This window comes from Neoarius graeffei, chromosome 17 (genome assembly GCF_027579695.1).
Source record: "Neoarius graeffei isolate fNeoGra1 chromosome 17, fNeoGra1.pri, whole genome shotgun sequence".
In the NCBI taxonomy this organism is placed as follows: Eukaryota; Metazoa; Chordata; class Actinopteri; order Siluriformes; family Ariidae; genus Neoarius; species Neoarius graeffei.
Genome location: NC_083585.1, coordinates 10,159,010 through 10,274,996, shown reverse-complemented (window position 1 = coordinate 10,274,996; position 115,987 = coordinate 10,159,010). Strand labels below are relative to the sequence as shown.

At 41.7% G+C, this 115,987-nt stretch overlaps 1 protein-coding gene across 9 annotated transcripts; it reads right to left on the bottom strand.

Moving 5' to 3' along the window:
* Nucleotides 1-2,774: 2,774 nt before the first annotated feature.
* Nucleotides 2,775-115,534, bottom strand: synrg (synergin, gamma). Of its 9 annotated transcripts, none has more exons than XM_060943699.1 (24): nt 115,482-115,534; nt 99,176-99,216; nt 96,100-96,230; nt 89,289-89,416; nt 89,095-89,200; nt 86,781-86,892; nt 86,040-86,330; nt 85,095-85,370; nt 78,724-78,801; nt 78,400-78,596; nt 67,946-68,155; nt 63,919-64,046; nt 59,271-59,389; nt 52,767-52,829; nt 35,489-36,286; nt 26,724-27,266; nt 25,569-25,726; nt 25,365-25,418; nt 17,888-17,984; nt 15,625-15,773; nt 15,017-15,127; nt 13,153-13,191; nt 11,167-11,199; nt 2,775-3,773 (listed from the first exon to the last, which is right to left on the bottom strand). In XM_060943699.1, exons 1-24 carry the CDS (start codon nt 115,514-115,516, stop codon nt 3,642-3,644), a joined length of 4,029 nt encoding a protein of 1,342 aa, XP_060799682.1. In that variant the 5' UTR covers nt 115,517-115,534; the 3' UTR covers nt 2,775-3,641. The 9 variants fall into 9 exon arrangements, 7 of the variants coding, with proteins under 7 accessions (XP_060799682.1, XP_060799678.1, XP_060799680.1 ...); XM_060943695.1 differs by lacking the exon at nt 115,482-115,534 and adding an exon at nt 100,057-100,136; XM_060943697.1 differs by lacking the exon at nt 115,482-115,534 and adding an exon at nt 100,057-100,136 and having other exon boundaries at nt 26,724-27,248.
* Between the last annotated feature and the right edge of the window lie 453 nt (nt 115,535-115,987).

Below are 115,987 nucleotides of genomic sequence, written 5' to 3'. Positions count from 1 at the left end.
GCCGGCGAGGGCCTTTCTGTGCAGAGTTTGCATGTTCTCCCCGTGTCCGCGTGGGTTTCCTCCGGGTGCTCCGGTTTCCCCCACAGTCCAAAGACATGCAGGTTAGGTTAACTGGTGACTCTAAATTGACCGTAGGTGTGAATGTGAGTGTGAATGGTTGTCTGTGTCTATGTGTCAGCCCTGTGATGACCTGCGGACTTGTCCAGGGTGTACCCCGCCTTTCGCCCGTAGTCAGCTGGGATAGGCTCCAGCTTGCCTGCGACCCTGTAGAACAGGATAAAGCGGCTACAGATAATGAGATGAGAATTGTGTTCCCCAATTGTTCACATCAGTCCCAGTTATACTAATATTTAAAACTGCTAATTCCTAAGTATTTACTGCCAAGTGATTCAAATTGATCAAGGTTTAAAAATAATTGACAGGAAAACAATCAATCAATTAGCTTTACCTGTAGTGCTGAAAACATACAAGCCGTTCTGTATTTTTATCTTTAATAAAGCATGAGAGGGAAGACCGTTTTAGGAAAATAGACCCTGAAGTGTGTTATTCCTCATATACCACGGCAGTTTGCCAAGACTAACAAGCTTTTATTTATTAAAGAACGTTATGCGTTTATAGTTATGTTTCATGTTGCGGAATGGCTGCAAAATATATTATACAGCATCTATAAACTGTCCTTCCCTCACCAACCTCTCTTTTCTCCCTCACTTTGTCCTGAACACTTTCCAGCATCGAAAAATGTAAAAAGAGCTTTCCCTCTGATGACCCTTCCCAAAAACAGTAAATAGGCATCTTCCCACAGAAACATCACCATAAACTATACAACCAAATGTTTGTGGACACCTGGACCAACAGATTCATATGTACTTGTCATGGGTGGCACGGTGGCGTAGTGGTTAGCACCATCACCTCAGAGCAAGAAGGTTCAGAGTTCAAGCCCAGCGGCCGATGGGGACCTTTCTGTGTGGAGTTTGCATGTTCTCCCGGTGTCTGCGTGGATCTCCTCCGGTTTCCCCCCCCCCAACAGTCCAAGGACATGCGGTTAGGTTAACATGGGGCAACCATGGCCCGAGTTTGGGTGAAGTGCCCTTGAGCAAGGCACCGAACCCACAACTGCTCCCCAAGTGCTGTAGCATAGCTGCCCACTGCTCTGGGTATGTGTGCACGCATGCATGTGTGTGTTCACTACTTCAGATGGATTAATTGCAGAGGAATTTCACTGTGCACTTAAGTCTGTGCTTGAGTGTACGTGTGACAAAGGCTTCTTGGCTTGGCGGCTTCTTCTTGTTAAGAAGAAGAAAAAGAAACCTTTATCACATGTACACTTTCAAGCACAGTGAAATTCATCCTCTGCATTTAACCCATCTGAAGCAGTGAACACACGCGCGCACACCCAGAGCAGTGGGCAGCCACACCCGAGCGCCCGGGGAATAGTCAGGGGTTCGGTACCTTGCTCAAGGGCACCTCAGCCCAAGGCCACCCCACGTCAACCTAACTGCATGTCTTTGGATTGTGGGGGAAACTGGAGCACCCGGAGGAAACCCACGCAGACACAGAAAGGCCCTCGCCGGCCGCTGGGTTCAAACCCAGAACCTTCTTGCTGTGAGGTTGAACATCCGATTCCAGATTCAGTCCCCCTTTTGCTGTTATACGCTCCACTCTTCCAGGAAAGCTTTCCACTAGATTTTGGGGTGTGGCTGTGCAGATGTGTGCTCATTAGTGAGATCAGACACAGATATCAGTGGAATGTTGGGGCTCCAGTTCATCTCAAAGGTGCTTAGCAGGGTTGAGTTCAGTCAGGGCTCTGTGCAGGATATTTGAGTTTTTACCATCCATCCATTATCTGTAGCCGCTTTATCCTGTTCTACAGGGCTGCAGGCAAGCTGGAGCCTATCCCAGCTGACTACGGGCAAAAGGCGGGGTACACCCTGGACAAGTCGCCAGGTCATCACAGGGCTGACACATAGACACAGACAACCATTCACACTCACAGTCAATTTAGAGTCACCAGTTAACCTAACCTGCATGTCTTTGGACTGTGGGGGAAACCGGAGCACCCGGAGGAAACCCATGCGGACACGGGGAGAACATGCAAACTCCGCACAGAAAGGCCCTCGCCGGCCACGGGGCTCGAACCCAGGACCTTCTTGCTGTGAGGCGACAGCGCTAACCACTACACCACTGTGCCGCCCCTTTTGGCCATATAGTGTATTTTTTTTTATTTTTAATGCATTTATCTGCCATACAAGTCCCTATATAAGTGGTTACTATACACAACATTAAACCATTATAGGACATTTATATAGAATGGAGAAAACATCCTCTGACCAATTAGAATTGAGAATTCAACAGCGCTGTGGTATCCATTTTTCTTATTGCATCATTAACATGATCTAGCCATGAAATCATTACACACGCGCAGAAATAAAATCATTAATATAACAGCACAGCAGAAATGGGTCAATAACAGTGAAGTCATTAGTGAACATCTGGACACCTGCTGCTTTGTCTGTGATTACCATCATCCAGGCAGTGCTGTGTTTGAGGGGAAGGAAAGTGCAGACGTGTGCACACTCCAGATACGTTGAGAATGAAAATGTGCTGAATGAAAACATCCCCCACTGTTTGTATTACCATTATTTCATGGCATTACATTTGATCCATTTTGATCTCTTTTATGAAGATAATGTTATGACGTGCGAGTGCTGTCAGAGTGGAAAATATTTAATAGGATACAAAGTTAATTCTCATAAATAACCATGGAAAGGTAGTAGCAATTTTTAGAGCATTTTAATAGACACTATAACAGACATCACCACCACTGACAGACATGTTATTAACGCTCAAAGTATTTTATATAACCAAGCTGAATTTTGTCCAAGGTGAAGAAAGAACAAGCCATTTTTAAAGACCACAATCAGCTGAAGTATAATTTCATCATATGAAAGAGAAGACATCCAACATGCTGTCACATATTTAACACTGTAAAAAGCCAGATTGAATGGTTGTCTGCTAGTAATGTTTTATGAAAGATCCTTAAAAATAAAATTACATCTCCAGCCATATAGTGGCCACACCCTCCATTTCCAGGCATTAACATGATCAAGTTCCAGCTAAATGACAGCACAGCCCTGATGAGCATGAGCAAGAGAAAACCGCCTTTCTAAAAACTTCTATATAAATGTCTGAAGGATGTTTCATTTACACATTAATATAGTCATGATCTACAGAAGTGTCCAATATAAATAATACAGTGAAAATCGTGGTTGTTTCACGTTATGGAATTACCTAAAGTTTGTGTTACATTTCTGTTCATCTGATGAACACAGCCTCCTTTATTCTGGATGGTTGTCAGGTCCATCTCATACAGTAGTTAAAAGGTTTGACAGTTTCTTCTCTGCTCTCCTTCAGATGGATAGAGTGTCAAAATACAAAGGCAAAGTTAAAGACACGTCAATAAATTATTGATTTTCTTGTTTCTTTACATCAGCAAACAAAACACCGAGCACCATAACAGGCCAAGTTCAAGGAGCAGAAGTTTTTTTCTGAAGCCAGGGGGGGGGGGCGACACACAATAAATTAAGAGCAAACATTCAGATCCGGGTCAGTTGTTCTACAGCAGCAGAGATGGGTCAGAGAAGTCATAGCAGGTCAGGAAGGATGAGGCCAGGAGGCTTGGGCTCTACACAGTTAATCCAGAAATTAGCACAGCTCGCATGGTACTGGTGCCCGCCGTACGTCAGTTTGAAGTTATCTGTCTCCGAGTTAAAAGCCTGTCCGTGGCATCCGAGCCAGCAGGGAAGAGAGGAGGAAAAAAAAAAGAAAGGCATTTAGGCTGGATGATATTTATTAGCATTCAACCAAGTAGCAGCACTTTTCTAGTCATAAGCGTTGTAGTTTTGCACATCAAAACAACTTAGGGTACGGAGTGCTCTCTGTTCAGACTGGTGTTGTATATTTCACATCAAAAAGACAACGTGAACCATCTACAGAGGAGACTTCAGCTTTAACATTAGTCTTAATTCCAGTTACCGATTAAAATTAATAATAATAAAAAAATACTACACATGCTAAGAAGGGTTTTTGGATTGGTTAGGATATTAAGCATGAATTGTGCATAATAAATGACAGCACTGTTGCTGCCTCCTGTGATTTAAAGTAGATACAGACTTGCGCTTTCCACTCAGTGTCTATATCTGGAAGCGGAAAATTCTATGAAGTTCACTCAACAGACCAATTCAGTGCTATCTTCCTGAAAGCCACAGCTGCTGCGCGTGTGCATTATGCAGATCAACGGTTTGCATTCCTGGTGAAATATCCATGACTCATATGTGGTGAATCATACCCTCCTACACAGAGAGGGGCTGTAATATATATATAGGCCTCACCAGTTACTCACCAGCCACTTTAATAGGAACACCTGTACCCCTGTTTATTCATGCAATTTTCCAAATCAGCCAATCATGTGGCAACAGTGCAAAAAAAAAAAAAAACTCAAGCAAATACAGGTCAAGAGCTCCAATCAATATTCCCATCAAACATCAGAATGGGGACAAAATGTGATCAGAGCGCCTTTGACCATGGCATGGTTGTAGATGCGGATGGGGGGGGGATTTCCGAGTATTTCAGAAACTACAGATGTCCTGGGATATTCATGCACACACTAGGTTTTGCACAGAACCTTAAGGTGGATGAGCTACAACAGCAGAAGACCACATCAAGTTTCAGTCCTGTCAGCAAGAACAAGAATCGGAGGTGACTGTGGACACAAATTCACCAAAACTGGATAGCTGGAGATTGGACAATTAACTAGTCTTGGACAAATCAAGCATAGCATAGTTCTGGCAGGCCACAAAGTCAAGCTCGGCCCTCAATCCCGGCTATATCAGCTGACTGCAGCTAATCTCGAGCCAGCCCACATCAGCTCAGCTGATTCCCTTCTACGCGTTCTATTGGCAAATCGCTCATAGAGCACCTTATTTAAGCTGCCTAAACTTTGCTGCTTCCTCTGCAAGCCAGCATCATTTCCATTCGCCGGAGCTCTTGTTTGGCAAATAGAAGTCTTCTGCTCCCAGGATTAACGAGTGGCCTATGCCCAGGCTCCTGGAAATCTTGTTAATAAATAGCATCGCGGCTCCAGTCGGGGCTTCCCTCAAGGAACTGTTTGCATTGTTGCGGGGGGCTTCGGCCTCGAGCCCCTAGCTGCAGATCTTTTCAGCATCTCTGCCCCTAGGGAAGCCGCCGAAAATGAAAATGCTGGCCGCACCTCCATGCAGTCCCAGCTCTGGCCACTCTGCTGCCCAAGAGAGGGCGAGTCTAAGCCCAGCAGCCACACCTGCAGACCCAAATAACTTCTTGTCAGCCTTGTCTAGCATCCAGCGTTACTTGCCACCATGAACTCCAGAATCCAAGCCCTGGAGTCCAGTCAGCTCCCTCTACAAAGTTCGCATTTCTCAGCAACAGAAGGTTTGTTTACATCCTCCATGCTCCTAAATTAGCTACGCGGCCAGCTCCTGCATCGCACAACGATGAGTAGTTGAGATGATGAGTAGTGGTGACCAAACTACTCAATCTTACGGCTCCCATTAACCCTATAGGTATAGCACACCGTAAATATTTTTTTTTTTGGGGGGGCCCTAATAATCGATTTATCTGCTCTTTGTAATGACGAAACTCAAAGCATCAATAGTCTCATTCATGGCATGCCTTTACACCCTTCGTGTTGGCATTTACAGTGGGGCAAAAAAGTATTTAGTCAGTCACCAATTGTGCAAGTTCTCCCACTTAAAAAGATGAGAGGCGCCTGTAATTTTCATCATAGGTACACTTCAACTATGAGAGACAGAATAAGAAAAAAAATTCCAGAAAATCACATTGTCTGATTTTTAAAGAATTTATTTGCAAATTATGGTGGAAAATAAGTATTTGGTCAATAACAAAAGTTCATCTCAATACTTTGTTATATACCCTTTGTTGGCAATGACAGAGGTCAAACGTTTTCTGTAAGTCTTCACGAGGTTTTCACACACTGTTGCTGGTATTTTGGCCCATTCCTCCATGCAGATCTCCTCTAGAGCAGTGATGTTTTGGGGCTGTCGCTGGGAAACATGGACTTTCAACTCCCTCCAAAGATTTTCTATGGGGTTGAGATCTGGAGACTGGCTAGGCCACTCCAGGACCTTGAAATGCTTCTTACGAAGCCACTCCTTCGTTGCCCGGGCGGTGTGTTTGGGATCATTGTCATGCTGAAAGACCCAGCCACGTTTCATCTTCAATGCCCTTGCTGATGGAAGGAGGTTTTCACTCAAAATCTCACGATACATGGCCCCATTCATTCTTTCCTTTACACGGATCAGTCGTCCTGGTCCCTTTGCAGAAAAACAGCCCCAAAGCATGATGTTTCCACCCCCATGCTTCACAGTAGGTATGGTGTTCTTTGGATGCAACTCAGCATTCTTTCTCCTCCAAACACGATAAGTTGAGTTTTTACCAAAAAGTTCTATTTTGGTTTCATCTGACCATATGACGTTCTCCCAATCCTCTTCTGGATCATCCAAATGCTCTCTAGCAAACTTCAGACGGGCCTGGACATGTACTGGCTTAAGCAGGGGGACACGTCTGGCACTGCAGGATTTGAGTCCCTGGCGGCGTAGTGTGTTACTGATGGTAGCCTTTGTTACTTTGGTCCCAGCTCTCTGCAGGTCATTCACTAAGTCCCCCCCGTGTGGTTCTGGGATTTTTGCTCACCGTTCTTGTGATCATTTTGACCCCATGGGGTGAGATCTTGCGTGGAGCCCCAGATCGAGGGAGATTATCAGTGGTCTTGTATGTCTTCCATTTTCTAATAATTGCTCCCACAGTTGATTTTCTTCACACCAAGCTGCTTACCTATTGCAGATTCAGTCTTCCCAGCCTGGTGCAGGTCTACAATTTTGTTTCTGGTGTCCTTTGACAGCTCTTTGGTCTTGGTCATAGTGGAGTTTGGAGTGTGACTGTTTGAGGTTGTGGACAGGTGTCTTTTATACTGATAACGAGTTCAAACAGGTGCCATTAATACAGGTAACGAGTGGAGGACAGAGGAGCCTCTTAAAGAAGTTGTTACAGGTCTGTGAGAGCCAGAAATCTTGCTTGTTTGTAGGTGACCAAATACTTATTTTACCGAGGAATTTACCAATTAATTCATTAAAAATCCTACAATGTGATTTCCTGGATTCTTTCCCCCCCATTCTGTCTCTCATAGTTGAAGTGTACCTATGATGAAAATTACAGGCCTCTCTCATCTTTTTAAAGTGGGAGAACTTGCACAATTGGTGGCTGACTAAATACTTTTTTGCCCCACTGTATTTGGCTAAATGGGGAGATAGGATATATTTCTCAGTCAGGCTCACCTTCAGCTGTTGCAGCAGCCCAAAATATGAGACACCTTGTCAGAGGCTCTTAGCTGGATCATTCTTAACACCTGTAAACTGCTTTTGTGCTTCACCTCTTAGATGACTTTTGCTAGTGGATGACCCAAATTCAAAGCCAGACTGATGTATCTCAGAGCTCAAACGTGTGTTTACAAATTGGGTTGGTATTCCTCTATCTGAAGAGAAATCAGGCCCTCCCCAGACTATAGAATTTCTAGGCATCACCTTAGACAGCAACTGGACACAAGCTTCACTGCCTCTCAGAAAAATCTAATTGCTTCAAAGAGATCATGAGAAGTGCAGGAGGCAACAGTAATTTCAAAAAGGGAATTGTTTCTATGTTTTGGCATCTTAATTACGCAATGCGTGTTATTCCCCAGGGATGCTCATTTGTATCCAGGCTTCTTGACCTCTCTAAATCTGTAGAGAGCTCCATGATAGGGTGAGCTTGGATACGAGCTGCAGATCTGAATGCTGGTTCTGGTCTCCTTCTGTTGGGTAAATGGAATTGGGTAAATGGAATTGGGTAAATCTCATTCTTCTATAATGAAAATTACTAATGGAGATTCCAGGTTAAAAGGTGTTCACAGAGACTGCCCCTTCCATTTTTTTTGGGGGGGTGGTGGGTTCAATAATCAGCGGTTTGCTGATGCATGGTCAAAAGAATTGTCATCCTTGTCAGCTAACATTTATTCCACTGCTCTAATGGGATCTACCCAATCGTGTAGCTCATCTTCTGTGAGGTAAACACTGGTCAAGAAGCAAATCCTGTTTTTGTGACAATGAGGCAGCTGTAACATCATTAACAAGGGCTCCTCAGTTCCGTTATTAATAGATTTGTGATGTGCCTCACAGGTCCTCTGCGTTGGATAATTTCATTGTTTGAATAGCCCACATTCCAGGCTTGGACAACGAATGGCCAATTCTTGTCCCGCTTTGAATTTCGTGAACTGTGCCCGGCGGCAGCACCATCCAGCCTGACCTGTCCCGTTCATTCAAACTGCGCTAGATTAAACATTATTACTACTACTAATAATAAAACAATATTGACAGTATTGCATAGGTGCTTAGGCTCTCTGTATAAACTTACTAGCTAGGTTACCCCAACTAGCCTCACCACATTTCATCTTAGTTTAACTTGCTTCTGAGTTAGTTTAGCGAGCTCCTCCTGCTGGTTCTTCCATGAAAGCATGGAACGTCAGGGAGTTCTGCCTGGTGTGATGGTTTTGCTGCGGCTCTCCCTGCTTTAGCCTTTCCACGTAGGCACATGGTAGGCTTTCCACATATACACATGGAAGGGCAGGGAGGTCCCAGAACAGAGTCACCCACCAAATACAGCTTGTTGCAAATAAAGTTTCTTGACGAAGTGGTCCTGGCAGAAATGGAGCATAGTGTAGTTCTGGCAGGCCACAAAGTCAAGCTCAGCCCTCAATCCTGGCTACATCAGCTAACTGCAGCTGATCTTAAGCCAACCCACATCAGCTGTCAGCTCAGCTGATTCCCTTCTACGCATTCTATTGGCATATCTTTCAGAACACCTATTTAAGCTGCCTTAACCTGCCTAACTTTGCTGCTTCCTCTGCAAGCCATTTTGCAACCCACCCCAACTCATCCCCTTTTATGCTGTCTGACTTTAATCAATGTCATTTCTGTATCATTGATGCCTGCTCACAATCCAGTCCAGGCCACCTTCTTCCACTGCTCCATAGTCCAGTTCTAATGCTCACATGCCTATTGTAGGCACTTTCCTTGGCGGACGGGAGTCAGCATGAGCGCCCTGACCATTCTGCAGCTATGCAGCCCATACAATCAAGCTGTGCTGTGCATTCTAATACCTTTCTATCTAGCCAGCATTAACCTTTTCAGCAGTTGCACTACAGGTGCTCTTCTGTGGTTCACTGATTGCCCTTCCTCTGACCACTTTCTCATAGATAAATCACTACATACCAGGAACACCCCCATGACCTACAATTTTGGAGATGTGTTGACCCAGTCATCTAACCACTGCATTTGGCCCTTGTCAAAGAGGATATGATCCTAAAGCTTGCCCAGTTTTCTACTTTTAAACACATCAACTTCAAGAAGTGACCGTTTACTTACTGCCTAACGTATCCAACTCCTTGATGTACTCACTGTAACAATATAAGAAGCCACCTTTGTCACATGCACACTCAAACACAGTGAAATTCATCCTCTGTATTTAACCCATCTGAAGCAGTGAACACACAGCAGTGGGCAGCTATGCTACAGCACCCGGGGAGCAGTTGGGGGTGAGGTACCTTGCTCAAGGACACTAAGACCACCCTGTGTTAATCTAACCGCGTGTCTTTGAATGTGAATAATCTTGTTCACGTCACATCTCAGTGCCTTTATAGTTCACTGTTTCAAATCCCGCAAAGGCAGCCATCCTCAATTAAGGGGTGGGTCTTATACAGACCTTCTAATAGAAAAAGTCTTTGCTGCTGTGCTCCCTGCGGAAAGGACACCTCCCTGCCCTTCCATGTGCCTTTCCATATAGGCACATGGAAGGGCAGGGAGATGCGCTTTTCGTTGCTGCCACCCTCCCTGCTTTAGCCGTTCCATGCAGGCACATGGAAGGACAGGGAGCTGCTCTCCCTGCCTCAAGCCTTTCCATACAGGCATGTGGAAGGGCAGGGAGGTCCCATATTCCGACCTTAATCAATGTCATCTCTGTTGTCATCAATGCCTGCTCTGTTCTGTACCCGATGGGGTGTTTCGCTGCGGCTCTCCCTGCTTTAGCCTTTCCATGTAGGCACATGGTAGGGCAGGGAGGTGTGCTCTCCCTGCCCCAAGGCTTTTCACGTATACACATGGAAGGGCAGAGAGGTCCCAGAGCAGAGCCACCCACCAAATACAACTTGTTGCAAATATTGCAATGTAAATAAAGTTCCTTGACGAAGTGGTCCTGACAGAACTATTTAGCTGCCCATTCCCCCCCCCCCCCCCCAATCTTCAACCAAGATTTACAAAGTCACTGATCGTGTCTGTGAAGATTCTCAATCATCCAGGTCATAGTAAACTGTGGGTGGTAGAAAAGGGCAACTGGACTTGCTTGAAGATTCTTGAAAACACTCCCTATTAGTCAGACAGAACTGAGGAAGCCTTTTGGACGAGAGGTGAAACGTTTTCAAGAATCTTCAAGCAAGTCCAGTTGCCCTTTTCTACCACCCAAAGTCACTGATCACATTTTTTAACCTATTCTGAGCTGCATAACTTTATGTATTGTGCTGCTGCCACATGACTGGATAATTACATGAATGAGCGGGCGTACAGGTGTTCCTCTACACACGCATGTGCACAATATTTTGTGTAAATCACTTTACTCTTAAAACACTAAAGCAATAACACCTGGGACCTGTAAAAAGGACATGTCTCATAATCCACTGCCTTCCTTTTCATTTGCTCTCGTTTTCCTCCATGTTCATTCATACACATTCATAATTTGGCCATTCAACAAGTATATGACCCTGCAATGGACATTTCCATTACTGAAAGGCCAATTTCATGGTGACATTCCACAGGCAGTTCAAAACAGGGTAAGAGGTCCGCCGATGGTGAAAAGGTCAACCAAATGGGACAGAGCTCAGCTCAAAGGTTAACTGCAATCAGCTTCCAGGCTCAGATGGTAAGGCCTGTGTGTGAATATCTGTAAAGCCCATCGTACAGTCCTGAGGAGGATATTTCTGTGAACAGCTTGTCAAAGCCTTCAGACAAAGAAAAATAGGACAATATTTACCGTTAACTTTGTGCCTGGGTCTTTTGTCAGTGCCTGGAAGTAGCATAAAAACGGTCATGGATGTCTGAACCAAAGACGACTAAAGAAAGTGTCAAGATGGAGAGAAAGTTGATCACCAAGAAGCCCCAAGTGTTGGAGTGCTACAGCCCCTTAAAACCTCACAGGAATAGGCAACTTGTTCATGAAGCAAAAAGTAACTGCATGTAAATCGTACACAAATCTATGGAAATTAAAATAGTTAGCATGCCGTAAAGAAACAAAATGATGAAATCTCAATGATGATTGTCCATGAAAGTGTGAAACAATTTCAACTATTATAGAAACCTAATCAGCTTTCCAAAGAAAATTTCTTAAGCGAGTTCCCAACATTCTTCAGTCATATAGTGGATAAAGTATGTGTATATTTACTGACTAGCAGTGACAATTAAGGAATAAAACATGACCGGGCGTGATGTCTGGAGGGAATAAAGAACAACAAGTTGGTGTGATGTACCCTGATGTGAAGCAGAGGAACCATTAGTTCTGTAATGTTGGAGGAACCATCAACCATTAGTTGATTATTTTCCTATAAAAGTATGTCTCCAAGTGTTTTATTCCTCTTATACCACAGCAATTTGCCAATTTTTTTTTTATTAATTAAACAATGACTCATCACATAGTTTATTGATTTGAGAGTTCAATAACACTGTGGTATTGCGATAACACCACACAATGCATAGCGGACAGTACTAACTGAATCAACTTCACATCACTGGAACAAACATGACGTGACTATTGGAAGTGTGTGTTGGTAATACCTGGTGTACTGTTTAAACGATGTGTGGCATCACACCATTTTACAAAAATACTACTGGTGTGTAAATAGGATATTTTATACAAGACACATTATACAAGAATACATTATTTACATCCTTGTAACAATGTATTCTTGTATAACGTGTTTATTTCTGATGACTGGTAATATTTGAAAAGGGGGGGGAATAAAAAAAGGGCTTACGTAAAGCACTTGGGTGTTTGAAGTCCTGTGTATTCCTTTTGAAGATATTCTAGCTTTTAAATAACTAAAACTCGAGCTAGTTGCCTATTCCTGATGACGCTGCTTGTGATCCTGAGCCCCTCAGCTGAGATGCAGCCGATCCCAGTGAAGTCCCACATCCTGCAATCCCACAGAGAAGACCTCCATCCTGAACATCTTTCCAATCAAACACCCCGAATGCTCAGACAAATCTGGATCTGGACATTTCAATTTTTTCAATGAGCAGCTTTTCAGCAGTGAAAAGCAGTAAGACTATTTGATTAGATTTGATGTTTCACCAGTGTTGTTATTTGAGTAGGTTTCATCAGTTGTAGGTGAAACTTATTCATGATTATATTACATTTTCAGCAGTGTTTATGTGGAAAGGTGATGGATGGTTAGGCTTCATCTAGTCTTCTGACACTAATGTACTATAGCAAATAGGCTGCATCTCAGCTTTTATTCACCACTAGCAAGATTAGTATTCGTTCATCCTCAGTAACTCTTATCCTGTATCCAGAGCCTATCGCGGGAAGACTGGCCGTGAAGCAGGAATTTAGAGTTGCCGACCCATATACTCCAATAGTTTCAGGAGGAAAACTGAGAACCCAGAGGAAACCAGCATGGATATAGGGAGAACATTCAAAACTCTGTGCAGACAGAAACCCGAGCTCAGGATTGAACCTTTTAAAATCAACTGCTCCCATCATCCCCTTTCCAAACTGAGGTGCCAAAAGGACTTATCATGTGATTCTTTAGAGTTCTTTACAATAGCATGCATAATTGAGTAGCAGCCTCACAGATCTTCAGCAAAGGCGTGTACTGGGAGTGAACAGACACAGCTAAGGGAATGTGTCGTTTTCAAGCTACAGGAGTTTCCATCTAACTGCTATAGAGACAGGGTCATTTTGGCACCAAGGACAAGGAGCACCAGCTTCCCAAATGCACCAAAGCAAAGCTCAGTGTCATACTTTTTTAAGCAGACGTCCAAATGTGTTCTCTTCTTTCTTCTACAAAATAACCAAAGGCAAAGCAGAGGTCAGTCTCAGACCTTAGGCGATCAGAGATGTTTGATCAAAGTGTTCCAAGTTGTTGGTTTGCTGTTGTGCTTGCAGAAAAAACATCATGGTGAAGGTAACAGGAATCAGAATACAAATACATGAATACAGTTAGGTCCATAAATATTTGGACAGGGACAACATTTTTCTAATTTTGGTTCTGTACGTTACCACAATGAATTTTGAACAAAACAATTCAGATGCAGTTGAAGTTCAGACTTTCAGCTTTAATTCAGTGGGTTGAACAAAATGATTGCATAAAAATGTGAGGAACTAAAGCATTTTTTAAACACAATCCTTTCATTTCAGGGGTTCAAAAGTAATTGGACAAATTAAATAATTGTAAATAAAATGTTCATTTCTAATACTTGGTTGAAAACCCTTTGTTGGCAATGACTGCCTGAAGTCTTGAACTCATGGACATCACCAGACGCTGTGTTTCCTCCTTTTTAATGCTCTGCCAGGCCTTTACTGCAGCGGTTTTCAGTTGCTGTTTGTTTGTGGGCCTTTCTGTCTGAAGTTTAGTCTTTAACAAGTGAAATGCATGCTCAATTGGGTTGAGATCAGGTGACTGACTTGGCCATTCAAGAATATTCCACTTCTTTGCTTTAATAAACTCCTGGGTTGCTTTGGCTTTATGTTTTGGGTCATTGTCCATCTGTATTATGAAACGCCGACCAATCAGTTTGGCTGGATTTGAGCACACAGTATGTCTCTGAATACCTCAGAATTCATCCGGCTGCTTCTGTCCTGTGTCACATCATCAATAAACACTAGTGACCCAGTGCCACTGGCAGCCATGCATGCCCAAGCCATCACACTGCCTCCGCCGTGTTTTACAGATGATGTGGTATGCTTTGGATCATGAGCTGTACCACGCCTTCGCCATACTTTTTTCTTTCCATCATTCTGGTCGAGGTTGATCTTGGTTTCATCTGTCCAAAGAATGTTCTTCCAGAACTGTGCTGGCTTTTTTAATGTTTTTTTTAGCAAAGTCTAATCTAGCCTTTTTATTCTTGAGGCTTATGAGTGGCTTGCACCATGCAGTGAATCCTCTGTATTTACTTTCATGCAGTCTTCTCTTTATGGTAGATTTGGATATCGATACGCCTACCTCCTGGAGAGTGTTGTTCACTTGGTTGGCTGTTGTGAAGGGGTTTCTCTTCACCATGGAAATTATTCTGCGATCATCCACCACTGTTGTCTTCTGTAGGCGTCCAGGTCTTTTTGCATTGATGAGTTCACCAGTGCTTTCTTTCTTTCTCAGGATGTACCAAACTGTAGATTTTGCCACTCCTAATATTGTAGCAATTTCTCGGACGGGTTTTTTCTGTTTTCGCAGCTTAAGGATGGCTTGTTTCACCTGCATGGAGAGCTCCTTTGACCGCATGTTTTCTTCACAGCAAAATCTTCCAAATGCAAGCACCACACCTCAAATCAATTCCAGACCTTTTATCTGCTTAATTGAGAATGACAATAATGAAGGAATTGCCCACACCTGCCCATGAAATAGCCTTTGAGTCAACTGTCCAATTACTTTTGGTCCCTTTAAAAACAGGGTGGCATATGTTAAGGAGCTGAAACTCCTAAACCCTTCATCCAGTTTTAATGTGGATACCCTCAAATGAAAGCTGAAAGTCTGGACTTTATGTCCATTATATAACTATAACTTGAATATGTTTCAGTAAACAGGTAAAAAAACAATTTGTGTCAGTGTCCAAATATATATGGACTTAACTGTATATCTGGCCTGGTATGATGTGGATGAGGTTCAGACCTTGCTGCGTGAATCCACGTTGAGCAGACACACTCCACAGGCTAGCTCCTTTGCATTCTTGATGCCATGCCTCAGGATACAGGAGGAGAAGTCCAGAGAGCTCTCATCAGGCTGTAAAAAACACACAGTATGAATGCCTATGCTCCAGAGTTTTAGACTCCTGAGCCTCAGATAGCAGCGGAATTACAGCAGCTCATCCAGTCTGCTAATCAATACACCTGCACAAACAGCACAAAGCCTCAGACTAGACAAGGTGCTTTTGACTGCATGAAGAGAGAATTCACACATACTACCTTCCAACTCCCACTCACTTATGCCTATAAGAGTGAGCACACTTACACAGATGCATCTCAAATATTATCATCTGCCATTTGAAAAACGATATTCTCTCAGGAGCGGAACTCAAACGAAGCACAAAGCTCCCTCTCTCTCTCTCTATGCAGCACTGACCAGCAATCTGCCTCACACCACCTCAGTGCACAGAAAAACTCATGACAAGACATCTGGAAAATTGTGTTGAATGACCTTCCACCTGACTGAAAAATGAGACTGTGTGTCAAAAAGTTAGTGTGCATGAAGTGTTTCATTCAGGTGGTGGAATTACTCACTGAGAGGTTGGCCAGAGACATGAAGCCCATGAGATTGTTCCACACACGACTGATGTCTTTCAGCAGCTCCTGCAGTTTCTCCGAGCACACGGCCGTGGCCTTGATGCCCAGCTCCACTCGCCTGGCCACACGATAGACCTCCACCACACCTAACACACACACGGATACTACTCTCACAGTGGATAGTAATGCACAAGTAAGGTGAGAGGAGTCTAAAAGAACTCAACTGTCAGTTGTACAGCGTGTACTGGGAAAGTAGAGCACTATGTCCGACTGAAGTTGTAGCATTCAGAGCTTAATAAAAGCCCAACAGAAGCCTGATACAGGGAGAAATTTGAAACGCTACGCTAGCACATAAGCAAATAGATGGTGAGGTTAATTTCTAGCAGAGCAACTGTATAGATCATAGTTAAAAGAGGATTGGAATAAGGAGATGTTAAACAAGGAATAAAATACAATGTGGTGTGCTGTTATAGGAAAATTAAAAATCAACAGCACAGTGATGTGATATTGCCCAAACAAGAAGTTTTGCTTCATTTGAGTAGAGCCTGTAACTCAGAATTCCCAAACCCCAATCAGGAAAAACAAAAGAAGTCCTCTGGATGGTCGTCTCAACTCCAGGTTCCTAGGAGTTTAGCAAGTGACCATCAAGTCAACATGGCTGCTCACAGCATCAGCAGTAAACATAAAGTAGCACTTCTTACTTTTATGGTCTTTATACATTGTATTTGTACATTTATACGTTGTGTACGCCTCAACAAACATCTCATCTCATCTCATTATCTCTAGCCGCTTTATCCTGTTCTACAGGGTCGCAGGCAAGCTGGAGCCTATCCCAGCTGACTACGGGCGAAAGGCGGGGTACACCCTGGACAAGTCGCCAGGTCATCACAGGGCTGACACAGACACACAACCATTCACACTCACATTCACACCTACGCTCAATTTAGAGTCACCAGTTAACACACAGCGGCTCAGTCCCGAATCACTGCTCGTGCGCTTCACTTGCGCACTCTGTGAGCTGCGCAGGGCCGGAGTGCGCACCCTCCAGAGGGCACTCGCTGTTCAGAGCGGAGTGATTTGGAGCGCAGCCGCTGAGGAGGAAGTGCTGAGCCACACTGACACATTTCAACTTGCGTGCCATCTAATTAGTCATGTGATTAGCGTATCCGTGTATTGGCGTTGCTGTGCGCACGCGAATCGTGTATTGGCGTTGCTGTGTGCACGCGAATCGTTTTAAAACGTTAATCTGATGATCCGCTGATACGGTCTAATGTAAACACCACTTTAGAGTCACCAGTTAACCTAACCTGCATGTCTTTGGACTGTGGGGGAAACCGGAGCACCCGGAGGAAACCCACGCGGACACGGGGAGAACATGCAAACTCCACACAGAAAGGCCCTCGCCGGCCACGGGGCTCGAACCCGGACCTTCTTGCTGTGAGGCGACAGCGCTAACCACTACACCACCGTGCCGCCCGCCTCAACAAACATATTAGCTTATAAATCTATAAAACACTGACAAAACAGGACTATCCACATTTTCCCCACTTTGGTGCTTGAACACCTGGATATTGAAAATGACAATTCCGAGATTCCCGCTTCCACAGCTGAATGCAGCAAACCACATCACTATGGAGTAGATCATTTTCCTCCAACAGCATGTCCGGAATAGTTTAATTCCTCTTGTACAACAATAATTACTTACTATTAATTACAGATCGACATCATGTACTTTTTAACCCATTATTTTAATTTAATATTGCAGAAGGTCTGTGAAGCAAGTTAGTGCAAAACCTGTTACCACTTTCATTAACTATAACCATTTCTTCTCTCACCAGTCTTTTTTTAATTAGAGCGCTACTGAATAAAGTGCAAAAAATTATCACCCTGAAAACATTCCTGTGGCTAAAAACATAACCTTTCCTTAAAACCCTTAATTTTCCAGAATGGTCAATAAATGTTCTCATTACAGAAAGCTTCACCGTAGCAATAGTTACCATATGTTTCTCTGTTAAATAACTATTTTTAAAATATCTGCTTATTTTAAAAAGACAATTACGCGAGCATCTTCCACGCAAGTCCATTTGGAGTTACTATAGAAACAGTAATGTATTAAAAATAAAACCTGTAATTTGACATGCGGCTGACGTTACTATCAGAACTGCTGCGATAGAAAATGAAATCAACACCCTCTGACCAATCAGAATGAAGAACTCTACAGTGCTGTGATATAGTGGCTATTAATCCCAGCAGCTCTCACCTAGTAGGTACTCCATGCCTTGTGCTGACTGGATGACCTCAGTGCACACAGTGGAACTGCTGATACCATTAAGGGTGTTGTTGGCTGTGGAGATCACCTGCAGAGTGATGGAGAAAAAAAGGGAGGGGGGGAGATGTAATAAGGGGAGAGAGACAGAAGGTAGAAGTAAGGTGAGACTGACGAACTGAATCCTTTATCTACTATAGCTGAGATTTTTTCCTGACACACAGATGTATCTCAGATTAATTCTATGGATATAATGCAACGACTCAAATACTAAAGTACATCAGGCAAATGTGTACCATCAAACGTATTTATTCGAGACATTACAGCTTATTATTACAGAACTCAAACCAGTCACACTGAACAGAGCTGCTAAACTCTGAAAGGAAGTGTGTATAATCGCACTGGTGTGAAGGGATCAGTATGGTAAAGAACATTTTCGATATAGTCCTTTCACAAATCATTAGTCTAACATCAAGTCGAGATGAGAGCACCAACTGAAAGATTACTAATGTAAGATGGGGGGGGGGGGGGGGGGGGGGGGGGGGGGGGGGGGGAAGGGGTGTGGTTTCAAAACACTACGCAACTCAAATTGTTCATAAATCGACTGGCCTATCTGCTGTTTTTATTCGAGGATGAGGATTGGTGTGGGGAAAGAAAACTTTTGGCCTGTTTTTGAGTGCTAATGCATAGCAGTGTACGCTGATGTTAAAGCGTGGAGCTCTTACACAAAGTGTAGAGGTTTGCAGGTCTGCACTGTGTTAAAGTGCAGACTCAAGATATTTTATCTCTAAATGTTCTGTAACAGTATTCTTTTTACTAAAATTGCAATTAGATTCAAGCTGACCTTGTTTTTGCCTACTCTAACTTACTGAAATCTAAATCAGGAAATTGACAACTTACTAGAAAGTGCCCAGTTCTCTAGGTTTAAAACTACTGTAACTAACACACACACGCACACTAATTTCATCGCAAGGTGAAGAGTTTCCACAATGTGTTATATGGCAAATTCTCACTTTATAGTTTTCAATAATTGCAAGTCACTACAAACCCTGATGGCCAAAAGTTTGTGATCACTTGACCATCACGTTGACATGTCCTAGGTGAAGATCCCACTCCAGGTTTAACAATTTGGGGAAGAGTCACATCTAGGTGTCCACAAACTTTTGGCCATATAACCCCCCCCCCCTTTTTAAAGGTCAAAAACATGTACAGTGTTATTAATGAAGACTGAGGAGTTTTTGGCTCTCTTGATGATTTTGATTATTCAAATCCTTTTAAATTTACTTCACTTAAAAATTCACTGGTATCCTAACAGCACAGATATTGTTTAGTGTTCTGTCAGCATGTACCGTAATGATATCTTGTGCAACAATAAATTGTGATACAAATTTATGATGATTTGAATCAATGAAGGGCGGCACGGTGGTGTAGTGGTTAGCGCTGTCGCCTCACAGCAAGAAGGTCCTGGGTTCGAGCCCCGTGGCCGGCGAGGGCCTTTCTGTGTGGAGTTTGCATGTTCTCCCCGTGTCCGCATGGGTTTCCTCCAGGTGCTCCGGTTTCCCCCACAGTCCAAAGACATGCAGGTTAGGTTAACTGGTGACTCTAAGGTGGTGTTTACATTAGACCGTATCAGCGGATCATCAGATTAACGTTTTTAAAACGATTCGCGTGCACACAGCAACGCCAATACACGGATACGCTAATCACATGACTAATTAGACGGCACGTAAGTTGAAATGTGTCAGTGCGGCTCAGCGCTTCCTCCTCAGCGGCTGCGCTCCAAATCACTCCGCCCTGAACAGCGAGTGCCCTCTGGAGGGTGCGCACTCCGGCCCTGCGCAGCTCACAGAGCGCGCGAGTGAAGCACACTAGCAGTGATTCGGGACTGAGCCGCTGTGTGTGTGATCCCAGTGCATATCGGGCATGCGCAAGTCACTCACCACTTGCAAGTGGAAGGATGGCAAGCCTAAAGACAATCATAACTACACAATGGGCAGTATTTGCATCTTACCATGAACAACATTAAGAATGACAAAGCAAAGCATTATATTCATACTTTTATACTCTTTAATGAAAAACAAAAATGTGATACAAGGCGGAAACAATAGCAGGAAGTGAAGTCCGCGCCGTTTTTCAGCAGTCGCGTCACATGACCAACGTGGCATGAACAACGCCAGCGAATCAGGAAGGTGGATGTCACAGTGACGCTGTCCAATGACGACGTCAGCTAGAGCTCAGCACTGCGTATCCTCGTTCCTCAATGTTTACACAGCACCGGATCAGATACAAACTGGGTTGAATACGTGGGCCCTGGCGAATTCAAGTTGTTCTGCCTGTGGAGTCGTTTCCCGGCGTTTTAATGTGAACGGACAGTGCATCTGTGACGAAAACAAGACGGATACGGTCTAATGTAAACACCACCTAAATTGACCGTAGGTGTGAATGTGAGTGTGAATGGTTGTCTGTGTCTATGTGTCAGCCCTGTGATGACCTGGCGACTTGTCCAGGGTGTACCCCGCCTTTCGCCCGTAGTCAGCTGGGATAGACTCCAGCTTGCCTGCGACCCTGTAGAACAGGATAAAGCGGCTAGAGATGATGAGATGAATCGATGAAATAAAAAAAAATTAATCATGATTATCATCAGGCTGTGTAATCTTCGTTTTCCCGATCTGTAATTGCATTGTTTAGACAGAGTGCGCACACAGTTCAACAACCTAAATAGATTTCAAAAGAATTTAGAGCTTTTTTTTTTTTTTTAAATAAACAGACTGCTGAACACTAAAGAAAACACAGGAACAAATGTTCATAAATGTTTATTAAGAAGAGGCCTGTGTGTTATTAACTTTCCCCCTAATTTTAATAAATGGAATATTTTAGTGAATCGGTCATTATATTTTACTCCAACCTTTACAAATGTGGGTAAATAATTATTCTTGGTTATTAAAGCTATATAGACTTTTGATTTCATAAAATCAGTGAAATTTAGTTCCCTCTGAAATTTGATCGTGATATATATTTATTTCTGTAATACATAAAAAAATAAAATAAAATCAGGCCATTCTGTGCTGGGAAGTTATTTAATTTGAGGGGATTAAAGCAAATAATGTGCATGAAATCGCTCGCTTCACGCAGTCAAGCAGACAGAGGAAGTCCGTGTGCGCATGCGCAGGTTTACCTTCTTCTTTTGGGTTTTACGGCAGCTGGCATCCACAGTGTTGCATTACTGCCATCCACAGGTTTCCCTTTGAGCGTGCACTGACAGTTCCATCATTCTGTCGCTAAACGAACAGTTGATCACACCGATGTGCTCGCTGAGCGCCTATATTTATTAGTTTGGTCCTGCGTTTCCTTTCCTTCGTATATAACATAACGTCTTTTCTTCTCGCTTTCCGTTACTGTAGTCGCTCTTTCACATTTCATTCTTGCATGGATTAAAGCAAAAAAAAAAATCATCTGACAGGAAAAAAAAAGCTCCATGTCGTTGGCCCCTACCACATCAGCGATGCGTCAAATTTTAAACGCCGTGTTGTCCATTATCCCCTCGGCCCCTACTTATAGTACATTTACATAATTTTAACAATGACTAAAGCTAAGGCAAGACTTTACCATTGTCATTACTGGCTATAAATGATGAAACATCAAGTTTTCAGCGCAAAGTGCAAACTTATTTCAACAATACTTTAGTAATGCACAACAGTGGTTAAGAGAAAAGTGCAAGTGCAGTCGAACTTGAACCATGCTTTCAAAAGAGTGGAACAGAAAGAACTTGCAAGAAAAGTAAAGTTCACTTTTTCTGCTTCTTCGCAGTGAAGCCAAAGGCATCTAGTTTTTTGCCATTGCTTCCATAGACTTTTTTTTATTGCGAACTACACAAAAGCACACACCTGCCATTTTCATCTTTTTGCACCATGAACTAAATGGCTTGCCATTATCGCCCATTTCATTTAGCCAAGCCCATCTCCACTTATTCTTTACCGTTTTGTCGATGTCTGACACATCTGTGCCTTCATTTAAAAGAAGCGCGTCCATGATGGCAAAACCGAAAGTAATTTGACGCGCTCTAGTGATGGAAATCGAAGGGCCTATATCCGGTGGCCTTATACGCAGTACTCGAGTTTGGTAGGGGGAGGCATCCCCCTTCTGAAATAAAAATCTCAAATCATTCCCCTTATAAAACGGCCATCCCCCCATCACATCCCTTGTGCCATTTTACCGATTAATGTGGAAATTAGCCTACTATTATTTTAACAAATATTACTATTTCAACATTAGAGGCTTTGCGCAGTGATAGCCTACATGTAGCCGGATAAAAAAGACGCATATTTATTTATTCGGTTGCACCTCTCATTCACACCTATACGGAGGTTTCAGTCACTGAAAACAGCTACTTTTGCAAACTCTGGGCAGAGTGGAGATTTCTGAAAACTCCATCTTCAGACATGCGTGTAAATCGGGAAAACGAAGCAACAGTGGGCGAGAGGGCGCGCGTGAATATAATGAGTCAGAGGTGTGAATCTTTCACCGAATGCCAATTGTCCCGGTTCTTCATGAAATCGCACGCGCACGCACAAATTCATCAGGTTAACTTTCAAATAACTGTTCTTGTGCACTTGCGACACCGGAGCCACTTTCCTGAATTTTGAGCTTCGGAGTATTGGCTTCTTTATCTATTTAATTTATTTGTCACATACATTAAATTACTAATGTAAACCATTAGTAGCCTATTTAAGCAATAGCTGTTTTCTCCACTGTTTTCCGACCTTTTATGCTTAGTGAATGAGACACTTCATTACACTCCACTGACCGACTTCCAATTCCGGACTTTTTTGAAAATGTAAAATATAGGCCTACGAGATGTTTTTTGGGCACTTAATTTGCGTTGGTCCTTATTAATTTTTGAGACTGACGAGGCACTAAATACTGTGGAATTATTTTCTCCTTACTGTGAAGTTTGGCATCTTAGGGTGTATTCAGACCAGGTTAGTTCGATAGTTCACTTGCTTTGGTCCGAACCAAATGTTTTTTTTTATTTTTTCATTTTGGTGCGGTTCGCTTTCACACTGTACATTTTAGTAAGCGGACCAAAATCTGTCAACAAAGCCACGCGCCCTGAGGTCATTCAGCTATTGGTCAGAGACGACACGCGCACAAAGCATTAAGTTCAAAAGTAGTCATGGAGGCTTTCCGTGCTGTTATTCTTTTTAATGTCATCAAAGCTATATGTTTTTTCCAGTTTTCACAATTGTGCGATTACTATGCTGTTGTACAAGTAATTTATCAACGACGACGACAAAGGGCAAGGCAGCTACGGAGGATAGCGCTGATGAGCGCACATCATGTTGTGACAGTTCTGGCTCTTCACGCAAGACGGAGGAGGTATGTGTCGGGATATTCGCCTTATCCATCGTAATAGATGAATTTCTGTTTTGCGTCGCTAGTACCGCCACTTTTTGAAAGAATGTCCCTGATTTTAATGTAGGTCTGACAGAGTTTCTTCACTTTTAGCCGACATTGTTCTGGGGAGCGCGTGAACCCCTTCTCCTTCATTTTCTCACTGAATACAGCAAACACGTCGGCATTTTTGCGTGTTCTCTCCAAAAGCTCAGATATGTGGACATCTGCCCATATATCCACAAGGGTACGCGTTTCTTCCTCGGCCCACGTTTGCCCCCTACTCATTTTTTTGTACTCGCCTACCACTGGTGACTGAACGACCCTTGACAACCGAAACAGTGTTTGCGCTTTGCGGTGGAGTGTCAAGACTCTGTTTCCCATAATGCTCGACAAACGACAGAAGCTCCCGAGGTACAAAAAAGCAAAACTGTCGGATTAGGTCCGGTCTGCTTTCACACCTCCAAAAGGTCCGCACCAGGGTTCCTTTGGTCCGGACCGAGTCCGACCTTGCAGCTCGGTCTCGGTCCGCTTGTTTGGTCCGGACCAGAGTTCGGTGGTTTGTATTCAGACCAACCCAAAAGGTCCGGACCAAGGGAAATTTGGTTCGTTTGGTCCGGACCAAACAACGTAGGTGTGAATACGCCCTTAAACAGGTGTCGGGAAATCTTGCAGCCCGACTCTGCAGCCTCCAATGTTTAAGCGAACTGCTGAAACCATAATGTTTAAAGATTAAATCATAGGCTAATCAAACCAAAGAAAAATACAGCCTTTCCAGGACGTTGTCTGCCGAAGCCTGTTTAACCTACAAAACGCTTAATAGCAAAGGTCTTGCTGCGGCTTCAACTTTTCACCTGATCACCTTTCAATAGGCAAATATCATTATTACTACTACTACAAAAGGCCTAGTATTAGTAGTAGACAAGTAACCTAGTTGCCTAGTAGTAGGACAGCCAAATAGTTTCATCAGTGGCCCACGCCGAGCCTCCCCGGGACTAGACAGTAGCGGAGGCTGTATTTATTTATTTATTCCTATCTAGCGCAACAACTTATTCCTTTACATATACTCAAACATAGCACAAGAAAGGGTTCAACAACAGGCAATCACAGCAGCTTGGTGAAGTTCTAAATCACATCGGTGTCACCCTTTTTTTCCTCGGATCTGCATCACTCTCATTATTGACCTTTAGCGCTCCCAGTTGACGGAAATCCGTCGTAGCGACGGAAAACTTTAATCCATGTTCTTGTCCTCCATTTTTCTCTCCTGTTTCAAATTTGTATCCCACAATGCCTTGGGTGAACGGGGAAAGCCCACCACGTGATGCATGACGCAGTATCTTGAATTGGGTCATGGTGAAGCAGGAAAAAATAGTGGAGAATTTAGGAATACGTGGCCCTAAAGTCATTAACTGTTCTATTTAAAAAATATATATATTGATCAAATTGGAAGTCTGTGATTCGAGTTTAGTAGCTTTCGGTCCATTAGACAAAAATAATTGGGTGTTGGGGGAAAATTCTTTTTATGACCTACACTTGAAAAATCTAAAAAGGCAGTCTACCTTTAAGAAAATGAAGAAAATATAATATTTAAATTGATAAAGAATAAGTGTTGCAATTTTTTTTGGTCATAAAATTTTCCTTTTTTTTCCAAAATATATCATGGGAAAATGGAACCGTGAATCGGGCAAATCGTTACATGCCTAATGTACTGTAAATAAATTGATTATATTTACACAGTAATATTTTCCCTATTTAATTATGGTTGTTATGCTTTACTTTTTTTTTTAAATACATTGTTAATAACCCAAGAGAAATCTCTCTACCGGTGGAATTTCTCTTGATTATATTAGCTCTTCACATGCACAGTATAATAAAGCACTTTTCTTTAAACATCCTCGGTTATAAGGAGCTGGGATCAGAGCACAGGGTCTAAATAAGGACCATAACTTTAAAAGTAGCTGATACTGATCAAACAATAACCGGAGACCCCTTATCTCTACGGAGCAGAGCCCTGAGGATTAGCAGACTAAGCCCTATATTTGTGAAGTTTGTGTTTTGATCTGTATGGGTGCAGAGTTACCTGAAGAGCACTTTCCAAGCACCTCTGCCATTCGTACGCATAGCGCTCACTCTCCTGATTCGTCACAACAGAAAAGAGAAAAGTTGTAAGAGAAAATTAAGACTTACTCAGGTGATTATTACAACATACGGTTCAGCATTCCAGACAGAACCAGTGCATGTATCTGACTGGAAAGAGGGAGAGAGAGAGAGGAGTAGCTCTGACCTCCACCTCTCCTGTTAAGTCTTTGTACTTGTCCCGGATGACTGGCAGCGCCGGTTTCTCACTCAGGGTGTTGGAGCGATCACGGAACTGCTGCTCAGGAGCAGAAGGTGTGGAGCAGATCTCCTTGTCCCCTAGACTGTGGCTTCGCTTGTGGGACCCTGCAAAAACACACACACGATGTTTCAATTACCGTTTTCCACTACATTTCATTTATTATTTGGCTCTCTGTGTTTATCCTGTTCTTTAATTGCAGCTTTCAGCTCTAAAACATTGCTACTAATTCATTCAGGACGAGGATAGAGAGCACAAATACCTCATTTGCAACAAATGATAATTATGTAGTGAAGCAGCAGGCCAGTTGTGTAGGTATAAATTATTCAGCAGATTTCACACAGAGATGTGATGTGTGCGCACCTCCAGTGGGGAAGAGGAGGACAAAGGGTACATGCTAGCACACTGGTTACACGGAGATGGCTAGTGACACTCCTAAAAGACACACGCCAGTCTTCAGGTGGCCATCACATCACTAATCTACTGCAGCACAGGACCCACTCATCGGATTAATTCTCAAAAAAGACAACAGAGAAAACAACGCTGCGTTCGCTGCAACAAATTACACTGATATGGAGGAGCGGGTTCATGAGAAGCAAATAAGCCTTTACCACTTTGAGGAAGCAACAATAAGTTACAGCAGATTAATGAACAAGGGGCTGTTAATGTTTGCTCATGGCCTTTGTCTGGCACTGTTCCTCCGTCTCTGATCAACTTGGCAGGATATTCAGTTACAATACTGCCATCTATCGTTAGCTAGAATAATTAACAGAGCCACTGACTGCAGCTGTGGATCTGCTCTGTGTCCACCCTCTCAGGCCCAGTGTGCCACAGAGGGAAACGGACTTACCCCTTGCGAACATTAACAACATCTGTATTGCAAAGACCAGGCAAATGTAAAAGATCCTTAGATCGGTTTTTAATTCACCTTCTTATTCATATAACATTAGTCCATTTTAATGCTTAATTTTTCTTTGCTTTTGTGTTACATCATATTCCATTTTACAGCAAGCAAGCAAGCAAAAAAAAAAAAAACCCTCTGCTTCTTTAGTCTGCGTCTTCTCTCCCCAATATTCTCCCTCACCCCCAGTGTGATTCACTCACCTTGAACAGACAAATCAAATGTGGCGAGCTCGTTCTTGATCATCTCCTCACTGGATTTTGCTTTTGGCTGAGCACTAGCCTTGAGGAAGTCCGATTTGCCAAACTTGGGCTTGTCACCCTGGAAAGCGCCAAAGTCGTCCGGCGCCTCAGGATGGCTGGCCTCAAGAGCCGGATCAGCTGCATCTGATTTTTCTGAAACCGTGCTGGCAAAGTCACCAAAATCATCATCTTCCTCCTCTCTAGGTGCCTGCTGGGTGGAGCTGAAATCAGCGAAGTCGGCAAATCCTGCGTCCTCAGTGGGGAACGTGGTGACTTTTGCAAGTGTAGTAAGTGTGATGTTCTCCGAGCTTCCAAATGACGTCTCCTTCTTGTGAAGCATGGCTGAGGAGGGCAGCCCAGACACACAAACTCCCTGGGCTTTAGTGTCCTGACCAGACAGGGCATCGTCTTTGTCGGACCAGTCGCAGCTGCTCAGACCGCTGATGCCAGAGTTCCCGAAAGGATCGAACTTGAGATCGTCAACCTCTGAAAGAGAACAGAAACCTGTGTGGTTCCAGAACATAAATCTAAATCGTCAAACCAAACCAAAGACACACACATCCCTATCCTTAAATCAGAAAGTGAAATGACTTGTTGGATTTTCTGGTCCTGACTACATGTTGTTTTACTTTGATAAACTCAGGATGGACATGCTGACATATTACAATCTGAAATATTAATAATTAAACACAGACTTGCTTACCTACTTTTTTCTATATCGACAAAAATCACTGTATATGGAAAGTGAACATGATTCCTTCTGGAATTAAACCTGTCCAATACCTGTTGATTAAACACTGCATTTGTTTAATACTGCATATTCAAAACTTACCAAGCTCATTAGTTTTAACAGATTTCGCTTCTTGAATTTAAAAAGAAGAATTTATGGTAATAATTTTCATCTGTATATACTATTTCTGTGTCTATACACTACCGTTCAAAAGTTTGGGGTCACCCAGACAATTTTGTGTTTTCCATGAAAAGTCACACTTTTATTTACCACCATAAGTTGTAAAATGAATAGAAAATATAGTCGAGACATTTTTCTGGCCATTTTGAGCATTTAATCGACCCCACAAATGTGATGCTCCAGAAACTCAATCTGCTCAAAGGAAGGTCAGTTTTATAGCTTCTCTAAAGAGCTCAACTGTTTTCAGCTGTGCTAACATGATTGTACAAGGGTTTTCTAATCATCCATTAGCCTTCTGAGGCAATGAGCAAACACATTGTACCATTAGAACACTGGAGTGAGAGTTGCTGGAAATGGGCCTCTATACACCTATGGAGATATTGCACCAAAAACCAGACATTTGCAGCTAGAATAGTCGTTTACCACATTAGCAATGTATAGAGTGGATTTCTGATTAGTTTAAAGTGATCTTCATTGAAAAGAACAGTGCTTTTCTTTCAAAAATAAGGACATTTCAAAGTGACCCCAAACTTTTGAACGGTAGTGTATACCTAAGGAATGTGGAGACAACCTTACCTGTGGGACCACTACTGATTACACGGCCTGCTCTACCGTCGGCACGTCTGACCCTGGCCACCAAAAACCATCAGTCAGAAATACTTAACACTGGCTAAACACTTGAGGCACACTTTATTGGGTACACCTACCGTATAGTTGCTGGGCTTTGTAGGTCTGCAGTTATTGACTGTATCAAAGAGTCCGCAAAGGAAGAGTGTATCAGACTTTGCAGTTAGTTATGCTGGGAGTTTTAAACTGCTCAGTCACTGCTAGGCTGAGAAACAGCCCGTGGTCATGAATGTGGATGAAGTGCAAAGGCAGGTGTAGAAGTTGTTGCACTGTGTCTAACTGCACACCTAAAGTGATTGACAAGGTATGCGTGTCAAATAAACTGTTCAATAAGTGAGCACAGTGTTAAAACCCAGCAACACTGCTGTGTCTGATAGTCACAGCACACACACACACGGCCGTGACCTAGCAACCAAGTACTATTAGTTCAGCAGTGGGTTCTTACCAGTTATTTACAGATCAGATTCTTTTGCCTGTTTGGACGATAATAACAGAAACGCACACATACAGGATAGTCAAAAGGCGGATTCAAGATTCAGGTACATGCTGTTCTGCTCTGCTTAAAATTCATCGGGTGTGTCCGAGTAGTTACAGTTTTCAACCATTTGAAAATTCATGCCAATTTGAACATTTCTTATAAACTCCATGCGAAAATCTTATTTATTTATTCAGTCCTGGTTGTACGCTAAAGTGAAAATCTGCTACAGATAATAAATGAAGCCGAGCCAAACGTGTTACTATTCCTCATTTTTCAGTGTAACTGGCGAGTTAATTGATGTTTTCCACAAAACAGGAGTTCTGTGATGGCGTGTGCAGTTCACATTAGAGCTGAGTGAATCTGTTTAAACCAATCCACTCAAGACGGCAGTGTCCCTGTGTTAAAAGAGCCATAACGTACAGGCGGCATAAGGAAACTGCAGAGCCTCAGTGGTACAGAATACAGCACTCACAGCGCTGCCTGGAGCTTCACAAATCGAGAGGCCACGGTCTCTGCACTTCCCACCCAAGTCTGGTGTATGGACATTTCAGCCAGTAGCTCGCCTTTTTTAAATAAATGTAAAATACACTAGGAATTAAAATGAATAAGAAGCACAGAAGAAGAATTCCCCCTGACAGACAACATGAAGGAACAGCAAAGTGCTGACAGTGAAGAGTCCAGAAAACTTCACCGTAACAATGATTACACGATGTATTAAATCAAACCTTTTTAATCAGTTTCCTATCAGGCTGAGATTATGTGGAGCGTTTCCCACACAAATCACTCTGTACATGGTTATAAACTCGTATCATGATAGAAGAAGCACATTAAACCCTGTGATTTGCTTTGCAGCTGGCAGTACGGTCACAGCTGCAGTTAGAGAATTTATCTGATCATTTTTCCTCCACAATCTGAATTGATAATTCAATAGTGCTGTGAAATAACTACAGTTAAAAGTTCATCTTTACTGCTGTGAGGATACTGATGTATTGAGGATATTGAGCTTTTCAGGTTCTTTCCATTGTTCGCCAAATATAATTAAAATATAGGTATGTAACAAGAGCGATACAAAATGTATTATGATTCAAAATGAGATTTAAAAAATGAATTGCGATTATCAGGCTGTGTAATCTCTTTCCGCAGTCTCTGTAATTGCATTGTTTAGACAGTAAAGGGCAGGATTACATAGCGGGAATGCACCTGACTTCATCAGAGGCAGAAGTAGCTCAGTTCTAATGCCATGAAAAAAACCACAAAAACTAAATTGGAAAGAGCTGTTGTGTGATTGTAGTAAGAAAATCAGAGTCCCCTTTTTACAGACTGCTGAAAGCTAAAGAAAAGAGCACAGTAAAGGTAGACGTTTTATGTTTAAGCCTTACAACAACCTTCACAAATGTTCATAAAATTTATTAAGAAAATGCCTGTGTTATTAACTTTTTCATTTTAAATAAAAGGAATATTTTAGGTTTATAAATATTTAGACTTTATATTTTACTCTAACCTTTACACAAATATGGGTAAATAATTATTGTTGGTTATTAAGAAAATGAAAAGTTTTTTTTTTAATTTAACAAAAGGAAGATTTAAGTTGATAAAGAATGAGAAAATGTTGAATTTTTTGGCAATAAAATTTCCTTATTTAATTTTTTTTCAAAAAATATTGTGAACTATGAATTGGGTGAATCATTACACGCCTACTAAAATAGACCTACATAATAAAGAATAATAAATGTTAAATTTCTATAGCGTCTTTCACAGTACCAAGGTCTCTTTATAGGTGGTCATTTTACGAATCTTCTGTGTTAATTGTCCCAGTCTTCAACAGCTAGTTTACATAAAACAAGATCATATGTGTTTATTCCCAAATTTCTATCCTTTTAGATTTCATTCATATTTAGCAGCATGTTTGTTTGCACCTCACCAGATGTTCTGCACATATCTTGCACAACCTGAAAGCTGGGAATATTGAAGATTATTCCATTCACATTCACTGGATATGAGCAATCGTGCACTCTGATTGGCTACTCTACTACTAGGATATCGGCTCATGTACCATGAGTAGAGAAGAACAAAATGGCGGAGTGTTACTGAACCAACCGAGGATGAAAAAAGCTCTACTCAAAAACAAACCCCCCCCAAAATACAAAAGCAACAAAATATGGAATAAAAGTATTTGATGGCAAGAACGCATCTTTTATTTTTCACGAATTATCACATATTTTCACAAATTACTCCTGTCATTTCGCCAGCTTGTTTACATTCTAAGCGGAAATGATTTTGTTGGACGTTTTGTATAAAAGTTTTTATTTATTGATTTTACAAAAAATAAAAATGCTCCATTTCTCAAAATCCAGTGAATGTGGATAGAAGAAAACAGCTATTCCACTCAATCTCGTCGTACATGGATGATAGAGAACTCTGTGCTACGCGTCTCGTCGGCTCATGTACAACTCAATTTTGGGGAATACCTTAATTATACTGTTAAGTAGATCGTCATGTAACTTCATGTCCTTAGCCCATCAGTTCACTTTTACACATCCATGCTTACTTCAAATACACTGATCAATTTCCTAATCATTTCTTTTTGCTTAATTATAAAAATCAGGTCATATTCAGTGTATTATAACCAAAACATGTTTTTGCTCATTTATTTTAATTTTGCCACATTTTATCGTTTCTTTAGAAACAATCCAAACATGTTCTGTACATCGTTTGAGTTTTGTCTGACACGACTGCTTGCATAAACCATTTGTGAAATTGACAAGGAACTTGTGCAGTGTGCTTGTTTTTGCATGGCTAAAATCTAGTTTGGGTAGCAAGAGGAAGAAAGAAGGAAAAGGAAGAAGTAAGAACGGCACGCATTTCCGCTACACCAGCATTCATATTTATTACGACAACATTGGCAGAGAGAGAAAGAGAGGTCATAAAAAGGGCTGTTGTTACAAGAGCTTTGCCAAACACTTAAAAGGTCTCTTTTCTGTCATTATAAGAATACAAAGGCATGCAGAGTTGGGTGAAAATGGGGAGGAAAAAAATAAAGCAAGAAATGTTAAAAGAGAGAATCCCAAAACCAGAACTGAGAAGGCACAGTCACAGACTAAAATGTTATTGTAGGTCAGATAAGACACATTCTAGTTGTGCTGAACAAGGAGAAAGCAAGAGAGAAACAGATTCATACAGAACATTTACTGAGCAAAGATAAAAGGTGAATCAAAGTACAGGTTCTTTGCAGTTATTTACCCTTTGAGGAACTGAGAGCATCTTTCCTACAGAATGTTCAGGAATCCTGAAATTAAAGCTCATATGCATTCTACTTCCACGTGCATTCGTATGACTTGCCAGTTAAGCTGCTTTTAATCAAAGCAAAACACCCAGACTGGATTTTGTTGTTTTCTTGCTGCCAGGTACTCAAAGGGTTAAAAAGTAAACAAATAGGACTCGCCTATCAGAGCATGAGGTTGTTTGAGTGACGGGTGCAGAACTGAGATAACAGAGACAGTATCCTTTTTCTCTCGCCACCCGTATGTTCAGAGCTCCTGTGCATATGCTCTTCGCAGGAACACCACAAGCAGGTGGTCCCCAAAATAAATAAATAAATAAAAAGTGGGACCTTAATTCAGCCCTGGCATAATGCAGAAAATGAACATCACATCAGCATATAAAACACTGTGCAGAAATACTGATAATAAGCACTCTCACGTTAATACAAACACAATCCCGAGTAATCAATCAAATCTATCTATTTTGGAAAATAAATAAGAGTATATATTCCTGTAATAAAAATACACTATTAATTGAACATGTGCACATTTACTTGTCCATAAACAGTACCCATTTCCACAGGTATGTCTCGAGTCCTAGCAATTTTCTTACTGCTTTCTTGTCAATTTCACAAATTGCAATAGCAGGCACAAACTGTGGCAAACAAAAGCAAGGTATGATGAGAAGTAACACGGTGTGCGCTGTGGGAACAGCTGGAGGCTCCGTTACACTGCAGTGAACCCAGAGGAATCTCGCTCGCTCTCTCTCTCTCTCACACACACACTGAGGAAGCATGTTTTGGGGGCTTTGGCTTGAAACAGAGATACTGGGAAAAGAGATACTGTCTCATCAACAGTTATAAAGACATCCAGAGCTTAGTGCAGGTGCTGGGAAAAATCGATACTGGGCAGTGGTGAAACAGTTACCAGAAGGGAATAGGTTCAAATCCCAGGACTTAGAAGCAGCGCATCTTATTCGGCCTCACTTGCTTTGAATGCAAAGCAACTAACAGCCAAATGAATAAGCGTAAATGTTTAAGCCTGAGCTCTGGAATTTCTCATTAACCAGACTAGAGGCATCTGTATCGGGAGTGCAAAAGCTTTCCAGAAAAAAAAAAAAAAATTAAAAATCATGAGACCAATTTTCAGAGAACACTTTCAAGCTCAATGATGTACGAAGCTCTGATTTTATGGATTTTGGAGAATAGGATTTATGTGACTGGAGTGATATAAAAAGGAATTTAACAGTAGGAGGCTGTGACAATACAGCAACGGGGCATTCAATTAATTTATCTTTAGCCCCTTTCCAGCAGGTTCAGAAAAGCTGTATCGAGACTCCATGATCAGCGTTTCCTGATATTGGCTGATATCGTGGCAGAGCTGTAGGTTAATGGAATGGTGTAATGCCTTGCATGAAAACGAGACGAGATGAGCTACAGAGGGTGAGATGCTTTGTAAATAAATGACTGACTGACTAAAGAGGAGAAAATTAGCAATATGAGAGACGTCTGTAGGAATTCAGATGACTGACCACAGTGGACTAAAGCCTTGAAAAAAAGCTCATTGCCAAGAAATGGCATCAGCATTTCAGGAATAAATAAATAAATGCTGACAAAATGAATGTAACCAAAAGATAAACCGTCTCCATTTTAAATACATCAACATCTTAGATATAACAAGTAACAAATAATGCAAATCTGCTACACAACTTAATGCTTCATCTTCAAACTGCAATAAAAACAACATCTTCACTTTTGCCAGATCAGATGTGATTCCTAACGACTGGATGATTGTAAATTTTCAACTCTTCAGCTGAAAAATGGCTGTAGGTCGATAGTGATTACATTTCAGGGCTGGTTTATAGTAAAGTGGACTTGATAAGCCATGGCTCAAAAAAAAAAAAAAAAAAACAAACAAAAAAAAACCCTAAGCTGGCAAGCCCAACGATCAACAACCCAGGTGTTTTTGTAATACTGGATTAGTGTTTTCTATAATTTGCTCTTAAATAATAGTTGTTCAACAGTGACGCTTTTGTAGTTTTGTAAAATGAAATCAAGTAAACATTTTCAACAGCAATAACAAGCAATATAAATACAGAATGTTATTTAAGGGTTACAAATTAATTTGAAAAAATCTGCACGTTCCCCCCCCCCAATTCATTTGTGGCCAGGTCAACAGAAAGTTTTTGTATTTTAGTGCATTACCACCAGGACATGATCATCTTTTCATATGAACACTTAAGAAAAATAAGTTGTGTTATGAAGCACAAGGCCATGTTTTGGAGATGAAGAAAGCATCATGGTAAATCAGTCTCACAGAAATCTATAACTACCAATACGGAACCAAAGAGGGTTCATTTCTTGTTTTTGTAACCAAAGCTCTAATCCTGTTCACTAGCAGACACAAGAGGAGAGAAATGTAAATCTGAAGTGTGCTATGGTAGAAACTCAGGATAATGAACTTTAGTCGAGGAAAATGACCTCTTAGTGCAATGAAAAAAAAAAGCGTACACTCGGCTCCTGAGCTTCGTAGTGCATAGCGTGCGAATGTTGCACAGTAGTGTACTACAGGACATTATTTAATTATTTTGTCAAGTTCACGTGGCCGAAATGAAACGAGGGCCAGGTTCGGCCTGTGCTTGACATGTTCAAGAAAGACGAGTTGATTTGTGGTCAATTCTGAAAATCCTTCTTGCCACTTGTAAAGAATTTATACCATACTGACAGCTGAACTAATAGTGGGGGTATTTGCATCTGTAGCCAAGAGTTGAACCTGAAACCTAACAAAGTGAGCTGAATCCCACCATACCATTTTGCCAGGAAGGTGGACACAAATTCTATAGACACCCATCTACTAGCACGTTTGTAGTTTAGTCTAAGGACAGTGACTCTACAGAACATTCAATTATAACTGGAACACCGAATCATTTCTGGTACAGTGCTGGAGAAAAGGTGTGTTGGGACACCTTAAGTGAAGCTACACACAGAGGACCTGTCACCTGATTCGTCGTACCCAGTGATGTTAGATGATCTAGAGAGAGAGATTATGCCTAGTATTAAATCTTCCAATTAGATTTCCCACTGCCACTTCAGCCTAAGCCCAAACTTAATCTATATCTGGAAAATCAGATAAATACTGACAGTCACTAATACAGATAATCTTCAAATAGAAGCTCAGGCTCATCAAAAATGTTAAAATAAATTAATATGGAATTATAAGTGAATAAACACTATAAATGGAAGGCGATGAATGAAAAGATGAAAACGCAATGTGCCAAGCTTTCAATGTGTCAGAAACACTCAGCTACTCAAATCTAAATACTATTCCTCCCGATAATGCTGGAGATCTGACTGTAAGAAGGCCGTGAAAAGGCCTGCCTGGAGTGTGGAGTATGGACTGGTGTGTCTGTGTGTGCGCGCGCTTCACCACAGCAAGCGCACCAATTCCTCACCTGTGGCGGGGGGCTGATGGGAGCTTAGGCCTGGGAGGTCCAATGAACTGTCAGATGCACCGTGTTTTAGCTCTCCAGCCACATCTGATAACTTCATGTCCAGCTGCACAGACAGTGCGTCCTCCGAGTCATCTTTTCCCACGCTGCTGCCTCCAATAGACGGCAGGTCCAACGACTTAACCGAAGCAGAGTCCTCCTTGGCCTGTTTAAAGGCAGCCATCTTGTCTACTAAGCTCTTCTCTTGGAATTTGGATGACTGAAAGTCAGCAAAGTCATCACTCTCCTTGCTGCTCTCATTCGGCTGCTTCCCAGAGTTACCAAACGACATGAAATCAGCAAAGTCCTCCTGTACCGCTGCTCCTCCTCCTGCAGATCCTCTCTGAGCTGAGGCAGCTGCCTCAGAGGCAGATGATGATGAGGAGGAGGAGCCAAAGAGTGCAAAGTCACCAAAGTCATCTGGTTTGGGGCCTGTGGAAGGAAGGAGCAGCGAGGGTGCCGCGGAGGAAGAGGAGGAATTGGAAAAAGAGGTGGCTTTAGAGTCGACAGTGGAAGGAGGAACTATGGAGGAAAAGAGGTTCAGGTCTGACATGTTTAGAGGGTTCTTAGGCTGTGCTAGAGATGCTGGATGGGTCTGAGATTGTGAAAGAGAATGAGAGGGGCCGAAAGGAATTGGAAAAGAAGCAGGTTGGAATGTCTTGGCCTGGTCTGGAGGCTCTAGTGGAGAAGTGCTGTTGGCCGTTTTAAAGTCGGTGAAGCCATCATCGGCACCAGCGGACTTGAAATCAGCAAAACCTTCCCCTGAAGAGGGAAAAAAATAGGAAGAAAAACAATTAAAGGGTGCTGTGACACTGCATTTCATACGTAGCTACAAAACGCTACAGCACTACACAGGCACAGTATGGAGCCAGCATTCAAGCCTCCCGTGACATTTATATTTAATTTCATAATCCTTCAAAGAAAAAAAGCAGTTTAGTTTCAGCTCTGAGACACAAACACTCCAGTTGAATTCTAAAGCCAGTTGGTGAATCACTCCGTGCATGAGGAGACTCATAGTGAAGAATGAAAAACACACCAAAGAGAACCACACTACAGAAGCACCTCAAGCCACTCACATATACACACATTCCATGCACAGAGGTTGCGATTCAGGACGTGAGGAGGTTACACCTCACAGAAATGCAGCCCTCTACAGAAGCATGTAATCTCCATTTGTGTGGTGCTCATCAAGCCACATTCGGCTCTCGGAGGGGGAAATGGCAGTTCTCTCAATGTTTTGGTCAGATTAATCCATTTTAATGCCTTCAAAGCAAAGTTGTTTGAATGGTGCAGAGATGGAGTGGCTCCATCAAAGCTACAAAACACACTCGGTGTGAAGAAAAAGGAAGCAGAAATGACACTGGAGTATGGAGCCTTTTCACGTGATGTCACGACAAACGCGGCCGCCATTTTGGACATGTACTACCAGTAGTTTACCACAGCCAGCATTGAGGAACGGCAGCAAAGAAAGTGTTTATTTTCAGCAAGACTTCCATCATGGCACTATATTGTTGTGCACCTGGATGTAGTAACCATCAACAAACAAGGCAAGGGTTATCATTTTATCGGATCCCGGTAGATGCTGACCGACGGAGAAGATGGATAGCGGCCATAAACAGGAAAGATTAGCAGCCCTCGGCATACCAGCGCTTGTGCAGTGACCACTTTGTTGGAGGCAAGACGAATAAAATTAGCCAGAAAAGGCATTACATTGCTGTTAACATTCTGTGGCGGCGAGTGTGTAACCAAATAGGCTAAAATAACCCACTGTAACCTCTTTGTTCTTCTGTAGTAGCTACTAGCTAACGACATTAGCTAGCGTTGTGTTCCTTTGCTGTTGGTAGACTGTAGGACAGATCAGAGGCAGTGTCCTACAAACAGCGCTTAATTTGAGGGGGAGCAAGCCGGAGCGCGCTCCGGAACCTCAGGCGTTGGCTCCGGCAGCTATTTACACTGGATCCGGTGATCCGACACCTCTTTTGACTATGTAACAAAAAAATACCCCAAATAATTAAATAAAAAAAATGCAAGTTTATTTAGTGTTAATGTCTGATTTTGATATCTGTCTTGTTGGTGATTTCTCTCATGAAACGACATCCACAAAATATCTGCAGATGAACTTAATTTGCAGTGTTATTACAAAACATGCCCAGAAGCGCAGCGCCGCGCCCCCCCCCCCCCCCCTCTTTTTTTCCGCACTGGAGCCGCTCATCCTCTGCGCTCCGGGACCTCCCACTTTACAAACTAAGCACTGCTTACAAATAAGTGTTCAAAACAAGAGGAACATGTATTTGTCTCTTAAATCCAGGCCGTTCCCTGTAATCTGTAACAACGGTTGGAGAAAGTAATGGCAAATAGTGAGTGCACAAACCATAGAAGGTAAACTGTACACAGCGCCAGGGCAGTGTGATGGTATGTCTACTTTTAGATTGTGTTAGCTTATCAATGAACACACTCGTCACTCGACAAGTTTCACGTCTTTACGACGGATACTTAAATGTGTGTTAGGTATTATTGTTGCAGTCTAAGCAGTCATTGTAGCAGCTAGATGAGCGCGAACCGAAAGGGTCTGTGCCATAAACTTATTTCTGTACGGCGTTGCTAATGTGTCGTTACTGTTATTTCTCCCTCTGCTCGCCCTGTAAATGCCCTACGTCGCTGGATAGCAAAGGTGTTTTCTGCATCTTGCTCCTTTTTCTTGTATGTTCTCCATTTGTCGCCTTCCTCACATTCAAACCAATTCGAGCCGAAGTCCACTACATGTCCAAAATGGTGGTCGCGTTTACGAAGGTCACGTGACTGAAAAGGGTCTATAGGACTGTGGAAAAAAAAAAAAAAAAAGAGGCCAACACCACTATTAACTTACTGGAGCTCTCAGAGTTTCTCCCATTGGATTCTGTTCTAGTTAAGACAGGGACACATATACCTGCATGAACGTATGTAAGTTTATGTGGAAATAGAAATCACATGTAGGCTGACTCGAAGCCACAAGTGCTTTAACAGATCTGAACAATAACGCATCCAATAATGAGGCCCATATTTATCACAACCACTGATGCACTGATATAAAAATCACTGTTCCTATTGTTACATGCAAAGATTTAGCCAATCTGTATAAATTCATTCCAACTGCAGATTCCCAATAAACTGTTTATGGAGTACTGTGCAAAAGTCTTAGGCACCCTGTTTTTTTTTTTTCCATACAAACTTCGCTATAGATTTCTATTTTATGACTTCTACATTAAAGTCAAAACATCACAAAAACATTTTAGAGTCCAAATGTTCGTTGGTTTGTATCTCATCTCATCTGAGCAGCATATTCCATAAGCGAGCACTTTTCAGATTAAAAAAGAAAACATAATGAAGGCTGCTGGGTTTTGGCGCAAAATGAAGGAGTGTGACAAAGTGTCCGGAAGAACTGCGGCTGGTTCTATAAAATGCTCAATAAAACCTACAGCTCATTTCCGCATAAAACTGCACTCACTGGACCTGAGACAGATTATTATTATTATTTTAAAAGCAAAGGGTCGTCTCACACCAAATATTGACTTTGTTTCATTTATTATGGCTTACTGATTACTGTTTATAGTATTTTTTTTTAACGTTGAAAATTTTCATTTCATTATTTTTAAACCATTTTTTGGTCTACAGCATTTCTTTACATGTGCCTAAGACTTTTGCACAGAACTGTACATCTCCTAAACTGGAGAGTCTGTAGACAGTCAGTGTTTGTTACTTCAGTAATCTAACTGAAGTTCTACAGCATGGAGCAGAGTTTAGTGGCAACTTCACCAGGACAAAGTGGAGTGTGTCAGTGTGTTCAATTTTTAACTGCATCTTGAATCAATTTCACACCATTTATTTTATTTTATGATTGCTACACAGGACATTCACAAGAAGAACCACAGTAAAGTTGCGCAGCGCTTCCTATATGTTCAAAAATAACATATGCACACATTATGCACCGAGTAAACAGATATCCAATACCTTTACTCATGAAACCAAATTTAAAGCTCATTATTTGGGAATAACTGCACAAGAAATGTACATTATCATTCTTACATTTTTTTCCTCTCTCTTTTTAAGCAGTGTATACATTCTGCATGAATGTCTGATAAAACAGCTCGACCACAGTTATAAATAATGTCTTACACCTGCCTCACAATGTTACTTTGGTGCCCATCCTACTGCTAATCCAACTCCATAACTGTTTTAAACAGAATAAAATGAGTAACATTTGGAACCATTTCATGTGCTGATTCAAATAGTGATTCAAACAATTAGACACAGGTTTACATGGTAATTACTCATCTATTAAATGGATTATTACAAAGATATTTACCAACCTTGTTCAATCAGATAAAAATTCTCTCATACTGGTTGCGATCAGTTTACTCTATTCTGATCCATATGTTTGTCACTGTTCAGCAGGGCTCGACATTAAGCACTGCCCGATTGCCCAGGGCAAGTGAAACATGCATTCGGGCAAGTGGGATGTGTCCCCGACATGCCCGACCGGGCAAGTTGGAATGAGCATATATTACAAACTAGCACCACAAAAATTAGGCTTTTTGATTTTTATTTCAGTTCCTAAAAGCGTCCCTCACTACATAACCGCTATAATTTCTTGGCTGTTTTCTTAGTCTCAGTTTCATTTACTGCTTTGCAAGTTATTTTATATACCCCCGCTGGTGTAGTATGGTACACGTACTGTTTATAAGCTCCTTGTGCATGACATCACGCATCACGTGATAATTACAGCTGGGGTCAGACAGACACCGTCTTTCATGCGAGCAGCTTAATCCGTCTTCACTATGGTTCATTTTTGCTTCTTCAAACAGAGAAATCGATTAAATAAAAGGCATTACCGTCTCCCTGCTATCAAGAAAAATGTTAACAAATAGAAGCAAATGCTTCAAGAACAACAGGGAAATGAGTGGTTAAAGAATACGAGGAGGAGATGAGCTCAGCTTGAAAACTCCAGAGAAATTCACGATTGTATTTAAAATGTATTTTACAAAAACAGAAAGTTGGAAGTGAGGATGGAAGAGTTTGCTTAAGAATCTTTTATTTTTTTTCTGCTCGCATTCGAGTCAGCGCCTTCATGAAAGTGTTTGATTTTCTTACAGGTGAAGCCGCTTCCTTATTCGACACAGAAAACCCAGACTGGTTTCAAACAACTCGAGCATAAAAAAACTCAACAAGGAGCGACATGCGCGATAAATCCTGAAAGAACAGAACAGATTAAGAGCACAGAGAGCTGGAGCTTTGTTTCTGTTATGAGATGAACACAGTCCTGTGCAAAATATTTATAGACCCCTTCGCAGTAAACGTCATTCATACGCAAGAGGAAATTGCGCGCACAGCCTGGACTCAAAACAGACTCAGCGACGGTCAGACTGACTTTTGGCGACGGTAGAGACAAGAAGAAATATTTGGAAGAAATGCCTAGTTGTTGTGTTGTCGGGTGTCAGAATCGTAGCACTGATGGGGTTAAAATGTACAGAATTCCAGCAGGATCTCACCCATTCAAAAAAAAAAAAAAAAAAAAAAATCACCGACGTCTATGGCTACAAGCCATCAAACGTGTAGACTGGGATGAAAGCACTATCAAAAATGCGCGGGTTTGCAGCGCCCACTTCTTCACAGGTAAGATCAGGCTATTTATTAAATCTTTCTTTTTTATTCTTTCTAGTCTTCGTTTATTGATGTAGCAAAATACTTTGGTAACGTTTGTCTGATTAGCTGGTCATGGTTACACAATGTAATGAATATTGTTAGCATGTTAACTTAGCTTTGCATGCAATTTTGTTTGTAGGAGATTACTTACCCTGCCATACATGTGCAATTGGCTGTCAAAACGTAGCCTTCCAGCTTGTTGTATACCACCCAGGCTTCATACATAGCAACCTTCTGACCTTGACGCTGACTTGGTAAGATTTTTGACTTCAGAGCACAGAAGTTTTCATCAATTTCAGTGTAAAACACGTTCTGTACATACCCACACAATCATATGCGTCTAAAGACTTGTAGGCACGAAGTTTTTCGTGGGTGTACACTGAAGTCTTGTCAATAAGGTACGAGTATACAGTGGGGCAAAAAAAAGAAGTATTTAGTCAGTCACCAATTGTGCAAGTTCTCCCACTTAAAAAGACGAGAGGCCTGTAATTTTCATCCTAGGTATACCTCAACTATGAGAGACAGAATGAGAAAAAAAAAATCCAGAAAATCACATTGTCTGATTTTTAAAGAATTTATTTGCAAATTATGGTGGAAAATAAGTATTTGGTCAATAACAAAAGTTCATCTCAATACTTTGTTATATACCCTTTGTTGGCAATGACAGAGGTCAGACGTTTTCTGTAAGTCTTTACGAGGTTTTCACACACTGTTGCTGGTATTTTGGCCCATTCCTCCATGCAGATCTCCTCTAGAGCAGTGATGTTTTGGGGCTGTCGCTGGGCAACGCGGACTTTCAACTCCCTCCAAAGATTTTCTATGGGGTTGAGATCTGGAGACTGGCTAGGCCACTCCAGGACCTTGAAATGCTTCTTACGAAGCCACTCCTTCATTGCCCGGGCGGTGTGTTTGGGATCATTGTCATGCTAAAAGACCCAGCCACGTTTCATCTTCAATGCCCTTGCTGATGGAAGGAGGTTTTCACTCAAAATCTCACGATACATGGCCCCATTCATTCTTTCCTTTACACGGATCAGTCGTCCTGGTCCCTTTGCAGAAAAACAGCCCCAAAGCATGATGTTTCCACCCCCATGCTTCACAGTAGGTATGGTGTTCTTTGGATGCAACTCAGCATTCTTTCTCCTCCAAACACAAGTTGAGTTTTTACCAAAAAGTTCTATTTTGGTTTCATCTGACCATATGACATTCTCCCAATCCTCTTCTGGATCATCCAAATGCTCTCTAGCAAACTTCAGACGGGCCTGGACATGTACTGGCTTAAGCAGGGGGGCACGTCTGGCATTGCAGGATTTGAGTCCCTGGCAGCGTAGTGTGTTACTGATGGTAGCCTTTGTTACTTGGTCCCAGCTCTCTGCAGGTCATTCACTAGGTCCCCCCGTGTGGTTCTGGGATTTTTGCTCACCATTCTTGTGATCATTTTGACCCCACGGGGTGAGATCTTGCGTGGAGCCCCAGATCGAGGGAGATCATCAGTGGTCTTGTATGTCTTCCATTTTCTAATAATTGCTCCCACAGTTGATTTCTTCACACCAAGTTGCTTACCTATTGCAGATTCAGTCTTCCCAGCCTGGTGCAGGTCTACAATTTTGTTTCTGGTGTCCTTTGACAGCTCTTTGGTCTTGGCCATAGTGGAGTTTGGAGTGTGACTGTTTGAGGTTGTGGACAGGTGTCTTTTATACTGATAAGTTCAAACAGGTGCCATTAATACAGGTAACGAGTGGAGGACAGAGGAGCCTCTTAAAGAAGTTGTTACAGGTCTGTGAGAGCCAGAAATCTTGCTTGTTTGTAGGTGACCAAATACTTATTTTACAGAGGAATTTACCAATTCATTAAAAATCCTACAATGTGATTTCCTGGATTCTTTCCCCCCCATTCTGTCTCTCATAGTTTAAGTATACCTATGATGAAAATTACAGGCCTCGCTCATCTTTTTAAGTGGGAGAACTTGCATAATTGGTGGCTGACTAAATACTTTTTTGCCCCACTGTATATCTGGTCATTGTATACCAGGGAACTTACTAATAGAGGTCTGCGCGGGTCGGATTTTTCAGTCTCGCTCCCGCATTGTGCAGTCCCACTCCCGCCCGCAAAGAATTATGATTTTCAGTCTCGCTCCCGCCCGCGCCCACAAAGAATTATGATTTTCAGTCCCGCTCCCGCCTGCGCCTGCCATATTTTGTCCCGCTCCCGCCTGCAAATCCCGCATGATGCAGACGTTCGCGTTATTTCTCAGGAAAGTTCTTGTCTTGACACAGCGTGATGGTGCCCCGCCCCCTACTTTGAGTGGATTTGAGCATAAATATCTACAGCTCACGTTCGTTATTATTTACCTTGTTTCTGAATTCAGCATGTAGTGTCTCTAATAATAATAATTAGTGCTGTCAAGCGATTAAAATATTTAATCGCAAATCGCACATTTTTGTCACATGAGAAACCATTGTAATTCTCTGATCAGCATAAAAAAGTGAATGGGCTTGCTTTGTATCAATGTGTGTTTTTTTTTATTGCAAAGCAGAGCAAGCAAGAGAACCATGAGTGAAGTGATTTACTGCTTGAGTTAGTCTACAACTCTAATCAGAGAGACAGATTACACAGTGACGGTAGGCTTGACTCAATGCTATAGACCCCTTTCACATGACGTCACCACGCTGCGAGATTTTGTTAGGCGCCATATTGGAAGACCAAGTACATGCACTCACAATATAAAACAAAGTACGAGCGAGAGTAAAGTGACACGATGGATGATAATTCTGGTTATGTGAGTACATTACCAGTTGCAGAAAGGGCACGGTATGTGGAAAAACTGGCTGTGATTGATGGGTTTGACCCATATGATAAGACTCGGGGCAAGGGAGAATGGAAACATAAGGAGGACCGGACACCAATTCTGCCATCTGTTTGCTACCCAGACATTGTAAACTATTTGTTGTTTACACCCAGTGCCTACACTCGGTGTTCGAACTATGCCGATATTTTCGGGGGACCCCTTTTTTTCCCTTGGGGGTGTGTGTGCTTGCGCTTGTCTTGGAGCGCGGATCTCCAAACACATGAGAAGCCTATCTTACGCACATATCACGCGGACTCCACACCTCCACACACGCATCGCGTCAAGTCATAACTCATCAGGGGAAATCATGTCCACATTGGCATGTTCAAAAAACAACCTCGCGTCAACAATGATACCACATGCAAGGAAAAAAAAAAAAAAAAAAAAACAGTCAGGCTACTCAACAACCAACCTGGCAACAGCGAGCAAGCCCCAAACCATCCTAAATTATTATTATTATTAAATTGTAGAAGTCTGGGAGGCTTGCTCCTCATACAGTTATCAACTTGGGGCCACTTTAGCATGTTTTACATCTGAATTTCTTGCGTTTGCTTACCTCAAAGTGTCCGCAGATCATGCACAGACTTATCCATTATATCCACAGCTTTTTGCCAAGTCTCACACAGGTTTCTTTCAAGTCTACTGTTGGGCCAATAAATCATAAATAAAACAGCTCAGATGTGTTTAAGTCATTTGCCACTCCACTTTATTCTCGTGGGTTCACATACCGCTGCCGTTATTATCCCCTTATCACGAGTTTGTTGGTCTTCCAAAATGGCGCAGGGTCTGTTTACTTCCGGTTTCAGGTGACGTCAGTGAAAGGGGTCTATCCCAGAAATCCTTCCTGTAATATGCAAATTTGGCCGCCTCTGATTGGACAGCCAAATTTGCATATTACAGGAAGGATTTCTGGGATAGCATTGAGTCAAGCCTACCGTCACTGTGTAACCTGTTTAAAACACGTTTTTAGTTAGCGGGACTGCAGCTCATCACCGCTCCCGCCCGCGCCACATATGTGCACTCCCGCCCGCGTCCGCATATGTGCACTCCCGGTCCCGCCCGCGCCCGCAATGAGCTTTCAAAATTTGTCCCGCGCTGCACTGCTTTGCTGCGGGTCCTGCGAGTCCCGCGGGACACCCGCGGGAGTGCAGGGCTCTACTTACTAACATCGTCCGCCCACTCTTTAATTAAATACGGATCCGGTAGGCGATGTCCACTTGTTAGAGTTAACTTATTTATGTAGCATTCTCGATCTTGTAATGACAATTGTTTTGCATAATCTGACAGCTCATAATGCCGGTCTATGGCAGCGCCATTGTTTCTGAGTCCAGGCTGCGCGCGCATCCTAGCAACGGTCGGTTTGTTTACAAACATGCAAAGGGGTCTATCTCTCTCTTTTTTTTTTTTTTAATCATCCACATCCAAGTTTATTTAACTCCCCCCCCCCAAAAAAAAGCCTGCACTGTGTCATGAGACCGCTGCGCTGATTCAGTTACAGGTTGCTAGGTCTGTATAAAACACCCACAACCTACACACTAAACAATTTTAAACTCAAACATTATCCTGTCTGTCATTAGGCAGCGCAGTTTTTTTTTTTAACCTAGAGGTGTATGATTATTTATATATAGGGCTCGAAATTCGCGGTGGTCCGGTCACCTGAGGCGACTTAATTTGTCATTTGGCGGGTAATTCCTGTCACTAGCCAGCCTGGCTGGCTAGTTGAAAATAAATATATATGAAGCGAAGATTCAGACACACCGTCAACTAAAGCCGCCACGTATTAAGCGCGTGCCATGTCTGTGTTAATCAATGTGTTTATCGGCAGGATGGAAAATACCGAAGAATTCCGAATCATATTGTGTACGAGTCAGGCTGTCGGTTTTTTCACTACTGGGCATGCATATAACGCATCTCGTTGAATATCACGGTAATCACGTGTAGTATTGGACCAGGTGGGTGGAGCACAGAAGCACAGCAGGCCAGAACTGAGTTCTCAATGAACTATTTATTGCTAGCTTTTCAGCCTTTTATCACTTCCCAGCCACACGCGCACGTTCTGGTTGGGGAGAGAGAGAGAGAGAGAGAGCTCCCTTTCTCTGCTCTCCTCTCCTTTTAAAGGGTGCGGTCACTGGGGAAGACACACAAACAGGTTAATCCCCATCAGGTGCAATGATTCCACCACTTACCTTCCCTGACTCCGCCCTCCATTCACAGACCAACGCTTGGCCACGCCCCCGCTGCCTCATCACGTTATCAAATTCAATAGATGTGGCCACATTATCGCCTGTTTAAACACGTGTTTCTGTTGTTGTTTACATCTACATCTGCCAAAGTTACGTTGTGATGTGGAATTTTCTGAAAGGTGTACAGAAACCGCCAGAGACGGGGACAAAGCGACCTCGGTCTGAAGAGGAGAAACAAAGGACTTATAAGCAAACGTGGGAGCAGGGTAGGCCTCGGCTGCGATACGATTTTTATGGAATAATTAATTTTTTTCAAGTTGATTCCTAGTCAATATGAAGCTCCTAATGCTTTCTCTCTCATAAATGGTTAAATACAGAAAGCATGCTGGACATATTTTGGGTGCTATAGTCATGATAGTAAGTATATTTGTTTTCAATACTCATACACCAAGTTGCCAAGTTTTCCAATATATTATTTGTTGATATTATATTATGGTGCTCCGTGTTGTTCTTATTTATGTATTAAACAACAGTATCAAAATACTCGGGTCTTGAAATAAATGCACATTAGTCATGAACAATGGTAACTACTCTCTTTTGCGTTATTTTTGACAAAAGTAAAATTCATACATGAACAAATTTTGGCGAATTGATTTTCTGTTTGGCGAGAATTTCTAGGCCTGATTTATTTATTTTTTTTATATATATATATATACACACACACAAACATACACATACATACATACACATATATACATACATATATATATATATATACACATACATATATATATATATATATATATATATATATATACACATATATATATATATATATATATATACACATATATATATATATATATATATATACACATATATATATATATATATATATACACATATATATATATATATATATATATATATATATATATATATATATATATATATATATATATATATAAAAAAATCTCCTTCTCACCCCCGGCGGGGGGGTGGTATCCATGTCATCCTCAAGCTCGGGTCCTCTACCAGAGGCCTGGGAGTTTGAGGGTTCTGCGCAGTATCTTCGATGTTCCTAGGACTGCGCTCTTCTGGACTGAGGCTTCAGATGTTGTTCCTGGGATTTGCTGGAGCCACTCTCCCAGTTTGGGGGTTACTGCCCCAAGTGCCCCCACTACCACGGGGACCACGCAACCCTTGACCTTCCACATCCGTTCCAGCTGCTCTTTCAACCCTTGATACTTCTCAAGTTTCTCATGTTCCTTCTTCCTGATGTTGGCGTCAGCTGGGATCGCCACATCTATCACCACCACCCTCTTCTGCTCTTTGTCCACCACCACTATGTCCGGTTGGTTAGCCAGGATCTGTTTGTCAGTCTGGAAGCTGAAGTCCCACAGAATCTTGGCCCTGTTGTTCTCAGCCACCTTCTGTGGTATGGCCCATTGGGATTTGGGTATTTCTATTCCATACTGGTTGCAGATGTTCCTGTATACTATCCCAGCCACTTGGTTGTGTCTCTCCATGTACGCTGATCCAGCTAGCATCTTACACCCTGCTACTATGTGCTGGACAGTTTCAGGGGCTTCTTTGCACAGTCTGCATCTTGGGTCTGATCTACTCTGGTAGATCCTGGCCTCTATGGCTCTTGTGCTTATGGCCTGTTCTTGTGCTGCCATGATTAGTGCCTCTGTGCTGTCTGTCAGTCCTGCATTATCCAGCCACTGGTAGGATTTCTTGATATCAGCCACTTCCTCTATCTGACGGTGGTACATGCCATGTAGGGGTTTGTCTCTCCAGGTTGTCTGTTCCTCCTCCTCCTCTGCACTCTCATCAGGGTTCTGCTGCCTGAGACATTCACTTAGCAGTTCATCCTTTGGGGCCATCTTTCTGATGTATTCTCGGATTTTCGATGTTTCATCCTGGACCGTGGTCTTGACGCTCACTAGCCCTCGGCCTCCCTCTTTCCGCTTAGTGTATAGTCTCAGGGTGCTGGACTTGGGGTGGAACCCTCCATGCATGGTGAGGAGCTTTCTAGTCTTGATATCTGTGGCTTCTATCTCCTCCTTTGGCCAGTTTATGATACCAGCGGGGTATCTGATGACTGGTAGTGCGTACATGTTGATGGCTCGGACCTTGTTTTTACCATTCAGCTGACTTTTCAGGACCTGCCTTACTCTCTGGAGGTATTTGGCTGTGGTTGACTTCCTTGTGGCCTCTTCATGGTTTCCATTAGCCTGTGGGATGCCAAGGTACTTGTAGCTGTCTTGGATATCACCTATGTTGCCCTCTGGTAGGTCAATCCCTTCAGTCCGGATCATCTTGCCTCTCTTTGAGACCATCCGGCCACACTTGTCCAATCCGAATGACATCCCTATGTCATCGCTGTAGATCCGGGTGGTGTGGATCAGCGAGTCTATTTCTCGCTCGTTCCTGGCATACAGCTTGATGTCATCCATGTAGAGCAGGTGGCCGATTGTTGCCCCACTACGGAATCGGTACCCGTAGCCGCTCTTCGTGATGATCTGACTGAGGGGGTTCAGGCCTATGCAGAACAGCAGTGGTGATAGCGCATCTCCTTGGTATATGCCACACTTGATGTTGACTTGGGCAATGGGTTTTGAGTTGGCCTCTAGGGTTGTCTTCCACATTTCCATTGAGTTCTGTATGAAGGTCCTTAGGTTCCTGTTGATCTTATACAGTTCCAGACATTCCAGTATCCATGTGTGTGGCATTGAGTCGTAGGCTTTCTTGTAGTCAATCCAGGCAGTGCACAGGTTGGTCTGTCTCTTCTTACAGTCTCGGGCGACTGTTCTATCGGCCAGTAGCTGGTGCTTGGCTCCTCTGGTGTTACTGCCAATTCCTTTCTGTGCCTCGCTCATGTATTGAGCCACATGCTTACTCATTTTTGCCGCAATGATGCCTGACAGGGCCTTCCATGTTGTGCAGAGACAGGTAATTGGCCGGTAGTTGGATGGGATGGGGGTCCTTCATGATTAGGACTGTCCTGCCTTGGGTTAGCCATTCTGGGTGGGTTCCATCCCTCAGCAGCTGGTTCATCTGTGCTGCTAGGCGTTCATGGAGTGCAGTTAGCTTCTTCAGCCAGTACGTATGGATCATATCGGGGCCTGGTGCTGTCCAGCTCTTCATCTTTGACACTCTTTCTTGGACGTCTGCCATTGAGATGGTTACTGGTTCTTGTTCTGGGAGGTTGCTGTGGTCAGCTCTTAGGTCCACTAACCATTGGGCATCGGTGTTGTGTGATGCCTTTCTTTCCCATATGTCTTTCCAGTATTTTTCCACCTCAGCTCTTGGTGGGTCTGACCGGTTGTTATTCCCCTGCCATTGAGAGTACACCTTGGCTGGTTCAGTGGAGAACAGCTTGTTTATTCTCCTGGCCTCTCCTTCCTTGGTGTATCTCCTCAACCGGGTGGCCAGAGCTGTTAGTCGCTGTTTGGCAGTTTCGAGTGCCTCTGGTATGGAGAGTGAGTTGTACTTTCTGGGCGCCCCTTTATTCACCATGTTCCCTTTCTGTAGTTCAGCTAGCTGGCTAACTTCTCTCCTTGCTGCCTTTATCTTGGCCTCTAATCGTCTCTTCCATGGTGGATACTGTTTGTTATGTCCCAAGCCCACCTTGTGTCCAAGCATCTCCATGATTACTGTTGCTGTACTGTGTATCAGCTTGTTGGTCTCAGTGATGGTTCTTGTGGAGATTGTCTTCAGAGCAGCATTCACATCTACTAGTAGATCTTCTGAAGGTACTTGGCAACTCAGCTTCGGTATTTGTCGGGGGCTCCAGGTTTCCAGTTGGGTCACGATCTTCCTTCTCAGGTCAGCAGCTCTTGTGTTGAGGCTGTTAGCTGTTGGGGCTTGGTACCCAATCTCTGGTTGTGGGGATGATGACATCTCCCCGCTGACCTGTCTTCCTGGCTCCCCCTTGCCGTAGCATCGTTGTTGTATTTCATTAATCTCTAGTTGTGATAGCAGATTTCGATTATGGATGTTGGAACACTGGGCTAATAGCTGTTTCTTTGTTAGCCTTGATTGTGGGTTTCGAAGTATCCAATGGTCCCACATTCTCTGCATGTATCCCCTCTCTCTGGGATTGCTTGTATAGTAGCATTCCAGCAAATCCATATTTTCTGTCCTCGTCCATCGATGTCTTGTTCCAGTAGCCCATTTCTCATCAGTTTGCCCTGGTTCCCTAGCAACTGACGCAGACCTTGTTGACCCGGGCGACGTCTGAGCCGGTATGACTCTATCAGTTATGTTTTCACTCATTCCTGAGGTAGGCTGATATATCATGAGGGGTTTTGCCTAAGGACCCTTACTGGATGATGTTTTGCCCCGACCGGGATTCGAACCCCGATCTCCTGCGTCGTAGTCAGTGAGCATTACCACTGTACTATCCAGCTGATATATAATATATATATATATATATATATATATATATATATATATATATATATATATACATATATATATATATATATATATATATATATATATATATATACACACACACACACACACACATATATATATATATATATATATACACACACACACTCAAACACAGTACTGTTAAAGTCTTGGCACCCTATTCTTTTCTTCATACAAACTTTGTTATAGATTTCTACATCATCAAAGAATGAAGCTACAGTCAGAGTGTTCTACACAAACACACAACTTTACAACAGCTGCATGCGAAATGGAAATAAATTGACTAATTGACAATTTTCTTTTGGATAAAATTGTTAGTCAGTTAGAAGTAAAAAAAAAAAAAGTAACCAATAACCAAACGTAATAATAAACTTAATCATTAACCAAACTTCAACTCAATGTGTGATCTTCATTTTATGTTGCAATTCACAACTATTCTATGGTTTTCCTAAAAAAAAAAAAAAAATAGTTCTCGCAAAATGGGGGGCAAGTGATAATATCAGGGATGAGAGTGGGTGCTGATGAAAAAAGCAGAAAATCTGTAATAAGGGGGGTCTGGGGGGGACACCCCCCGGGAATTTTTTTCAAAATGAGACCTTACACACCCTATTTCCTACAATCTGAGCTGTAGTCAATTAAAACACCTCATGCCTATTTTAATACTTATTGAAATAAAAACACTATTATATAGAACAATATGTATCAAAATCAATGTGTATTGCATTAATTCAAAATAATATCTACATTTTATGGGGACTGGTTATTACTCGTCAACATCACTTGTTTTTCTAAAAAAATGTTGATTAAAATTCATAGTTATTTCCAGTTCCATTAGTAATTCAAATTTTCATATATTCAAATATATTGAATTAAATAAAAACATTCATATCTTATGGAAACTGACCTTTTCCTAATGTCCACATTACTTGTATATGATTTCTTCATAATGTCTAAACTTTCAAGTTTACAGTTATCAACACTGTCAGCTATAATTCAAATGATCACATACGGTATTCAAATGTATTGAATCAAACAAATGCATATGGGGGCTGTCTTTATCTTATTGTCCACGTTTTCTTCAAAAGAAAAATGTCTATTTACACTTTTTACAGTTAAAAGTTATTTACAGTTCCCAGTTATTTTTGAAACAAATTTTCATTTGATCATTTAAACTTCTTCAGCTTCTTGGCCAAAGCCAAAAGCTCATCAGTCCTCTCTTTTTTTCCTTTTTCTTTCATTAGCCAGCACCTCCTGTGTTTTTACATGCTCTAACCTGGCTCACTTCTGCTCTCACACTCCTCTCTTGCTTTCTTTTTGCTTTGCTAAACTTGTTTTTTATTCCAGCATCAATTTCACGTACCTTCGCTTCATCTCGCTTGTCAATAGTATTCAGCATCTTGAGAAAAAACCGCCGATTAGAGGAAAAGTATTTTTGATATGCAGCTCACGAACATGCAAGTTTTGATAAAAGAAAGCGGATGTGGGTGTCTTTGTAAAGACTGTTCTGATTGGATATTATGGTCTCGACATCGATGTTTTGACCAATAACAATGCAGATAACACGAATTTTACATCACATTCAACGAGATTAAACGAGACTAAAGATGGCGACTTACAAATAATGTGTAAACATCGTTAGAATTAATAAAGTTTGAACAGCATGAAGGAACATACCCCAACCCCCCCGCAATTAATTAAAAAAAAAAAAATCTCAACGGATTTGGCGTAACATAAAAAGCTCGTTTTTTACTCAGAAAAAGTGGAAATCTGCCGAAAAGCGGAAAACTTTCATCCCTGTAATATTGGGGGGACAAGTGGAAATTTACCCCCAGGGCAATTGGGTTTAAAAGTTAATGTCGAGCCCTGTTCAGTAAGTCACTATTCGATCAAGGTGTTTACACTGATGTTTTTTTATTCCGATTAAGCCAACAGTTTGATTATCAGGTGGCATGTAAAAGTAGCCAATGTACACTGTACATTACCATTTAAAGGAAAAGTTCAAACACTGATCCAAAACCAAACTTTGTAGAAATATATAATTATGGGCCAAGACTTAATACACTGTGTAAGGCTGGAAAATGCTTACCAACTGGCTTTTTGTCTGATGGCTGCTCCAGCTCTCTGAACACACTGTATTTGTCTCCAAGATCTAAATCAAAGACAAGTAAAACTTCAGTAAATTATAAAAGAGCTGTGTGCATAATATAAATGTATACAACCCCAAATCAGAAAAAGTTGGGACAGCAGGTGGGTAATCGTGATTTGGTACAAAATCAGTATCCAGGAAAGGTGTGATCTTTAAGGAGCAAAGATGGGCCGGGAATCTCCAGTTTGCCAACAAATGCTTGAGAGAATTATTGAAATATTTTAAAACAAATGTTGCTCAAAGAAAGATAAAGGATTTGAATATTTAACCCTCTACAGTGCATATCTTCATTAAACAATTCAAAAAAATCTGGAGGAATTTTGATGTGTAAAGGGCAAGGGCTCAAGCCTAATCTGAACCCGTGACTGCCAAACCCTCAGACGGTGCTGCATCAAGAACCGCCATTCATCTACAGCTGACAGAACCACATGGGCTTGGGATTACTTTGGAAAACCTTTGTCAAACACTACCATATGGAGTTACAGCCACAAACACCAGTTAAATGTTTACTGCCCAAAAAGGAAGCCTTATGTCAACTGTGTCCAGAAGCACCGTCGACTTCTCTGGGCTCGGAGGTGTCTGTGATGGACCATCACACAGTGGAAACGTGTATTGTGGTTAGATGAATCAGTATTCCAGGTCTTTTTTTTTTTTTTACAAAAATAAATAAATAAAAAAAAAATAAAAAAAAAGGATGCCGTGTGCTCCAGACCAAAGAGGAAAAGGACCATCCAGAACAAGTCCAAAAGCCAGGGTGTGTCATGGTATGGGGTTGTGTCAATGTCCTTGGCAAAGGTAACATGCACTGCATTAATGCAGAAAAGTACACAGATTTTGGAGGAACATCTGCTGCCTTCAAGATAACATCTTTTCCAGGGAGATTTCAATATGACAATGCAAAACTACATTCTGCTGACATTACAAAGGCGTGGCTGTGGAAGAAGAGGGCGTGTCCCCTCTGTCCCCAATAGTGAATGTGTGGAGAATTTAGAATTGAACAGTGACCGTGATGACCCTGTACTGTTACACACCTGAAGACCTGTTTACAGGAAGAACGGGCCAAAAGAACACCTGAACATCACTTTGTGCCTTCAGTTGCTAAACGAACGTCTTAAGTGTTGCGAGAACGAATGGCAACATTATAAAGTTGTTTATAATATTATAAAGAGGGATTAATCAATCATCGCAACGTTTTTGAAATGTGTTACAAGAAATCAATTGAAATGTGTTTATTTTGAAATAATAATATTATTATTATTATTATTATTATTAATTCCTGAGGTAAAACAATCTGCTGTTATATTGTTTTGAGTGCAATACAGGTCACATCTTCTTTACAAATAATCATTGTTTTCAGTTTTAATTTCAACATACAGTTCCAGCTTTTTCTGACTTGGGGTTGTAATATATACACAACTTTTTCAACACCACAAAGATTTCTTGAAGAATTCACTGTGACAGGAATAAAGGAACAATGCCAGCAGCGCTTGCCGTGCAGGAAGCGCCTATCCGTTTACATAGTAAACTGCAAATTTTCGATCGCCGTGTACCAACATAAAAAGTATGTTCAGCTTCACAAGAGTTGGGTATAAGAAAAAAACCTGAATTTTCAGAATATGCACTCAGATTTGCATGGTACTGATTACTTTTGACATGGCGATCTTTTTTCTGAATGTTGACGGTGAAACTGCTGGGCGCTGCCATATGGGATTTTGGTCAAAAGCCGATGACGTGCCACCCCTGTGACGTTAGACTCTAGCTCGCTTTTTGTTGGTCGACCCTGGCCGAATTCAATACCAGAGGTCGGGAACAATCATGACCCCTGGTGGGCCTTTTCACGGTAATTTGTGTCAAACGGGAAGCCAGACAGCAGAAGTTCTAGTCATGGTCAATAGATGTGTATCCTTCTAAGGAAAACAATAGAAATATTGGTTCAGGGATGTTCATCATACTGTTTTGAAGAAGTCACATTTAATTAGAAACATGTAATACATAGCGCTTTTGAACGCCACCCTCTGAAAAGTAACGTGTGGAACTGGTGCTGCCACTTTTTGCCTTGTTGTGCCATCACATGCAATAAGGGACGTTTGTATGCCAATTAGGCGAGTTTAGAGAGAACAGATTTAATACTTTAAAAGGAATCTATGGAGATTGTTATTATCCTTAATGATCTTTAGATGGCTTTGAATGATTCGGTACAATGACCAGCAAAGTACGTACAATCAACGGTTCTGATCACGCCACTGCTCAGTTGTTGAAACTGATTTGAGTAGTTTACGCCATCTCACTATGCAAATAATACAATTAAATTTCAAAATAAATAAATAATACTGGAGCAAAAGGTTATTTTTAAACTCTGAGCAACTGATAGATGTTTTGGGCACAAGAATTGCTCCTGAAGGTGCTTTACTTTCTCGAGATGAATGTATACTGCTGGAAGCGGCCAAATAAGGCTGACAGGGAAAAAAAAAAAAATTTAAATAAAAAAAAAAAATTGAGACTTTAAAAACAGCTGTAACTTCTGTTCTATTTAACCTAGGAGGAAAATAAAACCAGTTTTGAATTCAGAACTTCATACTCTTTCTTTTGATATACCACACTCCTTGATCACAACTAGATTTAAAAATGGCCTGTTATTGCTACATAAAGGGGCTGGGCCGGCTCAACCTTCCCAGAACCCAGTTTGTCATTTTTATTTCTATATGGGCCACTGTGTTTTGAAAGCATGTGACCACTGCTCTGTGAGTTCTCTGTGCAACAAAACCTCCACAAATTCTGATAGTGATGCCCTATACCTTTGAAACTCATCTCAAATGACTACTTCATCTACGTGTCATATGGGGAAGCTTTGAACAAAATATGCCTCATCTTTGTGGCCAGTTCTGGTCCATTACAATGGAGTAACCATACGAAAATGGAATAAACTGGTCAAAAGAATTTAATATATAGATATTTTGACAAAATATCTTTCACGTTACAATTTAAGATCTATGGGATAAGAGGTCACTGAATTGTTGCAAATAGATTTTGGAATGAAATGTGTATATTATATTTTTATATATATATATATATATATATATATATATATATATATATATAAAAATAATTTTTTTTTTTTTTTAATTTCCATAAGGTTTTTTTTTTTTTTCCACCAAACCCCTTTTGGGGGGGGGGGGGACCCACACAAGGACCGTGATGTTGCCCGGTATGGCACAGCCGGGGCCCCACCCTGGAGCCAGGCCTGGGGCTCGTATGCGAGCACCTGGTGGCCGGGCCTTTGCCCACGGGGCCCGGCTGGGCTCAGCCCGAAGCGGTGACGTGGGCCCGACCTCCTGTGGGTTCACCACCCACAGAGGTAACTGTAGGGGGCCGGTGCAGTGTGGATTGGGCAGGAGTCAAAGGCAGGGGCCTCAACGACCTGATCCCTGAACACAGCGGCTAGCTGTTGGGACATGGAATGTCACTTCGCTGGGGGTGGGGGGGGGGGGGGGGGGGGGGGGGGGGGGAGCCTGAGCTTGTGCGGGAGGTTGAGAGGTACCGGCTAGAGATAGTCAGGCTCACCCTCCACGCACAGCTTGGGCTCCGGAACCCAGTTCCTCGAGAGGGGCTGGACTCTCCACTTCTCTGGAGTCGCCCATTGTGAGCGGTGGCGGGCTGGTGTGGGCTTGCTTATAGCTCCCCAGCTCAGCCGCCATGTGTTGGAGTTTACCCCAGTGAACGAGAGGGTCGCCTCTCTGTTGTTTGTGCCTACGGGCCGAATAGCAGTATAGAGTATTCGGCCTTCTTGGAGTCCAGATACTGAGAGGTGCTCAGACTGGGGACTCCATTGTTCTACTGGGGGACTTCAACGCTCACTTGGGCGATGACAGTGACACCTGGAGGGGCGTGATTGGGAGGAACGGCCTCCCCGATCTCAACCCGAGTGGTGCTTTGTTATTGGACTTCTGTGCTAATCACAGTTTGTCCATAATGAACACCATGCTTGACCACAGGGGTGTCCATAAGTGCATGTGGCACCAGGACACCTTAGGTCGGAGGTCGACGATCAACTTTGTCATCGTTTCATCTGATCTCCAGCCCTATGTCTTGGACACTCAGGTGAAGAGAGGGGCTGAGCCGTCAACTGATCACCACCTGGTGGTGAGTTGGATCCGCTGGCGGAGGAGGAAGCTGGACAGACCTGGCAGGCCCAAACGCATAGTGAGGGTCTGCTGGGAACGTCTGGCCGAGCACTCTGTCGGGGAAGTCTTTAACTCCCACCTCCGGGAGAGCTTCTCCCAGCTTCCGAGGGAGGCGGGGGACATTGAGTCTGAGTGGACCATGTTCTCTGCCTCCATTGTCGACGCGGCTGTTCGGAGCGGTGGCTGCAAGGTCTCCGGTGCCTGTCATGGCGGCAATCCCCAAACCTGGTGGTGGACACCGGAAGTAAGGGATGCCGTCAAGCTGAAGGAGTCCGATGGGGCCATGTTGGCCTCCAGGACTCCTGAGGCAGCTGACTGGTATCGGCAGGCCAGGCGTGCAGCAGCTCGGGCAGGCAAAAACTCAGAATTGGGAGGAGTTCGGTGAGGCCATGGAGGAGGACTATCGGTCGGCCTCAAAGAAATTCTGGCAAACCGTCTGGCGCCTCAGGAGGGGGAAGCAGTACTCTGCCAACACTGTTTACAGTGCGGGTGGGGAGCTGTTGACCTTGACTGGGGACACTGTTGGGCGGTGGAAGGAATACTTCGAGGATCTCCTCAATCCCACAGTCACATCTTCCATTGAGGAAGCGGAGGCTGATGACTCAGAGGTGGACTCGTCCATTACACAAGCCGAAGTCACCGAGGTGGTGTGCAAGCTCCTCGGTGGCAAGGTACCGGGGGTGGATGAGATCCACCCTGAGTATCTCAAGTCTCTGGATGTTGTGGGGCTGTCTTGGCTGACGCGCCTCTGCAACATCGCGTGGCGGTTGGGGACAGTGTCTCTGGAGTGGTAGACTGGGGTGGTGGTCCCTCTTTTTAAGAAAGGGGACTGGAGAGTGTGCTCCAATTATAGGGGAAAATCACACTTCTCAGCCTCCCCGGGAAGGTTTACTCCAGGGTATTGGAGAGGAGAATTCGGCCAATAGTCGAACCTCGGATCCAGGAGGAACAATGCGGTTTTCATCCTGGTCATGGAACACTGGACCAGCTCTATACCCTTCATAGGGTGCTCGAGGGTTCATGGGAGTTTGCCCAACCAGTCCACATGTGTTTTGTGGATCTGGAGAAGGCATTCGACCGTGTCCCTCGTGGTATTCTGTGGGGGGTGCTTCGGGAGTATGGGGTTCGGGGCTCTTTGCTAAGGGCTGTCCAGTCCCTGTACGAATGGAGCAGGAGTCTGGTTTGCATTGCCGGCAATAAGTCAGACCTGTTCCCAGTGCATGCTGGACTCCGGCAGGGCTGCCCTTTATCACCGGTTCTGTTCATAATTTTTATGGACAGAATTTCTAGGCGCAGCCAGTGGCCGGAGGGAACCACAGGATTTCATCTCTGCTTTTTGCGGATGATGTTGTCCTGTTGGCTTCTTCAAACCAGGACCTTCAGCATGCACTGGGGCGGTTTGCAGTCGAGTGTGAAGCGGCTGGGATGAGAATCAGCACCTCTAAGTCCGAGGCCATGGTTCTCGACCGGAAAAGGGTGGCTTGCCCTCTCCAGGTTGGTGGAGAAGTCCTGCCTCAAGTGGAGGAGTTTAAGTATCTCGGGATCTTGTTCACGAGTGAGGGAAGGATGGAGCATGAGATCGACAGGCGGATCGGTGCAGCCTCTGCAGTGATGCGGTCGCTTTATCGGTCCGTCGTGGTGAAGGACCTGAGCCAAAAGGTGAAGCTCTCGATTTACCGGTCGATCTACAGTACGTTCCGACTCTCACCTATGGTCATGAGCTTTGGGTAATGACCAAAAGAACAAGATCGCGGATACAAGCGGCCGAAATGAGTTTCCTTCACAGGGTGGCTGGGAGCTCCCTTCGAGATAGGGTGAGAAGCAGTGTCACTCGGGAGGAGCTCGGAGTAGAGCCGCTGCTCCTTCACATCGAGAGGAATCAGCTGAGGTGGCTCGGGCATCTCTTTCAGATGCCTCCCTCCAGGCATGTCCCCCCGGGAGGAGGCCCCGGGGAAGACCCAGGACACGCTGGAGGGACTACGTCTCTCGGCTGGCCTGGGAACGCCTCGGTGTTCTTCCCGAGGAGCTGGCCGAGTTGTCTGGGGAGAGGGAAGTTTGGGCTTCCGTGCTCAGACTGCTGCCTCCGCGACCTGGCCCCGGATAAGCGGATGAAGACAAGACGAGACGAGATTTTTGAATATCGATAGCACTGAAAATGGGGACTTATTATTTGGTGCAGAGGATTCTAAAGCTTTTGAGGTGTGTGTGTGCGCGTGTGTGTGTGTGTGTGTGTGTGTGTGTGTAAATGTAATGTGTTCTGTACCTGAGACAGGAGGCGTGGGTTCTGAAGGATGCTCCACTGACAGGTGTTTAAACACTGCATACTTATCAGAGGTAGAAGAGGATGAAGAGCCAGACACTGGAGTCAGCATGGCTGGAATGCTGTAACACACACACACACAAGTTGTTTTTTTTAACCATTTTTTTCCTCATCCCAGGTAAAACACCTCAGAGTTGCCACCAACCCATCCTTAAATTAAAGAGAAGCTCTGTAAAGCAGCTCTGGGATTGTAGAAAGCAGAAAAGCCATTCTGCCTGCTCCTCCTTTCTGCTTCTGATACCTGCCTTTTGCCTGATGAGCACAGGATCTGTGTGTGCAGTTCAGAAACTGGACAAGCTTATCAGCTGTTCAGTGAACCAGGTTCATTAACAAAGACGCCAAAGCTTAATTGATTTTCCTGGTGCATTATGACAAGCTATCAAAGTGGCCACTATGATTCTCTAAAACACTCAGGAGAATCATATACATCACATCACTGAGCAGAAACCCATCATCATAAGCATCTGAAGTGACGTGACTGGACGGCAGGGAAAAAAAAAAAAATCACATGGTCTATTCAGAACAATGAAGTGACAGATCAGATGTACAGTGAGGGGAAATATGCATTCGGAGACTTATTTAATATACTTCCAATGTATGTACCCACTTCAAATTTACACACGTCTTGTACACGACTTATAAACAAACTATAAACTAAAACAGAACTCTTTGGCAATAAGTTAGCGCCTTACGCTTGGACAATAAGGGCTGTGTGCACGAGTCTAACACCATACCGATGGAAATGGAGAATGACATGGAGCTGCTTCTTTGAAAACGGTACCTTCAACAATTTACACATTACTGAAGGAAAGACAGATGGAGCGTGATACAGATTAGTGGAGAATTTAACCTCATCAGCCAAGATGGTGAATTTGGAGACAAGATGGACATCTCAACAAGACAATGACCCCAAATGGTTATGAGTTATGGTTGCATAGACTTGCCAATCTCCTGACTTCCTGCTGAAAATGTATGGAGGATTTTGAAATTGCAAGTACATCAGAGGGACCCTCTTAACCTTGGGGAATTGATAGGCATGTAATGATTCACCCAAAATCACGATTTTGTTCACAATGTTTTTTGGGGGGAGGGGGAAAGGAAAAAAAAAAAAAAAAAAAGGTAGACTGCCTCTCAGATTTTTCGACTTTAGGCTATAAAAATAATTTTTCCTGACACCCAACAATTAATGAATTTAGAGCCGCATGGCCCTAAATTCTCCGCCATTTTTTCTTGCCTCACCGTGACCTAAACCAAGATACTACGTTATGCATGACATGGTGGGATACAAATTTGCAACCTGAGAGAACAATGGAGCACGTGAGTGTGTGCATGAAACACAGAAGACCGACTACAGTAACGGAAAGTGAGGAGAAAAGACCCTGTATTGAGAAGGAAATGCAGGACTAAAATAATAAATATTTTATTTATCATGTGTTTGTGTGTGAGATAGATATATATATTTCAAACTTTAGAGATTTTTTCTCTCCTCAGGCTCATGTCTGAAACGGGTGGGTTATACAGGAAATTTATGAGGTTGTACTAAAGTCGAGTTTAGGAAAGTCTATTAGTGACATTACAAAGATAGAGCAGGGTTCGTATTCCCAAAACTATTACTTCTGATCATTACGTTTGGCAAAAACATTAGCAAACACAAAAATTAAAAAGATGAATGTAACAGCTTCCCTGATATAGTGGACACTAACAGGCAGGCAGGCAGGATCAACGTCACTTTCATTTTTATTTTTTAAACTGTCGCTTCACACAAAACACGCTTTTCAGCAGTTTCAAAATAAACTGTGTGCTGGTGCACTGACGTGATTTCAGCCAGGGGAAGAGATCTTCTCACCACACACACACACAACCAGCCTCGCACTCCATTCACAAACCGGTGCTTGACCACGCCCCGCTGCCACAGTGAAAAATAACCGTATACTGTCTTGCTCAACGAAATAAACTGCACAGTACAATAGTGAATCAAGAGGTTCTTCACCAGAAGTTGTGCAATATAGGTGTATAGTCTAATTACACACATTTTCACTCAGCAGTCTTCACCAATGATAAAAAAAGGACCTTTTATGTAAACTAATCCACAGGAATAATATTTACATTGTGAAATCAATACATAATTTTCGTTATGACTAACAAATATTGGCTGGAATACACTCAATGAAAAATGGACTTCAACAAGATGAGTGACCCGGCTCAAGTTCGTCTCAAAAAGATACATATTTGGGCTAATTGCAGCATGTTCTTCACTAATTACAATATTTACGATCGGGAGAAACAGACTAACAAGCATTTGATGTGTAGGATCCATTGGCTCAGTCATATTTTCTGTCACAACTTGAGTACTGAACTGGCAACGTGAATGTTATGATTAGCTCCTCGTCTCGCGGCAAAATGATGTAACTGGGTCAGTGTCCGGTCAATGAAAGCCTGCACATGCGCACACTGGACTTCCTCTCTCTGCTTGACTGCGCAAAGCGAGCGATTTCACACATTATTTGGTCGGGAATCCCCTCAAAATAAATAACTTCCCAGCCGCAGAATGGCCTGTTTGAGATTACAGAAATAAACATATAAATCACAATGACCAAATTTCATAGGGAACTAAATTTCCCTGATTTTTTGAAATCAAAAGACCGTCTTGCTTTAAATATTCTATTTGTTTAATAAAAAAAATTCTTTTGTTTCATTTTCTTAATAACCAACAATAATTATTTACCCACATTTTACTCTAGGAGTTTGCGTGTTCTTCCCGTGTCCACGTGGGTTTCCTCCGGGTGCTCCGGTTTCCCCCACAGTCCAAAGACATGCAGGTTAGGTTAACTGGTGACTCTAAATTGACCGTAGGTGTGAATGTGAGTGTGAAGGGTTGTCTGTGTCTATGTGTCAGCCCTGTGATGACCTGGCGACTTGTCCAGGGTGTACCCCGCCTTTCGCCCGTAGTCAGCTGGGATAGGCTCCAGCTTGCCTGCGACCCTGTAGAACAGGATAAAGCGGCTACAGATAATGAGATGAGATTTTACTCTAAAGCTTGGGGTAAAATAAAATAACCTATTAAGTAATACATTCCTTTTTATTGAAAATGATAAATAGGCCTTTTCTTACTAAACTTTTATGAAGATTTAGACTACCTCCATTTGGTTCTAATTTAGCTTTCAACAGTCTGTAAAAAAAGCGCCGAATTTCTGCTTGAATCTATTTATACAGTCAGTCAATCGCACAAAGGCTCTCTCTTTTTGAGATCGGTTTTCTTGTGTTTTCACAGCATTAGAGCTGTATTACTTCCGCCGATGGTGAGGTCACATGTATTCCTGCTATTGTACATTATTGCGCCATTTGTTGTCTAAACAACGCAATCAGCTCTTTGCAGCTAGAGGTCACATGCTTGGATACCGTTTAGCAACACAAGTGGAGAGCAAGTGTTCAGGTAAACGAAACCCTCAACAAGGTCACGCACAAAGGTTTCAGTTTATAGCGCTTAATCTCTTTACTTTTTGAGAAGAATTGTTAATGTACTTTAAGTTTACTTTAGGTTCATTTTTACAGGAAAAAATTTTAGCGCGAAGGTATTGACTTTCAATGGATAGCATTTCCTGCTTCACGGCCAAACATGGCGACTGGGCAAGGTATGTACACTTTTTTTTTTTTTTTAAATTAATTAATTAAAACCTTGTAAATGCACTTATTTGAATTCTAACAGGTCAAAACAGCTCCATGAAAGTTTAAGGTATATAGTTGTTTTTGTAAGATCTGACTACATCTTGAAGATACAAACAAAAAATTTACCGCGATTATAACAAAGCTCAGCTTCCCTCCTCCTCTCAGCTCCCCCCCATCATCATGCATGTGTATATCTGACAAAAGGTTTCTAATTCTAAAAATCTAATCAGAAATTTTCTATAACTGATTTTTACTGCCAACAAAATCCACCAATCAACAGACTTCACGTTTATGAAGTCTGAAATCTCACTCGGGGAGATAACGCATACGCAGTACAGACACAGATACTCAAACAATCCCGTTGCCATAGCAATGTGATTCTTGCGGTCTAAAAAGATCACTTTTTCTCAGTGAATAAAACAAACAAAAGCATGTCACATAAAATGATCAATGAGCCACTGATGCGCTGTAATAAGTACGCGTTTTCATCGTGGTAAATTGCCTGAACGCTTGGTCTCCACTTTCGTGTTGCTAAGCAGTATCCAAGTACGTGACCTCTATATGCAAAGAACCTTCAAATTATAGCGAAGAGAAACTAAGATTACACAGCCTGATGATAATCATGATTCATTTTTTATTTAACTGATTCAAATGATCATAAATTTGTCTCGTGATTTATTGTCCCATGATACACCATTACATGCTGAGGAACTGGAGATGATTTATCAAGAGGAACAGGAGAAAACTGAACACTGCAAAAAGCTAATTAAACATCTCAAAGCTGCAGCTACAAACAATGGCTCTGCAGAAAGAAATGGTGTCCGATACTTATTTCTGTTCACTGTAAATGTATTTTAAAGGGGAAAATGATCACGTCCAGATCCCTTACAACGGAGAATGAATGATCAGTGTTCGACTCTCATACCTGCTTTGAGAGGAGGTCACAGCGGGGAATGTTCCTCCGGTCTCTCCTTGGAAATCTGTGAATGAATCATCTCCAGCTTTTGGAGCCTCCTGAAAGTCCTGGAAATCATCCTCCTCCACTTTGGATCCCTGGAGAAGACCAATATAAAAGGGCATCAGCTTTCTTTGTTCATCATCATTTATGCATCTTTCACAGAACATTCTCGTTCTTCACACTTATTGACTCAAATATGTTGCCAAATTAAAGTCCCACCCACCTTAAAATGTACGGCTAAACCTGAATACCCAGTATGAACCAACACTGGTTTAGTACCCATCACCTGAACCTTACTGTACATTCACATACTACAGATGTAGCAGATGATCTGGGTACCGTTTGACTGATATTAAATGCCTACCGAGTATTCGAACACACTACGGATTTTGACGTACTGCTTTTTATGTACTATACAGTAAGGCAGTACGAGTATTCGGATGCAGCCTGTGTGTGGGAAACACAGGACGTAAATGATGCAGTGATACTACTGACACCTACATAATCTGAAAACTCATACTGCCTCACTGTCAGGTGACCAGCAACAAATTTAACACAAGGAAAGTAAACATTAGCAGATATAGCTGGAAATCGGAATTAATTACACACCATATCCAGTCTCACATGTTTCACACGTCTCACGGAGGTTTGCGCACCGTAGCATCCCAGTAAATACAATCAGGTGGGAATACATAACCATTACGTTATGGAAGACCGATTGGGAATAAATGTTCGTCATCTAGCCTGTATTGTTTTTACCGGATACATCGCAGCACTCCCCACACTTAAGAGAATATGGGAATGCATCAACTTGATTTTTGATGACTTTTACAACCGAATGACACCCGTGTACCACCACAGGGAACTCAACTGCAAGACAACATCTCAAACACTTGATCACCGGACAATTAAATTTATATCTTTATTTACATGAGATAGATGGGTTTTTATCCAGTGCTTATTTTTAATTTGCTTTTTTAAAAAAAAATAAATAAATAACGTGGGATTATTTACTAACACATTTTACAGAAAATATTCATGACACCAGTGTTGTTTTTGGCAGCCATTTTTTATTTTAGTCTTAGTCTTTTGGACGAAATGCTTATTAGTTTTAGTCACATTTTAGTCAATTCCATCCTTGATAGTTTTGGTCTAGTTTTAGTCGACGAAAACTAAAAGGGTTTTAGTCCAATTTTAGTCATTCATTTTAGTCGAAAAAATAATTACTTTAAAACATTAAATTAGGCCAATGCAGAGATAGGAAATTGTAATCGAGGTTGACAGGTTGTGCATAACATACTCTCAAAACAGTGTCTCAAAACAACTTGTTTCACTTGAACGTAAAAAGTATGTCAAATATTTGGGTTTAATAATCGATGACAATCTTTCTTGGAAGACTCGTATTGATTTTATTTGCAAAAAAATAAGCAAGGTTGTCGGCCTTTTGGCCAAGCTTAGACATTTTATTCCACTACATACCGTTATGACATTATATCGCTCTCTGATTCAACCTTATTTAACATATGGTCTTAGTTCTTGGGGACAGGCTTGCAAAACTCAAAGTATTAATCCTACAAAAACGAGCTTTAAAATTAATCCATTTTGTTGATAATAAAGTGCCCTTCCATTGTTTTCCAAAACCAATATTTTACTAGTAAATATTTTCTATGAATGTATTTCTAAATTAATGTATGACGTTGTTAATCAAAGTACACCCTCAAACATTTGTAAAATATTTTCTTCTATTTCTAGTATCCACTCTTATAACACTAGGTTGTCTTACTCCAAGAACTTTATATACTCAGTATTCTCATACAAATCTACAAAAGAACTCATTTTCCCGTGCTGGTGTTAGGGTATGGAACCAGATTCCAACTTTCACAAGATCTTCATCTAAATTGTCGTTCAAGAAAAAAGTCAGACACCACCTTTTTTCTGATTTAAGTAGATATGGATATGATGTTGACATCTCCAAACTCTTTCTTTCTACATAACTTTATTTCTATATATAATTAAGAGCTATATATATATATATATATATATATATTTATCTTAGTTTTAACTTGAAATATTATTTAATACCATGCATGAATTATTATCAGTATGACAAGTATACCTCTCTCTCCATTATACACATTATTGAATGATACATTACTGTACCTTTATATCGAACAACAAGTATTGTCTCCTCTTTTTCTTACCAAATAGTTGTTAATTTGTCAAGTATGTTTCCTCTTTTCATGCATATTTAAGCATTATATTAATTCATATAAAATATCTTTCTTTGTAAACATGAGTCTGCTTTGATTAGCAGTGCGCTATTTGCAGACTCGTGTAGTCTATTACATGTAACTGAAATAAAAGATTGAGTGACGTGTGTATGCGCTCTACATAAACGCTGTCTAGTGCAGACATCCCAAGTCTCCCGGAAGTTCCGGGAGTCTCCCGCATATTGATAGTGGCTCCCTGATGCCCGCAAATTGGAGAATATCTCCCAGAATCTAGAGCAAGCGAGCAAGAGCGTGCACACGAAACATTAATGTCTGCATCGCGCATATGCGCGAGGGAGCGCGAGAGAGTCTGCGTGTGTGCCTGTTCATGTAGCGCATGCTAGACAAAGAGCATCCTGATTGGTTTACAGACATCCAAACTCATTTCACGGAGGTGTCATCACACACACACACACACACCCCGCTGATCGGGAAAAAAGTCATGCGTCACAACACCTCCCTGAAATGAGTTTGGATGTCTGTAAACCAATCAGGATGCTCTTTGTCTAGCATGCGCTACATGAACAGGCACACACGCAGTCTCTCTTGCTCTCCCTCGCGCACTCTGTCATATGCGCGATGCAGACATTAATGTTTCGCGTGCACGCTCTTGGTGCCGTTGCAGGAAATGCCATGCATTTTGATAGTCCTACAGCCAACCCACTAACATTTTCGTCTCATCTCATCAACGAAAACAGATACGTCTCGTCATATTTTCGTGATCAAAGAGTTATGTTTAGCTCGTCACTGTCTCGTTTTAGTCATGAAAAAAAAGGTGCGTTAACAAAATCATTTCGTCATCATCGTTAACGAAAACGACACTGCATGACACTAACATAAAACGAGTTAAAACAGGTTTATAAGTGCACTAGCTTGTTGGACAGTTGACAGTTTGTGTCGTGTAAGGGCAACAGACGGATGTAAGTGCAGGAAGAGTTTTACTGAAGACGCGCTTGCAAACAGATCCAACACGGAGTCGAATAAAAGGCAGTGGTGGAGTGAGGCACAGACAGGATGTCAGAGGGAATACAATACTCACAGTCCAAAAACACAAACAGGGTCAAAACCAGAAGAGCGACACAAAATACAAGGCTTGGTAACTTCAGACACAGGGTACAGAGTGCATACTTCAAAGTCTGTGTTACTGAGAGTCCTTCTATGTCTGTGCTGTGATAGCGCTCGAATCAGGAACAGGTGCATAGTCCTAATGGCACTGTGTGTGAGCGGACGTGACGGATGTACCCAGACAACTGTTTAACGTGTTTAAGTGTGATATTAGATGGTTACTCTACAGTAGTGATGTAAAGTGAAAGCGCTGGTTCACTGCTGAAAACCCAGTCAAGTCGCACCATAATAAATGTGGTGGTGTTGTTTCTGGCGCATGGCATGTGGCGTCAAAGAAAGAAATAAATATGTATCGTAACTGCGATGCATCTCTCATTATCGGCATCACCGTTACAAGACAATGCAGTGATTTACTGACATGAAATACATGACATGACAATTCAGTGGTTCATATGCTATAATATTATTCTATTCAGGTTGATTGTGTGCCTTTGCAAATACTTTGCTCATAAACTCATCAGGAGCTCTGCTTTTAGACAGCGCTAAAATATCTATATTATTTATACCAGATGCATCATTGGGTTTCATATATAAAAGCGGCTTTTCAGGTCTCTTTACACCACAGCAGTAACATGTCTGAATGCGTTCAAGCAAGTTACCTGGACAGGAGGGAAGTTGGCGACGAAGCTGTTGGAAGGTTGTGCCAGCGAGTTGGAGGCCATGGGCATGACTGCAGACGTGGCAGGGGGCATTATGGGCTGTTGGTGCGTCAGGACAGCCGGCATAGCCATAGCCATTGCAGGCAAGTTGGGCACTGGAGGGGTAGGGAACTGGCTCAGGATGTCCAGGCTCATTGCTGGAAGCCCACTCTGGAACAAAAGACCATCAGAGCTACACAATTATAGAGTCACAAAATAACTCATTTACATCTAAGCTCTCGTTTAAAAAAAATAAATAAATAAAATATAAAAATACTGAACTGTGCTTTGACTGAACTGTCACTCACATTTGTGGGTTCCAAGAGTCAACAAATCGACACTTAAAACCAGGGCTTTGAACCGGTTCAAGGAACGAAAACCGGGAACTTTCTATTTCACATGGAACAGAAACGAAACTAGAAACTTTATTTTTTATGTTCCGGAACAGAAACGGTTATTAAAAATAATGGTAACTGGTTAATACCGGTTTTTATTTCGTTCCTCAAAGTTTCCATAGCCTACAAATAAAAAAGTCATTCTTCTCCTGCGCAAGTTTCTATGACCCGCTGGGGTTCACTTCCTGTGTGACGTTCGCTAACTGAATGGAGAGAGCGGGAGGGTGGACTACTGTCACGTCTCCACATCTTAAATAAGAGGTAAATATTGCAGACTATCGTTATTCAAAAACGTCAATTTCAAACACGATATCAATATATTTGTCCACGTTAATGAGAGGCTTGCGAACATTAAATGACGTTAACTTCTGTTAGCCTATCAATGCATAGGGCCTAACTAGCCTTTGGTAACACGCTAAACGAATTATCTTTCATTTTTGGCACTTTTTCTGTTTGTGTAGATGGGAAGACATACTGAGAATCCAAATCGCCAACATTTGAAATAATAATTGTTTTGAATTATTTCTTGTCTTATTTAATGAAGGTTGTAATAGAATTAGCCTACATTTGGCTTAAGCTGGATGAGACAGACATAATTTTATAGCCATTTGTTAAACAGCTGACAGGGAATGTAATTAACCGTTCTGGGAACGAAATTTTTTTGTTCTAACCGGTTCGGGAATGTCTATTTAATGGTGGAACCCAAAACCGGAAACGTTAAAATTCCGTTTCTGTTCGGAACGAACCAATAGGAAAAAAATTCTGGTTCAAAGCCCTGCTTAAAACTTCTCATGAAATAAAAAGGACTTATCTCGTATTTAAAACATGCTTTGCAGGTAAGTGTTTGATATAATGCAGAATCACATTATCCTTCATTGACTGCTTCCATCCAGAGCAAAGTAATTAACTGCCTTCTGATCAGCAGTTCACGAGGGTGGAGCTAATTTTTAAAGTTTGTTTATAAATATAAATAAATTAATTACACAAACACACAATCAAAATTATGTTAACACTAACGGATTGCTTTTCTCCTGCAGATAGACGTATGCCATGGGTGACCGATTAAATGGTGCTGTTGCTCGCTGGTTTTTGTGTGTTGGCAGATTCTACCATAACAGAGGCCAGTTAAGTCCCATCTCCTTAAATTGCTGAATTGATTATTTTGATCATTCTATTAAGTTTTTCTAGTAGCATTTGGGGTCTTGGACATTCACAGTAAATTTTAGGACAGTAGTCCTGGTAACTAATTAATAAAAGCCTGACATGACAGACGTGCTAAATCACAATAGAAACACATCCGTTTCTATCATCAAAATCTGACAGACAAGCTAACGTCTACCATCATACTCTGACAGACACTCTAGATGACAATAGCAACAAAACTGTTTTACATTAGTAACCTGACAAATTTAGTAATAATATTAAATACCTCATCACTAGAACCAAATAAAATAAAATATTGAAATAAAAAAGATAAAATTTATTTTCAAAATTGAAAATCAACAATAATTGTCAGAACAGTGACGATAGACACGACTGTGTCACTTTCGCAGGGAAATAACACATTGAAATGGCCTGTCGGCTGAAAGGGTCGCAAGTGGCTCTGATTTATCTCAACTTACGATAGTTTTCCTCCAGAAAAATTTAAATATGAACGCACAAATATATTCTCAATGTTTCTATCGTCAAAAATTTCTATCGTCAGGATAGCTGACTGAAAATCTGATCTTGATTTATTTGATGAAATCTAGCTGTCAGAACTCCAAGTCTTGCCCGGAAGTAAATGCCTGCTGTCACAAAAATCACGTGCAGTAGAATTTCCTCTTTGCGTCAGTCAACATGTGCGTGGTGAGGGGAGGGCTTGAATTTTGCTATCGTCAGGTGCATTCGACTGACAGACTGACGATACCATTTTTTAAAAATAACTGTGGGCTTATCTCGTGAATGAAATAGTTTTTTCGCTGTTAATCTATTTCAACTCTATCTGTTGACACCCAAAAACTATAAAGCCTGCTTCCACACGATAACTACCAAAGATCCATAATGGCCGAGTCTATCGTCAGGTCATCTGACAGAAATTCACTGACGATAGCAACAGGGATAATGAAAGGGATTTTTAAAATGGGAGTTATGCCTGTCAGATATGTCAAAGAAATAGAACTTTATTCTTTAAAAATCTTTTATTGATCTACTCAGTGTATTTTTAAATGACGTGCTGTTTTAGAAGACCAAATACCATATTTTCAATCTTGAAAATATTACCTCACTGAAAAAAGGACAAGAAAAATTTCTTATTTGGTGGGCAAGTGGTTAATGGATCCAGTTACGGTAGAATCTGCCTGTTGAACACGATGGTGAACAGGTTGAGACCGTCCTGTAAATCATCTTGCACATATGATGTATGCTTTGTGAATAAATGGTTTCTACCATTTAAACGTTAACATAATTGTGACCAACCCTGTATATAAAAATAATTCTGGTAAAATATTAACAAAAATGAAGAAATCTAACTGGCAGCTCAATCAGCATGAAGTTTGGCAGCCAAGCCACAAAGTCCGCCACAATTAAGTCCTGCTGTCATTTGAGGCATTATTCAGTATAGGGCCTACAATAATACTACACTGGAATGGATTGGGGCAGCATTATCAGTTTATTAAGGGTTTATTGCAAAGTATATAGTGAAATGTATACTGTGCAATTGTTACAGTGTTGATCATTTTAAAAACTGATCACTAACCGTATGGAGCTAACCGACCTAGCTGATCCCATCCCATCCCACAGTGCCAGACAACATAAGCTGAAAATATACTTAGGAAAAAAGCCCTCTACTGAAGACACTTTGTTTCTAACAATCCCTGAAGTCTGGATACAGAACTACTGCATGCCACATTGCTATAATGGTCAATGTAGAAATAAAACAATTTTGCTGAAATTTTTTTTTTAATTTACTTTGATAAAATATCAAAAAGAAAAGGACCAATAGGCTTAAAAAAGCCTGTAGAATGGGCACTTCTTTTGAATACGTCTGTGTGCAATTATCCGAATATGTTCTGAATCTGTAGTTCTGTATAATATATACAAATACAGAACTGCCCAAGAACGTGTCTAATTTTTCTAAAACTTACTGTACACATACACGAAATTAAAGAAAATAAAATTATATAAATCGTATATTAAACAAGAAGCCATCACAGTGAGCTTTATCACAAAAATGGAAAGGACTAGAATTCTATATGAACTACATAATATAGTTTACAATTTGTACACGGCATTATAAACACAAAATATTTAATATCTTTGAGCTTTGTACGCAATTTAAGATTTTATTGCAAATTTGCATAAAATGTGTTACTTTTGTAATCTTCGAGTTGATTGAGCTACCATTAAAATTTAAGACATAACGCACAAACTTTGTCTATATGGTTTTTAGTACAAATGGAACACGTTCAGGGGGCAAGACCAAATAAAATGAAAGAAAAACAAATGTCATTTAAGCTCCACCCTACAGTTCACAAATACAAAACAAGAATTACACCTCCTTAAAGCAGATACGCAGAACCTTTATTTTTAAATACATTTCTGAGTGGATAGTATCTCCATCCTTGACTCTTGTATGCTGCATAAACGGGAATTTAAAAAAAAGAAAATATATATATATATATATATATTATTTTTTTTTTTTTTGAGAGCGGCGGCACGGTGGTGTAGTGGTTAGCGCTGTCGCCTCACAGCAAGAAGGTCCTGGGTTCGAGCCCCGTGGCCGGCGAGGGCCTTTCTGTGTGGAGTTTGCATGTTCTCCCCGTGGGTTTCCTCCGGGTGCTCCAGTTTCCCCCACAGTCCAAAGACATGCAGGTTAGGTTAACTGGTGACTCTAAATTGACCGTAGGTGTGAATGAGTGTGAATGGTTGTCTGTGTCTATGTGTCAGCCCTGTGATGATCTGGGGACTTGTCCAGGGTGTACCCCGCCTTTCGCCCGTAGTCAGCTGGGATAGGCTCCAGCTTGCCTGCGACCCTGTAGAACAGGTTAAAGCGGCTAGAGATAACGAGATGAGATTTTTGAGAGTTAAAATCGACCGCGAAGTTGGCATTGGAGCTGCCCCGCTGAGCCAGCCAGCCCTGAGGGCGTGACATCACAGCGGTAACCGGTTTTAAGGCCGAAGCCTTTTACAGCTATAGACCAAAGTCATATAAATAAAAATTTATGGTGAAAGTAAGAAATACCGTTACCGACTTGCGCAACTAAGACTGATTTGACTTCACTGATTGTGGGTTGACCCTCATTAAAACAGGATGGGTGTTATAACTTACAGTGGTGCTTGAAAGTTTGTGAACCCTTTAGAATTTTCGATATTTCTGCATAAATATGACCTAAAACATCAGATTTTCACACAAGTCCTAAAAGTAGATAAAGAGAACCCAGTTAAACAAAGGAGACAAAAATATTATACCTGGCCATTTACAACCCCGATTCCAAAAAAGTTGGGACAAAGTACAAATTGTAAATAAAAACGGAATGCAATGATGTGGAAGTTTCAAAATTCCATATTTTATTCAGAATAGAACATAGATGACATATCAAATGTTTAAACTGAGAAAATGTATCATTTAAAGAGAAAAATTAGGTGATTTTACATTTCATGACAACAACACATCTTAAAAAAGTTGGGACAAGGCCATGTTTACCGCTGTGAGACATCCCCTTTTCTCTTTACAACAGTCTGTAAACGTCTGGGGACTGAGGAGACAAGTTGCTCAAGTTTAGGGATAGGAATGTTAACCCATTCTTGTCTAATGTAGGATTCTAGTTGCTCAACTGTCTTAGGTCTTTTTTGTCGTATCTTCCGTTTTATGATGCGCCAAATGTTTTCTATGGGTGAAAGATCTGGACTGCAGGCTGGCCAGTTCAGTACCCGGACCCTTCTTCTACGCAGCCATGATGCTGTAATTGATGCAGTATGTCAGGAGTTTTTCTAGAAAAGATTTAGTATGAGGGCGCCCACCATGTCGAGGGAGCGAAGCGGGGGGGGGGGGATGGTGCCGGTTGTCCGTCCGTCCCCTGCCGTGCGAAGCCTTTGAAAAATTGAGGCTACAATGGGACATTCTGAGGCTATCTGAGAGGGGAATTGTAACAAATTGTCAACATTGAAAAAGAAAAGTAATCTTCTGCCCCGGACAGTCTTTGGCTTTCTTCCGTTTCGTGCCGCGGGATGGCATCTTTAAATGCCCAAGTGTCAACAAAAACAACTCGCAAACTACTTCTGTCAAAAGCTCCCATGCCGGTGGGTGAAAGGTCATTCAGTCTCGAGAAATCTCGCTCTACAAGTCAGCTGACCTTGTATGTAACCCATGTCAAATCTCGCAAGAGCAGCCGCGACAAGTAAACAACATGGTGCCTCAGTCTGGAAAACGCCAATTCGGATTGTTTTTGCACCGTCTGGCGGTGTATCTACTATGATTGGAATACTTTTGGAGTAATTATAACGTATTTGATGATCAGACACATTGTCACGTGGTGTTGCTGGGATGTTTTCACGGAGAAAAGATCGTTTTGAGAAAGACTGCATGTTGTGCAGTAGCATACAAGTGTATAAGCATATAAGCCTAAGTGTGACTTAGGGTTCAATCGGCATTTCGGTAAGAGGGCGCAGCGCCCCTGTTCCCCGGTTTAGATGAAAGCCTGGGATGTGGTTTGGCATTGTCATGTTGGAAAATGCAAGGTCTTCCCTGAAACAGACGTCGTCTGGATGGGAGCATATGTTGCTCTAGAACCTGGATATACCTTTCAGCATTGATGGTGTCTTTCCAGATGTGTAAGCTGCCCATGCCACACGCACTAATGCAACCCCATACCATCAGAGATGCAGGCTTCTGAACTGAGCGCTGATAACAACTCGGGTCGTCCTTCTCCTCTTTAGTCCGAATGACACGCATCCCTGATTTCCATAAAGAACTTCAAATTTTGATTCATCTGTCCACAGAACAGTTTTCCACTTTGCCACAGTCCATTTTAAATGAGCCTTGGCCCAGAGAAGACGCCTGCGCTTCTGGATCATGTTTAGATACGGCTTCTTCTTTGAACTAGAGTTTTAGCTGGCAACGGCGAATGGCACGGTGAATTGTGTTCACAGATAATGTTCTCTGGAAATATTCCTGAGCCCATTTTGTGATTTCCAATACAGAAGCATGCCTGTATGTGATGCAGTGCCGTCTAAGGGCCCGAAGATCACGGGCACCCAGTATGGTTTTCCGGCCTTGACCCTTACGCACAGAGATTCTTCCAGATTCTCTGAATCTTTTGATGATATTATGCACTGTAGATGATATGTTCAAACTCTTTGCAATTTTACACTGTCGAACTCCTTTCTGATATTGTTCCACTATTTGTCGGCGCAGAATTAGGGGGATTGGTGATCCTCTTCCCATCTTTACTTCCGAGAGCCGCTGCCACTCCAAGATGCTCTTTTTATACCCAGTCATGTTAATGACCTATTGCCAATTGACCTAATGAGTTGCAATTTGGTCCTCCAGCTGTTCCTTTTTTGTACCTTTAACTTTTCCAGCCTCTTATTGCCCCGTCCCAACTTTTTTGAGATGTGTTGTCTATGTTCTATTGTGAATACAATATCAGTTTTTGAGATTTGTAAATTATTGCATTCCATTTTTATTCATAATTTGTACTTTGTCCCAACTTTTTTGGAATTGGGGTTGTATTTATAGAAGAAAATGATCCAATATTACATATCTGTGAGTGGCAAAAGTATGTGACCCTTTGTTTTCAGTATCTGGTGTGACCCCCTTGTGCAGCAATAACTGCAACCAAACGTTTCCGGTAACTGTTGATCAGTCCTGCACACCGGCTTGGAGGAATTTTAGCCCATTCCTCCGTACAGAACAGCTTCAACTCTGGGATGTTGGTGGGTTTCCTCACATGAACTGCTCGCTTCAGGTCCTTCCACAACATTTCCATTGGATTAAGGTCAGGACTTTGACTTGGCCATTCCAAAACATTCACTTTATTCTTCTTTAACCATTCTTTGGTAGAACGACTTGTGTGCTTAGGGTCGTTGTCTTGCTGCGTGACCCACCTTCTCTTGAGATTCAGTTCATGGACAGATGTCCTGACATTTTCGTTTAGAATTCACTGGTATAATTCAGAATTCATTGTTCCATCAATGATGGCAAGCCGTCCTGGCCCAGATGCAGCAAAACAGGCCCAAACCATGATACTACCACCACCATGTTTCACAGATGGGATAGGGTTCTTATGCTGGAATGCAGTGTTTTCCTTTCTCCAAACATAACATTTCACATTTAAGCCAAAAAGTTCGATTTGGGCCTCATCCATCCACAAAACATTTTTCCAATAGCCTTCTGGCTTGTTCACGTGATCTTTAGCAAACTGCAGACGAGCAGCAATGTTCTTTTTGGAGAGCAGTGGCTTTCTCCTTGCAACCCTGCCATGCACACCAGTGTTGTTCAGTGTTCTCCTGATGGTGGACTCATGAACATTAGCCAATGTGAGAGAGGCCTTCAGTTGCTTAGAAGTTACCCTGGGGTCCTTTGTGAACTCGCCAACTATTACACGCCTTGCTCTTGGAGTGATCTTTGTTGGTTGACCACTCCTGGGGAGGGTAACAATGGTCTTGAATTTCCTCCATTTGTACACAATCTGTCTGACTGTGGATTAGTGGAGTCCAAACTCTTTACAGATGTTTTTGTAACCTTTTCCAGCCTGATGAGCATCAGCAACGCTTTTTCTGAGGTCCTCAGAAATCTCCTTTGTTCGTGCCATGATACACTTCCACAAACATGTGTTGTGAAGATCAGATGTTGATAGATCCCTGTTCTTTAAATAAAACAGGGTGCCCACTCACACCTGATTGTCATCCCATTGATTGAAAACACCTGACTAATTTCACCTTCAAATTAACTGCTAATCCTAGAGGTTCACATACTTTTGCCACTCACAGATATGTAATATTGGATCATTTTCCTCAATAAATAAAATTACCAGGTATAATATTTTTGTCTCATTTGTTTAACTGGGTTCTCTTTATCTACTTTTAGGACTTGTGTGAAAATCTGATGCTGTTTTAGGTCATATTTATGCAGAAATATAGAAAATTCTAAAGGGTTCACAAACTTTCAAGCACCACTGTATGCAACATACATGTACATGCATGCATTTTTACTGATAAAACTTCAAAGGCTAATTAAATAAAATCAGATGAACTGAGAATCACATTCTGAAGCAAATTAAATAATCTTATACCGGTAACAAACACACAATACAAGTTACATCTATCAATCTAAATGCAGGTAAACAACGTGTTTTTTTTGTTGTTTTTTTTATCCAAATGAGAGTCGGAGCTTACCCATCTGTGTTCTCGCTTCTTGAAGGCCGATCTTGCGGCCGATTGTTTTGAAACAATCTGAATTTCAGTTGTTCGTTCAGTTCTCCATTCCTTCACTTCTTCCACGTAAAGGTGAGATGGCAGCGATATCCAATTTAGAAATAAGATGGCTCATCCACTCATTCACTCCATACTGTGTACTCCGCCATTACTGCTCGACTCAGGCAATTACTAAAATCCAGGTCGGAATGGGATGTCACCGGTTTTAGCAACAACTGCAGCGAGGTCACTGCCTGAGTGATATGTCCCGTCCCATGTTTTAGCAACAACCCTCGGCTCACGCTCCAGGAGGACTGGTGCAATGGAACTCACTTTAAAAAAATAAAATAAAAACTTTCCTTTTCTTGTTTTATTTTTCTTTAATTGTTGGTATTGCACCCTCTTTCAATATGGGCTTATAGCCAACGCTCCTCAACAGATCAGAGGTTTCGTACGAGTTTTCAGTAAAACGTGCAGAGCACAGGAGAGACCACTTCGTAGGCACCCAATGTGTCCGTGAACTTCTCGCAAAATGCATCCAAATCTTTGCAGTTTGAACATTCTTGGGCCATGAATGCAACATAAATCCACCTTCTGTCGTGTTGCTGCACCGGCCAAAAACACATCTACGTGGCACGGCAATAAATTAGCTCAAAATGGAGGATCGGAGTTGCAGTCAGCTCTGTGTTTTAGTATAGTGGAAATGGTGATGAGACCGATAGACTTCTTGTTGTGACGTTACGGACATCCAGGTCATTCACTCAGACCGCTACCTATATAAATCACTTTAATTGTAAAAATTTCTATAATAGATTTATTGTTAGCGCTTAAAACTATTCTTGTGCCATTCTTGAGGTCTCAAGGCATTTATAAACAAGTGAGGCCATGGCTCTGCGTATATGCTTTAAATGCTCGGAACACCTTCCTCATCACCAGAAGACGATAGAGGTTTCTCTAAATTAAAGTCAAATTCCATTTTTCACATCCATCCCTTGTAGTACAATCCCCCTACACCAAAATTTATATTACACAAAAAACAGAAAAAAAAAGCTTCTTATTGCGAGAGCACTAATAAGCCACACATTATTGCTAGCTCTGTTAATTCTGCCCACCCCAGGACGCAGCTGTTGTGTGTGGGCTCAAGGAGATAAGGAAGCTTTCATCAGGCAATTGTTACCCTGCCTGTCTATGTACATGCACTCGCGCACACACCCACATGACTGAAAAAATAATATTAAAATGAAAATCACCGACATCAGTACATTATTTGCACTTCAAATATTAATTATGCAAACAAGCCATAAAGCAAAAGCACACCAGGTAGAACTTGTGCAGTGTGAGGTTCACACAAGAGGTGGCACAAGAGTGAGCTGCAACCAATGAGAAGAGCTGAGATAACTGCTCAACACTGGAAGCATGGGTACTTGTACAGAAGACTCTCTGTTCTGCAGCAAAAAGACCCTGTGGCCTAAGCGGGCTGTAAGCCTTGCTTACTGATTACAAAACGTATTAAAATACAGCCTACCTAACACACCACTACACTTCTACAATGACTGCTTTCCAGGCTTTTTCAGTCGGTCAGGTTTACCATGCTTTAAAACTGTATTTTCAGCAACTCTACGTTACCTGTGCTACTCCAATCAGCGCCAACACGGTGTACAGCTCCTCCTTGGTCAGCTTGCCCGGTGTGGTACGGTTGGCTGAGGCCCAGATCTGACCCAGAGCCTCTCGGGGCAGACCCGATGACATCAGGATGGGGTAGAGTTTGGCTGTGTCAATGCCTGCTGGAGTCATTGTAAACTCCAGAACCTTCTTGAACATCTCTGTGCAAAAACACAGACACACAGGCACACAAACTTTAAGAAAAAAAAAAATCTAAATCTTCTCTGAAAACAGAAGCCATACACTTTTGAAACAGTTCCGAGACAGAAAATGGACTTTATTTCTTACCTGGAACAAGAGAGTCGTTGTAGAGCCAGGCTGGCAACAAGGACTGCATTTCTTGTTGGGGATAGACACCAACACCTGCTTGTGGTGACAGAATGACACAGTGAGATGTGAAAAGAGACTCTTAAACCAAACCTGCTGTTTACTCAGTGCAGATGTTCCAGCTGATGCTACATTTCCCAGTTTCCTCGGTAATACCCACAATATCAGAGCAAGACTCTTTCAGATAGAACTGATTAAGTAGCTGTTCATGAGCTGAACTATTACGTTTACTTTGCATGTAAGGAAAGGAACGAAATTGGCTCTGTGAATACGCAATCAGAACGAGAGCAGCTGTCAGACTTCCACAGGAGCCTCAATATTAGAAATCAAGCATGCTTCATGTCATTTCCAGCAGGTGTGAAAGGTTACCATTAATCTGAAATCATGTAATGTTAGTTCATTTGTAAAAAGGCAAGAAATCAAGCATGAGGCAGCCAGTGATGCAGAGACCGAGCACAGCGTGAGCAGCTCCACTGGATCTCCAGGGACAGTCTCCCTCTCTCTCCACACTGTTAGCAGAGCAGGTGTCAGACTTCTCTCACGAGAACTGGCTTAAAGAAGGAAAAATTGCCAGAAAAAGTGGGCTTGTTCTATATAGTTTGAAAGCATGCAGTCATTACCTTAGCAAACTTCACGGAACCTGTCTATTTATGCTTAAGAAAAGTCAGTAAGATATTCAGGACCAGGCAGAACTGGGGAGTTTCCTTCCAGACAGAATTCCTTGATGATCTTACTTTTTTTGTTTTTGGATCATGTCACATTCTCTGTAAGACAGACTGCCTTGTAATCCTGTAGCTCTCCTAGAGATGATTATACCACAGCACTTGTTCAATTCTTGAATCTGCCTGGTTATAAGGTGCGGATTAATTTACAATCTCAATTCCATAAATTTGGGACGCTGTATAAAACGTAAATAAAAACAGAATGCAATAATTTGCAAAATCATGGAAACCCTATATTTAATTGAAAATAGTACAAAGACAAATGTTGAAACAGAAATTTTATTGTATTTTTGAAAAATACATACTCATTTTGAATTTGATATCAGCAACATATTTCAGAAAAGTTGGAACAGGGGCGTGTTTACCACGGTGTTGAATCACCTCTACTTTTACCAACACTCTGTAAACTGAGGAGACCAATTGCTGTAGTTTTGAAAGAGAAATGTTGTCCCATTTTCACCCGATATACAATTTCAGTTGCTCAACAGTTTGGCATCTCCTTTGTTATATTTTGCGCTTCATAATGCACCAAAAGTTTTAAATGGGAGACCGGTCTGGACTGCAGCAGGCCAGTTCAGCACCCAGACTCTCTTACTACAGAGCCATGCAGTTTTAATGTGCAGAAAGTGGTTTGGCATTGTTTTGCTGAAAGAAGGAAGGCCTTCCCTGAAAAAGACTTTGTCTGGATGGCAGCATTGTGAAACGTGTTTGTCATTCAGCGTTAATGATGCCTTCCCAGATGTACAAGCTACCCAGGTCATGTGCCCTAATGCCCCTTCATACCATCAAAGACGCTGGCTTTTGAACTGTGCACTGATGACAAGCTGGATGGTCCTGCTCCTCTTTAGCCTGGAGGACATGTGGTCCATGATTTCTAAAAAGAATTTCTACTTTTGATTTGTCAGACCTCGGGACAGTTTTCCACTTTGCCTCAGTCCATTGTAAAAGAACTTGGGCCCAGAGAAGGGGGCGGTATTTCTGGATATTGGTTATTATTGGACATGGTATTAACTTGCATTTGTGGATGCAGTAATGAAGTGTTTTCACAGACGATGGTTTTCTGAAGTGTTCCCGAGCCCATACAGTGATTTCCACTACAGACACGTGTCTGCTTTTGATGCAGCGTCTCCTGAAGATCACAGGCATCCAATGTCGGTTTTCAGCCTTGTCTCTCGCATACAGAGATTTCTCCAGATTCTCTGAATCTTTTAATGATATTATGGACCATAGATGATGTGATCCCCAAATTCTTTGCAGTGTTACTTTGAGGAATGTTAATTCTTAAATTGCTGCACTGTTTGCCCACGCAGTCTTTCACAGAGCGGTGAACCCCTCCCCATCTTTACTTCTGAGAGACTCCGCCTCTCTGGGATGCTCTTTTTATACCCAATCATCTTACTGACCTGTTACCAATGAACCAAATTAGTGTTTTTTTGTTTTTGAACATTACAGAACCTTTTCAGTCTTTTGTTGCCCCGTCCCAACTTTTCCGAAACGTGTTGCTGACATCAAATTCAAAATGAGCAAATTTTTTAAAAATAAAATCTGTTTCAGCATTTGATAGTGTCTTTGTACTATTTTCAATTAAATAGTGTTTCCATGATTTGCAAATCGCCATATTCTTATTTACATTTTACACAGCATCCCAAATTTATGGAGTCAGGGTTATATGATTTGTCAGACAAATTATAGGTTTACATTTATCTGATCATTCTGATGCATTATCATTTCTATAGTAACTGTTAATTTATAGAGGTTTGCATAACCTAGAGTTTAAAAAATAGAGATGAAAGTGGAGCAAAGAAAAAAACCCTGAAATATGGGGGGCAACATCCCCCAAAAATATTTTAATAACATAACACGCAAAACCCTGCATTCTAGTACTTATTTTCACTAAAACAAGTTACAACTTTTAAGCCTTTTTCTTTCATGTACATTAATGATTAACATGTCAAAAATATCAAACTTAAATTCCCCTAGTTAATGAGTAATTTTCAGGAGTGCATTTAGAAACGCGGTGATTTTCCTGCCTACACAGTTCATTACTTTGGAAAAAAAAAAATCAGACAGTTGAAGGTAAACTCAGCAAAATCCCAAAACAGTACTGTTAAAAAGTAAAGGTCTGTTAGAGTTTCTAAAGCTTTCAGGTTTCAATGTTGGGGACATTGAGCCTCGTTTATCAATCTTTTAGTAGGAGTTGTGCGTTTGCATAAGCTAAAGTGAACTAAACATTTCCAATTCATATTTATGTGAGTTGAAGCCAATTGTTTACATTAGTTCGTATTGTCTGTAAATTTAAAACACACCAATGAATACCAAATTTCTCATATAAATCAGGAGCGTGGTGTGTGTGTGTGTGTGTGTGTGTGTGTGTCTGTCTCTGTCACACACTGACTGGCAGCCTGAGTACATTATGTAACAAAAAATAATTACCATTGCTAGTTTTAGGCAGCTTAGAAACCAGCTCTTCCATTACTGCTGTTTCTTCCACGCTTTCTTGATGTGTTCTAGAAACGGCACTAAAACTCAGCTTCGAAACCACAAAATGCAACTTTGATGGGGGGAAAAAATTATATATGAGTGATTCCACGCTTATGGGTACTGAAATGGGGACATGAACTTATTTTTAAAAATTCACCTAAAACCATTTCTTTTTTTTACCATCAGGTCACAAAACATGTAATCTTTAATGAATGATATGTTAAAAGATAACTTTAATTTTCTGAGATGTAATAAAAACATATTTATATGCCAAAGTCAGAACGTAACAGAAGTGTTGTGGACATATATATTCTCAATTTTAACAATGTAGAATTACTTTTTGAAACATAGGAAGGTGATGTTTTAGCAAATAGAATTAATAAACATGTGTAGTAGAATAAACATACACATTCTTTCAATAAGATTAACATGGTATAGAGCTAGATTGTAATTAATTTGTAACAGACGCGAGATGGACAATCGTAACAGAAGTAATGTAACAGACATCATTTTGGAACTCATAGGCTTGACTTTGGCATATAAATATTTTTATTACATCTCAGAAAATTAAAGTTATCTTTTAACATATCATTCATTAAAGATTACATGTTTTGTGACCTGATGGTAAAAAAAGAAATAGTTTTAGGTGAATAAGTTCATGTCCCCATTTCAGTACCCATAAGCGTGGAATCACTCATATATTACCTCTCTTCACGTCGAAAGAAGGAGGAAAGTTTTGCTTGTTTTGACATGGCGAATTATTAACAAGAGAAAATACTTGTAATTCGCAACTAAAAAGACTGCAGCTACACTGGCAGCTTGAACATGCTTTCTAGTGTGATCGTGTTGCGCTTGCGCAGAACGGTGCCAGTCCTGCGTGCCTTAGCACGTGCACCTGAAGGCGCGCCTTGGGCGCTTGCGCCTAACGAGCTCCGGCACGCACGCCGTTAACAAGGAACACCTGTCTTTAAAATCAGTGAACTATGTTTGGGCTATTTAAGGACTGCGCCCATGCAAGGACGATGTGAAGTATTATGCCGCGTCTAAGAACGCAAAAAATCTGAAAAATTAATTTCTCCATTCGGAAAACCGGAGATTTTCAAGAGTTGTGTCAAGTAACCGGATTTCCGGGTCATTAGCGGAAAAAATCCGGAACACTTTCATGACTAAAAAAAAATTGAAAAAACCCATTGATATAGTGGCATTTCGGGAAGGAGTCTCCAGTGTTTTGTAACAGTCAGTAAGTTTTCTGGTTTCTTTATAGTTTCTCCTTCCCCTTTACACTCGCACTGAAAACCATACGTTTCTGCTATTATGCTGAATTGGTGTCGTGTGTGAATAGGAACGAAAAGTCTAAACGTTAATCTATCCCCTGGCAACTGAGTAACATTTACGGTAATCTTTTGCCACAGCTCCAGTGGGAATGTGAACTATCAGAATAACAGATTGTGACTGGGTTGACATTGCTGGTGATGTAAATGAAACTGAATGAAGGCATGTTGCTGGTGGTGATGTAAATGAAGTAGTGACGTTGTGACGGAACTACCCATACTGCCTCAACATAAAGTATGTACCGTACACTCAAAACAACAAGCAAAGAAAACATCAGCAAATAGAAGCAAAAATGCTAGTCTTTGCTTGAACAAAAATGTTCAGAAACAGGAAGAGAACGCTCTCAGAGACGTGATGCAGCTTGAGTGGTGCCATGTTCCTAACTAGCTAATGTCTCAGCTTGAGTTTTTCACAACAATGGACTTGTCGCCTTGTGAATTATGTGTCATATCAGGTCTCGCTTGTTTTACACTTCTCACATGTTCATGCGCTGTAGCATTCCGCTAAATACAGTAAAGTGGAAATGCGCAATATCCATTACTTTTCCATTATGGAAGACTGACTACGAATTAATTTTTTAAATCGCTCTCATGTTTTTACCTCATACATGCTCAGAAAATAAAATGTGTTATTGTAGCTTTAGGGGTACAATGACTTGTCACTGGGGCAGGACCCTCTAAGGTACCGGTACTTATTTGTACCCTTTATATACTGCTTAGGGCCATATGTGTACCTTTTTGGGCCTAAATAGGTACACACAGTTACCTTGGGTCTATGATATGATACAATGAGCCGAAAGGTGTACATTAGTGTAGATTGTACTCTGGGGACAGAAATGGACCCCTACTGTACCCCTGTTTCTAACAGTGTACAATAATGGATTTCATGTGTGAAAGGGTCTTCTGTAACATGAAATAGAGAGTAGAATGCCTTTGTCGTCACTGCACAAATGTACTACAAAATTTAGTTCATCATAGGCGAGCAAAGCCACTGCATGCGTATGCGCTGCCACTCTTGGGCACTTCAGCCCAAGGCCACCCCATGTTAACCTAACTGCATGTCTTTGGACTGTGGAGGAAACCCACGCAGACATGCAAACGCCACACAGAAAGGCCCCCGTCGGACGCCGGGCTCGAACCCAGGACCTTCTTGCTGTGAGGTGACAGTGATCACCACTACACCACCGTGCCGACTGCAGTATTTTGTTTTATTAACTTCAAAAGAAAAGGTAAAACAGAGGCTGGTGAGGGAATGACTGCTCATAGCTGCTATACCATAAGTGATAATTTGTTCTGTAGATGTTTCATAAACAACTATAAATTATAAAATTTTGAAGTATCATTCTTTAATAAATAGAAAAATGTAATCCTTGTCAAAATGTTGCAGTATAAAAAGAATAAAATGTCATTTTGGCAACATGACATTATTAGGAAATGTTCAACTTGAATAATAACAGTAACTCTGTGTCGGACTACATCACACCACCCAATCGTTGATTACTTTCCTGTAACAGTACACCCAGTCATGTTTTATTCCTGACCTGAAATTACGCTCCTAAATCACTGGGATTCGGTTAGTAGGAAATCTATTTAGGTGTTGAGTATAATCAAAACCTATGCATGCACTGATGATTATAAATAAATAAGAAGAGAAGGGCCCCATTGGAAAATGCATCCTCCAAAATAATATGCAGAAGCACTTTGTGATTAATGGAGCAAGAAAGACAGAGCACAGCTGCAAGTTGAGCGCCACCAAGTTTGAAGGACAGATGAAATACACGAAGTGCTCTGCTCTCACCACTAGCACTTGATGCCTGATGGGGCTGAGCTTCTGCTGCTGTGGGAGCTGGGGAAGCAGTTGGAGGCTCAGGAGTCTTCTCCACAGTGAAGGCAGCACTGAGGTCATCAGAGCACTGGGCCCAGTTGTGAGCTCTTGAGCTACTCTGGAAGTGTACCGATACCGGAGCTCTGGGAGCCAGCTCAGACATGGCCTGGCGGGACTTAAAGTTAACCTGAGCCTTCTTATCGACTGTTAGATCGCACGAGGAGAAGAGCTTCTCCTCCAGAGATGGGCCTGAAGAGCAGTGCAAGGAACTGCTAGAGTTACCAATGGAGTTGAAAGCATCTTCTCTAGTTTTATCAACATTACCATTCTGCAAAATTTAGTTCTAACCAAGATTGGCCAAACTGACAGGATGTATAATAATCCAAATTAACGGTCTAAAAGACCAGAAAATGTAGTTTTAAAAGCTTTGGATTGGATCTGAACTCAGTTTAAACATGGCCTCTCTGGACACACACTATGAAAAAATATGAAAAATGGTCAACTACAACATAAGCAACAGCTTCAAATTGTTAGGACATTGTTACTGTTATATATTTTAAGTATACAGTATTTATCTAGGAGGTAAGCTGGCAGATGAAAAACAAACAAGCTACAAGTTCTTCAAAAGGTTTGTGTAGTCATTCAGGGCTGTTATGACTGTGGGCTCTACATGAGAACAGGATTCCCTCGTCAGACTCCAGAGCACTGACACCAACAAAGCGAGAGGCTGTTCACAGCTCTTCTCCATCTTAACATTATAGCAATGGGTCCATGCTGTGAAAAATGTGTGTCAAAGTCACATCCTAATGTTGCCTATAAATACAGCTCATGGATCATAACCAAAGCAGCAATCACATTACAGGTAGTAATGAGAATGAGTGATGAGGAAATAAAAATAGAGAATGAGACAGGAGTTACCTTGGAATGTAGATTGGGAGCTGGAGATGACAGAAGAGTGGTGAGGGACAGTGAGTGTAGGCAGAGAGGGAGCAAGGGAAAAGGGGAGAGGGCTGGAAGAGGGCTGCTGCCCAGGCCCTGCCTCTAAAGGTGACCTACTGACACCTGAGGAAGAGGAGGACAGAGGGAGGGAGGAACTGGGAAAGGAGGCCTCAACGGGGCCCTGTATAAAGTCACTAAATTCATCATCCTCCTCTGCAAAAGCAGGGGAGAGGGAGTGTGGTGGGACAGAGGAGTGAGATGGCGATGAGTCTGCAAAAACAAACAAAATAATGAAACAGGCACAACACACAGCACACATGGCGTGTTTAATGGATGAGCAACAGTGTCACGGGACAGGCAGGGGTATTTTTATAAATACATAAATGTGAGGATAAAGTACAAGTTTTGCCAATCATAAAAAATTAATAATAATAATAAAAAAGCCATCTCTTGCTGATATAAAATAAAGACGCTGAATCCACTACAGGGGGATCACAAGAAGAAAAAATCCAGTACAGAGCTTGAGGATGGAAACATCACTAGAGACAAGACAGACTTAAACAGTATGATGGACATTAACTTGCCCCATAGACACGCGTCTCTTTAGTCTTCTTTGACTCATAATAAAGATTATGTTGTGGCAATGTTACTGTGAGTCACGAGCCTTTCAGAGACTGATGTAATCAGAGTGGTGAGGATGAGAGCAAGTCAGGACTATACCTGGTTTCTTAGATTGAGAAGATGGAGTGGGATGCATCTTTGCATCTCTGCTGAAGCCATCTAAATTGCCCTTTATGGCTTCCAGTGCATCATCTCGACTCTTCTCTCCAGTCTGTATAGACAACAGCAATTTGTAACAGTTTAGGTCAATACTGTGCAGTACTACCAAGCTTAATTACCGTATTTTTCGGACTATAAGTCGCACTTCTTTTTCATGGTTCGGCTGGCCATGCGACTTATACTCCGGTGCGACGTATATGTTTTTTTTTTTTTTTCCACTGCAGAATAACTGGAGCTGATGCCGAGTCTGACGACAGCCACGCAGAAGAAGAGGAAACGGCGCTTCATCTGCCGCTGGAGTTGGCAGAGTTGTTCAGAAGCGACACCGAGGACGAGGAATTCAATGGATTTGCTGATTTGGAGTGAAATCGTCAGCTTGATAAACTTGACTGACCTGTGTTTTATTATTAAATGATAGGCCTATAGTTATTTAAATAAGTTATGTAGTGATTTTAGGCAGTGCTTAATTTGTGAAGTGGGAGGTCCCGGAACGCAGGAGGTGGATGGGTCCAGTGACTCAAAAAAAAAAAAAAAGGCGGGGGGTGGTTTACTATAACTTTACGCGCACACGCTTATTGTGTGTAAAAAAAAAAATATCAGACATTATGATCTTAAACGCTTTAGTGACGAACAGTTACAGACAGTAATATGTCGTGATATGTTAAAATATTTTGTATTAGGCTATATATTAAATTATATATTAAATTTATCTTCTAAAATAACAGACTGTACTCCTATCACAACCGGTTTATTTCACCATTGGAGATCAGATCACACAAGACATGAGTTAAATGACTCATTTTAAGGATTTAAGTAGGGTATTTAAAAGCAGAACTGGATAAGGCGCCATACCATAAATCCGGGGACCCGGGTTCGATTCCGACCTGCGGTCATGTTCCGAGCCCTCCCTGTTTTTCTCCTGCTCATTAAAAGCAGTGCCAGCATAAGTGCAATCAATTCAAGTAATAGTTAAGAAATAAAGGGTTTACAAAACAAGTTGGAGAATTCATTTTAAAAATTTTAGTAAGCTTTCTTGTTTTTTTGCCATTTTTTCCACAGCGCAAGCTAACGGCTACAAAAAACCCAGTGTTCTATTGAGCGCAAGTATACACCCCATGTCCCCCCCTTCCCCTTTCGCATAGATTTTGTGGATGTCATAGGAGAGAAATCAACAACATATCAAAATCAAAACCGAACACTAAACAAATTATTTACTTATTTAATTTATTGTTTGATTTTTTTCCCTTTGTGGTGGTCACGGAGGTGATCTGATCCATTTAAATAGCTGCCGGAACACCGAATGAAATGAAAATAGCTGCCTGAAATAGCTGAAAATATCTTGTTCCGTCATGTTCCGGCTCAAATTAAGCCCTGATTTTCGGCCTATAGGCTATTGAATAACTTGATGTTACGGTACATATTCAGCCAGTTTTTCTCTGGGCCATTATAAATGATTTAGTTTTGCATTTTTAAAAATAACTCTCCTTCCAAGATGAACTTTATTCTTCGTCTCTGATGTTATGGTGTTAATGGTCTGAATAACGTTTAATGTTTTTATCTGATATGACGTTCACTGGCAGGCGCACTTTCTGCCTGTTTTTTTCTCTGAGCGGTTGTTGGGTTTTTCTTTTTTTTCACTAGACGGTTGCTTTTACTACCGTACCGGTCTTTGGAGATGATATACCTATCGCCTACTTGACCTCTGATTTGATGAAATAAAATTCGACAAAAATGAAGAATGACACTCCTCGATGATGACTACAGCTTTAATAACAAAGATGAAAGAGCCATGGGCCGATAATAAGCCCTACCGGTAAAAATATTCTAAAAGCAAACTGATTAATGCATCAGTAATAGGCTACTAATATTAGTTATAATAATAATATAGGCTATTAGTAATAACGATAGTGATAGTATTAAAGATAGTAGTAGATATTTAAAATAATCAGACTAGGCTACTTGCAGGGCAAAGGGCGCGTTATCACTGCTCAGCTGTTCGTTTATTAAATAAACAATGCAGTCGCGCAGTAACCACGCGCCGCTTATCAGATAGAATCACAGATTCTATGGATAGAATAACCCTTCAAAAAAGTGCGACTTGTAGTCCGGTGCAATGTATACATGTTTTTTTCGTCTTCATAATGCATTTTTTGGCTGATGCGACTTGAACTCCGGAGCGACGTATAGTCCGGAAAATACGGTATGTAAATATCTTCTCTGTGAACTTGGCAATAATAAGGAGCTCAGGTCTCACTTTGGGTTTGACGCTGCTCAGGAGGCGCAGTTTCTGCTTCTGTTCTTCAAACTGCCTCCTCTTGCGATCTTCCTCTAGCATGCGCTGCTGCTGTTCCAAGCGCTTTCTATATAAACACATTCACCCGAAATCACAATTAGCGGGGAGCTTTGCAACACATTCCAGACATACAGTGCGACAGTGAAGAGACTCACTGGTGCTCCTCGGCCATCTGTTTCTGCAGGTCGGCAGGATACTGTGGCCCCGTGGCCCTCATTCCCATGAACTGAGGTTGACCCATGAACTGCATGCCTGGTGGCTGCATCCCCATCGCCATGCCACCCTGCACAGAGACGCACACAATAAAGAAACAGAAAGAAGTCATTCAATAAACCGTTATTCTATCCACATTCACTGGATATGAGCAATTGCACGCTCCGATTGCCTACTCTACTACTCAGGGATGAGTGTGGGTGGTCACCAAAAAAAGCAGAAAACAAGATGGCGCCCAAAGCCGGGGGTCTGGGAGGGATACCCCCCCCCAGGAAAATTTTGAAAAATAATGCCTTACAAACCACTTTTCCTGCAACCTGAGCTGTAGTAGATAAAAAATCTGTTGTCTTTTTTATATATCTACATGAAAATAATGTTTCAAATCAATAGGAGTATTGTTTGAATTCAAAATAAAATCACATTCTACATTCAAGGGTATGGTTATAATTTATGATCAACAAAAATGACAAACTAAATTCACATTAAACGTAAGTTTTATTAATTATCAAAATGTTCATATATTAAATAAAATTTCTTAGGGAGAAAAGGTCAGTCACTCCGTCCTCATTAGTTGCATATGATTTCAAAGTCTTTTGAAATATTTAAGTTTTCAAAACTGTCAGCATTAATTCAGATTTACTGACCATCATATACATGTTCAATGTATTAAATCAAACGAATGCTAAGTTTATGGGATAATGTCTGTACACTTTATACAATTATTTATAGTTCACAGTCACTTCTCATTTTCATTTACCGTATTTTCTGGACTATAGAGCGCACCTGTATATAAGCCGCATCCGCTCTATTTAAAAAAAAAAAAAAAAAAGATATACAAGCCGCACCGGGCTATAAGCCGCAGATATCTATGTTGAAAAATTAGATATTTACTGCATGTACAGAATGATTTTGTACTGTAAATGTACATTTGTATGTATGTACCTGAACAGATTCTTTCCGAACAGTGCCTTTTAACACGGCAGCAACTTTGCTGATTAAAACGGAACAGAACCAAGAGAAAATAACCGGTATTTATTTACCTTCATTTCTCCTGTGTTTGAAACCACAAGTCACTTTAATCATCTTCGCTGGATTTGAAAATAATTACCAGTTAGTAATTTGTCGTGCGTGTTCTATCTGCTAAAGATCTGCTAATTCTTCTTTGCATTGATTTTTCGTCTATCTTATTTTTGATTCTACTTCCGGTTAGAGCGCCCCTAGCGGTGGAAGAAAAATCCACAGAATAGCCGCACCTTTGTATAAGCCGCATGGTTCAAAACCTAGGAAAAAAGTAGCGGCTTATAGTCCAGAAAATACGGTAATCATTTTGACGACTTCTTCAGCCTTTTGGCCAAAGACAAAAGCTTGTCTCTCTGTTTTTTATACCAGCACTGATTTCAAGTACCTTCGCTTCGTCTCGCTTGTCAAGTGTATTCGGCATTTTGAGTAAAAAAGCCGATATGAAAGAGAAACGTATTTTTGAAGCGCCGCGACGATGAACATGTGCAAGTTTCGATAAAATAGAACAGATGCGGGTACTTTTGTAAGAACTGTTATGATTGGCTTTTGTTCTCTCCCACACTCTTGTAACAACTGTTATGATTGGCTATCATGCTCTCGCTAGCGATGTTTTGGCCAATTACATTGTAGATAACACGTATTCTACCGCGAGACTTAGCGAGACTAAAGATGGCGAAAATGTAAACATGTAACATCGTCGTACGCTTGAGTATCACGAAGGAACATACCCCAACCCCCCTCAATGAAAAAAAACATCTCAACGGATTTGGCATAATATCGATTTTTGCTCAGAAAAAGCGGAAATCCGCCAAAAAGCGGAAAACTCTCATCCCTGACTACTAAGCTATCGGCTCATATACTGTGAGTAGGAGGGGAGGGGGTGAAGGTGGAGTATGTTGCTGAACCAACTGAGGATGAAATGAAAACTCTACTCGGGGGGGGGCGGGCGGGCGGTGCAACAAAATATGGAATAAAAGTATTTGACGATAAGGATGCATGTTTATTATTTTTCAAGAATTTAGTATTATCGCATTTTTCACAAATTGCTCCTGTCATTTTGCCGGTTTGTTTACGTTCTAAGCGGAAATTATTTTGTCAGACGTTTTGTATAAAGTTTTTATTTATCGAATTTGCCAAAAATAAAAATGCTCCGTTTCTCAAAATCCAGTGAATGTGGATAGAATAAAACAGTTATTCCACTCAATCTCATCGTACATGGATTATAGACAACTCGGTGCTACGCGCCTCGTCGCCCATCAGCTCATGTACGACTCAATTTTGTGGAATAACAATTATACTACAGCTCAGTTTAATGCTCAAATCTGATTGGTCAGGAGGTGTGCATTACTTCTGTATAACATTACAGCTCAGAAAGTAGTTCCAGCTGTAACACGAACAACAGGTTTCTATCAATGTGCTCATACTACTATGCTAAGGTTTCTTTAGTAACCGCTCATATAAAGGGATGTGTACAGTGGGTGCTCTACATAAACTCCGTTCCACTTGTCCTGCATCACCCCATGTCTGCCATTAATCTGCTTCTCACACTAGCTAAATAAATTTTGAATCCATACTTGTATGACTAGAGTTTTACTTTGATTTAAATACATGCAAAAAAAAAAAAAAACCATGGCTGGTCTCAATCCAGATACTTCCATTAGTACACTTCCATGCAGAACTCTGTGTACACCATGTACTTGCGTAGTGTGTGAATTTTGATGGGGGGATAGTGTTGTCTCAAATTGAACATGGCAAGTTGTGCACTTAAGTGAAATGACGATTGCAACATTTGACCGTGGCACCTCTTAAAAATGAACGTTTTAAATTTTCCTCGCTGCTGTGTGTACCGTTTTACACAACATGAAATTACATCGTCATTGGCGTCGACCACGTGCCTTCCTCCACCTAGCTGACAACAGTTTGGTGGTCCCTCCCCTTAGACTACGTAGCCAAGATGGCAACCATTAGACTACACTGTGAGAAGTGTCTGGCATTTCACACAGCTTTTTGACTTATAGTACATAGTACACTACATGTTGCCGTAATTGTCAGTGTGAACACACTTATGCACTCAAAATTGTGTAAGCGCAGAATGTAAACAGACAGCACATATTCCAGTCCAGGGATACCTGGGGGTTTCGGAACTATACATGATGGATAGTTCTGAATACTCCAGGTGTTCTTGGACTGGAATGTGTCCATGTATTTCATTCATCAACATAGGAAAATCTTATTCAGGATTAATCGCAAACAAATACAATATCATGAAAAAGTTTGACATTTTCCATCAGTTATTTAAAGGTTCTGACTGCAAAGCTGAATTGTGGGCAAAATATTCTATGTTTATTGCTGTTAGAGTTTTGAGATGTTGCATTGCTGTGCGCGCGCGCACACACACACATTGTATACTGTGTGTAAATGCTTTGCCGGGATAAAAAGCATCCCGCTTGTCGAAGCAAGTGAGCACCAATATTACGTGACCACCGTAGGGAGTTTGACCTACCTTTAACCAAAACAAGTCGGCATGAGCAAACATGACGGACTCGGCTCTCCCTCCAGCTAAAAGCCAGCGGAAAAGGAAAGGAAAGCCTGCCTAGTGAGTGTAACTGCAAGATGGAGCAAGGTTAGAATGATGTGTCATTTTTCTGGACAACTAAATCATTCTAACTAGCACTTGACTATCTTCGCCTTAGAATGCATGAGCTCGACTCCACAGTAGCGAGTATGGAGTTATACACCGAATGTTCTGAACTTGCAGAGAAAGAACCGAGAACACAAAAGCAGGAACAGAGAAGAGATATTTTCCTCTCTTATTTCACGGATCTATTCGCGAATGTCAACCACAAATTACAAAAACTCAAAACTCTCCGAGGTCGATGCAGAGTCACGATGTTTTCTGCGTGTCGCCATCTTGGTGTGACACAGTTCCATAGTTATGCTAATTAGTTAAAGCTCCTCGCGTTCGGCTGCTTCTGTAGGGCCGTACTGTTTACTTCAAGAGGGAGGAACACAGTCCCAAAACAGAGGAAAGCGACCCTCGGCACATTAAAATGATCACATCTCATCTGCATGTTCTTGAGAGACAGAGGAAAATGGCATACACATTAAAAAAATATTTGGAAAATTTCAGATGACTTTGCAGTCAGCACCTTTGCTTGGTCGAGCCAAATTGTAAAGGGGGGGGGAGAAAAAAAAAAAGACAGTAGAACTCACGGCTATGTTTAATAGTGAAATTAAGAGCATTTCCACACTTAGTGTGACAAGAACTCACAAGATTGGGACGAAACAGCTGTGTCCCCATAAGGAAACCACTTGTTTGTGAGGCTAATCAGGAGAAAAGGATTCAGTTTGCTAGGGAGTGTAAAGATCAGACTCTGGAGCAATGGAAAAAGGTCAGGTGGTCTGAGGAGTCCAGACTGACCTTATTCCAGAGTGATGGGTGTGTCAGGGTAAGAAGGGAAGCTCATGAAGTGATGAACCCGTCATGTATATTGGCCACTGTACAAGCCCTGTACAACATTATGTGGCAATAAAATGAAGTCAGCTGACGACTTGAATGCACTGAATGATCAAGCTGATGGAGTTTTTTTTCCTTCCCTGATAACACAAGCATAATCCAAGAAGAAAATGTCAGGACTCTGCTGGCTCAAACAGTGAAAGATGCCCCTTTTCCACCAAAGCAGTTTCAGGGCTGGTTCGGGGCCAGTGCTTAGTTTGGAACCGGGTTTTCTGTTTCCACCGACAAAGAACTGGCTCTGGGGCCAGAAAAACTGGTTCCAGGCTAGCACCAACTCTCTGCTGGGCCAGAGGAAAGAACCGCTTACGTCGGGGGGGGGGGGGGGGGGGGGGGGGGGGGGGGGGGTGTGTGTTTGTTAAGACCAACAACAATAAGACCGCGAAAGATCGCCATTTTTAAGTGACGAGAAGCAGCAGCTGTACAAACGCGAAGTCATCCATAATTATTATTGTTGTTGTTTGCTGCTTCTTCCGTGTTGTTTTTGCTTCGATATTCGTGCGAAGGTTTATGCAAACGTAGTGACGTAATGACGTATACAACGACGTAACTGACGTATACAGCGACGTAACTGACGTGGCTTCCCTTAGCACCGCGAGCTATGGAAAAGCAAACTGGTTCTCAGCTGGCTTGCAAGTTGAACGAGTCGTGAACCAGCACCAGCCCCAGAACTGATTTGGTGGAAAAGGGGTAATAGTGGTTCAGGGAGCATGAGGAATTATTTTCACACATGAACTGGCCACCACAGAGTCCTAACCTCAAGCCCATTGAGTCTCTTTGGGATGTGCTGGAGAAGACTTTACATAGTAGTTCCACTCTCCCATCAACAACACAAGAGGTCAATGAAAAATTTAATGCAACTCTGAATTGAAATAAATGTTGTGACATTGGATAAAACAGTCGAAACAACGCCAGGGCGAATGTGCGCTGTAATCAAAGCTAAAGGTGGTCCAACCAAATATTATGGCCCTTTTCCACTACCCTTTTTCAGCTCACTTCAGCTCGCTTCAGCCCGACACGGCTCGCGTTTCGACTACCTCAAAACAGCACGACTCAGCTCGCTTCAGCCCTGCTTAGCACCCAAAACTCGCACGGTTTTGGAGTGGGGCTGAAGCGAGCCAAACCGAGCTGAGTGAGGCTAGGGGCGTGAGCAGACACTCCCCTGTGCACTGATTGGTGAGGAGGAGTGTCCTCACATGCCCACACACGCCCCGCGAGCACGCTGGGATCTGTAAACACCGTAAACCCGGAAGGAGAAGAATTACGAGAATTTCTGAAGCCTTATGCGCCTCGCCTCATCTATACGCTCTTGCCAGTATCTGTTGGCGTTGTCGGTGACAACAAGCCACAGCACCAAGACCAGCAACACTAACGACTCCATGTCCTCCATGTTTATTGTTTACTATCCGGGTCGTGAGACTACCGCTTAAAAGCTCACTGATGTCACTGTTTGCGCCGCTTAACGACATCACGTGATGTCCACCCACTTTCGCTAACTCCACCCAATGGGTCCACCCACTTCCAGCCAGCACGGTTCAGCGCGGTTGTAGTCGAAATGCAACTCTAACAGCCCCGCTCAGCTCGACTCAGCACGGCACGGCTCAGCCCGACTCAGCCGCGTTTGTAGTGGAAAAGCGGCATTAGATTAGTTTTTGGCCAGGCAGTGTACTCATGACTGCACACCACGTTACTTCGGATGAAAAGGTGAAGAAACCTTTGTCACATGCACACTTCAAGCACAGTGAGATCCATCCTCTGCATTTAACCCCTCTAAAGCAGTGAACACACGCACCTAGAGCAGTGGGCAGCCACACCTTGCTCAAGGGCACTTCAGCCCAGGGCCACCCCATTTAACCTAACTGCATGTCTTTGGACTGTGGAGGAAACTGGAGCACCCAGAGGAAACCCACGCGGACACGGGGAGAACATGCAAACTCCACACAGAAAGGCCCCCGCTGGCCTCGAACCCAGAACCATCTTGCTGTGTGGCAACAGTGCTAACCACTACACCACCATGCCGCCCAAAAATGTGGTAACGCTTCACGATTTTGCATGTCATCCTTAAGTGCTCACATACGATTTTATACTCATTGTGTCATCATACCTGGACATCACTGAACATCATTTTATTTACATCATCAAAGCTAAAATTCTGTAGGCACTCAGTATTAAGTGTTTTGGAAAAAGAAAATCCATCTCATCTTAACAACAACAACAACCTGCATGGGCATCGGTCCGGTAGGCATCTGGGCTCCAAAATTCATTCCCATCATGCCTTGCATGTTGGGCTGCATGACTGGGACCATGGGAAACCCCTGTTGCTGCTGCTGTTGCTGCATGGGCATCATTCCTGTCAGGAATCACACAACAGTCCGAAAAACATTCACATTTAATATTCACTTTACGCTCAGATTAACAACACTATTTATAATATGCCTTGAGCGTATAGAAATATTTCACACAAACTGATACATATACTGAAATGTCTGTGCAAAATCACATTAAAAGCTTAGACACTATAGATGAAGGTCAGTTATGCAAATGATCACAGCCCAAATTCTGTTATTAATTTCAAAGCTTTTAACCAAAGCATCTGGCATGTGGTACACTGTACATGGCCCATTCTATAACTGCGGGTACATTTCAAGTGTCAAAAGAAAAAAAACTGGAATGATTTTTTTTTTTGCATTAAAACTTTTTTTTTTGTATCGTCACAGAACACATTTCAAATTTAACATTAACATCTTAACTCCACGTGCTAACCTCAAACTAGCTACCACATGGCATGTATAAAAACAGAATTTTATGGATTTTAATCAAATTATTGTTTTTAAAATATGACCGCGACACAGCCTAGTGGTTAGCATGTCTGTCTCTTGACCGGGAGAGCACGAGTTCTAGTTACAGTTGGGTTATACCAAAGACCATCATAAAAACGGTACCTACTACCGTCTGACGAGGCACGCTGCAATACAGATGCGAGTGGGGAAGTCAAACTCTCATGGTTACCAGAGGACCCGCCCCCCACTGCAACCCTAGCTGTATAGAGAGCGTGAACGTGACGTCACGAGGTCACGTGATATTTGTTTATCCGCCATTTTGGACGGCAAGGACGCGCATAGAACTTGGACGAACCCGTTCTAATTATCAAGTGTGTGGGAGTAGATCTTTCGAGAATGGTTATATCTTGTTCAGCATTTGGTTGTATCAATAGACAGGGCCAAAAGGAGGGCCTGTCATTTTATAGATTCCCCACAGACGCGCAAAATGGGTGTCCGCTGTGCGAAGAGAAAACTGGAACCCCAGTTCTACCAGCCGAATTTGTAGTGAACACTTCATATCAGGTAGGTGTAATCTTCTAATTCAATACTCCTAGTACATCTGTTAAGTTGATTTTCAGATTGAATGATAACTGCATACTTAGAAACTCGACAGTCTCTAACGTTTAAAATGGCTATGCCTAGCCCTACTACCCTGGCCTAGTCTATGACAATGTTTTATCTTTTTGGCTCATATATGCCTTTGAAAGGCCAATCCATAGTAGGGATGGCGAAAACTAAAAAAAATCTTGACTGACCACCGAGCCTCATTAGCCGGTTAAAGTCGGTTAACCTATGAGTTTAAATAGGGATGCAAACGGCGGATGCCGCCTTTTTCATGGCTGAATCGCGCAGATCTGATTTTTTTTTTTTTGGGGGGGGGGGGGGGTTGGAGTGTCTGAATAATTTCATCAGAGTAATACAATATTTACAACCCTGTCATTATCTGGAACGGAGTTTAGATTTCGAACATTCTTACGATAAAACGTCCTGCATAGTCTCTTTATGATAAACATCTTAATGCCACTTACCCGTGAGGTTATCAAGTAGACATTCTTCTTCGGGACCTTCCAGAGGTATAGTTGAGATATCCATCCCGCAACAAAATATTTATAAGCTTCCAGGCTCTTGTAAGCTTTGAGGGCTTTGCCAGTGTAACATGATTCACGATTAATGAAAAAATTGTAAATGTCGTGGTAGGCCAGATCGGGCAAATCGCCGGCACCGCAGCTCCGAATTTCCCTGAACAAGGATTGCGGCAAGTTGTACGGATCTGCAATCCCCAACCTGGAACACTTTTCCACGTAACGCTGCCTCACGTCATTTTCAAGATGCTGAACAAACTTAGACAAGTAATCGCGCGATGTAGATGGGGTATTTTCCGAATTTTCTTGGGGATTACTCCCTGGATCCATTACACTCGCGCAAGGTAAACAATCCTGAAGCCGTCCAATATGGCAGAGTAGGCGGAGTAAACACGGACGGGTCACGTGACTGCACATCCTCTATAGGCGAAAGGCCGAGGGCTATCAAAACGGAGATCAGCGCTGCACCCATATGCCTTAAAGGATTCGGTTAGTACTGGAACAGGAGACTGCCTGGGAAGACCAAATTCTGGCGTGAGAGGGACTTTGACTTTGTTTTAAAAAAAAAAAAAAATGAGTAAGAGACTCACTCCAATAATCACAATAACAGAGTTGACGAATAATCTACGGTTGGTGTAAAATCCTCAACATTTTGTTTAAATTAATGAGAGAAGAAACAAAACGTACTTCACTGCCCTTCTGAAGTTTCCCACCAGAGGAAGTGACATCACTCGGTGCAGGTGTCATGCGTATTATTAAAAAGTCTTGGTGGATTTTATGCAGTTTTATAACAGAGTCGACAAGAACATTGGGGCAGATTAAAAAAAATATTTTTATTCCTGAAATTTCACGATACGGAAAATAGACTTTCTATGTAATTGATTTTATAACAGTTAATAGAATAATCCCCCGAAACACAGACTGTTAGATTGAATCACTTCCTGTTTATTGGAGTTGAATGGATGAATCAGGAGTCAAAGACAGCCAATAATGTGGGGGGAGGGGTGTGAGTCATCTAGTTAATGTTTTATGGATAAATTGGGTCTAAAATGTACATCAAGCATCGCTATTGGTGAAAGTTTGTCATAATTTGCATTATTGTTCAAAACTGATTCAAAAAAGATTTCTTTTGAGGAAAATAAAAGGTTTATCTCGGAGACACGAAATGTACCCTGCATTCTAGAATGACCCCATATGCACTACTGTGTATTGGATTTTTCTGTAATAACATCTCTCATGACACTTTCTGATAGAATTTCAGAAAGAATATGAATAGATTATTGTCTGAACGGATGCTTTCTACATTCTATAATCCTATTCTTTATACAAAAGCTTAACATCCTAGATCAAAGAAAGCAGACTGTCAGAATACTAATACACAATCATCTTACCTTGTGGTGGTCCAAGTCCCCCTCCAACAGGGTACATGAAACTAGAAACAGATTAAGACACATACAAAAAAAAAAAAAAACAGAGATGAGCTACTTTGTTGTTAGTTTTGCAGCACTACTATGTAGTGAGATACCTCACGCTTCTTTTTGTTGACAGTTATCACTTAAATCACTGTCCGTTTTGAAAACAGCTGGACACTTGCATTGTACACTATATGGCCAAAAGTATGTGGAGACCTGACCATCACAGCCATATGTGCTGCTTGAACATCCCATTCCTGACTTAGTCCCCATTTGCTGTTATAATAACCTCCGTTCTTCTGGGAAGGCTGGGACGTGCCTATTCAGTCACAGGAGTATCAGGCACTGAAGTTGGGCGTGAAGATCTGGGGCGCGTTCCAGTTTATCTTAAAAGGTGTTTGGTGGGGTTGACATCAGGGCTCTGTGCATAATACTCAAGTTCTTCCAATCCAAACATGCCAAACCGAGTTTTCCTGGATCTCACTTTGTGCACAGGGGCACCATCATGCAGGAACAGGTTTGAGCCTCGTGGTTCCAGTGAAGGGAAATGCTAAAGCTACAGCACAGACATCTTATACAAATGTGTGCTTCCAACTTCGTGGCAGCAGTTTAGGGAAGGCTCACTTATGAGAGTGTTTTGCTCAAGTGTCCACAGACTTTTGACCATAAGTCACTTGGACAAAATCCTCAGCAAAGTGAACAAATAATTATACATGATGCCAGCTGTGACACCTGGTGGAAACACACATCACTGGTTTTCAGTGAAATGTCACACTGATATGGAAGATACAGCAGATTTACACAAAAGAGAGTTCGAAGTGAGAGATTTGGTATTATATGACTAAAGAAATCAGTACTACCATTCTTTACTGAAGCAGTGACACAGGTCAACAGTTTGGGTTGTTTGTGTAACCTTCTTTGACATTTCCAAATTTTCAGGCTCCTGCACTGCCGTCTAACGTGCCAGGTCCCAAACCCCCCGGAACGAACCAACGCTGGGATCAAACTACACAAATACACAACATGGCCCAATTTTGAAACAATTTTGTCGTGGCTGACAAATTTCCTGGCTTTGTATTGTCACTAGGCATGTAACGATACATCATGCAACGATAAAGAACGATAACATTACGGAGCTTATTTTTAACAACGTGGCTCCACAATAAAAAGATTTAGCCAGACAGAGAACATGTCCATCATAATAATAATAATAATAATAATAAACAACTACCACCCCAAATCCGAAAAAGTTGGGATGGAATGGAAATTTACGTTGACTTGTATTTCACTGCAGATAGTATGAACCCAAGATATTTATTTTCTTTTTTTTTGTCAACTTCAGTTCATTTGTTAAGCTCCATCCCTTCCTGCCAATGCCTTTCTTTCTGCTTGTACTCAGTGCAATATGTACACTGTTCCTACTTATTCAGGTGACATTAGGCATACCTAGCAACCTGTGTTCTTTCTCTCTCTCTCTCTCCCCCCAAATCTGTCCCTCTGAGTTACATGTCGGTCCTGGGATCGAGATGCTGAACCTCTTCTGCTCCTCGGACCTGCCTGATCCACCCTGGTGCCCTGTGTCTGGTTGGAGTCTTATCACATCGCTCCTGTGGAGGACGGCCCCATGAGGACAGTTGAAAGTCACACTTGGAAGATACGCTGGACTCTTATGCCGCTTTTCCACTACAAACGCGGCTGAGTCGGGCTGAGCCGTGCCGTGCTGAGTCGAGCTGAGTGGGGCTGTTGGAGTTGCATTTCGACTACAACCACGCTGAACCGTGCTGGCTGGAAGTGGGTGGACCCATTGGGTGGAGTTAGCGAAAGTGGGTGGACGTCACGTGATGTCGTTAAGCGGCGCAAACAGTGACATCAGTGAGCTTTTAAGTAGGGCTGGGCGATTTTACGATTACGATGTTATTCACGATATAAAATCTCTACGATTAGAAATTAGACACGTACGATATGCCTACGATAAGCCTACGCCTTCAATAAAATTACTTCATCCGAAGTTTTGACAGACACGCGAATAGCCAATCATAACTAAACAGTACCGCACGTAACCAATCAGTTGGAAGACAGCCACGTCAAGTTAGGTTGCGTGCACACACAAACACACACACGTGTAGCAGCAACGCACAGCATGGCTGTGGTGAAGTTTGCAGGAGCGCGGCATTTCTCCAACAAAGCGTGAAACAAAGCGATTATAACAGGGTTCCCGCGGGGTTTTAAAAGGTAGTAAAAGGTAGTTAATTAAAATAGGCTAAATTATGGCCAGTAAAAAGTAGTAAAAGGTAGTAAACGTAATCTGACGTGGTAGTAAATTTTTTTGACCCCCATCCAACTGGGCCTGTGTGTTTTCTAATTCGTTTAATTAACCTGCATGCCATAATATCCATAAATTACTACATTTGGGCGAATTTATTTTTATGTATCGAGGAGGACCGCAGTGAGGAGCTGGTGGCGCATGCGCATTGAATTCCAATAACGGTCGAATCCAGTATAAATTTATACCAGAGATTGTTTAGTACGAGACTGACTTTGTTTATACGGCTCTAGTCGAATCTGTTAACCCGACTGGCGACATCTGCACAAGAATTAAACAATGGGGAAATGCAAATTTTCAGACCTCTGGCTGGAGGAACCTGATTTTAAAGACTGGCTAAAGGCGGTAGATGGCAATCGGCGAGAGGCGCTCATTGAAAAGTTGATCGAGGCACATGGAATGCGTTGTGTGTGCACGCGCGCGCTTGGTGCGTTGTGTGCGCGCGCGCCTGGTGCGTTGTGTGCGCGCGCGCCTGGTGCGTTGTGCGCGCGCGCGCCTGGTGCGTTGTGCGCGCGCGCGCCTGGTGCGTTGTGCGCGCGCGCGCCTGGTGCGTTGTGCGCGCGCGCGCCTGGTGCGTTGTGCGCGCCATTTGAGGCATCCAAAATGTGATGAGCAAATCTGTTGAACTGTTCAAATGATTAAGATTAACCCTCTAAAACACTGATCTCTGGGAGGAAGGTGTTGACTCTGCCCACGGGCCTTCACGACTACAGGACTGGTGCAAATGACTATCTTAAGCAAACTTGGCAATGTGTTGAGAGACTGCCAAAATAGGGCTTGGGTTATGTGTGTTTTGTATCTTTAGGGTGTGTGTCTTGTCTTTGTCATGTGTGTGTGTGTGTGGGTTCGTGTTTGCCATTTGACCTGATCTAAATGTAATGAGTTGATGTACCTAAGCACATAAGATTTTTTGTGCAAATCTGTTCACCTGTTCAAAAGATTATTCCACAAACAAAAGGTTGGCCATCTTGAAAGTGTTGGCCGACAAAATGTAATCAGATCTTGTACCTAATGTGAAGTGTTGACACACAAGGTTTAGTGCAAATCTGTGTACCCGTTAAGAGGTTATGGGCCACAGTTTCACAGTTCAATAAAATTATAACTTGTATGTGGAAGTTTGTTTTCTTTTATGCAAATATGCATTACTCCATGTGTAGCCCTAGCAATGGGAGGTTCTATTATGCGTCCAAAGGGAAAGAGTTACACTACCGGTACGTTCAGATATTCTTTCTATCTTGTCTCATCAATCCAACTCTTTGGGTAGAGTTGTCACTAACTTATATGTAGCATATTCACTTGGACTAACACATACTACACTCAAAGATTACCTTGTTAAATTGTGAGAAAATGTCCAAATCCAAATTGTCGCTGTGGTAGTAAAAAAAAATTGTGAAGGTAGTAAAAAGGTAGTAAATTCAACATAAAATATCTGTAGGAACCCTGTATAAAAATGAGCGAGAAGCCGACTGACCGGAGTTCTGAACAGGAAAGTCAGAGCACTGCCCTGGAGGACATCGTTGAAAAGAAGGGCCAGAGATCTTCGGTTGTGTGGAGGTATTTTGGATATTTAAAATCGGACATACAACAAAGTGTTACACAAAACAAACACACTGACGTACAAGATTGCACTTTTTTTCTCCTTGCAGCATAAGGTTTACACGTCAATATGTCTTTTATGTTTATTTGAAAGCTGCTAGAATTTGCACAAATGATTAACAATGGTATATAGTTTTTATTTTTCAGTTTCAATTTATTCATTTGAACAAAAAGAACAAAAGAATGTGCATCCAGTTTGTTTTGGTTCTGTGAAACTTGAAGGCTTGTTAAGCTATTTTTGTTAATTAGGAAGGAACTACTAATTTGTAATGTTCATATTTTGAGCAGAAAATTAAAGAAAATACAAAAATGGTGATTTGATTTATATCGTGATATATATCGTTATCGAAAATTTTGAAAAAATATATCGTGATATAATTTTCTCTCATATCGCCCAGCCCTACTTTTAAGTGGTAGTCTCACGACCCTAATAGTAAACAATAAACATGGACATGGAGTCGTTAGTGTTGCTGGTCTTGGTGCTGTGGCTTGTTGTCACCGACAACGCCAACAGATACTGGCAAGAGCGTATAGATGAGGCGAGGCGCATAAGGCTTCAGAAATTCTCGTAATTTGTAATTATTCTTCCGGGTTTGCGGTGTTTACAGATCCCAGCGTGCTCGCGGGGTGTGTGTGTGGGCATGTGAGGACACTCCTTCTCACCAATCAGTGCACAGGGGTGTGTCTGCTCATGCCCCTAGCCTCACCCGGCTCGCTTTGGCTCGCTTCAGCCCCACTCCAAAACGGTGCGAGTTTTAGGGGCTAAGCAGGGCTGAAGCGAGCCAAGTCGTGCTGTTTTTTGGTAGTCGAAACGCGAGCCGTGTCGGGCTGAAGCGAGCTGAAGTGAGCTGAAAAAGGGTAGTGGAAAAGGGCCATTACAGTAATGCTTTTATGGCTGAGGACTACAGTTGACTTGCTAACTTTAGGACTGCAGTTGTCATGAACAGTTTTGCACTCAAGTTTCCATCAATTAACAGTTTATAACATCAACAAAACTGACTTCATGTTAAAACTGTTAATATTATAGTCAGGCTGTCTGTTGTTGCCCAAATGAGGATGGGTTCCCTTTTGAGTCTGGTTCCTCTCGAGGTTTCTTCCTCATGTCGTCTGAGGGAGTTTTTCCTTGCCACCATCGCCACAGGCTTGCTCATTGGGGATAGATTAGGGATAAAATTAGCTCATGTCTTAAGTCGTTCAAATTCTGTAAAGCTGCTTTGCGACAATGTTTATTGTTAAAAGCGCTATACAAATAAACTTGACTATGCTGTCTCCGAAATCACTCACTATATAATGGACTATATATTGAGTTCACGGCGGCACGGTGGTGTAGTGGTTAGCGCTGTCGCCTCACAGCAAGAAGGTCCGGGTTCGAGCCCCGTGGCCGGCGAGGGCCTTTCTGTGCGGAGTTTGCATGTTCTCCCCGTGTCCGCGTGGGTTTCCTCCGGGTGCTCCGGTTTCCCCCACAGTCCAAAGACATGCAGGTTAGGTTAACTGGTGACTCTAAATTGACCGTAGGTGTGAATGTGAGTGTGAATGGTTGTCTGTGTCTATGTGTCAGCCCTGTGATGACCTGGCGACTTGTCCAGGGTGTACCCCGCCTTTCGCCCGTAGTCAGCTGGGATAGGCTCCAGCTTGCCTGCAACCCTGTAGAACAGGATAAAGCGGCTAGAGATAACGAAATGAGATAGAGTTCGCCATTTTGTCGTGCTGTCCAAACATATAGTGAGAATTATTACACCTTATATAGTGCACTCATAGTATCCCACAACGCATCCTGAAAAGTAGCACACAACCGATGAGCACTAACCAAGTAATATATACCATCATGCACTGCGGTCGTGCTGAAAGAAATCAAATAGGCTCAAATTTGATTTAATAAAAGGCAGCAGCAAAGAAGAAAGTATTCAGCCTTGATTTAAAAGAACTGAAAGATGCAACAGACACAAAGTACTTTGTATTGATTACTGTGGGAAATATGCTCAGTATAATATGGATTTATCACAAACGTGCATGTATTTATTATTTTGAAAACCCACAAGCTGCCTGATCTGGCACGTTTTAATTGTGCGACAGTAAGGATGTAAATAACGGCGCAGCGGAGTAGTGTATGAAAGTGTTTTTACATTTTACCAGTGAGCTCACTATATTGTTGTTAAGACCAACAACAATAACAAGACCGTGAAAGATCGCCATTTTTAAGCGACGAGAAGCAGCAGCTGTACAAACGCAAAGTCATTCATTATTAATGTTGTTGTTGCTGCTGCTTCTTCCGTGTTGTTTTAGCTTCGATATTCGCGCCAAGGTTTATGCAAACATAGCGACATAACTGACGTATACAGTGACGTAATGACGTGTCTTCCCTTAGCACCGCGAGCTATGGAAAAGCAAACTGGTTCTCAGCTGGCTCGCAAGTTGAACGAGTTGTGAACCAGCACCGGCCCCGAACCAGCCCTAGAACTGATTTGGTGGAGAAGGGGTGTCAGTCAACCTAGAATAACCGTCACTGAACAGAGGTGGGCTGAGACACCACTAATCAGCCACCTACAATGCAGTCCTTGGTACGCTTCCCAGAAAACTGAATACACATCCACACCAAAATTCAGCTGACTTCAATGACTCACATGATGACAGAAAGCTCCTTAGGGTTGCTTTTGGTCAACTAGAGGATAAATACCTGGAACTCCCCACTAGTCAGACAGAACGGAAGACGCCTTCGGATGAGAGGTGAAACGTCTTCAAGGATTTCAAGCAAGTCCAGTTACCTTCTTTAGCACCTACTGTTCATGGCTGTGGAAAAAGAGGGCGTGCCCCCTCTGTCCCAAATACAGAATGCGTGGAGAATTTGGGAATGAAAAATATGACCGTGACGACCCTGTACTGTCTCACACCTTAAGGCCTGTTTACAGGAAGAATAGGAAAAATAACACCTGAAACACTTCACTTGGTCTCTTCACTCCCTGAACATATTTTAAGTTTTGTGAGAAAGAATGGTAACATTCCAAAGTGGTAAATGCTTTACTGCACCCCCCCCCCCCCCCCTTTTTTTTTTAAATGTGTTGCAAGAATCAAAATTGAAATAAATATTCATTTTGGGGGGAAAAAAAATCACGAGGTAAAACAGAAAATAACTTGCTGCTGTATTATTCTGAGTGCAATACAAGTCAAAGATTATTTACAAATCATTGTTTTTGGTTTTAATTTCAACATACCGTCCCAACTTTTTCTGACTTGGGATTCATGATCAGCGATGAGTTTAAATACAGAAAGCTGTGTACGTTTTACGTGTCTGCCCGTTTGTCTGATCTCTGCCCACAGTGGGAGCAGAAAGTAGAATTAATGTCTGTGTGATGTAAAGCTCTCTGGGAGGCCATTACTCCAGCTGTTGGCCCACAGCAGCTCAGTAATGCATCTAGCAGCTTACAGATTTATAGCTTTACACAGCTCCCGATGTAGCTGCATCACTACACACAGAAAATAACAGTGGATTAAATCCAAAGATTAACACTTCAAAAGAAATCTGCAGTCGTATCAGAGACCGGGGAGTTTCTGCAAATCAACAAATACAATCAACTAACATCCTCTTCACTTTTTTCTAAATTGGAGGGGGGGGGGGACGTCAAGCTAATTTACTTAACTTGTTAAACTCCCAGGAATCATCAAGAGTTACATTCCTCACTCTGAAATATACTGCCCTCCTCATACAACCCCGATTCCAAAAAAGTTGGGACAAAGTACAAATTGTAAATAAAAAAAACAGAATGCAATAATTTACAAATCTCAAAAACTGATATTGTATTCACAATAGAACATAGACAACATATCACATGTCAAAAGTGAGACATTTTGAAATTTCATGCCAAATATTGGCTCATTTGAATTTTCATGACAGCAACACATCTCAAAAAAGTTGGGACGGGGCAATAAGAGGCTGGAAAAGTTAAAGGTACAAAAAAGGAACAGCTGGAGGACCAAACTGCAACTCATTAGGTCAACTGGCAATCGGTCATTAACATGACTGGGTATAAAAAGAGCATCTTGGAGTGGCAGCGGCTCTCAGAAGTAAAGATGGGAAGAGGATCACCAATCCCCCTAATTCTGTGCCGACAAATAGTGGAGTAATATCAGAAAGGAGTTCGACAGTGTAAAATTGCAAAGAGTTTGAACATATCATCTACAGTGCATAATATCGTCAAAAGATTCAGAGAATCTGGAAGAATCTCTGTGCGTAAGGGTCAAGGCCGGAAAACCATACTGGGTGCCCGTGATCTTCGGGCCCTTAGACGGCACTGCATCACATACAGGCATGCTTCTGTATTGGAAATCACAAAATGGGCTCAGGAATATTTCCAGAGAACATTATCTGTGAACACAATTCACCGTGCCATCCGCCGTTGCCAGCTAAAACTCTATAGTTCAAAGAAGAAGCTGTATCTAAACATGATCCAGAAGCGCAGACGTCTTCTCTGGGCCAAGGCTCATTTAAAATGGACTGTGGCAAAGTGGAAAACTGTTCTGTGGTCAGACGAATCAAAATTTGAAGTTCTTTATGGAAATCAGGGACGCCGTGTCATTCGGACTAAAGAGGAGAAGGACGACCCAAGTTGTTATCAGCGCTCAGTTCAGAAGCCTGCATCTCTGATGGTATGGGGTTGCATTAGTGCGTGTGGCATGGGCAGCTTACACATCTGGAAAGACACCATCAATGCTGAAAGGTATATCCAGGTTCTAGAGCAACATATGCTCCCATCCAGACGACGTCTCTTTCAGGGAAGACCTTGCATTTTCCAACATGACAATGCCAAACCACATACTGCATCAATTACAGCATCATGGCTGCGTAGAAGAAGGGTCCGGGTACTGAACTGGCCAGCCTGCAGTCCAGATCTTTCATCCATAGAAAACATTTGGCGCATCATAAAACGAAGATACGACAAAAAAGACCTAAGACAGTTGAGCAACTAGAATCCTACGTTAGACAAGAATGGGTTAACATTCCTATCCCTAAACTTGAGCAACTTGTCTCCTCAGTCCCCAGACGTTTACAGACTGTTGTAAAGAGAAAAGGGGATGTCTCACAGTGGGAAACATGGCCTTGTCCCAACTTTGAGATGTGTTGTCATGAAATTTAAAAAAAAAATCACCTAATTTTTCTCTTTAAATGATACATTTTCTCAGTTTAAAGGGGAACAGAGGGCAATATATAGAGTAAATATAACAATAAAACACACATTAACGAACCTTATTCAAGACTTACAAAAGTTTTTTGTTCTAAGGTTGGAAAGTTATAGTGTTTTGAAAGTAGCTCGAGCAAACTATTTCCGCAGTTTGAACAGCCCGCCATGATATTAATTTTATCCAATCAGAATGCACGTTCATTTTCTCTGCGTAACACTCATGACATATGTATGTGCCCAGTTGTGTTGGCTCACTGAGGTTGGGACTAGCACGTGTGAAATACCTGTTTCTGCCTCTTGCGACGATTTCACAAGTCCACGGGTGGCGCCTATCTCATTGCAGCAAATAAATTCTGCTGGACTCGTGAGCAACTCCACGTTACATTTTCCGCACGAGCACCACGCCGTGTCACCTGCACGCAGACGCTCTGCCCCACGCTCGCCATGCCCATGGCCAGCATCAGTCTCATCCTCGCCGTCATCCGAGCTTTCTTCTCTTATTTCATCACCGGAGTCGAGAGTACCTCTCCTAGGTTCAAACTGGTACCCTTCTAAGCCATAGCCTGCTTGCAGTGTGTCTTGCGGGATCTCTTCGTATGATTCGACAGAGCTGTCGCTTTCACTTGATGCGCCCGACGCCATGATTACATGCTTATCTCTATTTCGGAGAGTTCCGCTAGTGCAGTGGGTAGCGCTGACGTCACGGTCTTTTAAAAATGGCGACTCTTGTGCGGTTTAGCATATAAAGTATTATATTTACAATTACCAAGATATTTTGTTGTTTTCTAGTATATAAATTTGATAGAATACTTAAGAATACGTTACTTTGTCACATCAGCAACTGTATATATTATATTTGGAACCCCTTTAAACATTTGATATGTCATCTATGTTCTATTCTGAATAAAATATGGAATTTTGAAACTTCCACATCATTGCATTCCATTTTTATTTACAATTTGTACTTTATCCCAACTTTTTTGGAATCGGGGTTGTAGCATTACCATAGAAACAATCACTGAAGGGTCTGCTTTCAGATGAACAACTAAATACAAAGGAATGATGAGGAATAGCTTGTATTTAACAATTGTTTGCTGAAGGTGAAGTGAATATCAGTGAATAATAACCGAAACAAAGTCAAAGTTATTGTTCACTGAGCCTGAGGCGGATAATTGTTTTAGCATAAATACGCAGGTGATTGATTTTTTTTAAATATTCATTTCAATCTTCAAAAGCAGCATGCAAATGTAACAACAGCGTGATGCAGACTTGTCTCACTTATCTACGCAGGCTCACATAAAAATACTTTGTTTTGAAATCGATAAAATATATCCCAATTCCACCTTCCCTTTGAATAGTTTTAGGCCAACCTTCGGAGCATCTTTACTGCTTTTAGGAACAGCATTTTCTTTCATCATTTGTAATTCTTCCTCACTTACAGGGACGAAGTGATTGGACGCCATTTTGCCAAGTCGCTTGAGGTGATCAGTCGAGAGATTCAGACTATTTCTCGATAATCAGAGTGCACGATATTCTATAAAAATCACCTAAATATTTATACTTAAAAAAAACAAAACCACCTTATCTATCATTTAGAAACTTTGTTTTCCACAGAGATGAACAACTTGAGCTGAATAGCGTTAATTCAATAAAAGAAAGCAGCGCTCTTAAGGAAATGGAAGTGGGATCACAAATCATGCACGATTTTGTTTAAAACCAACATCCGTGATTATTTACACAAAGTGACTTCTTATGCCTTTCAAACACTGGTCTGGCTTGATTGCTTCGTATTTAGATCAAGTTCCACTTCCAACCTGCTTAATCACCTTCAAGAGCACCAGGTAAGCTGCGGTCACACCGACTTAAAATCAAAGAAACGGTAAGACATTGCTGAAACAGTGTATTTCTGCAATCGAGACAAGTTTTGATGATCACAGTAAAATCTTTCCTCTTACTCAACACCTTTTCAGAGTCGTGCACGAGAGAACTTAAAAGGTCAGGGATGTGTGTGCAATCTCGCATTTATATATGTTACGTTTCTGGACTGCTTGATACGACATCGGTGTTGTTCAGAGCATACGGGTCACCAGCAGGATCAGTATTACCAGGCGCTGTAGTGCGTAGAGCTCAACATTCATTATTTAAGCCATTCACCAGAGGCTAAAGTTCTGCCAGTAAATAAATAATGAGACCACACTTTGAGACACACAGACCTAGGTCATCATCGTGTTACTGCATTCAGCACACTGAACAAGGCCTCCAAATCCTCACATGTCCGTGACATAGGCAGAATAAAACTCTCTACTTTTATTATTCACTTGATCTGAAATGAAATAAGTCTACTTTATTATACAGACAAGTGCTTTACTGGGAAATAAGCCACTTGTATTTTTCATACAAACTACATCCAGGACACTGAGTGACATTTAAATAATATTGACTGGCGTTGAGTGGTCTATCAGCTATATTCCATTCAGCTAGCATCATAATGAATGGAATATATCTGATAGATCATGAAAAAAACCAGCCAATATTATTATTATTATTATTATTATAATAGGCAGATTCTACCATAACTGGATCCATTAACCACTTGCCCACAAAATAAGAAATTTTTCTTGTCCTTTTTTCAGTGAGGTAATATTTTCAAGATTGAAAATATGGTATTTGGTCTTCTAAAACAGCACGTCATTTAAAAATACACTGAGTATATCAATAAAAGATTTTTAAAGAATAAAGTTCTATTTCTTTGACATATCTGACAGACATAACTCCTATTTTAAAAATCACTTTCATTATCCCTGTTACTATCGTCAGTGAATTTCTGTCAGATGACCTGACGATAGACTCGGCCATTATGGATCTTTGGTAGTTATCATGTGGAAGCAGGCTTTATAGTTTTTGGGTGTCAACAGATAGAGTTGAAATAGATTAACAGCGAAAAAACTATTTCGTTCACGACAAGAAGCCCACAGTTATTTTTAAAAAATGCTATGGTCAGTCTGTCAGTCGAATGCACCTGACGATAGCAAAGTTCAAGCCCTCACCACGCACATGTCGACTGACGCAAAGAGGAAATTCTACGGCGCGTGATTTTTGTGACAGCAGACGTTTACTTCCGGGCAAGACTTGGAGTTCTGACAGCTAGATTTCATCAAATAAATCAAGGTAAGATTTTCAGTCAGCTATCCTGACGATAGAAATTTTTGACGATAGAAACACTGAGAATATATTTGTGCATTCATATTTAAATTTTTCTGGAGGAAAACTATCGTAAGTTGAGATAAATCAGAGCCACTTGCGACCCTTTCAGCCGACAGGCCATTTCAATGAGTTATTTCCCTGCGAAAGTGACACAGTCGTGTCTATCGTCACTGTTCTGACAATTATTGTTGATTATTTCAATTTTGAAAATAAATTTTATCTTTTTTATTTCAATATTTTATTTTTTGGTTCTAGTGATGAGGTATTTAATATTACTAAATTTGTCAGATTAATAATGTAAGAAACAGTTTTGTTGCTATTGTCATCTAGAGTGTCTGTCAGAGTATGATGGTAGACGTTAGCTTGTCTGTCAGATTTTGATGATAGAAACGGATGTGTTTCTATTGTCATTTAGCACGTCTGTCATGTCAGGCTTTTATTAATTAGTTATCAGGACTACTGTCCTAAAATTTACTGTGAATGTCCAAGACCCCAAATGCTACTAGAAAAACTTAATAGAATGATCAAAATAATCAATTCAGCAATTTAAGGAGATGGGACTTAACTGGCCTCTGTTATGGTAGAATCTGCCTATATATACACGTTCCTTTCAGATGTTCAACACATCTTTCTTTTTCAAAATTCTCTCAGAATCTTCTATATTTAACAAAGTAAACCTGGTGGCCATGTTTGTTTACAAATTGTCACAGCCGCTCACCAGTGTGGAAGTTTCACGTCTCTGACGTGTGACATGTCTTGACAACCGTGCAATATCAAACCATATTCAACGCTCGTTCTCCACTGGGTAGAGTGAAGTAGTACATGTAGGATAAGCAATATGCTAACAATATTGCATACTATCAAACCAAATGGACAAAACCCGCTAGAAGGGAATAGATGTTTTTATTCCATCAAAAAAAAAAAAAAGTGTCCTCTATGTATAATAATTTCCAATACCTTCACTTGTGAAGAAATCGATGAATTGTTTTGATAAACTTGGGTACTTTGTTTGTGAAGGTGTCAATATAATAAAAAGTTGGATTAAAGATATGAAGTTTATCTTCTTGTGTTGAAAAACTCGCATTTTTCATACAAAATACTGCACACTGTATGAGTGACACTTCCTGATATTTTTCACTCCGATGACGTCACGCCCAGTGTTTTCCCACTGACTACACGCACGTCGTCAAAATGGTGAAAAGAATTAAAATTCTTTTTGCATAACTTGCAGAATTTTTGTGGATGTGTCCAAATAATATAAAACATTATTACATTGTGGTGCAAAGATATGAAGTTTATCTTCTCACACTGAAAAGATTTCATTCGTGATGCATACATTCACCACTCGAAGATAAACTTCATATTTTCACGCAACCATGTAACATCCTCTATAAATGTGACTCTAAATGGATTATTTTACTCAAACTAATTAAAAGTCTCAACACTTTACCTTCTAACCCTGTGCAACTAGTTTTACAGGTAGAAAGTTCAGAATAACACTCCACTGAACACTTATGACCAAATGTTTAAATGGTTTGATTCATGAACTGAAGCTGTGCTACATTGAAAAAAGGGGGATTATGGAATATTATGGAACACCAAGGGCTTTCTGTTCATGGAAACTCCAGCACTAACAGAACTCCAATTTGAGTACCGATATATTTATGTGGCCTGTGCACACAGTAGCATGTACATATCAGTTTATCGAACATGCTGATCAAACTGAAAACCAGCAATCATGGACATGACAAGTTTTTAAGATTGTGTCTAAAATATCTATTATTATTACTACTACTACATGTTGACAGAGCTGTTCTTGATCCAATTCCCTTTATCAGCTTTGAAGGAGTTGGCCAACTAGTGCTTTCTAGCCATTTTAATTCCGCTTGTTTTTGTGAGCCAGATAAAAGACTCAGACCAGAACATCCAAGAGCCATGAAGATAAACATCCATGTCAATTACATCCAAGCTTGTACATTTTACTATCAAGCTTCCAGATCTGATAGAGTGAAAGCAGCTGGAGGAGCACATCCTGTGGCCTTTCAAACAAGATGAGCTCATGAAAGCAAATCACCAACACCTTGAAGACCAAGGAGCTGGTCATTGACTTTGGGAGGTCCAGACCAAGGTCACGAACAGTTCTGATCGAGGGAGTCGAGGTGGAGGCTGTGGATTCCTACAAGTACCTCAGGCTGTGGCTGGGCAGCAAGCTGGACTGGACTTGCAACACCAATCACTTATACAGGAAGGGACAGAGCAGGCTATACTTCCTTAGGAGGCTGCGGTCCTAGAACATCCACAGGAGTTTCCTGCTGATGTTAAATCAGTCTGTGGTCATTCTATCAGTCTGTGGTCGCCAGTGTCCTGTTTTACACCGTGGTGTGCTGGGGGGGCAGCACATCCAAGAAGGACACATCCAGGCTGGACAAACTGATCAGGCAGGCCAGCTCTGTGGTCGGCATGAAGCTGGACTCTCTGGTGACGGTGGCAGAGAAGAGGTCTATGGACAAACTATTGAACATCATGGACGATGCCAGTCACCCTCTGCACACCGTCATCAGCAACCAGAGGAGCCTGTTCAGTGACAGAATGCTCCTTCCCAAGTGCAGGACCACCAGACTCAAAAACTCCTCACGCCATCAGACTGTACAACTCCTCTCTGGGGGGGAGGAGGAGCAACAGGGGGACAGAGGACAGGAAGGAGCAGTAACCTAGACGAACAATAAGCAATACTGGACAATGTGCAATATCTTTCCTGCTCCCCACCACCACACACACTTACCCTAACCCTACTTCTCCCCCCTTCCCCACAGCTTATTCTTTTATATTTGTACACTACCGGTCAAAAGTTTGGGGTCACTTTGAAATGTCCTTATTTTTGAAAGAAAAGCACTGTTCTTTTCAATGAAGATCACTTTAAACTAATCAGAAATCCACTCTATACATTGCTAATGTGGTAAATGACTATTCTAGCTGCAAATGTCTGGTTTTTGGTGCAATATCTCCATAGGTGTATAGAGGCCCATTTCCAGCAACTCTCACTCCAGTGTTCTAATGGTACAATGTGTTTGCTCATTGCCTCAGAAGACTAATGGATGATTAGAAAACCCTTGTACAATCATGTTAGCACAGCTGAAAACAGTTGAGCTCTTTAGAGAAGCTATAAAACTGACCTTCCTTTCAGCAGATTGAGTTTCTGGAGCATCACATTTGTGGGGTCGATTAAATGCTCAAAATGGCCAGAGAAATGTCTCGACTATATTTTCTATTCATTTTACAACTTATGGTGGGAAATAAAAGTGTGACTTTTCATGGAAAACACAAAATTGTCTGGGTGACCCCAAACTTTTGGACGGTAGTGTAAATGTAAATACTTAATTTATCTAGAAGTTTTTCTCTTTCTTCTCTGTAATGATGCTGCTGGAATCTTAATTTCCCTGAGGGAACCCACCCAAAGGGATCAATAAAGTTTTATCTTATATAATATAATCTAAACCCCTCGCTCTCTCTCTCTCCCCATCATTACACTGTGAGAAAGCGGTTTATGTACAGGTGTCTATGCGGTTACAGGGAACACACATCATTATATTACAGCAGGGTGTGTGTGTGTGTGTTTATAGGTGTCGTCATGAACCAGTAGACTGCCTAAACACTCCCATTTTAACATCTGTCCCAGGTAAATGGAAGAAATACGATTTTAAACCACACACACACACCAAACCGTGTATGCGACACTGAACAGAATGACTCTGCTCCTCGCCTGGAGCAGAACAATACGCTGAGCCTGTTAGCCGCGTTAGCCTGCTACATCAGCCGAACTACAGCACACTGACAACCACAGGCTAACTAGCTTAGCCGCCGTGCTAGCCAGGCTGCACTTCAAAAATAAGCTCCGAACACAAAAATACACATTTCACAACTGAAACACACAGTATTACATAAAAAACAGACGACGACAAAACGTAAAATTGACGGATTTTTTCTGTACCTGCCACCTCCTCCTGATCCGGGTCGCAGCGCCATCTTAGTCAGCTCTGTGAAGTGACGTCATGCAGAGATACTTCCGGGGTCACCTGTAGAGCAACTGTTATGCACTATGCTTACTGTCTTTACTTGATTTTCTATTCAGTAACCTTGCGTTTACTGTTTTATTTTTGTATTATAAGCATATTTGTTTATTATTATTATTATTATTATTATTATTATGTTTATTTATTTTATCTTTTTCTTCAGTTCATTTAATCTGTCCCTTTTGTCTTTCTTGTGAATGTTCACTGACTGAAATAAAGTTGTCAAAAAAACTGTAGAGCATCATCATCATTATCATCATCCATGGACTAATAACATGTACTGTACACACTAGATGACCAAAAATATGCGGACATTTGATATTCAAAATCCGATTCCAGGTTTAGTCTGCCTTTGTGGTGATAATAATGCTGCGTTCATGTGCTATGGGAAGATGATATTTTCCAGTTGGGAAGTGGTATTTAC

Bases quoted from the DNA above. Each gene is read 5' to 3' on its own strand.
- synrg (XM_060943695.1), bottom strand. From the start codon at position 100,121: ATGTCAAAGAAGGTTACACAAACAACCCAAACTGTTGACCTGTGTCAC. The intron at 86,331-86,780 runs GTATAGTCCTGA...TTGTTTTTGCAG, and splicing joins TTCTCAATCTAAGAAACCAG to ACTCATCGCCATCTCACTCC. The intron at 13,192-15,016 runs GTCTGAACCTCA...GTTATTTTGTAG, and splicing joins ACGTGGATTCACGCAGCAAG to AAGAAAGAAGAGAACACATT.